General features: G+C 34.8%; 15 protein-coding genes and 1 pseudogene across 20 annotated transcripts; 11 read left to right on the top strand and 5 right to left on the bottom strand.

Annotated features, from left to right (window-relative positions):
* The first annotated feature begins 13,968 nt into the window (after positions 1 to 13,968).
* Positions 13,969 to 16,926, top strand: LOC112789048 (probable magnesium transporter NIPA6). 2 transcript variants are annotated; one of them, XR_011879470.1, is made up of 9 exons: positions 13,969 to 14,298; positions 14,527 to 14,583; positions 14,692 to 14,782; positions 14,891 to 15,051; positions 15,151 to 15,278; positions 15,388 to 15,525; positions 15,948 to 16,040; positions 16,114 to 16,286; positions 16,373 to 16,926. XR_011879470.1 is itself a non-coding variant. In XM_025830782.3 (9 exons), exons 1-9 carry the CDS (start codon positions 14,175 to 14,177, stop codon positions 16,465 to 16,467), a joined length of 1,005 nt encoding a protein of 334 aa, XP_025686567.1. In that variant the 5' UTR covers positions 13,974 to 14,174; the 3' UTR covers positions 16,468 to 16,926. The 2 variants fall into 2 exon arrangements, 1 of the variants encoding a protein (XP_025686567.1); XM_025830782.3 differs by having other exon boundaries at positions 13,974 to 14,298; positions 16,169 to 16,286.
* Positions 16,927 to 18,530: 1,604 nt separating this feature from the next.
* On the top strand, positions 18,531 to 20,688 carry LOC112789050 (eukaryotic translation initiation factor 4B3). Its single transcript, XM_025830784.2, has 2 exons — positions 18,531 to 19,807; positions 20,357 to 20,688. The coding sequence occupies exons 1-2, from the start codon at positions 18,633 to 18,635 to the stop codon at positions 20,400 to 20,402; spliced, it is 1,221 nt and encodes a 406-aa protein (XP_025686569.1). The 5' UTR covers positions 18,531 to 18,632; the 3' UTR covers positions 20,403 to 20,688.
* A 12,598-nt stretch (positions 20,689 to 33,286) lies between these two features.
* On the bottom strand, positions 33,287 to 38,721 carry LOC112789053 (disease resistance protein RPS6). Its single transcript, XM_025830793.3, has 5 exons — positions 38,198 to 38,721; positions 36,923 to 37,764; positions 36,548 to 36,841; positions 35,614 to 36,381; positions 33,287 to 35,525 (listed from the first exon to the last, which is right to left on the bottom strand). The coding sequence occupies exons 2-5, from the start codon at positions 37,691 to 37,693 to the stop codon at positions 34,956 to 34,958; spliced, it is 2,403 nt and encodes an 800-aa protein (XP_025686578.2). The 5' UTR covers positions 37,694 to 37,764; positions 38,198 to 38,721; the 3' UTR covers positions 33,287 to 34,955.
* LOC112772039 (toll/interleukin-1 receptor-like protein) lies at positions 37,756 to 38,697 on the bottom strand. Its single transcript, XM_072230602.1, has 3 exons — positions 38,198 to 38,697; positions 37,862 to 38,021; positions 37,756 to 37,764 (listed from the first exon to the last, which is right to left on the bottom strand). The coding sequence occupies exons 1-3, from the start codon at positions 38,695 to 38,697 to the stop codon at positions 37,756 to 37,758; spliced, it is 669 nt and encodes a 222-aa protein (XP_072086703.1).
* A 492-nt stretch (positions 38,722 to 39,213) lies between the features above and the next one.
* Positions 39,214 to 42,288, top strand: LOC112789054 (probable amidase At4g34880). The gene is made up of 5 exons (XM_025830794.3): positions 39,214 to 39,949; positions 40,714 to 40,928; positions 41,066 to 41,308; positions 41,402 to 41,600; positions 41,751 to 42,288. Exons 1-5 carry the CDS (start codon positions 39,410 to 39,412, stop codon positions 42,123 to 42,125), a joined length of 1,572 nt encoding a protein of 523 aa, XP_025686579.1. The 5' UTR covers positions 39,214 to 39,409; the 3' UTR covers positions 42,126 to 42,288.
* A 566-nt stretch (positions 42,289 to 42,854) lies between these two features.
* Positions 42,855 to 45,134, top strand: LOC112789056 (probable amidase At4g34880). Its single transcript, XM_025830797.3, has 5 exons — positions 42,855 to 43,452; positions 43,599 to 43,813; positions 43,977 to 44,213; positions 44,318 to 44,516; positions 44,623 to 45,134. The coding sequence occupies exons 1-5, from the start codon at positions 42,907 to 42,909 to the stop codon at positions 44,971 to 44,973; spliced, it is 1,548 nt and encodes a 515-aa protein (XP_025686582.1). The 5' UTR covers positions 42,855 to 42,906; the 3' UTR covers positions 44,974 to 45,134.
* Positions 45,135 to 46,134: 1,000 nt separating this feature from the next.
* On the bottom strand, positions 46,135 to 50,562 carry LOC112789052 (protein YLS7). Of its 4 annotated transcripts, none has more exons than XM_025830790.3 (5): positions 50,364 to 50,551; positions 50,155 to 50,210; positions 49,039 to 49,895; positions 48,052 to 48,326; positions 46,135 to 47,184 (listed from the first exon to the last, which is right to left on the bottom strand). In XM_025830790.3, exons 3-5 carry the CDS (start codon positions 49,811 to 49,813, stop codon positions 46,375 to 46,377), a joined length of 1,860 nt encoding a protein of 619 aa, XP_025686575.1. In that variant the 5' UTR covers positions 49,814 to 49,895; positions 50,155 to 50,210; positions 50,364 to 50,551; the 3' UTR covers positions 46,135 to 46,374. The 4 variants fall into 4 exon arrangements, with proteins under 4 accessions (XP_025686575.1, XP_025686577.1, XP_025686571.1 ...); XM_025830792.3 differs by having other exon boundaries at positions 49,039 to 49,975; positions 50,364 to 50,445; XM_025830786.3 differs by having other exon boundaries at positions 50,155 to 50,562.
* A 4,518-nt stretch (positions 50,563 to 55,080) lies between these two features.
* On the bottom strand, positions 55,081 to 59,092 carry LOC112789051 (disease resistance protein RUN1-like). 2 transcript variants are annotated; one of them, XM_072232280.1, is made up of 6 exons: positions 58,514 to 59,092; positions 57,238 to 58,339; positions 56,884 to 57,159; positions 55,952 to 56,719; positions 55,664 to 55,754; positions 55,081 to 55,519 (listed from the first exon to the last, which is right to left on the bottom strand). In XM_072232280.1, the coding sequence occupies exons 1-6, from the start codon at positions 59,017 to 59,019 to the stop codon at positions 55,191 to 55,193; spliced, it is 3,072 nt and encodes a 1,023-aa protein (XP_072088381.1). In that variant the 5' UTR covers positions 59,020 to 59,092; the 3' UTR covers positions 55,081 to 55,190. The 2 variants fall into 2 exon arrangements, with proteins under 2 accessions (XP_072088381.1, XP_025686570.1); XM_025830785.3 differs by having other exon boundaries at positions 55,081 to 55,754; positions 58,514 to 59,091.
* Positions 59,093 to 59,661: 569 nt separating this feature from the next.
* On the top strand, positions 59,662 to 60,311 carry LOC140182877 (probable amidase At4g34880). Its single transcript, XM_072230603.1, has 3 exons — positions 59,662 to 59,693; positions 59,747 to 59,873; positions 59,979 to 60,311. Exons 1-3 carry the CDS (start codon positions 59,662 to 59,664, stop codon positions 60,309 to 60,311), a joined length of 492 nt encoding a protein of 163 aa, XP_072086704.1.
* Positions 60,312 to 60,552: 241 nt separating this feature from the next.
* On the bottom strand, positions 60,553 to 74,287 carry LOC112772043 (disease resistance protein RUN1-like; annotated as a pseudogene).
* Positions 74,288 to 77,033: 2,746 nt separating this feature from the next.
* LOC140182878 (uncharacterized) lies at positions 77,034 to 79,274 on the top strand. The gene is made up of 2 exons (XM_072230604.1): positions 77,034 to 77,473; positions 77,660 to 79,274. Exons 1-2 carry the CDS (start codon positions 77,034 to 77,036, stop codon positions 79,272 to 79,274), a joined length of 2,055 nt encoding a protein of 684 aa, XP_072086705.1.
* Positions 79,275 to 86,061: 6,787 nt separating this feature from the next.
* Positions 86,062 to 86,804, top strand: LOC112789057 (dirigent protein 23). The gene has a single exon (XM_025830798.3). The coding sequence runs from the start codon at positions 86,106 to 86,108 to the stop codon at positions 86,667 to 86,669; it is 564 nt and encodes a 187-aa protein (XP_025686583.1). The 5' UTR covers positions 86,062 to 86,105; the 3' UTR covers positions 86,670 to 86,804.
* Positions 86,805 to 87,586: 782 nt separating this feature from the next.
* On the top strand, positions 87,587 to 90,042 carry LOC112789058 (pentatricopeptide repeat-containing protein At2g21090). Its single transcript, XM_029297358.2, has one exon. It carries the CDS (start codon positions 87,919 to 87,921, stop codon positions 89,596 to 89,598), a length of 1,680 nt encoding a protein of 559 aa, XP_029153191.1. The 5' UTR covers positions 87,587 to 87,918; the 3' UTR covers positions 89,599 to 90,042.
* A 913-nt stretch (positions 90,043 to 90,955) lies between these two features.
* On the top strand, positions 90,956 to 92,564 carry LOC112789059 (uncharacterized). Its single transcript, XM_025830799.3, has one exon. The coding sequence runs from the start codon at positions 91,395 to 91,397 to the stop codon at positions 92,349 to 92,351; it is 957 nt and encodes a 318-aa protein (XP_025686584.1). The 5' UTR covers positions 90,956 to 91,394; the 3' UTR covers positions 92,352 to 92,564.
* A 5,705-nt stretch (positions 92,565 to 98,269) lies between these two features.
* On the top strand, positions 98,270 to 98,721 carry LOC112789060 (chaperone protein dnaJ 11, chloroplastic). Its single transcript, XM_072230619.1, has 2 exons — positions 98,270 to 98,591; positions 98,711 to 98,721. Exons 1-2 carry the CDS (start codon positions 98,270 to 98,272, stop codon positions 98,719 to 98,721), a joined length of 333 nt encoding a protein of 110 aa, XP_072086720.1.
* Positions 98,722 to 113,909: 15,188 nt separating this feature from the next.
* LOC112789061 (uncharacterized) lies at positions 113,910 to 116,544 on the top strand. The gene has a single exon (XM_025830801.3). The coding sequence runs from the start codon at positions 114,492 to 114,494 to the stop codon at positions 116,391 to 116,393; it is 1,902 nt and encodes a 633-aa protein (XP_025686586.1). The 5' UTR covers positions 113,910 to 114,491; the 3' UTR covers positions 116,394 to 116,544.
* The last annotated feature ends 6,975 nt before the right edge of the window (positions 116,545 to 123,519 follow it).

Genomic DNA, 123,519 nt, shown 5'->3' on the forward strand with positions numbered 1-123,519 from the left:
ACATAAGGATTATTATCTACGATTTTATTAATAGTATTGTTCATATCTTGGTCCAAAGCTAAGACCCAAATCCAAACGATAGGCCCAACCCACAAGGTTGAGCCTCACAGTATACCGACCTTCCTCTAAGAAGTCGATGCTCCCCACGACTCGCCCAAACGAAGTCGGAAGCAGAGATTAGCTGACAGATAATAACTGCCCCTAAAATCTCTCGATCCACTTCCAGGAGCTATATCGTAACCTCTCTAAGATAAAGGAACGGTTATCCACCCTAAAAGGTGGAACTACTCCAATGGTGGTTATTGGTTCACTACTATAAATACACTGACACCCCTCAGGTATCTCTAAGTTCCAATACTCTCTAGACCTGCTCACACCCTTGCTGACTTAGGCATCAGAGCGTCTTTGTAGGTACCACCCCCCATTCTCTCACACTCGCGAGTCGGACGAAGGCCACAAAGGCGCGAACCCGCTCGAAGGCTTCCTTCCTCAGACGATTGGGCCAACCTACCGAGTCCAGCCCATTAATCTCCGATTACCCAACGTAACAAATATAAAAAATTTAGACTCAATGATAAAAAAAAATATAAAAAAATAAAAATAAAAATTATAAAATTGTAAAAAATACTGTCTAAGTTTAATAAGAGCAAAACTATTTACGATTTTAATGGATAATAATATTAGTTGATTATTTTTTTAAAATTTTTAAATAATATTAAATTTATTTTATAAATATTAATAACTTATATTTGGGTTTTTCTTAAGTGTGTAATATATATAACTTTATCCGTTTAATTTTTTTTTAAATATTACTGATATTAAAATAAGAGTAAAGTATTATTTTTGTTTCCAACATTTGAAGTAAGTCTTATATGTGTCCCTAACGTTTGAAATCGTCCTATTTGTATTTCTAGCTAATATTTATAAAAATGATTTAATATTATCCTGCCGTCAATTATACTAATAAATCATATTGTATTTTTTAATTATTCTCACTTGGATGTATTCGTTCTCAATTAGGTCTCACTTTGATGTGTTCGATTTCAATATTGTATTCACTATTTGTGTTTATTAGGTTCAATTATGTCCCTAGAAAAGTGAATTATGTAAATGTCACATGAATTAGTTTCAACTTTCAACTTTTGATGAACTATTTTTCGGAGTGGATTATCGGTTCTGTTCCAGATATTTGTATTCTAATTTCAATAAAAGATTTTCAAAACTCAAACTAAAGCTCATGATGTGTAATTGATGACATACAGGATAATATTAAATTACTTTTACAAATATTAGAAGTACAAATAAAATGATTTAAACGTTAGAAACACAAATAAAACTTACTCCAAACATTAAAAACAATACTTTACTCTTAAAATAACTATTAAAAAGACTCTCATTCATAATTCACAAGTTATAAAAAATCTACACCAAAGAGTAGAAATGAACTGTATAAAAACTCTTAACATTACTTTGGTTAATCATCAATTAAAATCATTAAAATTTTAACTTTGATTTTCTTAGAGATTATGAAGGTATATATCTATGTTCTTTTTAATTCTTGATAAGGTTGAAATTAACTTCTAAATCTATTTTCTTTTGGTAAAAATATGAGAACTTAATAATTAGTTAATTCATTAATATCTTTTTATTAAAAACTAGTGATTGATGTCATTGATGATATCGATTATGAATTGGAAGATATTTAAATACCACGTGAAAATAATGGTCTAAACACAATGGATAGAGGAGGCGGTATCGGTATATTTTTTTTATTATATTTAGATACAAAGTTAAATCTCATCAATAACGATTATAATTATCATTTAGATATATTAAATTTTGAAATTTATGTATATTAATATCTTCACTATCAGATTTATAAAAAAATTTTACATTCATGTAATTTTTTTATTCAAGTTATTCAAGTAATATTTTTCAGACGCGCCTCTTTCACTCTCTCACTCATTTGTCATATACGCACCTCATATAACGTAAATCTTATGCTGCGTGATAAACTTTTGCTCAATGCAAACCTTCTGCTGCAATCTAAACCTTGTTCTCTTCTCGCATTTTCGTTCTTCAACGTAATAAGATTTGTTGTTCTCCTCTGTTCGCGTTTTCTTTATTGTTCTTTTTTTTCTTCTCTGCTCACGTTCTTTATTATTGATCTGCATTGAATTCAATGTAATAAGCTCCGTCGTTCTTCTTCTTCTTCGATCTTCACTCCTGAATCGAAATAATGAATGATTCAACTTCAAATCAGTTGAATGAGAACGATTTGGTTTATCCTTCTGAAACGAATCATGCTGATGAAGTTTGGATTATTCAATTTTGAATCGAATTGAATGGAATGCAATTGTTAATTTTATTTGAATTGAATTCAATGGACGTAGGTGTTTTTGAATCTGAATTGAATTAATAATATCTAAATTGTAGATAGAAGTGTTTTGAATTTGATTTTATATAATGGAATATATTTGTTTCATCATGAGTACGTATTTCGGTTCGGTGTTCAGAAAGCTGTTTGATTTTTATTTTATATTTTGGATTATGTTTCGTTCACTCAGCACTATAGAGTTATTTCACCATGAGTACGTATTTCAATTCGGTGTTTAGAAAGCTTTCTGCTATATTGATATATGCAATTTTTCGGTTCATCCAGTGTATTAATTTCAGTTCACTGTGTTTTTTGGGGTTCTTAATGTCTTGATAAATACCCTGATTCCATTCATTGTGAACCTGGAACAAAACGTCAGCCAGACAGTTCCAATAGATATATAAATTAACGTCTTAGACCGACGGGACAAGGAATAATCCATCTTGAATCAGATAAAAATATTAACATTAAATATATACATTGATATTAAGATTAGATATATAGATTAACATTTACATTAATATTCACATGAATACATTGAAAGAAGCATTATTTGCTTTTTTAAATAAGTAAAACAAAATATTGTTAATTACAACCAGTCAATCATAGTATATCCTATTTACTATATAAATCCCCATATGTGAATTTACAATAAGGGTTGGAGAGGGCAGCAGATAGCTTTGGGAGTCTTGTTACTTCAGATGCCCGAATCACTTGATCTATGATTTTGTTCATTTCACGCAATAGAATATTCAGACTATATTCGTGCCTGAAGCCATCAATCTATTCCTACATTTCAATTGAAAGGAAATTAGTTACATATGAAATGAACCCAACTGAAATGATAAATGTCCCAGCCCACTGAATCGAACCCCCTTGATGCACTGAATAAAACACACTGAATAAAATATGATAACTAATAAAACAACTAGAAAAGCATTGCTGCATGCAATCAGAATAACCCTTAATCCTGAACACACTAAATATCAAATGAATAAAAATTACCAAACCCACCGAATCGAACAACATTCATGTGGTGAATAAATTGTTATACACTTTCAATCATCAAGAATAGTATTTCTCCATGCAAATGAAGTCAACTCAACAGAGTAACAACCAAGTTGAAATTAACATATACTATCTACTCACATACACTATCCACTGAACTGAATAAAAATAAGAATAAATTTCATTCAAAATCCTAGTTATACTATAAAAATGCAATAAAAATAACCCTAAACCTTGAACACACTAAATATCAAGTGAATGAAAATCACCAAGCCTACCGAACCGAACACAATTCATGTGGTGAATAAATCGTTATAAACATTCAATCATCAAGAATAGAATTTGTCTATGCAATAGAAGTCAACTAAACAGAGTAACAACCAAATTCAAAGCCCTAGTTATACTATCCACTGAATTGAATAAAAATAAGAACAAATTTCATTCAAAACTCTAGTTATACTGTAAAAATGCAATCACAATAACCCTAAACCCTGAGCAAAATAAAAGAAGGTCACCGAACCGAACAACATTCATGTGGTGAATAAATCGTTATCAAATTTCAATCATCAAGAATAGTATTTTTTCATGCAAAAGAAGTACTGAATAGAGTAACAACCAATTTCAAAACCCTATTTACACTATCCACTGAACTAAATAAAAATAACAACAAATTTCATTCAAAGCTCTAGTTATATTGTAGACAATACGTCGATCTACTAAACGAAGCAAATCAATCTAGTAAACCTAAAATACAACTAGGAGAAATGCGACATTGCAAGATTTTAAATGAACAGTAATTTTTCTCATACCTTTGTTAGTCTTTGTTGCTATTTTCATTCGTTTTTGCTTGTTCGTGGCAAAATCTTGTCGCGATTCTTCTCCAGTAGTGGTTTTTGCAGAGAATGTGAGTGAAGTTTGAGTGATTTTGAGAGAGATTCAAAGAGAAGGAGCGGTTTCGTGTAGTGGTTTGGCGTTGAGGAAGAAGTAACGTTTTTTCGTAATGGACGCGAAGTAACGAAGAATTTTCGAGCGCGTGTTTTCACTCATCATTAATGCGCGTGACTCTATTTAAATTTTGGCCAACTTGAATACATAGATACATAGATGTGTGTAGCATAACTGTTAAATTTATCCTAAAAAATCTGTATTAATTTATTTTTTTAGTAAACTATTTTTAATTTATGTCAATCTAAAATTTTATATACTAATATTAAGATATTATTGTTTCAAGTGCATATTTTGAATACATCAAATAGTTATGTTGAATTATTTTTTAATAATTTTAAATTATTTACTATTTATTTGAAAAAAATTTACATAAAAATGTTTTAATAATTTAATGTTATTTCATATCATTACAGTAGTATTTAATGACAACAAACTGATGAACTATTATTTCGAGTTTTCGACAACATATTATAGATATGTTATTTTCAGTTATTTATTTTGAGCAGATTTTGATCTATTTTTTTTTTTAGTAAAACAACATTTACATATTTGATTGTCAATTTAAATATTATTCAATGATTTAATTTGACATTGGGCATACTTGTCTGACTTATTGGACAAAATAAATTAATAAAAAAATCAATATCTATATATTCGAATTCATATCCTTGACACTAAGATTATAAAGAAAAACAAAACTTATCATATAATTTTATTGTTAATCAAATATATATATATATATATATATATATATAGATTATTTCTTCTATTTAAAAACTTGCATTTGTTATTAATATATATATATATATATATATATATATATATATATATATATATATATATAGACTATTTCTTCTATTTAAAAACTTGCATTTGTTATAATTAATATTAATTTTAATTATTAAATAATTTAAAATTATAATTTTAATTTTATCACATGCATGACTTGTATTATTATATTTTAGAACTATTTACACATTATATTTGGAAAATAACCAAAATATCTTAAAATTTTAGGATTAATAATTAAATTAGATCTTGAACGATAAAATGTTATCTAAATTTATCTCTAAAAATTTTTTATCAATTAAATTGATATTTTAAAAATGACAAATCAATCATATTTGTAATTCAATCACTCCATTAATAATTTTTGTCAATGATTACAAAATATTAACTAATAATATGCATGACACTTAACATATCCAATTGAATGCTAATTAAAGATGTTTATGAAAATCTATTAATTTAGTTGTTAGGTCACGTTAGAAATATGATTTATGTTGTAAGACCTCGAATTTTTATATAATTAAATAATAAATTTGTTTATAATTTATTATATTTAATTAAGATTATACTTTAAGAGATTATATATATATATATATATAAATTAAATATTTTTTTATTTATGATTTAAAATTTTAGTAATTGAATAATAATAAGAATTTTATATGCTTTAAGTTGAATAATAAAATTTTTAACTTTATTTCATGATTAAAAAAAATTAATTTTTATTATCTCTAATTATTGAAATTGATCTGATTTTGGAATTGAGTTGAAAGGAGTTTGAGAAATGATTTGGTTGGGATCTAAAAGGATAGCAGAAATCTTAGAAGAGATGCTACCCAAATTTTTATAAAATTAGATTTTGTTTGAAGTGCTTGTTAAAACGCTTTGGATATTTTTAAAAGATTATATAATTTGAAAATGGTTATGTTTTAAGTTTTGCTTTATTTAGAAATAAATGAATTGTGGTTGAGGAAGTGCGAAAATGATGATTTGTAAATGAATGAGATATATGATCTCGAGTAAAAGACAGTGGCATTGTCCACTTGTTTCGGGAAAGAGATGAGGAATAAGAATGATGAAAATTGAGTTTGAATTATAAAATTGAATTTTGATTGAGATATATGTGATCGGGTAAGATGCAGTGATGTTATCCACTTGCTCCGGATAAGAGTTTTAGACCTCGGGTAAGATGCAAGGGCCCAGTTTTATTGCCGCTTGCTCCGAGTTGAGAACTGAAACACCACCTGGGTAAGAGGCAGGGTGAAGTTATCCCATGCTCTAGGTATGCGGGTAAGATGCAAGGGTTGCGGCGTTGTCCCACTTGCTCCGTGTTTGGTGTTTTGTCCAATGGTTAGCTACCAAGACATGTCGGGTTGGCTGTATAACCGACAGATGAGCTCATTAGCCATAGGACAGGCATGCATCATATGCATTTGTATGCTATGTTTGGGTTTGAATTTGTTTTAGTTTGCCTAATCGCTAAACTGTTATTAACTGCTATTTAATCTATTTACTGTAACTGTTATCTATACCATTATTTCAATTGTCTATTTTGCCTGTGTTTGTTCCTGATGTGGTACTTTTGAGATTGAATATTGATGATGAGATGATGATTGTGTTAATTGATTATGTGATGGGTTGAAGGCCGTGATTGGTTTCTGATTTGATTGGTTCTGATTGCGATATTAGTAAAATATGAAAAATCAAGCTGGTTTAGCATAGACTTAATGAACCTATGCTTGGAATATGTTGGTTATTCATACCGTCTAGGAAACTGATTAAGATTTTCTTATAAGAAAAGAAAGGTCTTAGATTTCTGAAAAATTAAATATTGTTTCTTTAAAAAGATTTTGAGTGATTAGTTGTTGATTTTTAAAAGATTCATAAGACAACGATAATCACTGAGTTTAAAAATAGTTTTCTTATTAAATATCTTCTTATGACAATTTTGAAACTCTGTGATGAGACCGTGTGGGTAGGTTCTCACCCCCCTACAACTTTACTGTTTTAGGAATCGGATGAAGGAGCATTATGAAGAGTTTTACTGCGTTTTGGTTTATATGATGTTGTATTAGTTAAATAATTTTTCTTCACTCGTCTTTGTTATTATAATTTTGTAAGAGGGATAGGAGTTGTATGTTTTATATGTATATTACATTATAAGCTATTATGTAAAGAGTCTTGTATATGGATCTATGCCTGTTTGCTTTTTTTTTAAGATAAAATATTTATTTTCGGTTTTCAAAAAAATCAGCGATACGATGTTGAGTCAAAGACTCCTATTTTAATGATAAGTATATAAAGTAGTCGTAATACTTCTTGCTATCAGAGTGGCGCAGCCGGAAGCGTGACATTCTGGTTATGAGGGTGTTACATATGTAATTGGAGAAATAAGTTAAATTAATAGATTTTCATAAACATATCTGGTAAGAGTCTAATTAGACATTTAGACAAGTCAGGTATCATGTATGTTATCAATTAATGTTTTATATCATGAATTGTAGACGAAAATTATTAATAGAGTAACTGAAGGACAAATTGATTAATTTATAATTTTTAACGAACTAATTTGATTGAAAAATATTTTTAAGACGAATTTAAAAAATACTCCATCTTTTAGACTACATTTGGTTATAAGGACACGACAAGATACTGAAAATAAGACATAAAAAACAGAGACACAAAAATTAGTATTTGTATATTTTATTTAATAATAAATTAAATATAAAATATATAAATTATGAAAATATAATTTACTATTTTTTCATACAAAAATTTTAGAAAAAAATATAATAATAAAAAATATAATTATAAAAAATTAATATATATATATAAATAATAAAAAATAAAAAATAAAATATATTTTTTGTTAGTATTTTTATCCTATCTGACATAAATAATATAAATTATACTAATTCAGTGTTTCAAAATATAATATTTATATCCATATTTTATATATTAAACATAGATTTTATATTTCTTTGTTCTTGTCTCAACGTCCACTGCTTTTTAACAACGCGTGGACTAATTTGATTTTATTTCTTTTGTTAACGGAATTTTCTTTTCTTTTTTTTTGGTAGTTTTTGGTAACCGAATGTTGATTCGTGTTCTACCTACCTCATTGTTTTGGGTCAAAGTCTTTCTTATTTGTTTTGGACGGGGTGGCAAAGTCTACTAAATGGACTAGGATCCTGTCAAATGGGCTTAGAGATTTGGGGCAGATTGTATTTAACCTCAAAGACTAGGGATAATCAACCCGAAAAGGAAACAGTAATATAAGTAATACATGCGTTACCCAAAAAAAAAAAAAAGTAGTACATGCCTATCTAGTTTGCTTTCTCTTTTGGGCAAAGGGCCATTACAAAAAAAATAAAAATAGTTATTTTAAGTTTTCAACAATTTAAAATCATTAAAAAAGGAAGTTATGTATAGTCGTTTGCCAACCTAATCATTGTTCAGTTCTGGATTTTGGTTGCTTCCTCCATTGTGTTGTGGCTTCAGTTTAACACACACTAATCAAGATTATGATGGAACATGAGGAACTAGAGTTAGAACAGTGTTAAGGCACTACAAAATATAAAATAAAATGTTAAAGGGAAGGCTCACTTCAATGCCGGGAAAATAATCATATTTTATAATAGGAGTTATTTATCTATTTTTATCTATTTATTTTTATTATATAAAAATTGATATCTAAATTTTTTTATATTGTGTTTAAGTTATATTTTTTCTTTTAATGATGTCATATCAAAAAATTTACTTACTTGGTAAAATTTAGAAATCAACTAATTATTTTTTAATAAAAAATTTAAAAAAAATAAAAATAAATTATCTATTATTATTTAATTAAAATATAAAACATTAATTAAACACAATAAATATACATTAAAATTATCATAATAATAATAATTATAAATATATTTTTACTATTATATTATTTAATTTATACATTATGCTACATAAAACACTTACTACTTTTTATTTTTTAATCTCTCATACCTATTAACAAAAACTACTTCAAATAGGTTTAAATTTATCACATTTTTTTTATTAAATACATTCAAATATATCATGATTATAAAATTAATTCATAATTTTATATTTATATTTTTTGTATCTTTCATTCTTATTATTTTTTCTTATCCAAGTATGTAAGTTTAACCTTTACACATCTCCTTATTATATATATTCAAATATATCATGATTATAAAATTGATTTATATTTTTTGTGTTTCTTATTCTCATTCATTTTTAAATTTTTTTCTTTAATTATTTGTAACTCAAAGAATATCATATGAAAAGATAAAATATGACAACTAAAATAAATATAAAAATAAAAATAACAATGTATAACTCTAATATAAAAAGGTCTATGTAACTATGTCTTTTTTAAAGATAAACAAATTTAAACTTTTAAAATATATTTTAATTTATATTACATTTTAATTGAATAATTATACAAATTATCAAATAAATATTCTGTAAATATTTTAAATATAAAATAATTTAAATTTAATATTAAATTTAAATTTATATACTATATATTTTAATTAATTTACCTCTTCATATTTGGTGTGACTTTTACTCTAGTTTAAATAAAATTATTTTTCGTTTGTTTGATGTATAAAATAAGACATAAACATAAAAAATATATATATATATAATATTTGTGTTTATGTGTGTTTGATAAAAATAACGAACAAGACATATAAATATTTGAAAAAAATTAAATTATTCTTCATCTAAAAAAGATTTGAGAAGATAAAAATAAAATTTTAAAAAATTTAAAAATTGAATAAAAATAAAAAAAAATAAAAAATTGGTGTCTTTCAAATTATGTTTTAGTATCTCGTCAAATTAAAGATAAACAAATTTAGTATATTTGTGTTCATTCGTATTTTCTCATATCTTTCAAAAATATATATCTTATTGAATCAAACAACATATGTTACTGTATCTGTGTAGGGCTGCACGCGGATCAGATCGGATCGGATATAGCCTAAAATTCTATCCGATTCGCACTGTATTCATCGGATCGGATTGGATACGATATCCGTAATTTTTTGGTTGGATCCGATCCGATCCATGCGGATCAGATCGAATCAGATATCGGATACATTCGCATAATTAAAAAATAATAATTTTAAGATTTTGTTTGGCTACTTTTACAAAAAATTATCTAGAAAATTCATTTTCTATCTGTTTAAACATATTTACTCCTAAAATTTTATTAATAATAGTTCTTTTGAGTAACAAAAACAAAATAATAACACAAGATTTAAGTTTAATTATTCTAAATTGAAGTACAACATAAAAAATTAAAAACAAAATATCATAAAATTTATAAAATAACACACTAAAATTCTGGGTTTACTTTCTTAAATTATGCTATTTATATGTAATGTGGAGATATGCGGATTTGCGGATCGAATCCGTGGATATCACTGCTGAATCCACAATCCGATCCGACCATAGTGCAGATCGAATCCAATCCGATCTAATGACTCTGCGAATCGGATAATATCTTCAAAATTCAGATTGGACACGAATAATTACCGCAAATATGCAGATATTATCCGATCTATGTGTAGCGTATATCTTTATATCTGTATGAACATCAAGGAAACACCGTGTAAAGTCTAAACACGAAGGTCTTGGCAATTAAATTGAGTATTCTATTTTGATGACGTGTTGCTTGATTGCTTTGTTATATGTTTTAATAGTCAAATTAAATGCTATCAGATCGATTCACTTAAGTGGGATTGTTGTATTACGAAAATTAAATAAACAATGCTAAATAGGGAACATCTAAGTTGAAACTACTATGACAATTTAATTCTTAATAAGGAACTCAAATTCGAGTAATATTTACATATTAAAAAAATAATTATTATTTACATACAAGTATTTTTTTTATATAAGTTATTTATATTTATGGATGTACGTTTTTTTTGACATTGTTTTTTTTTTATTCTTTTTTGTTATGATCGTCACCAACACCACCACCACTTTCTACTTTTTTTTTTTTTTATTAGAATTTTTTTTCTTCTTTTTTTTCCCTCTATCATTAGTTATTTCATTCTTGAAAATAATAAATAATTCAAGTTCAGACAATTGAACCAAAATAAAATTAATTATTGTTTTGAATCCAATCAAGTAGTTAATGTGTGATTCGATTCTAATTAATTTTTTCGTTAGTAGTTTATGATTCTATAGGTAAATAATATTTCATCGTTGATAGTTTGAATTGAATGTAATGTAAAAGTTCTGTATTAAAAAAATATTTTCTGTATTTATAGCAAATTTAGATGTAACACAAAGATATTTAGGTGTAACATAAAGATATTTGAGTGTATTCTTTAAAAATTTTCAATGTATGTGTACCGATAAATTCTACATAAATTCTGCATAATTCTACATAATTCTGCATAAATTCTGCATAATTTAAAAATTCTTTTTTTATGGAAATCGTTGAGTAGCCACGTGTAACGTGTTAATATACTGGTATAGGTGAGTGTCTTTTTTATTAGATTTGACTGAATTTGTATAATTTATAAGGCAAAAAAACTTGTATATATAGTAGGTTTGAAGAAAAAAAAAATCAAAACTTAATAGTATTTAATTGTTATGCCAACAACCTACAAAAAATTATACAGATACTAAATCGTATATTGTTATATAATTAAAAGTAACTAACTTTTAAATTTATTATTAAAAAATTATCTAATTATATAAATTTAGTTGAATAGTTATATAAAAATAATGTTAACATATTTAAGTGCATTAAAATAAAACTCTACTCATCTAAGTACGAAGATAGATATACGTAACAACATTTTGTACTTTGTTCGTGCAATAGAAGCAAAGTGTAATCCTGGTTAAGCTTCAAATATACGTTTGGACAAGAACCAACACAAACCTGCAAAATGAATGAGGATCAAACAGGAAAATTTTCAAGTGTACGTGGTACGGTGTTTTAGTAATTTTTAACTATAATTAAGATCAACGATTAAAAATCACTAATACACCAGTACGACGGTACATTTGAAAATCTTCTCTGTTTATATATATGAGCAAATAATATGTCTTGAGTGTATGTCACATTTTTTTTGACAGGTAAAGTAGCAATATCATTCATGAATAGATCTCAGACGTTCTAAACAGGCTAGATTATATATTTTTTGGGGTGCTTCTTCCATTCACATTGGATTTAGAGTGATAAGAGTCGTATTTATTAATTCATGAGCTACTCTATTACCATTTCTCTTAACATGTGAAAATTCAACCGACCTAAAATTAAGAATTAAATGCAAACAATCAACAATAAAAGGCACCATAGAATTCACCATAAAAATATTGAAATAGTTGCCACATTAATTTGACACCATCAATGGTTCAACTATATATTCATAAATATTACTAATCTTCATATTGTATAACACGATATATAAAATGAAAACGTGACATAATGATTGTGGCAAACATATTTCTTTTTTTAAAAAGCAAAATAATGTTGGAAATGTACTAGTACTACTTGTTACTTATTACAAGTTGAAGCTGGGTACCTAATTAATTTTACGGAATCATTTTCATGTGACGATTATTTTTGCAAAGCACAACATACTTTCATTTACGGTGTTGGGTAGTTTCCTGAAAGTTAAGTACATTTTAAAAATTTCCCTAACTTACAAATTCCCCTATATTAATTCCATACATTTTAATATTATATCATTATAATAATCACCATTTTCATAGTTACTACTATCATATAATGGTGAACTTCAGGAATTCTTGCAAAATGTATAGAAAATGCTAGTATACTTTTATTATAGTTTTTCCCCTTCTAATTTTATGTTATATTTTTATTTAAATTAGTAACATTAACCAATACTTAAAGAGATTTGAAGTATTAGAGTATATTAATAAATTAATTTAATCTGACGGAAGCCTAATTGATCAGTAATGTTACACTCTTTGACCTATTGTATAAATATAATCTCGAAAAAAGACTATGAATTAAATTTATTTTTAATTAATAATCGGTCAATATTTGTTTTATTTTTTAAATTTTACTACTTTACTATTTTATAGACTAGTATTTATTTTTTGAATTAAGATAGATAATTATTTTTTTTATCAATATCAACTAATTATTTTAACTTTAAATTCTAAATCTTAAATTTTAAATTCTAACACTCAACTCTAAATTCTCTAAAAAAATAAGATTAAAAAATAGTTATAATAAAGATTAACTAATGTTAATTAATTAAAAAGTAATTCTTATACTTATTTTTAAAATTTGTGTGAGAATATTTATTTCCATCAGCAATATAGTTTGATAAATAATAATTATTTTTTGGTTTAATTATTTTATAAATTTCTATAGTTTAATTGAATTTTTAATTAATTTCTTACATTTTTTTGTTTTCTTTAATTGAATCTCTATACTATATCAGAATCTATATCGTAATAAAAATGTTAGAATTAATATAATATTCTATTAAACAAAATAAATATGTTTAATATTTAACTGAATATTTTATATAGATTAACAAAATATTTTTTATTATCACGATAAAAATCTAATTACAAAACTAGATATGATATAAGAATTTAATTAAAAAGATATAAAAATTTAATTAAAAATTTAATAAAATTATAAAATAGAATAATTAAAACTTATTTCTTTGTTTATGAAATTTTGCTTGTGGCCGTTGCGCTTTGCGCGTTATGAACTAAAAAACTGCAGCATAAGACAGTAAAAGAAAACCAATAGGATGGTGACACGTAAACACCTAAAACGCGGTACAGCAGCATCAACGAACCAACGGAGGCGCATGTGTACCATGATCTGGCGAAGCAGAGGATCAGTTCCGCGGTTTTACGGCGCAAAATTCTGACAAGTCAATTCTCAACTCTCATCTCATTAGAGTCTCAGTTTTGAAGAAAAGCAAAAAAGAGAGAGACTACGTTTCTTCATTGCAGTTTTCACACAAATCATTCATAATTCAAGGGTTTTCTTCTTCTTGAGATTACAGAGATCAGAGAGATTATGGGGGTTTCGGAAAACTCGACGGGTTTGGCTTTGGCGTTGGGTTCCAGTGCATTCATTGGTGCTAGCTTCATCCTCAAGAAGAAGGGTCTCAAGCGTGCTGCTGCCACCGGCACTCGTGCAGGTCTTCAATTCTATGCTGATTCCACCTAGTATTACCTATTCAATTCTAAAATCAATTTGGGGATTCGGATTTTTTTTTTAATTATGTTTTTTCCCAGTTGTGTCTATCTGTTATTAATTGTCAAGGTTGTATTTTTAGATCAGATCCATATGAAACCTAATGCTAATTTTCTGGTGATAGCATTATGTTTACATTATAATTTGAATTTGTTATTATTGAAATTTGCAGGTGTTGGTGGTTATACTTATTTACTAGAGCCACTTTGGTGGGCTGGCATGGTTTCAAGTAAGTTTTGGAGGAACCTTCCTATTTTTTCTTTTTTCCCTACTTGGTTGTGTGTTTGAGAATGAGACTGTTTGATTACATCTGGACACTGAAACAACTTTGGTGCAGTGATTGTTGGGGAGGTAGCAAACTTTGTGGCTTATATTTATGCTCCGGCAATACTCGTTACGCCGCTTGGCGCGATCAGTATTATTGTCAGGTACATAGATCTCTAGTCTAGCTAAAATGCTAAGTAGTTAATTGTTTTGAATGCTGTGAGTTGTGACTATTGTTGGTAGAACTAACATATTCAGTTCTGTGCTTGTAGTGCTGTTTTGGCTCACTTCTTGCTGAATGAGCGGCTTCAGACGATGGGGGTATTAGGATGTCTGTCCTGCATTGTGGGATCAATTGTCATTGTCATCCATGCTCCTCAAGAGCAAACTCCGACTTCTGTCCAAGAAATATGGGATTTGGCCACTCAACCAGGTTGCTATTTACTCCTGTTTACATTTTGGTATTAAGATTCCTTGCTTTACTGTCGGGTCCATTAACTTATGTCATTGATGTTTTCCTTTTTTTCAACAGCATTTCTATTTTATGCCGTGGCAACAATTTCTTTAGTTTTGGCTTTGATTTTACACTTCGAGCCTCGCTATGGACAGTCTAATATGCTGGTTTACTTGGGAATTTGTTCATTAATGGGCTCATTTACGGTAATTATGTTTTGTGCCGATCACATAAATGGAAGTTTTATGTGGATAATGTAACACATGAACTAACGGTATATTGCTCTTTTCAATTTTGAATTTGCAATGATGTCAGGTTGTGAGCATCAAGGCCATTGGTATTGCAATAAAGCTAACACTTGATGGAATTAACCAAATAGCTTATCCTCAGACTTGGTTTTTTCTCACAGTTTCAGCAATATGTGTTATCACACAGCTGAATTACCTTAACAGGGTGAGTACACAGTTATCCAACTTTGCTGATTTGGCCTGCCTGGGATGAGTTATTTATTGTTCTTTATTCTAGTATGGTTTCCCTGGACAACTCTTTTTTCTGTTATAGAGTTGTTTCAAGAGGACACCTCACCGAGCAGTATCCTAATTCCTAAGTGTTTCTTTTAAAATGTTTAAATTAAAGAAGAGCATTGTATGCATCACTTTTGTGTATACCTTACCTTGTACGTACATCTTCCATTTTGTTATAAAAAGTGACTGATAAGAAGTGAGAAAAGATAAGGTGTACACTTAGTGGTGTAACTAGTTATGTTTAGTTATAGCTTGTTCTCCATGGTTGGCATCCCACTGGTATCAATCTCGTTATCATTTGTTTATGGCAAAAAATTTTGAGCATATTTTCACTTTCCAACTATATTTCAGGCACTGGATACATTCAATGCAGCTATTGTTTCCCCTGTATATTATGTTATGTTCACAACTCTCACCATTATTGCCAGTGCAATAATGTTTAAGGTATGATAATATCATAACAGATTCATATTTCTGTCTCTCGTTATGACTTTGCAAAACTTTTTTGTTGTTGAAGACCATGATGTGATGTGATGAGCTTCAGTACTCACTTTCATGGAGCTTCCATGCAGGATTGGTCTGGTCAGGATGCTACCAGCATAGCGTCTGAGATATGTGGCTTCATCACCATTCTTTCAGGAACAATGATATTGCATATTACCAGAAAACAGGAAGAGTCCGATATGCAAAGTAATGCATGCCAATTCCCCTTTGTTTGCTAACGAATTTGTTGATTGCCTTATGCTGTAGAGTAGTAACTTGTCTATTTGATTCAGGGACCTTAAAATTCTACGTTGGCGAGGATTCAATGAAGGGCCTTGAGGATGAACACCTGATCCTTATACATGGTTCGGATTTTCGGGAACAGTGACTTTTCCTGTGAGGTTGATGTATGGAGCAAGTTCTATGAATCAGCAATGGAATAACAATTTGGACACAGCCCAGCTCATGATACGATGCATTTTGCAGCGAGCATTGCATTCATGTCTTTGATCTTGGAGCTTGAATTCAAGCATCCCGGAGTGCTAAAGTTTTCTGACCGTTTCTCCACCCTCCTTGGAGTGATCTCAAAATGTCTGATGCGGTGCAGTTCAACGGCCGAAATGGGGATTGCTAACTCGTCTCAAAAAGTTTCAGATTTTTGAAGTGATATCATGCTATGTGATATAATGTCCATAGTAGCCTGTGTAATTTTCCCTTTCACAATTTTGGTGGTAGGTCAGCACTTGTTTATGTATATATTTTTATACTTTTTTCAATTGATTATTGGATTATGTTGATAATTTTCCTTGGTGGTGGCAAATAATAGTATCAGTTTGTTTCGTTGAAATGTTTATTAAGATCTTCTGCAACAAGAATCAGATTGTTTTTTCCAATCATTATTGTGTTTAACACGTTAGATTAAGCGCACTAGGAGAGGAAGATGACATATCTAACATGATGGTTGACTCAGGAATGTGTAGAAGAATCTACAGTGGTCTGAACAAAGTGTGCCTAGTGGATTAGTGGTGACGCATTTAGCGTACGTTAGGTTTTTGCATTTTTTTCATAAAATTCTTTTTAGTGTTGCTTCGATTCTAAGCTAACTTACGCATATTGTTAATCTGCATATGATTTATACCTTTGTCAAAGGCTTTATTTATTTATTTTATTTTGAATTAACCATTGTAAGCATGGGCGAGAAACCCGTCTCTCCATAAAATGCTAGGTGCTTTTATTCTTTAAGATAAGGAGAAAAGCTTGAATCTCTTAAAAAAATTACAATATATGATGAGCTTCATAAGTTGAAAGACGATACAACATGATGGAATATTTTGTAATCTAAATAACGTAGCTGATTTAGCTAACATATATATGTCTTAATGTATTAAATATGAAAGCAATTGTTAATGCATTAAATATGAAAAATTTGTATTAAGAATATAAAAAATTTGAAGTTTCTAATTTTTTTTAAAAAAGTACATTTATTGAAGAAAATTTTTAAAAATATATACTTTAAGCAATCTTAACAGGCATCTTTATTTTTTTTTTCACAAATTATATCTTATGAATGATATTTTAAAAAGTTTTATACTAAATTTCTCTCACATTTTATTATATAAAAGATAAGAATAAAATAAACTAAAATATAAAAAATACAGAAGAAGATGACAATAATAAAGGCTAATTTTTTTTCTTTATATATATAAAAAAGATGAGTTATATATTCAAATATTATAATTTTTTGTATTTTTTAAAATTATAAAAAATATACAAACTAGAGGATTCAATTTCTGTATTTCGAATTTTTTAATTTTTTTTAAAAATAGAAATTAAATGGTCCGATTTATTTACCACTTAGAAATTGAATTTTTTTATTTTTGTACTTTAAATGACATATTTAAAATTAATACTTTAATAAATTATAATCTAAAAAAAATACTATGGTTCATTCAACATAAAAATAATAAGTTGAATAGTAAAAACAATAAAGGATCTTTATCCATATTTAATTATATACAAAGAGAAGAGTAGTAAAATATATATATATATATATATATATATATATATATATATATATATATATTAAATAATAGAGCTTAAGATTAGTATGGTTATGGTAAGCTGTATATTTTGTTTTTCAGTTGAATTTGCAGATTGTTTTAGTCCAGAACAGTTATAACTTGGCTAATCAATAAAGATTAACGAAGTTGGTTAAAACAAAAAAAATATTTTATAAAGATTTGTTGTTTAATGAGATAATCATGTGAGATCAGATAGGATAACCAATAACCAATACCAAATTAACTTAAACCTTGTCTGTGAAAACTTTTTCCAAGAGAATATATATTCTTTTTTAAAAAAAGATAAGAAACTAATCTGAACCGTTGATAATGATGACCAGGCATGGTGGTCCAAAGTCATAACTTCCACCGTTTGATGCATATATAATGATGTCCCTCGCACCTCCGTTTTCTCCACCGAAAAAACGCAAAACCTTTGTGCTGTGCAAGCAAATCAAGAGAGAGAGAGAGAAAGAAGAAGAAGAAGTTGAGAATGGCGGCTACCGTTTCTGCGTGGTCGAAGCCAGGTGCGTGGGCTTTGGATTCTGAGGAACATGAAGCTGAGCTCCTTCAACAGCAAACTAGCAACAATAACGAAACTGCCCTCACCGGAAAACCACTAGCCGACTTCCCATCTTTGGCCGCGGCGGCCGCCGCAAAACCCAAGAAGAAGAAAGGCCAGACCTTTTCCCTTGCTGAGTTCACTGCCGCCAAAACCGACTACCAAGATCCCATCGTGCTCCCCACCGGTCCGCGCCAGCGCACCGCCGAGGAGCTCGACCGCGACCGCAACCGTCTTGGCGGAGGCTTCAGGAACTACGGCGGTGACCGCGCCAACAGAAGCTCCGGTGGTGGTGATGATTCCTCCAATTCGAGGTGGGGTTCCTCTAGGGTTTCTGACGAGCCGAGGCGGAACGGTGGGTTTAGGGATTCGAATCGCGAATTGGCTCCTTCCCGCGCCGACGAGATTGATAATTGGGCCGCCGCGAAGAAATCAACGGTCGGTAACGGTTTCGAGAGGAGGGAAAGGGATAGAGATAGGGAAAGGAGCGGTTTTTTCGATTCCCAATCGCGTGCTGATGAATCCGATAGTTGGGTTACGAACAAGAGTTCTGTGCCGTCAGAGAGTCGGAGATTCGGTTCCAACGGCGGTTCTGGTGGTCTTGGGTTTGAAAGAGAGAGGAAGGTAGGGTTTGGGTCTAGCGGCGGCGCAGATTCTGATAATTGGAACAAGAAAAAGGTTGAATTTAACGGTGGAAGTGAGAGGAGTGAGGGTGGTGGTGGGAGACCTAGGCTTGTTCTGCAACCTCGTACATCGCCTGTGAACAATGAGAGCCAGGAGGGTGCTGGTAATGGTAATGGTAATGTGGTGAAACCAAAGGGTCCGAGCCCATTCGGCGAGGCGAGACCGAGGGAGGAGGTGCTGGCGGAGAAGGGGCAGGATTGGAAGAAGATTGATGAGCAGCTTGAGAGCATGAAGATTAAGGAGGCTGCTGAGAAAAAAGAGAGTTTTGGAAAGAGGGGTTTTGGTTCTGCCAATGGACGTGGTTCTAGTTTGTCTGAAGCCAGGGCTGAGCGGAGTTGGAGGAAGCCGGAATCCGAGACCGAGAGGAAGGCAGAATCTGAGACCGAGAGCAAGCCGGAATCTGATGATGGTCGTCCGAAAAGGTAAGTCATTGATAGAGTAAGGTATCAACCAAGTAGTTGTACCTTGGTCAAGGCTTTAATAGTTGTTTGATGATGTGATTTTGGAAATTGGCATACTTGTTAGTACATCTGATAGTGCAGTTAGGTACTTTAGTTTTAGGCTTATCTTGATTTTGATGATGTTGATTGAATAGAACACAGCCTCTGGGGAAAAGAAAAGTGGAGAAGGTTGGTAACAGTTAATGAGTTGCTTCTTGTCTGCTAAACCAATTCAGTTGTGTGATATGTTGCTTCTTTATCATCTAATACCATTGAGGGAAGAAGGTGCTTATGATAACTTGAAAGTCTTTCTTTACTCCTCCTGCATTGTTTCTGCTACATTTGCATCATGCCACTCATAGTTTTGCATTATCTTTAAATTTGATTATTACCACATGGCACATAGTGGTGCTGTCTCTCATGGAGGACAACTCTGCTTGGTTGAGACATCTGAGGAAGATCTTTGGAGTTTCCGTTTTCTCCATATATACCATTTTGACATTGTTGACATGTTTTCTTGTGTTAATGCAGTGCTGATTCTGAGAAAATGGAGGATGAACATGTTGAAGAAAACTGAGGAGCTGTCAATTTTGTCCCTGCTGAGTGATAACAGTGTTGGAAAGGAAAAAGGAACATTGGATATCAAATTTTTTTGTTTACCATTGAAAGTTTTGTTCTGAACTTGTGTTTATTATGAGACACTGTACTGAAACTGTTGAAAAAGATAATTTTAATAGGTTTGCTTTAGGTAGTCTTTACTCTCTAGTATTTAATTTATGTCTATGTTGGTAACCAAATTTGTCACTGTTACTCTGGTTGTCTCACTATTTTATAATATGTACAAGTTTTCTATTGGTGGTGAAGTGCCGTTTCTTGTATTCATGTTTGTCTTCCACATCCTCCTCTTCCCTTGACTGCTGTTCGTGTTCACCTGCCTTAGGACTTAAAAGTGAAAAGGGATGTTCTTCTGATAAAATGAATTTTTGATTTGCAAATTATATTCTAAACAACACGAAGAGCTTCCTTTTTTATAAGATTAGTTTAAGAGTGAATTGATTTATAGTTTCAAATTACGGTTTCGCTCAAACTATGGTTTTGAGAATAGAAATTATGTCAAAATGCAATTTCATATAGTTTTGTTAAAAGAAGAATATAGAGTAACTGATGTAAACACATATTTCATTCCATACACATGTATAAAGAAGAAAATATGAATTTGTGTATTATTCTTTCATCTTCTATCATATGCTTGCCCAGGGCCATTTTTGGGGCGGCCAATGAATAAACATGAGAAACAGAAACAGTAAATAGTTATTTTGGCATTCGAAAATTTCTGTTTTTGTTAAAATGGACTCTTAACATTTATTTTTGACAAAATAAATCCCAAAATATATGCACAGACAAAATGGCCTCAACGTTAACTCCACTCTGGATGTTAACGGAGATGTCTAGGTGACACATTAAGTGTTTACCTGAAGAGTTAGAGTGATATACGTGGGGTTGATTTACACTTTAACCTGAAATTGAGTAGTTGGTGGAGCAAAAGTGGAAAAGAAATCTTCATTGAACGACGTTTCTATCTGCGAGAACAACTATGAGGACTGCACCAAAAGAAGGGAAAAATTATTTGATGGAACCTGTTTTTGCTGTTAGGAGGTAGTGATGCTAAAATTGAATACTCGGGCCAATTTTGGGGGATGGTTTTTTTGTTGTCTTTCTTGGTAGGTATGTTGTTTTGAATGATACCCATTGAAATAGAGTTTGTGATTCTTCTTATTTGTTGAATCTTTCTCTTTTTTTCTTTCTATTTTGATAGAAATTGAACATAGGATGTGAGTATTTTGTTTGGATTGATGAATTAGAGGGAGAGATTAAGAAAATTAAACTGAATGTTGGAAGGAGCGAAGGAATGGAAAGCTTGGACAATGAAAAAATTCTAAGACACATAGCTATAAAGTCATCTGTGATTGAAGAGCACGTAAGGAGGATAGAGACTTTGTTATTGTTGCTTGTAATTGGGGTAGCTTTGGTTATATTTATGAACATGTTCTCATTATTTAGGTAGTGATAATATTATTGTTGATGTATGATGGTTTGGATATGCTAAATGCTGAAATTATATCCAAAAGGAATATGTATTTCGGCACTGCCCTCTGGAGAAAAGGAAAAGTGGAAAGGGTTGATAACAGTTAATTGATTGCTTCTTGTCTGCTAAACCAATTGACTTGTGTGATATGTTACTTATTTAGTTCTTTATCATCTAATACCATTGAGGAAAGAAGGTGCTTATGATAATTTGAAAGTATCTCTTTACTCCTCCTGCATTGTTTCTGCTACATTGTAGTTTGCATCATTGTATTGACGTTCATAAGTTTGCTGTCTACATAGAGGTGCTGTCTCTCATTGAGGAGAACTCTGCTTGGTTGATCCATCTGAGGAAGATCTTTGCTCTATTTTGGAGTTTCCATTTGCGCTTTATATACCCAATTTTGACATTGTTGACATGTTTTCTTGTGTTACGCGGTGCTGATGCTGAGAAAGTGGAGGATGAACAGGTTGAAGAAAACTGAGAAGCTATCAATTTTGTCCCTGCTGAGTTATAACAGAATTGGAAAGGAAAAGGAACATTGGATATCAAACTTTTTTGTTTATCATTGAAAGTTTTGTTCTGAACTTGTGTTTATGGTGAGACAATGTACTGAAACTGTTGAAAAAAATAATTTTGATAGGTTTGCTTTAGGTAGTTTTTAGTATTTAATTTTAGAGAAAAATTCTGCAACCAAACAAAATAGTTAATCAAGTCTAACTAAGTTGTTAACTTGACTTCTTCTTCTGTACATCCTACAGTTTTCTCTTTCGTTATAGTCGTCACTGTAACCACCATCACCTTCTTCTTCTTTTTTTCATTTAAATTTCTTCTCCTCCTCCATCTTCATTGTCATCATCATTATCATCATCTTTTTCTTGTAAGTAATAACATTCATTCTCTTTATAGATTTTGCAATTATTTTGCTTACTTTTGCAACATTATTTGCATATTTTTTCATTTATTTTCTTTTCTACCAAAATTTGTGAATCTGCAATTCAAGTCTTCATGAAATAAAAAATTCTTAATTCTATCACATCATTTAGTTGGAAATTTCGGTGTTAGAATAAAGATATTTTAGTATTATTCTTTAGAAATTTATGTGCTTTATATATCAGATATGTCGTTTTCTTCTTATGCGTAAATGTCACTATTCATTCACTTTCAAATTTTTACACTTGTTCTACTTAATTTCGCTATGTTATATAATAAATTTTGATGTTATTTTTGTTTATAGCAAGAATTTAATACAATAAGTGTGAACCTATATTTATTTAATTAAATAAAATTACAATACAATATAGATATATTCATTTAAGTTTAATATGAGAAGTAATGCTTCTAAAAGAAAAATAAAGAACAACAGAAGAAAAAAGAAAGACGAAAAAATAATAAAAAGCAAAAAAATGCAGCATTAAAAAAAGATATTTTTATATTTTTGTAACAAAATTTCTATGTCAAAATTAAGTAATTTCTATGTTATTATTAAAAAATTTTGGTACTATTTTTTTAATAATCTCCTTTTACTCCTATTTCATTTTCTCATAATTTTTTTGCTGAATAAAACAAAAAAAAAAGAAAAAATAAAACAAAGAAAAAATAATGCGCGAAAAAAAGAAAAAACACAAAAAAAGAGAAAAAATGTGTGATTCCATGCGACGATTGTGGAAGTAAATTTTGTTGGATTTAGATTAATTTGAATTATCAAAAAGACTTAAATGTATAGTGAATGTTAATCATCTGTCTCAAGACCTAAAAGTGAAGAGTTGTCTTCTCATAAAATGTGTAATATTTTTATTTTTAATACCTCATGATCGTATTAAAGAGTGAATTGATTTACAATTGCAAATTACAGTTCTAATTAAATTATGGATGAGAATATAAATTATGTCAAAAATGTAATTTCATATAATTTTGTTAAAAGAAGAATGATTTGGTAACTGATTTAAACACACATTTCATCTGATACACTGATACACATAATAAAGGAACAAGTTGTGTATTATCCTTTAGTTTGTTTACACAATTTGTCTTTCTACAATGAGCTGAAGTGTGAGTTATTATATTATTCCTCTTTTGTATTTCTCATAAAATTTCAGACTTGTAATTTAGAAAATGTGGATTTTTTCTTACAAGTAATAATTATTAATAGATTTATAATTACAAATGGTTGAAGTAATATAGTTACATTCTAATGTTTTTGACGGTTTAGTGTAAAATTTAGGTTTAATTATTCCGTTGGTCGTTTCGTAAAATTTTTAATTGGGTCTTTACATTTTTTTTCTTTGAATTGGGTATTTGCATCAATTTTTTTTTTCAATTAGGTCCCTTTTAGTAGTAATTGGCTTAATTGTATAGAAACCTGATGGTTCTGGTTGAACTTGAGAAGGGGGGTTGAATCAAGTTGGTTTAAAATTTAGAGTTATAAATTCTGTTGCAGTGGAAGCTTGAGTTGCAGGAGATTATTTGAAATAGTCTCATATTCAGAACAGTAAAGAGTAGGGAAGAGAAGATGAAGACCAGCATATATCCTGGTTCGGATTCTTTCGTGCAATGAATCCTACATCCAGTCTCCACCACAAATCATGGTGGAATTTTCACTAATCATTCACAGATTACATACACCAATACTATTGAATTTCACCCAAATTCAACTAGTATCTACCCCCTAAGCTTTCACCACCAAAAGCTTAGCTTCCCATAGTGCTGACCCAACTAGGAAGGGGAATCAACCAGATTCAATTTCCCAAGTGCTAACCCAACTTGAAAGGGGAACTCATCCTAGTTCATAAACCCAAAATACATCAGAAATCAGTGGCTATTTTGCATCACTCTTGCCTTTTCTCTCTTGGCTTTTGATCCTCACACAATTGCCTTTTTTCAAAACAGAAAATAACGCAAGACAGCCATAACACAAAATAAGAATTAAGCTTGAGTAGAAGAAAGAGATTCCAGCTCTATGTTAGAGAAGGTGCTCTGAATATGTGTGTGCTCTCTTTCTTGCCTTCAGTAGATGAAATGAAGCTCCTATTATATCTTCAGCTAGGCTTCATTGTAGCTTCTTCCTCTTTTCTTTTCCTTGCTGCCCGTTGGAGTGGTCCTTGATGGCATGCAGTCCTTTCTTCATCCTGCTCCACTTCCCCTGCTGTCCGAGGAGCTTCCACCACTACCTCTGCTGTCCTTGGTGTTTCTTTCTTCCTTGGCATGTTCCTCTTTTCCATACTGCTCCATTTCCTTGCTGCTACTCTATGCAAGTTTGTGTTTTGCATAACCACGAACCACAGCAGTGCTTTGGTGATGTCCTTGGGTTAGTGTGTGTGCCCTTGTGTCTTTGCTTATTTTTACAAAGCTACACTTGTCCTTGCATGAATACAGCTGTCCTCATATTGCTTTTATCAAATATATGCATAATCATTTAATGTTGCTGAATGGTACTATGAGGAAATTGTTGGACTTGGTTACTGCACTAAGGAACAATGTGAGCTGCTTTTCTATTTGCTGTGATGGGCTGATGTATCAAATGCTTGTATACTTGGGCCTGCCACAATAAAGCACACATTAAACAATATTGGGATTTTAACCCAAAATAATGTTTGTCATCATAATATAACCCAAAATCAAACTAGGCTCAACAATCTCCCCCTTGATGACAAACATGATAAACTAGGAAAATTAAAGACTTAATTTGAAAGAGTTAAGAACACTTCCCTTTGATGGCATTCGGTTTGTGAGTGGCTCCCCCTCAATACCAGAATTATTCCCCCTTGATCATGGCTTCTATCTTTACCTGAACAAATCTTAACAAACAGCCAGGACCAAAATTTCCAAGCAGTATATCACAGTAATAGTGACATAGAGCAATTAACACTAGGCATAATACACAGGAATTAACAAGTTACTTAGCAGCATAAAGTATCATTGTTCTTAACTATCACTATTAATCCCCTAAGCCAAACTAACATTCCCTTTCTTTTCTCCCCCTTTTGTCATCAAGGGAGGGAAGGAAAAACCTGCACAAAATTTGTTAGTGGCTGGTGCAAAGAGTTCAAGTAGCAGAGTAATTTAAGTCTGTTACAGTCATCCAAAAAAAATAAACAAGTTCAAAACAAAACAAAAGCAAGTCATAATCGCAGATGAGATAACAAGAAGCTAGGCATCAGAGTTGGATTTATCAGAGGTTCCATCGTCCTCCCCCTCATTGTCGGAAGTTGTGAGGCCAACCTCGATGTCCTCCACAAAATCTCTCAGAATCCGAATCCTTCCCTTAGTCTTTTTTAGAGCATTTTCCTCCAAAACTTGATTCCTTTTGCACTCAGCACCATGGTGGAGAAGAAGATCTGTCAGATTGAAAAATTCTTCAAGCACATTTTTCAGAATGCGTGTCATGGTCTTGACTGTAGTGGATGTGGAAGGGGGAATCAGAGGATCCTCATCAACAGAAGGAACATCAGTACTGTCATCAGTTTGGCGACGCCTAGGAGCTGTTTTCTTTACTGCACCACCTCCTTTGATATATAAGTTACAATCTTTAGCAATTTCAGCCCCAAAATCAACATTGTAATATTGAAAAATTTTTGTAAGAAGCATGTCATAGGGTAAAGCATTTTTGGTACTGATACACGCATGCATGTGTCTCATAAGCAAGTAAGCAAAAGAAATAGGAGATTTTGAAAGCAATGCATACAAAACCAGTGTGTCACAAAATGAGACGCGTTGAAAAGAACCGCTCTGAGGCAAGATGACATGGTTAACAATCCTGTGCAGCTGGGCACGGACTGGACCAAGAGGCTTGTGAGTAGGAGTGTTACCTTCTAAGAGAGGGATATTGATGCAGACAGTGCTTAGGGCATCAAAATATGAGACATTGAGCGTATCGTCCCACTTACCAGAGGTGTAGACATCAGGGCCTTGGTCTTGGTAATTTAGGGCTTTGCCTAGGTGATATTTGTCAAGAATGATCACTTTGCCTTTAACAAAAGAGGCGATTCTCCCTTCTTTGTAGGACATGTTGCTATAGAACTGTTTTACCAAATCAGGGTAAACTTTCTCTTTGATGGACAATATGGATGTCCAACCTTGATATGCAAACAATGGGGTAAAGTTCAGGCCTTTCCTATGGAGTTTGTCAAGATTGACAAGCTTCGGGGGCAGAGTTTACGCTCGTAAACATCTTTGCAGAAAAACAAATAGTTCATGAGAGATTGGAAACAGAGACGATCAAAAGACTCATGGGGAAAATCAGCATAGAAAGATTTGTAGGCAATGGGGTTTGACAGCTTAGGTTCAGACACAGAACAAAGAGGGAGGTCAATGACTGTACCGCGAGTATGGCGACTCTGAGTGTGGGTTGTCTCTTCGTCTTCTTGAAGAGGCCTCTTTCCTCTGGAAGAGCTGGGTTTGGATGAGTTCGGTGGAGAGTTGGTTGGAGGAGGAGGTGGAGAAGGACGAGGAGCAACGCTAGGTCGGTGAGCGGTGGTCTTAGTGCGGGCCATGTCAGGAGAAGGGTTTGGTGGTGGAGATGGTGAGAAATGAGTGGGGGAATGAGAGGGAGATGAGTGTGTGTGATCAGAACGGTGGGTGCCACTGTGGGAGCCTTTGTGAGCAGCTTTCTTCTTTCGTGCCATTTTATAGAGCACAGATTAATGAAGATGAAGGAAGTGAAGATGGTAGTGTGAAGGGATGCATGTAGTGGGGAGTAATTATAGGCTTGAGAAGTGTAAAGGTTGCACCTTGAAAATATAAAAATCCAATCTTGGGAAAACGTTTTGAAAATTAAAGCTGTACTTTCGTACGTTTCAGATAAAAACAAACAAAATAAATTTTAAAATAAATGAAAAAGGCAACCTTGTGGAAAGGACCAAACTATATAAACATTTAAAAGGAGGCCCAACTGAACCAAAGAGTAATTAAAAAAATGAAGGTAGTTCAGTGCTAAAAATGAAGCCCAAATCATTTCGAAAGCCCACTTTTCATAAAAGCTTAAACAAAACTTGTTTCAAAAAAAATGAAGAAACCCCAAAGTATTCACTAAAGAAAAAGCCCATAGTTTTGAAAACTGTTTTAGCACATGGTGTCCATCTTTCATCATGGTCAGATTAGAATCTATTAGCTCCATAATAACTTAGTGAAGTTTACTCATCATCTGCCAAATAATCTCAACGTGATTTATGAGACAAAACACAAAAGATCTCATTATCAGAAAAATTAAGAAAACAGAGATGAAGCAAGAATGCCCAATTCAGTTTGCAGCTTACAGAACCCCTCTTCTATCAATAGTTTGGTGAAAATATCTGCTAGCTGACCTTCAGAATTAACAAACTGAATATCCAAATTTTCATTTTGCACATGTTCTCTAATAGAATGAAAACAAACTTCAATGTGCTTTGTTCTTGAGTGCAAGACAGGATTTTTGGAAATGTTAATAGCACTCATGTTGTCACAAAATAATGGAACATTAGAGACATTCAGTTTATAATCAGCTAGTTGAGTTTTCAGCCATAATAATTGAGAGCAACAAGAAGAGGCTGCAATATACTCAGCTTCGGCTGTTGAAAGTGCCACAGTAGCTTGCTTCTTGCTAGACCAAACAATGAGGGATTTCCCAAGAAAGCAGCACATGCCATTTGTGCTTCTTCTATCAATCCTATCCCCAACAAAATCTGCATCACAGAAACCCACTAATTGAAAAGAATCAGTCTTAGGAAACCATAAACCATAGTTAGTGGTACCAAGCACATATCGGATGATTCTTTTGACAGCTGAGAGATGAGATTCCTTAGGCTTTGATTGAAACCGTGAGCAAACTCCAACACTTTGGATGATATCAGGCCTTGAGGAGGTTAGATACATCAAGGATCCAATCATCCCTCTATAGCATGTCTCATCAACATCTCTACCATGTTCATCTTTATCGAGCTTGATGTTAGGATGCATGGGGGTTCCCATAGGCTTAGCACAGTCCAGCCCAAACTTCTTGACAAGTTCCTTTGCATATTTTTCTTGATGGATGAATATGCCTTCTGCAGTTTGCTTGATTTGCAAGCCTAGGAAGAAATTGAGTTCTCCCATCATGCTCATATCAAATTCATTGGTCATAAGCTTAGCAAAATCTGCACACAAATCCTCATTAGCCGAACCAAATATAATATCATCAACATAAACTTGCACAAGAATGAAATGATCATGATAATTTCTAATAAATAAAGTGGTGTCAGTGGCTCCTCTTTGAAAGTTATTTTTCAACAAAAATGAGCTAAGCCTTTCATACCAAGCTCTAGAAGCTTGTCTTAAACCGTATAAGGCTTTAGCTAGTTTGAAAACATGATTAGGAAAAGTTTTGTTTTCAAACCCAGGTGGTTGAGCCACATAAACCTCTCTATCTATTATGCCATTGAGGAAAGCACACTTTACGTCCATTTGGAACAGCTTGAAGCCACAATGAGCAGCGTATGCAAGGAGCAATCTGATGGCTTCCATTCTAGCTACAGGTGCAAAGGATTCATCGAAATCAATCCCTTCCTCTTGATCATATCCTTGAGCGACCAATCTTGCTTTGTTTCGGACTATGGAGCCATCTTCACCCAGCTTGTTTCTGAAAATCCATTTAGTGCCGGTGACTTTCTTTCCATGTGGATTAGGCACCAATGACCAGACCTGATTCTTCTTAAATTGCAACAATTCCTCCTTCATGGCCAACACCCAAGATGGATCAGCAAGAGCTTCTTGGATGTTTTGAGGTTCAATCTTTGATAAAAGAGCAATGTTGTTGGATTCGGCTCTTTTCAAAGATGACCTTGTTGAAATACTTTTGGAGGGATCACCAATTATGAATTTCTCAGGATAATTTTTCAGAAACCTCCATTCTCTTGGTCTTCTTGATTGGTTTGAGGATTCAGGTTCCTCTTGATCAACAATGACCTCTGCATCAGTATTTTCTGCAACAACAGGAGATAATTCCAAATTGTCTCCTGCAGAATTGGAATTTGCGTTGCTAGCAGGAGCAGCTTCATGAGAATCAGAATTATGTTGTACTGGCTCATCGTTCTTGGGGAATTCAGCTTCAAAACCTGGACTATCATCTATGCAAATACTAGGAACAATGTTAGACTCACAAAATGTGACATGCATGGATTCCTCAACAGTTTTGGAGTTCTTGTTATAAACTCTATAGGCCTTGCTATTTGTGGAATATCCTAGAAAAATGCCTTCATGTGTTTTAGGATCAAATTTTCCTAAATTTTCTTTGATATTCAGAATGAAGCACTTGCATCCAAACACATGAAAATAGCTGAGATTGGGAGGATGCCCTTTCCAAAGTTCATATGGTGTTTTCTTTAAAAACTTTCTAATGATAGTTCTATTTAAAACATAGCAAGCTGTATTCACAGCTTCAGTCCACAAGAACTTAGGAATTTCATATTCACATAACATAGCTCTAGCCATTTCTTGTAAACTTCTATTTCTTCTTTCCACAACACCATTTTGTTGAGGTGTTCTTGGACAAGAGAAGTTATGTGATATGCCTTGGTCATCACAAAAAGATTAAAAAAATTAATTTTCAAATTCTTTACTATGATCACTTCTAATTGAAACAATTTTTAAGCCCTTTTCATTTTGAACCTTTTTGCTGAATTTCTCAAAAACTGAAAAGGCTTCATGTTTATGAGCAAGAAAGAACACCCAGCCAAATCTAGTATAGTCATCCACAATTACCATGCCATAACTCTTTCCTCCAAGACTTTGAGTCCTAGTTGGTCCAAACAGATCAAGATGTAACAACTCCAATGGTTTCTTAGTAGAGACATCTTCCTTAGGTTTGAAAGAGGTTTTAATTTGCTTTCCCATTTGACAAGCATCACAAGTGATATCCTTATCAAATTTTATATTAGGAAGACCTCTAACTAAGTTTCTCTTTACAAGCTTAGAGATTTGGAACATGCTAGCATGTCCTAACCTCTTATGCCACATCCATTTTTCATATTCCATTGAAGAGAAACAAGTAACATTTTGAACTTTTAGATCATCTAGAGTGATACCATACACATTGTCACTTCTTTTGGCAACAAATAGAACAGTCCCTGTTTTCTCATTTATGACTCTACAATCAGATTTCCTAAAGGTTACAGCATACCCTAGGCCACACAATTGACTTATGCTCAATAGATTATGCTTTAACCCATCAACTAAGAAGACACTATCAATGCAAGTTGAAAAATCTTTGCCAACCTTACCAATGGCAATTATTTTACCTTTACCATTATCTCCAAAAGTGACAAATCCTCCATTATATTTGTTGAGTTTAATGAAGAAAGTATCCCTTCCGGTCATATGCCTTGAACATCCACTATCAAGATACCACATTTCCATTTTCTTCTTGGATGCAAGGCAAACCTGCATTTTCTTTAGCTAACCTTAGGTATCCAAATCCATTTGGATCCTTTGATGTGAAATCTTCTTGGTTGCCCAAGAGCATTAAAATCATGAACAACTTTATATAACTTACTATCATTACCAAAAGACCTAAGAAAGATGAAACATTGAGGAGGGTCATGACCATTTCTATTGCACTTGTAGCGTTGATTTTTGCCCACTGATTTCTGGGGTTTGCTGAATCCTTTTGGTTTGAAAAACTTGGAAGAAGATTCAGATTTTTTAAAGTTTGGTTTGAAAACTGATTTATTTTTCTCTATAAAACCAAGTCCAGATTTTTCAGACCCAAACCTTTGACAAGCAAGTAGTTTGTTCAGATTTTGGGAACCTTGAACAAACTTTGCTAAGTCTTCATTCAAACTTTTTATTTGTTCATTCAGCTTTTTGTTTTCAAAAATCAAATCAGTGGAGGCAATAACTTCATGCTTGAGTTTGAATTTTTCTAATTCAGTTCGCAAGGCAATGTTTTCTTCTTTTAAAAACTTTTCATTATTATTTTCATTTGCCTTAATCTTTTTCAAAAGAAGATCATTTTCTGTCCTCAAAGCTTCATTTTCTTTCTTACATTTAGCATACTTATCCAAGAGTTTCTTAGAGTTCACAGAAATGTCTTTGATAATGTAGCGCAGTTTATCAATAGATAAGTCAGAGAGATCTACCTCATCTTCATCATCATGATCTGCCATCAGGCATAGTTGAGCTTCTTGACCTGAGCTTTCTGAGCTGGTGTCGTTCTCCAAGTCCTCCCATGTTGCCATCATCACCTTCTTCTTGTCTTTCTTGAATTTTTCGCCTTTCTTAAGTTGAGGGCAATCTGACTTGAAGTGACCAGGCTCCTTGCAGTGATGGCATGTGAACTTGACTTGATCTTTCTTGACATCTTTGGGTGAAGAGCTTCCTTTGCCTTTATTTTTGTATCTTAGTAGTCTTCTCATTTTTCTAGCAAAGAGCACCATTTCTTCATCTGAGAAACTGTCATCAGATTCTTGTACTTGGGCTGTCATTCTTGATTTTAGTGCTATACTTTTCTTTTTGTCATCTTTGTCTTGAGACATGTGAGTGGTTTCATAAGCCAGCAGCTTGTCTCTCAGCTCATCATAGGTGATTTTGATCAAATCATTCCTTTCAGAGATGACTGTGCTTTTCACTTCCCATTTCTTAGTAAGACTTCTCAGAATCTTTCTTACCAAGGTTTCTTCGGAGTAGCTTCTTCCCATGGCGTCCAGATTGTTGATGATTATCGAGAACCTTTCGAACATTTGATCGATGCTCTCATCTTCCTTCATACTGAACATTTCATACTCCTTCATCAGCATGTCAATTCTGGTCTCCCTTACCTGCTTAGTGCCTTCATGAGTGAGTCTGAGCTTATCCCAGATTTTTTTCGCTATTTTACACCTTGACACTTTTCTGAATTCTTCAAAGCTGATTGCACAGTGCATCAGATTGATTGCCTTAGCATTGAGTTCAACCTTCTTCTTTTCTTCATCTGTCCATTCGTTGTCCTCCTTTGCCACAACTTCTCCATCAGCATTCTGTTTGGTAGGAACGTCGGGGCCATTAAGAATGATCTTCCAGATGTTGTAGTCAATCGACTGCACGAAGATTCTCATTCTCTCTTTCCAGTAAGAGTAGTTGCTGCCATTGAAGTAGGGAGGTCTGTTATTGAACTGTCCTTCAGTGAGAGTGAAAGCCACAATGTTGGGATTCATGTTGTTGGCCATGGATCTTTACTCCAAGCTGTGAAGCTTGCCTTCTTGAGACCTTGCTCTGGATACCAATTGATGGTTCTGGTTGAACTTGAGAAGGGGGGTTGAATCAAGTTGGTTTAAAATTTAGAGTTACAAATTCTGTTGCAGTGGAAGCTTGAGTTGCAGGAGATTATTTGAAATAGTCTCATATTCAGAATAGTAAAGAGTAGGGAAGAGAAGATGAAGACCAGCATATATCCTGGTTCGGATTCTTTCGTGCAATGAATCCTACATCTAGTCTCCACCACAAATCATGGTGGAATTTTCACTAATCATTCACAAATTACATACACCAATACTATTGAATTTCACCCAAATTCAACTAGTATCTACCCCCTAAGCTTTCACCACCAAAAGCTTAGCTTCCCATAGTGCTGACCCAACTAGGAAGGGGAATCAACCAGATTCAATTTCCCAAGTGCTAACCCAACTTGAAAGGGGAACTAATCCTAGTTCATAAACCCAAAATACATCAGAAATCAGTGGCTATTTTGCATCACTCTTGCCTTTTCTCTCTTGGCTTTTGATCCTCACACAATTGCCTTTTTTCAAAACAGAAAATAACGCAAGACAGCCATAACACAAAATAAGAATTAAGCTTGAGTAGAAGAAAGAGATTCCAGCTCTATGTTAGAGAAGGTGCTCTGAATATGTGTGTGCTCCCTTTCTTGCCTTCAGTAGATGAAATGAAGCTCCTATTATATCTTCAGCTAGGCTTCATTGTAGCTTCTTCCTCTTTTCTTTTTCTTGCTGCCCGTTGGAGTGGTCCTTGATGGCATGCAGTCCTTTCTTCATCCTGCTCCACTTCCCCTGCTGTCCGAGGAGCTTCCACCACTACCTCTGCTATCCTTGGTATTTTTTTCTTCCTTGGCATGTTCCTCTTTTCCATTCTGCTCCATTTCCTTGCTGCTACTCTATGCAAGTTTGTGTTTTGCATAACCACAAACCACAGCAGTGCTTTGGTGATGTCCTTGGGTTAGTGTGTGTGCCCTTGTGTCCTTGCTTACTTTTACAGAGCTACACTTGTCCTTGCATGAATACAGCTGTCCTCATATTGCTTTTATCAAATATATGCATAATCATTTAATGTTGCTGAACGGTGCTATGAGGAAATTGTTGGACTTGGTTACTGCACTAAGGAACAATGTGAGCTGCTTTTCTATTTGCTGTGATGGGCTGATGTATCAAATGCTTGTATACTTGGGCCTGCCACAATAAAGCACACATTAAACAATATTGGGCTTTTAACCCAAAACAATGTTTGTCATCATAATATAACCCAAAATCAAACTAGACTCAACAAAACCAAAATAAAAAAATTGGTACAGGAACTCAAATAAAAGGAAAAAAAATATAAGAACTCAATTAAAAAAAAAATTGGTGTAAGGACTCAATTAAAAGGAAAAAAAGTATAGGGATCTAATTAAAAATTTTGCAAAACTGTAGGGACCAATAGAATAATTAAACCTAAAATTTATAATATTATTTAATTTTATGAATTTTTAAGTATTTCAGCTACAAATACAAATATATTTTAATTTAAGATTCAATTATTTTAAAATAAAATATGTTAAATAGTTAAACTACTAACACAATTAAGGTATTTGGTAATATTAATAGAAATATTTATAAATGAACACAATCTACAAATAGTTTATCTGTTATTCAAAAAACTTTCATCAAACCAAGTCTTCTAGACTATTTCTTTATGTTGTGTTTAATTACAGCCAGAATTAAAGAGAATTGATTAGTATTGTCCATCTCACACCTCACCTCAGATATTTTTTGTGAATACAATGAAACCAGAAGTGTAGCCAAAATGCGGATGCAACATTTCCCTGATGAATAAAAGGATTGCGGGCTATTATTGGACATGTTCAATTGCCAAGAACTTGTGCTGCTGAGTTGAAGAAGTGGCGGTATACATCATTGTTGGGTTAAATTGTTCCACATCTTCCTTATATAGCCACCGGTAACCACAACTCTTCAGTTCTACTTCTTCTGGATAATCACTCATGATTGCCAATTCAATGCTATCAACATCAGATGCTCCTTTTTTTAAATAACTTACAAAAAGATTAATGAAAACTTCCCGGGAGAAAAATACTATCAGCATATGATCTAATTTAGTTGTGATCGAATCTTTCTCAAGACGTATTGGAACAACGGGATAAATGCTCTCATGCAGAGGTTTAGAGCGAAAACCACAACCTACAAGCACTCTACTCCTACGTTTAAGCAATTGAATTGGAGCATGATGTACAACAAATGTTACACAACAAGCAATGCCAATCCAATTATTGTCATCCACAATGGGAAAAGGATCCAGGCTCACTGAATTACCCGTATTCTGTTTGTTGAACCACCTTGGAATTTTATTCCCTGGAATAACAACTTGAATGATGCATTTGAGTAAAGAACATTGCATGTTCACCTGCCACCATACAAGTTAGGTATGTGTAACAAAAAATAAGTTCATAATACACACAGAAAAAAGAAAAGCAGGGAATTGAAGCTGCCACCTCAATCACTTTTATCATCCATGAAACTACTGTGAGACAACAACCTTCCATGTCACTTAAATTGGGGCAGTTGAAAACATATAATCCTCCATAGTAACAACTTTGACGGCTAGCTCCTCCTATCGGCAAAAGGGTACTTGACAGCCACTTTAGATTGTTACAGTACTCCAAATTCAGCTCCCCTAGCTTGGGAAGTTCTTTGATGCAATGAGGTAGCGTAACAATATTGTTTCCCCCTATGTTTAAGCTTTCTAAACAATGTAACTGTCCAATAGCTTCAGGTATTTGAACTAGATTACAGAAACTTATGTCAAGATATGTCAAAGCTGGAAAACGTGACAATGAAGGCACCAACAAATCAACTGAACTGGAAAGCCTTTTAGAATAGAAAAAATGGAGAGGTCTTGTAAGAGTTTTGCATATGGAGGATGTCATGTGGCTTTGCACACTTTGATCTGTATTCAACTGTTCGCTTTGTCTTGGTTTCTCTAACAACTGATATCTAAATAATTTTGAACAGCCAGACAGATTTAAATGTTGAAGAGAATTAAGATGAAATATGCTATTGGGAATACTAACAAGACTTTTGCAGTTTTCCAGATTCAAGAAACTAAGCTTTTCTAGAGAACCAACGGATGCATCAAGGTGAACAAGTTTAATACATCCTTTAATATCTAAATGCTCAAGATTTGGGGCTTGAGATAAATTTGGTATCTTTACGAGATTTTTGGAATGACATAGTTCTATGTGTGTCAAGTTATGTAGATCCTGCAACGAAACAAAAAAGGGGCCAATAGAAGAAGACATCATATTATAACTACATTTCAACTCATTGTTAATTTAGTGAACAGAAAAGAAAACGAGTGAGAAATTTTTTTCCTTGTTTTCATTCAAATAAAATCAACATAGATAAAGGCAATGATATCTAGCATACCTTTGTTCCCTCCCAGAGTTCTTTGATATTGCTATGATATAGGATTAATTTAACGAGTTTATTTGGCTGAAAGCTTGATGGCAAACATGTGAAAGGGTATTTTTCCCAATCAAGATATCTCAACTGATTAGAAAGAAAATCAAGACATCCTGAGAAATTCACTTTTTTGAGTATGAGTAATTTAAGGTGGTTCATTTGTGATAAAGCTTCAACCTTCAATGTTGCCTTTTTTGACAACTCTTCCCTATTTTTGAGAGATCTTGGCAGAACTATGGCTTCAAGGTTCTTCACTGCCTGAAACATTAGACATTTTAAAATTGCTTAGGATTTTTAAAAAATTGGTACGAAAGAACTATAATTTCAAACATTTTTTACCTTGTTTTCCCACAAGACATCACTTAGATCCCTATAGTTCCATAACCTGCTCCACTTTCTTGGTTCATTGGGTGATTTTTCTCGAATAATACTTCTACCCAACTCTCTCAACAAATCATGCATAACAATGTAATACCGACTGCAAGTTATGAGTGATTTGTCAATGAGAATTCTTATACCAATCTCAGGATGAAATCTTCGAATACGCAAAATATCTTTTACATAATCTTCTTCATCATCGGGAAAGAAACAGGCAATATCAAGAAATATTTCTTTTTCCGGATCCTCAAGTCCATCAAAACTGATTCGAAGTACATCCATAATATCTTTTGTTGGAGTTTCTTTCAGTCTAACCAATGCACTACTCCATTCAGAGACATCTCGCCCAAACAAAAATGAGCCCAATACTTTAATTGCTAAAGGAAGTCCATTAGCATATGCTAATGCAGAATCTGTCAGGCTTTCATAATCTTTTACAACATGATTACATTTGAAAGCTTTTCTGCAAAACAATTGGTGAGCATTCTCATCATTTAAGAGTTTAACTTTATAAACATGATCCACTTCATACTCTCTCAATATATGCTCATCTCTAGAAACTATGATTATTCTACTCCCTCTACCGAGCCATTCCCGTTCTAAAGCCAACTTCTCCAACTGAATCTCCTTATCAACATTATCCAGAACTATGAGAACCTTTCTATGGCGTAACCCAGTTTGAATCAGATTATTTGCCAATGAAAGATTCCACATCGAAAAACTTTCTTCCATAAAAGCTTGACAAAGAAGTTGCTTTTGCACACCAAGTGGTCCATCATGTTTGTAAGTTTTGCTCACATCATCTACAAAACATGAAACATCATATTGGTGAAAGATCTTTTCATATAAAATCTTGGCAAGAGTTGACTTTCCTATGCCACCCATTCCACAAATTCCTACAACTCGAACATCATCCTCTGAGTCCAAAACTAGAAGCTTTTCTAGTTCTTGCACAGGGGAGTGAATTCCAACTATATCATTAGATACACTTGATGATGGTTTGAGACTCAATCTGTTGGTTACCGCTTTGACAATTTTTTCAATCTCAGCGGATTGTGACCTAAAAAGATCAAGAGAAAAAAAGAAGTGGAAAACTCAAAATCCTCACATAAGACAGCACAAGAAAATCTATATATAAAAGTGGATGATCCTGCAACCATAATTGTTCATTGAAATATTTGAAATGTCTTAATTAATGTTAAGAGTAGACAGCAAAACATAGAACTGGTTACTCACTTATCCTTCAAATCCCAGCCAGAGAGATTGGCTACTTGTGTTAGAGCTCCCCTCCATCTTTGCACTTGCTCCATCATCTCTGTATCACCTTTGAATCTTTCTTCATGTTCCACAAAGGCTTCTTCATAGTTTCCACTTTGCTTTCTGACCTCAGATGGACTCACATCACAGAAAACAGGCAGAACACGGTGTCCCGGGACTTGAATGCAATCAGCTATCTTTGCTAGTTCTTGCAAGCACCATGTGGAGGAAGCATAATTCATTGAGAAGACCACAATCAGAACCTGTGATGCTTCAATAGCTTCCAGAAGCTCTTCTGATATAAGTCCTCCTTTCTTGAGCTTAGTATCATCCCTGAAGGCAACTATGCCGTGTCTGCGGAGAGCAGCATAAAGATGATCGGTGAAGTTGTTGCGAGTTTCGCCTCTGAAACTCACAAACACATCATATTTCCAGTTCTTCCTATGAGACAAGGTGCTCTGGATTCTCATGCAATCCATTGTGTAGTGAATATACTGTGTGCACTGTGAATATACAATGCAATATAGATTAGATTTTATAGAAATGAGATGCATACTGAGGACAGGGTATATATATTAAAGTCAATGGACGTGTTTTGGATAATTGATAGCAAGTTCAGTTGAAAATTATGCATTGAAGATTTGAAGCATTGAGTAGTTTATTATGAACAAAACAAATCACTTTCAAGTGGCTCAATAACGTGTTAACCTTTCTTAAATTCCAATTTGACGCGCATTCTTTCAATCATTTTTCTCCAAATCTATGTCATGATTTGCTAAGCATTTTCTGAATGGCACGCACTAATCTTTTGAATGATACATGTTTGGTTTATTGATCTTAGCAGGGGTCTTCTTCTCATTTTCTTTTTATGACTCAGAGAGATGGATGACTAACGAAATTGACGAGTATTTGCATGGAAGAATCTCATGTACATCAATTGTAACTTGGTAACATGTCTGGTCTCTAAGATTAAAAAACCATTTCAGGTACAGCAAAAAATAATCATTTTTGTTTATTTATTTAAATAAAAGTACCCTGAAAATTGTGGTAACGCTCGGAATGAGTTATTTGATTTTGTTTGTGAGATACTAATTGGCAAGCTGGCAATAAAGTAATGGAACTTGACAGTAGCAGTAGTTGACACTATTTAAAAGCAGAAGAGCTCTCTCTAACATACATGTGCCTTCAAACATGGCCGCATCCATGCTTTCTCTTTCTCCTCTCCTCTTCTTCTTCCTCTTCTTGGTCTCATCTGCGATTTCTCATTCCAGAGCAACAAACGCTTCGGATTTCAGAATCGTCGAAGCAACCGTTGAGGAAATCCAAGCTGCGTTCTCTCGCAACGACCTAACCTCGACTCAACTCGTTGACTTGTACCTGCAGCGGATCCAGAAACTCGATCCGGTGCTCCGCGCCGTACTGGAAGTGAATCCGGACGCACGCGATCAGGCCGAGCAGGCGGATCGGGAGAGAAGAGGCGGGGAGGTGGTTGGGGCGCTGCATGGGATTCCGGTGATGCTGAAGGACAGCATTGGGAGCCGGGACAAGATGAACACGACGGCAGGGTCGTATGCGCTGCTGGGTTCGAAAGTAGCACGTGACGCGCACGTGACAATGAAGCTGAGGGAGGCTGGTGCGGTGATTCTGGGGAAAGCTAGTCTGTCCGAGTGGTACAGTTGTCGGTCTCCGGAAGCGCCGGAGAATTGGTGCGCACGAGGTGGATATGCCACTGTTAGTACTCTGCTCTTTATCCCTCTCCTTTTCTTATTTTAATTTTATTTTACTTTTCTCGAAACTTTCTTGTTTTTCAAGTAAGCCCGAATATTTAGCAACTTTTTGTTTTTGCATATTTTAATTAAAAACAAATTTATTACACTAATTTTTCAAGTACTTAGGACTGACAATTTTTTAAAAAAAATGATATTTAAGATATAAGGTTTTAATTTAGTAGTTATATTTTTTAAAAAATTACAAACTAAAAGGTTATTTAATGATGCAGAAGCATAACAATTATATACGTATTTGATTAATTTAAGTAAGTATAAAATTTCAACCTTTTTTTAATTAAAGGCAGCAGTATAAACATTTTATTTTATTATACTATATTAACTCATTTTAAATCAAAACTGCTAGTAAGAGTTCAATAAACGTAAAATGGAAACAAAAATTATAGACTAGTGTTAAAAACTAAAAATGTAGTCCTGTTATATTCTGTTGAATGGACGTCAATGATTGGCCATGATAAGAATCCTATATATTCTATTTTTTCCATTTTGGGGTAAACTAATGTTAAAGATATTTGATTATGCTCCCAAGATATGTTAAACTAAGGTTGAAATTTTTTTTACGATCAATGTTTAAGGCAATTGCGCTATGGTTGCTTTGATTTAAACCAGCATATCTATCTGCAGTTCTCTGCAGTTCAGGTTCAGGATAAGATCATTTCAGTGGGGACAAAAATGTAGTCATAATTTATGTCTTAATGTAATGAGCAGAATCCTTATGTGGAGGAGGGACGTACATGCGGATCTAGCTTTGGATCCGCCATTTCAGTGGCCACCAACATGGTTGCAGTTTCTCTGGGGACTGAAACCGATGGCTCTATTATCTGCCCAGCTGACCGCAGCTCAGTTGTGGGGATCAAACCCACCGTTGGACTCACCAGCAGGGCTGGTGTCATACCGATTTCGCCTCGTCAAGATTCAATTGGGTAACAAATTGCTTCATGTCTCAACAAATGTCTTGGTAACTCATCTCTTTCTTGTATGAGCAAACAATAAACATGAAAAAGAATGAGTTATCATATCACTAGTCTTTTTATGTCTGAAAATGTGTGTTTTTGCACAGGCCAATATGCAGGACAGTTGCAGATGCAGTTCATGTTCTTGATGCCATTGTTGGGTTTGATCCCAGAGACTATAATGCTACAAAGTCAGCAGCTATGTTTATACCTCAAGGTGGTTACAAGCAGTTCCTCAGGAAAGAAGGCCTCAAAGGAAAGAAACTTGGTGTTGTTAGGAATCCATTTTTCACTCCTTATAATGGATCCAACGTCATTTCTACCTTTGAGAATCATCTTAACATTTTCAGGTAAATATAGAATGCATAACACACCCACACACACAAGTGATTGATCATATTTTACATTAACACCGATGTTGTGGTGGTTTTCGCAAATCTAAGGCAAAGAGGTGCGACGGTGATAGATAATTTGGAAATAGAGAATTCAAGCATCATTCTTGACCCTTTCCAAAGTGGTGAGACATTAGCAATGCTGGCAGAGTTCAAGTCATCCATCAATGAGTATCTGCAAGAACTGGTTTATTCTCCTGTGAGGTCGCTGGCTGAGATTATTGAATTCAACATCAAGCACCCTGATTTAGTAAGTGTGTAGTATGATTTTTACACAGACAATAGCATTGAAAGGCCATTGAGTTTTAAAGCATCAAAATATAGACCAACTTGATGTTGGTTTAGAATGCTTAGTTTGATTTGGCATTAATGAACTGTTTTTGCTTTATTTCTTTTGTAGGAAAAGACAAATGAGTATGGGCAGGATTTGTTTATTGCATCAGAAATGACAAATGGCATTCCTCCAATTGAGGCATTGGAGATGATGGAGCAATTATCACAAAATGGGTTTGAGAAATTGATGAAGGAGAATGAATTGGATGCATTGGTGACTATTGGATCTGATGCTGCCACGGTTCTAGCAATTGGAGGGTACCCTGCAATCACTGTTCCAGCTGGATATGATAGCAAGGGAATGCCATTTGGAGTGTGTTTTGGAGGGCTAAAGGGAACAGAGCCAAAACTCATTGAGATTGCTTATGGCTTTGAACAAGCTACTAAGGCAAGGAAGCCTCCCCCTACTTTTCATCTACTCAAGACACTATTTGAAGATTAATTCTTGTTTTCATATGTTTAGATCTGATTAATTGTAATTCAGCTTCAGCAGCATGTTTTTAGTTATAGGATGCTCAAGTGATTCAACTAACACTTCCATCTAATGTGAATTGTAATTTAATTTAAATATACCAAACTGCATGATTTAGAACACTGCACAAAAATGAGTTTGTTAATTAATGGTGGGGATACAAGAGTGTTACAACTAATCGACATACATGCAGAAAGAAACAAAAAATATGGCATTGCTCTACCAAGAATCTTGAGGATGATTTATCCCTTAATTGGGTCCAAAATGTTTAAACAAATCACTGCATGTACATTATATTGTACCTTCTGTCTCATTTCAATAAATTAATTGCCAACTAAAGATGAAGATACCAACTTCAGTAATGAAAAATAAAAAATACATTATATTACCCACTCTTAAATGCCGGCAAAGGAAATGAACTAGTCAAAATTTTGTAACAAGAGCAACTATGGTCCTGAACTTATAAAAACATATGTCTTCCAAAGTTCAATATTTGAATCTACTCCCGAATATTCTGACCATGGCCGGATAATTAAGCAAAATTCCACATAACTAACAACCTAGTGCTTTATTTATTTCCATGAACTCTAAACAACTAAAAATAGTTGAAACATATTATTCAAGTACAATTTCTTAATTAAATTTGCAGTTTTAAGCTTATACTATAAGTAACGGTGTAACTAAACAATGGTCATTCATGCAAACAACTTATCACTTGAATGTATAATCATTTGACTCAGTGCTGAGTTTCATGGCTACCATAATGTCACTAATTATGTCTATACTCTCGTTCATGTTGATCATTCTTTTGAGATTATCAGAAGGGTCATACACCATAAAAGAACAACAATTCTCTATCAAAGAAGCAACCATAAGTGAGATTCAACTTGCATTCAGGCAAAACAAACTCACCTCAAGGAAGTTGGTTGAGTTTTATATAGAAGAAATCAAAAGGCTGAACCCAACTCTTAAGGGGGTCATAGAGGTAAACCCAGATGCATTGTCCCAAGCTGATAAAGCTGACTGCGACCGAAAAACTAAGTCACCGACAAGTTTGCCTGCGCTGCACGGTATTCCAGTTCTGCTCAAGGATAACATTGGAACCAAGGATAAGCTGAATACTACAGCTGGATCTTTTGCTTTGCTTGGTTCTGTGGTACCTCGTGATGCTGGTGTGGTGTCGAAACTAAGGAGAGCCGGGGCAATCATATTGGGGAAGGCCAGCTTGAGTGAATGGGCTGCCTTCAGGTCTACAAAGGCTCCTAATGGTTTTAGTGCAAGAGGTGGCCAAGGAAAGGTTAGTCATAGCACTTGTAGCATGAAAAAGTTGCAATATGTTATAAGAGTTTTAAGAAATTTCCTTAGCAAAACATTTTACTTTTCAGATTGAATAGGAATGCTGACATATTGACATTATTAATATCATTTTTGTGTAATGTTCAGAATCCATATGTTTTATCTGCTGATCCATGTGGGTCTAGTAGTGGATCAGCAATATCAACAGCTGCTAATTTGGTGACAGTAGCACTTGGAACTGAGACTGATGGGTCAATTTTATGTCCATCAAGTGCCAATTCAGTTGTAGGCATCAAACCAACAGTTGGTCTCACTAGCCGGGATCAAGTCATCCCGGTTTCGCCTAGACAAGATACTGTTGGGTAAGAACAATTGTTGCATGTGATGGTTAAGATTATGATCTCTTGAATTGAAGCAACCACTCAGAGCATTAGCTTGTTACAATTCATTATATTATTCTCTTTGTTTCAAGATCGTAGGCACATTACTTGACAATTATGAATTTGTGTTTGAACTTGTTGCCAGGGCCATTAGTAGGACAGTATCTGATGCTGTCTTTGTTCTTGATGTAATTTCTGGGATTGATTACAATGATCCAGCAACTACAACTTGGTCTAAGTATATTCCTCAAGGTGGATTCAAACAATTTCTTAATCAAAATGGGCTCAGAGGGAAGAGACTTGGAATAGTAAGGAACCCATTCTTTGGCCTTTTAGCCTCTGATGTGGTTCAACACTTTGAGAAGCATTTTCAGACCTTAAGGTAAAAATTAATATAAGCTTTAAATGTTTAATTTTCAAAATATTTCATTTTCTCAATCAGTACACCTACCTAATGAAAATGTATATATAACATGAAAATTGAAGACATCAAGGAGCAGTTGTGGTAGATAATCTCCAGATAACCAATATCAATGATATCTTAAATGTGACCAAAAGTGGTGAGGCAGTAGCACTTGCTGCTGAGTTCAAACTATCCTTGAATTCATATCTCAAGAACTTGGAGGTTTCGCCGGTGAGATCCTTGGCGGATGTTATAGCCTTTAACCAAAAGAATGCAGATCTGGTATGTATAATCAAATGTTTCCTTCATTGACAAAACTTGATTAATTTTATGCAGAACATCAAAGTTCACAATGATTAACTCTTGTATTCAAATAATTACTATTTAGGAAAAGATCAATGAGTTTGGCCAAGACATCTTCTTGTTAGCCCAAACAACAAATGGAATAGGCGCGACAGAGAAGGCGACACTGGCCAATCTAGCAAGACTATCAAGAGAAGGCTTTGAGAAATTGATGAGTGATTATAAACTTGATGCATTGGTAACACCTGGTTCAAGTGTTGCACCTGTGCTTGCTATTGGAGGATTCCCAGGAATAAATGTGCCTGCAGGGTATGATAGTAAAGGTGTCCCATTTGGAATAAACTTTGGTGGTTTGAAAGGATCAGAATCAAAGCTAATTGAGATTGCATATGGATTTGAACAAGCAACTAAAGTCAGAAAGCCCCCTCCAGTTTAACTTGCAAGAACAAGACAATTAACTGTTGAAGTTCTTCAATACTTTGTCATACATGTTGTCAATTGCCTCATGAATTATACTGTTGTATAACTATAATGTCTTCTTGTGGTCCTATTTGAGCAAATTTACGTGTAATAATGAATCTTAGCTTCTTCACTAAAGGGAGTGTTGTTTGGTTATCTTTCTTAATACAACTATTCTTTAGCTAATTCAAATTCTAAAAAAAAAAAAAAAAACAATAATTCTTTGCTACTTAGCCCAACTAATGAGGTTCTTAACCATGATCTTTCGAGATTGCCCATTGTACTTCTTTCTTAAATATTAAGATTGCTGGATTTTTATAGGCCTCTATAGGTCTTTACTCGTATATCATATTGGTTTAGGTTATTTATGGGGACAATGAATAAACACCATTAATGCTAAAATAATATTTTTCATTTAAAGGAAACTAATAAACACTTTCCACTTTTGCCAATACAACATTTTAATTTATTTCATGAATATAAATATTGCGAGCTATTGGTATTATGAGGTGAAGAGTTGGCGCTATACATCCTCTATGGGTTTAAATGTTCCAAATCTGTCTTAAATACCCTACGGTACCCATAACTCTTCACTTCTACTACTTATTCTGGATAACGAGTCAATGCAACCAATTCAATACCATCAAGATCAGAAGCTCCTTCTTTTAAAACACTTACATAATTATTAATGAAAACTTCCCTCAATAAAAACATTAGCAACATATGATCAAATTCAGTTGTGATCCAATCTGGGGCAATGGAACAAACGGCCTTATCTGGATTACGACAAAAACCACAACCAAATAGAATAGGAGGATATTCAGTTGGAGCATCATGCACAACAAATGCCACACAACAAGCAATGCCAATCCAATTATTGTCATCCACAATGGGAGATGGATCCACCTTCATTGAATTACCTGTATTCTGTTTGTTGAACCACCTTGGAATTTCAGTTCCTGGAATAATAACTTTAATGGAGCATCTGGGGAAAGAGCATTGCATGTTCACCTGCCACATACAAATTAGGTATGTATAACAGCATAAGTTCATACCATACAGAGACAAAGCAAAATGGCAAAACAAAGGAGGACTAAAACTCACTACCAAAATTATCAGATAAAATAATGCGAACTGATGTTCAAAAAATATGATGTGGTATATTAAAAATCAAAACTTGGTAATGACATACGTAGCCATATCAGGTGTACTAATGGCTTTTGAGGGTTAAGGAATAAGCAAATAGCTTATCATCCAAACCCATATACAAATAAATTAATTTCTCTACAATGTTAATATTTTCTTCTATGAAAAGATACAACTTAACTATTTTTGTCTCTCCCCAAGAAACTCATTTCCTACAGAGTCATTCAACTAATCACGATGCACTTGATCCTTCATATTCTCGCCTAATGATCTCCATCACGAGCTCATTCCAGGTATCCACGGGGCCTGGCATGCACCAATGCAAGCAATCCTGCGGTGGTGGCCTTCCATCCGGTCCACGCTTTGTGATCTTATTTGGATCAGTGCTCCTGTATGGACCAGGATGGCCATCATGCCTGTACTGAAAAACTTCAGTGATATCCATTAACTTCAACCTTGATGCATTTGTTGCATTCTGCATAGCACGGTTGAAACCATTAACCTGTTGTGCATGCATGACATTTGTGAATTCGTTTTCCACCAGTTTGCCCGGACCAAGAGGCTTCACCTTCCCCGTGCATGATCCACCCGTGTTCCAGGCACCACCCTCGTAGTGATCCGGCGAGTAAGAGCGCACAATTGTAAGCCCCTTGTAATTTGGATGCGCAAGAATGGAAGTAAGAATCGTTTCAACAGATATACCGTATGCTTGAATACTATTAATCTTCATTTTGTCCCGATGAGACTTGGGCGGCGACCACAACTGCCCGCCCACAATCTCGTTGTTTAAAATGTACACAGACTTCTTGGCAAACCAATGACCGGAAGAAAGAACAACCACATCAAACATTGGGAGGAATTCCATCAACTTCTCATCCGGAGCATCAAGATGGAGCTTATCCACACCAGCCTCGGCATAATCAAATGGCTCAGGATAATGTTTGACAAGCCACGAAGACCACATCCGCGCAATCATTACAGATGTGGACCTGAAATAATATCGTTGCATGTTACGATTTCCCCGATTCTTCGGTACCTCTACCTGAAAGTATCGTTTTATAAGTTAGCCTTCTCACTATGCAAAATGAATGCACATTATCATGGACCCTGCAAAAACAAGCACGCATATAATGTACGTATGCAAGTATAAAGTAAATTCTATGCAAGGAAACCGTTGAATTTGATCATGAACATAGCATGGTGCAGGTGCAGGTGCAGCTCAAATGCCACACGAAGACAATTCTTGTCCTAGTAGCCAGAAAGATACTTAAAATTAAGCACCCGTAATATGTGATAGATAACTGACTTCCTCAGATAATCCAGATCAATTAATATCCGTAAACTATGTTCAAAGGCTGATAGTAACATCACATCAGCTTAGCAGTTATATGACGGAATTGGTTCAGATCATCAAAATCAAATCAGGAGTTTATTCTGTTCACTAATGGTTCTTGATCACAATGACCACAGCACATGAAACTACTAGAGAGGATTTTCAGGGGACCCACTACTCTCTTAATCTTTCCTCACTCCATTACATGGCTGATTTTACCCCAGTGTCTTTTCCCTCCTATTTATACTAAATCCTAACTAATCAAACTCCCCATCACAAGGCCAAGTTCATCATCCCTTAGGTTTCTTTAAAGGATTATTGAGGTTCTTCCTTGAAACAGAATTCCTTTTTCTATTCCATGTCTTTAATTTGCTGTCTTATGAAGTGGACAAACTACGGTTTGTTATGTGTTTCTCGGGCTCGGCCAACCTTATATATCATAAATCTAATATACTAATATCAAAAGCAACCATGATAAAATAGAATGACAAATTCGCAAAACATTGAATTTCCCTGTTACCTAGGAATCATTTAATTTTCCATTCAACGCAGATACACAAGTTAAAAAGAAATAACCTGCCACAGAATACACAGCAATGATTCCATCTGGTTTCTTGCAACTGAATCTCCAATGAATGCCAAGGTCTTCCCTCTCATCAACTCCAAAAATTTCTTTGGATCAAATCTTGGGAGGTCGCACTGAGATGGCTTCCAGCGCCAATTCTCATAATCCTTGTCAGGCCTCCCATTAGCCTGACAATTTTGCATCTGTGTAATTACTGGGCATGTATCATTTCTATATAATGGTCCCAATGGATCGTGTATCCAGCTTCCATGGTACAAATCGCACTCTACAGAATCCAATCAGAAAAACCAATTAAACATCACCAAAGGTATACATAGTATTTCGAACCAAAATTATTTTGGGAAAAAAAAGGCTATATGACAGTCACAGTTTTGGTAATAAGATACAAATACTAGTTTTATTATCCTATCTCAACCTAAAAGATATCTAATAATTTTCACAAATCTATTGATTAACTCATAATTTATAATAGAAACAAAGATCAAACTAAAAGAGCGCTTACTATGAAATCATACTAGCATCAAGTTATACAAGTAAAAGCAAGGAATCTAATTTCAAGCCTTCATTATAGGAGTCATAGAAATATATAAATAGTAAGATTGCTACAGCCATCTTATTATACAGGGAAAAGAAAAAATTGCTTTTCTGGCTATACTATTTCATCTCTTTCTCCCCACCGAAACCTATACTCTATGATAGAAAAACTTTAATGTGTGAGGCTGTATGTAGTACATATGTTGAATACTAAATCTATATTCCCCTCATTAAGTTAAGTGGACACATAATAAACAAGTATTACACATAAATCACTTCATAAGCATGCTCCAACTCATAATAATAAAATTAAACTAATAATGAAATTATTGCTCCAATGTGTTCCCAAAAGAGGCGAAGAAAAAGAAACAATTTTATGTTGTAATTGATTATATAAATCAAAGAGTAATACAATAAAACAATATGATTATCACAACTGCAACCTGGATTAGCTGAACCAGCAGAAGATGCGCTATCTCGCTTCTCTATTGGCTCTGGAACTGCCTTTGATGTGGAATCACTAGATGACACGGGTTCCTCATCAGATGCACTGGACTGACTGGTCAAATCCACAGAGGCCAGTTCCTCATTTTTTACAATACTTGTATCATTACCAGCCACTGGCAAAGTTGCCGTCGAAACCATATCAACCTGTGAATCGAATTTAGAAGGCAATCTACTATTGACTGCATCCTTACTTCCATCAAATGAAGTTGAAGATTCTTGCGAATCAGAACCCGCTCTATCAGTAGATTCTATTTCATTCACCTCCTTGTTAACCGGAGATTGCTCTGATGTCTGCTCACTCAACCCTGCTTGTGAGTTTGAGTTACTATCAGCTTGTTCTATACTGCTACCACTAGATTGATCAGATGAAACCGTGGGAGAATCACCACTAGATTGATCAGATGAAACCGTGGGAGAATCTAGATCCAAAGATTGTTTATTATCAACAAGATCTGAACTTCTATTCAATTGAGCATCCTTAGAATTTTCATTTTTTGAAGGTACTGACACATCTACCTTTGCTGTATTATCTACACCATAAAAATGACTATGAACAGTGGATCCAATAGGGTATGATACAAGTCCCCAAGAAGCATAAATTAAGAAAACTGCAAGTACTCCTACTGAAACTGCAATCCACGAAATCGGCTTTCGATTCGAAGGAATTATGGAAGAGCCTTTAGATGTAGTACTCCAAGCCATGCCTTTCATCAAACACCTCCAAGCTCTATACTAAAAACTGAAGCATGAAAGCTTTCAAGAAGACCATAGACAAAATACCTAAATTTTAATCCTGAAACACAATGTTCAAGTGATGGGAATCAGATTCAGGTAACTACTGCTTGATAATGAGGTCAAACCTCATGTGCAATCCTGCCATAACAACCAACACACAAACGGTAACAAATTCTGACTAAACATGCAACAAGATAAGATAATTTTCCCTTTTTTAAAAAAAGGTCCAATTTTTCTCACAAAATTGGGATTTTCATAATAAAATTAAAAGGAAAAGAAAAAGTAATTTTGATTAACGGTGAAGAAAGAGCAGGAACCTTTATGATGGTGGCAAGATTCAATGTGATGGGAATTCGGAAGCGGGAAATTAATGCTGCAAAGAAACGCGCAATTTGATAGAATTCTAAAGAATTGCGACCCTGTTTGATTTGATTAGGATGCGTGTGCGGTTGAGCTTGGAATGGAATGAAACGAAACCAGATTTGAAAAAAAAGAGAAAAGATAAAAGAAAGTGACAGAGGCTCACCTCAAAGTTCAAACTCAAATCCATGATTCACAATCAAGCTTTGTCGCTTGTGTAAACTTAGTAATTTTCTTTTATTTTTCTTCTCCCCTCTTCTTCTTCTTCTTTTTTTTTTTTTTTTGGCCGGCTAAATATATTTTTTGAATTTTGATTTTTTTTTTCTTCAAATTTGACACAATCAAAAAACGAACAAGAAATAGTTGTTGACTAGTGCCAATGACATAGGCATATAGCCATTGTCCTAATGTCCCATATGCACTATGTTAATTTTGGAGAATCAATACTTTATCATCTACGGTTTGTTTTTTTTTACTTTTAAAAAATATTGTATTTTTTATGTTTATATTTTTTAAAAATAATATATGCATATACTCTTTTACGTAAAAAGATAATTAAAAACATGCATTAAAACTCTTAATTATTATTCTTATTTTATATAATACATATAAGAATATTGCTTTTTTTTATATGTATAATAATTTACATAATCCCATAGCTTATAGCACCTACACATGTGTTGGGAATAAAACATCATTCCCCCTTGAGAAAACACCTTTGACAGAGAAATAAAATAGACACAATCACAACACAAGAATTTAACGTGGAAACTCCAATTACCGGAGAAAAAACCACGGTCGTTGTCAAATGACAACCAGAGAATATCACTATGTGAAAATTGTTACAACACATAGATTTCTTTCTCTCTAACACCGGCACCCCAGTACACCCACACTCTCTCAAAGCAAATATCTAATTACACCTCACAACACTCTTTAATCAAAGAGTACAGAGGAAAAGAAAAATTAGATACAAGCTTAAAGTGTTTCCGACTGGTGCAAAAACAAATGGAGAACTTAGCCTCATATTTATAGCCTAGGTCACCCACTCCATTTGCTATCCTAAGAAATGTGGGACTAATTCAACCAAATCCTAACAATCTCCACCTTGATTGAAATACACACATCTTCAGCTTCCATTGTCAACACCGACAATTCTTTGCTGCCATTGTTTATACCGACAATCATAGTTCAGAGAACTATCATACTCCACCATGAAAGTATACTCACTTGGAATTAGACCACTCCAAGCATTTTGCCTTGGTACAGATCGAAACCTTGCTGAAAATTCATGGTGCAACTTCCAAATTGGCTTTTCCTGGAAGTTCTTCAGCCATCAACCTAACTCCGCCACACACCTTGCATCTCAACGCCAACCAATGCCCGTGTGCAATTTGTGGACCCGATTGCCACAACTTATCCTTATCCATGGTAGTGCGGCAATACCATGAGGATACTTCTTGTCTTCTAGAGAACATCATCTTTTCTCATAGAGAGAGCAACCAGAGATCTTCTCCTTCAACGCCTTATGCAAACCTGATTGTATCAACACATCCTTGACTTGTATTTGCCACAAGCCAAAATTGATTCTTCCATCAAATTTCTCTATTTCAAGCTTCACAACACTTGAATATCCTGACATTGTTGCAACCGTATACTGGAATAGTATAACTCAACTGTAAACTGTGCACTAGGAAGGGTCCCCAGGAAAGAGAGGTGGGTCACAATGGACACACTTAAATACCAAGTCTTTCCTTAGCCAGAACCTTTCCAATCTGTACTCTCACAGTGTCACACTGCCTTCCAGCAACAACAACAGCAACCAAAGAGAGAAATAAAATAGACACAATCACAACACAAGAATTTAACGTAGAAACTCCAATTACCGGAGAAAAAACCACGGCCGTTGTCAAATGACAACCAGAGAATATCACTATGTGAAAATTGTTACAACACATAGATTTCTTTCTCTCTAACACCGGCACCCCAGTACACCCACACTCTCTCAAAGCAAATATCTAATTACACCTCACAACACTCTTTAATCAAAGAGTACAGAGGAAAAGAAAAACCAGATACAAGTTTAAAGTGTTTCCGACTGGTGCAAAAACAAATGGAGAACTTAGCCTCGTATTTATAGCCTAGGCCACCCACTCCATTTGCTATCCTAAAGAATGTGGGACTAATTCAACCAAATCCTAACAACATGCTATATAGTAAATTATAGTTTGGTTAGGTAAAATTTTTAATTTTAAAAATAGTTTATAAAAATAAATTTTTAAAACATAATTTTTTAAAAATTGTAGTATTTATATTTAGTAAAAATACAAGTAACAACAAGTATATTTAATAAAATAATTTTTAAAATTTAAAAATATTATAATAAATATTAATGTAAAAATTAAATTTAAATAAGTACAAACTAATTTTTAAAAGCATCTCTAATTTTTAAAAATTTTAAGCACAAACACATAAATTTTTTAGTTTACCAAATATAAAACAAAATATTTGTAGCGAATACTCATATAAAAATATTTAAAATATCTTTTTTTAAAGATGCTTTTAGATTTTATTATTATTATTCAATGATATTTTTAGCAACAAAGTTAAAATTTAAATTGCTGTATTTTAATTTTAATTTATTGTTAGAAATATCACTGAATTAGTTTGTTTTTGCTAAAAATCATCGTTGACATAAATTTGTTACTAATTAAGTAATTATCATTATTGGACCTTGAATAATTTGTTTTTTTTGTTATTTAAAATTATCATTAAGATGAATTTTTTATGGATTATCATCAGTGAACTTTAAATTTATTGCTGTCTTGTTCAAATAATTACTTGATTAAATGTTTTTATTGCTAAAAATTATTATTGAGTTAAATTTGTTAGTGATTGAACTTTAAATTTGTTGCTAGAAATTAAATTTGATTGCAACAACATTTTCATGCATTGGCCTATAATAGACTCAATTCTTTATGTTAAATGCAATCTATCTATTCTTAATATATAAAAGTAGGTACATAGGTTTATCCATATTGTTTTTAAGTTATTTCTCTTTTTCTACTAACGTCATGTTAGCACCAACGCTTACTTGGCAAAATTTTAAAATCCATCACTCAAATCTTGCTAAATCATATTTTATTTTCACATAAAAAAACACAAAAAACAACTAAAAAACACAATAAAAACCAACAAATTAACTTTTTTCAAATCAATCCTTATTTCTAAAACAACAAAAACACAAATTAACATTTACCCCCAATAAAAAGCTCTCAAAACCAAAGAGCTTATTACCTTTCTCAAACCCTCACCCTCTTAGCACCTCTCCGTACCAAGATCTTATTTCCTCCATCCTCTTCCGGTCCCATCCTATTTCTTCCATCCTCTTCCGGTCCCATGAGCCATTATTTTTTCCTCAAAACAAATTGTACATCGCGATATCCATCTCCGGCGGAACCGCATTGCATAAATTGCAGAAACAGGACAAACTCCATTCCTCCTCTTGCGGTTTTTCTGTCAGAGCTCGATTCTGGGTCTTAGACCAACGTTACCATTCGGCGCCGCCAATGTAGGAAATTTGTCTCAAGTATCTTCCTAAGGATTTTCAACTTTGCCGTTTACTCTTCTCATTGTTCAATATCATTTTCAATAGCCCTATTTATTTGTTATAAATAATAACATTTTAATTGTGAACTCATTGCAAGTAGCACAAGTTTATATATTCCTCTTTTGTAAACGGTTGTCCAACACTCGCAACCAAAATTAATGTGCATTTAAAATTATTGCTCCCTATATACTATCGAGAGTGAACTACCAAACCGGCCCCTGTCCATTTCTCAAAATGACAACGCGACCCCTCACCATAAAAACAACCCATTTCGGTTCCTGTCCTTTACTTCCGTGACCCAATGCGGTCCTTATGGGTATTTTTCCGTCAACTCTGAACAGAAAATGCTGACGTGTAAGGTTCAAAAATGGACAGGAGCCTAATTGTCTCTAAATTTAAATTGGTTAGGGGTTTATTTGTCCCTATTCTTTAAATGATATTTTTTTTAAAATTTATTCATTATATTAATATTCTTTTTTTAATAAATTATTGAATATATGGTATAATAAGTACAAACTAATTAATAAATTATTTAAATTTAAAAATATTATTTATTATGAAACTAAATAAATAAATTTTAAATATAATTTTTAAATATATAAATAATAAATATTAAAATACGGTTAATATATTAATAATAATAATCCTATGATATAATATTAGTATTATAATCTAGATAATTTTCACAATAAAATAAAAAATAATAAACACATTATTTGATATATAATATTTTTTTTTGAGTTTTTCTCTCTTTAAACTAAATTAATAATTCTATTTGATATCTTTGTACTAAAATACACCATGAGTAGGCTACTAATATTAAATAAAATAAAACATAATATATATATTATGAAGACCATTTATAAACTCAACAAATTCAAAGCATCAATAATATTATTAATCTATCAATAATACATATTCTCATAAGATATAGATCCATAAAGATTATCAATATAAGAATAATGTGGATTAACTAAAATTTTATGTATATTAAAATTTAATTAAATGTTACATATATTTTATCCAAATCTATTTTTCAGCTAGCTAACTCAAATTCTAAACAAAAACTAATAATTCTTTGTTATTTACTATTTAGTCCAAGTAATGAGGTTCTCAACCATTATCTTTTAAGATTGCCCTTTGTACTTCTTTCTTCAATATTAAGATTGCTGGAATTTATAGACTTCTATATGTCTTTACTCTTATATCATATTGGCTTAGAATCATTTATGGGACCAATGAATAAACATGAAAAATAGAAGTAACAGACGCATTGTGCTAAAATAATACTTTTCATTTACAATAAGCAAGGAAACTAATAAACACTTTCCACTTTTGCCAATACAACATTTTAATTCATTTCACGAATATAAATATTGCGAGCTATTGGTCATCTTGAATTTCCAAAAACTTGTGCTTACGATTGTGAGCTAAAGAGTTGGAGCTATACATTTTCTCTGGGTTTAAATGTTCCAAATCTTCCTTAAATACCCAACGGTACCCACAACTCTTCACTTCTACTACTTCTTCTGGATAACGAGTCAATGCAACCAATTCAATACCATCAAGATCAGATACTCCTTCTTTTAAAACACTTACAAAATTATTTATGAAAACTTCCCTGGATAAAAACATTAACAACATATGATCTGATTCAGTTGTGATCCAATCTTTCTTAAGACGTATTGGAGCAACGGAACAAACGGCCTTATCTGGATTACGACGAAAACCACAACCAAATAGAATAGGAGGATATTCAGTTGGAGCATCATGTACAACAAATGCCACACAACAAGCAATGCCAATCCAATTATTGTCATTCAATATGGGAGATGGATCCACCTTCATTGAATTACCTGTATTCTGTTTGTTGAACCACCTTGGAATTTCAGTTCCTGGAATAATAACTTTAATGGAACATCTGGGGAAAGAGAATTGCAAGTTCACCTGCCACCATACAAATTAGGTAAGATTTGTATCCTCTAAATTTTAGATTTTACCTTAGAGGATAAATTATAATCTTTCTTACTGTTTATTTTATAAGTGGAACCAAGAGAAAACATGAGAAAAGAAAATATTTAAAGATGAAATATCACACTTTACTCTCTCAAATGAGAATTCAAAGGAGGACTTGAGACTGGTACCTGAATCATTTTTATCATCCATGAAATAACTGTGACACCACAACTTTCTGTGTCACTCAAATTGGGGCAGTTGAACAGAAATATTCCTCCATAGTAAAGTCTTCCATTGCTACCTCCTCCTATGGGCAAAAGGGTACTTGGCAACCACTTTAGTTGCTTACAGTACTGCAAGTTCAACTCCCTTAGCTTGGGAAGTTCCTTAATGCAATGAGGAAGCGTAACAATATTGTTTCCCCCTATGTTTAAACGTTCTAAACAACATAACTGTCTAATAGCATCAGGAATTTCAACTAGATTACAGAAACTTATGTCAAGAGATACCAAAGCTGGGAAACGAGACAAAGAAGGAACCAACAAACCAATTGAATTGGAGCATCTTCTAGAAGACAAAAAATGGAGAGGCCTTGTAAGAGTTTTGCATATGGAGGATGTCATGTGCCTTTGTACACTTTGACCTGTATTCAACTGCTTGCTTTGCCTTGGTTTCTCTGACAACTGATCTTTAAGTAATTTCCAACAGCCAGATAGATTTAAATCATAAAGAGAATTAAGATCAAATATGTTGTTGGGAATACTAACAAGACTTCTACAGTTTTCCAGATTCAAGTAACCGAGGTTTTTTAAACAGCCAATGGATGGATGAAGGCGAACAAGTTTAACACATCCTTTAAGATCTAGTCGCAAAAGATTTGGGGCCTGAGATAAATTTGGTATCTTTACAAGGCTTTTGGAATAACATAGTTCCATGTGTGTCAAATTATGTAGATCCTGTAATGTCAAGAGAGTGAGATAGAAAGGTAAGAAGAATCATAAGCCATAATACAAAGAAGGAAGACTACGTGTAATAATAGAAAAATGTTAAGGATTTGAGAACGATTTGAAGCTACTTTAGTTAAAATCAACATGAATAAAGATGGTGGTATCTACCATACCTTTATTCCCTCCCAGAGTTCTATGATGTTGCTGTGATGCAGGATTAATTTAACGAGTTTATTTGGCTGAAAGCTTGGTGGCAAACATGTGAAAGGATATTCTTTCCATTCAAGATAACCCAACTCATTAGAAAGAAAATTAAGGCATCCCGAAAAATTCACTTCTCTGAGTATGAGTAATTTAAGGCAGCTCATTTGTGATAAAGCTTCAACTGATAACTCTTCCCTAATTTCAAGAAATCTTGGTAGAACTATGGCTTCAAGATTTTCTGCTATCTGAAACATTAGAACTTTTAAAATTATTCAGTTTCTAAACATGGCAGCCAACAACAATATTCTCAATAACTATTTTACCTTGTTTTCCCGCAAGACATTGCTTAGATCCTTTTGATTCCATAACCTGCTCCACTTTCTTGGCTCTTTGGGTGATTTTTCTCGAACAATACTTCTACCCAACTCTCTCAACAGATCATGCATAACTATCTTCCATCCATCAACAATAGTTACGAGTGATTTATCAATGAGAATTCTTATACCAATATCAGGATGAAACCCTCGAATACATAAAATATTCTTTACATAATATTCATCCTCGTTAGAGAAAAAACATGCAATATCAAGAAACATTTCCTTTTCCATATCCTCAAGTCCATCATAACTTATTCGTAACACATCCATAATATCTTTTGTTGGGTTTTCTCTCAATCTAACCAAAGCACTACTCCATTCGGATATACTTCGGCCAAACAAAAAAGAACCCAATACTTTAATTGCTAATGGCAGTCCATTAGCATATGTTAATGCAGAATTTGTCAGGCTTTCATAACCTTCTATTACATGGTTACATTTGAAAGCTTTTCTACAAAATAATTGGAGAGCATTCTCATCATTTAAGAGTTGAACTTTGTAAACATCATCCACTCCATGCTCTCTCAATATATGTTCATCTCTAGAAACTATGATTATTCTGCTCCCTCTACTTAGCCATTCCCGTTTTAAAGCCAAATTCTCCAACTGAATCCCCTGATCAACATTATCCAGAACTATGAGAACCTTTCTATGGCATAAATATTTTTGAATCAAATTAGTTGCTGCCGAAAGATTGCATAGTAGAAATTCTTCTTCCATGAAAGCTTGACAAAGAAGTTGCTTTTTCACACCAAGTGGACCACAATCTGCATAAGTTTTGCTTACATCATCCATAAAGCATGAAATGTCGTATTGATGAGAGATTTTTTCATATAAAATGGTGGCAAGAGTTGACTTTCCTATGCCACCCATTCCACAAATGCCTAAAACTCGAACATCATCATGTGAGTCCAAAACTAGAAGCTTTTCTAGTTCTTCTAAATGGGAGTACATCCCAACTACATCATTAGATAGACTTGATGATGGTTTGGGACTCAATATGTTTGTTACCGCTTTGACAATTTTTTCAATCTCAGCAGATAGTGACCTAGAAAAAAAGAGAGAAAAACACAAAATCTTCACGACAGCACAAGAAAATGACAATAGATGAGACACCAACCATAATTGTTTAATAAAAGCTTTGAAATGTGTTAATTAATATTAGATTGCTGATCAAATTATTTCAAAAGAATAAACAGAAAACATAAAATTGGTTACTCACTTATCCTTGAGATCCCAGCCAGAGAGATTGGCTACTTGTGTTAGAGCTCCCCTCCATCTTGCCACTTGCTCCATCATCTCTGCATCATCTTTGAATCTTTCTTCATGTTTCATAAATGCTTTTTCAAAATTTCTACTTTGCCTTCTCACCTCAGTTGGACTCACATCATAGAAAAGTGGCAGAACAGTGTGTCCTGGGATTTGAATGCAATCAGCTATGCTTGCGAGTTCTTGCAAGCACCATGTAGAGGAAGCATAGTTGATAGAGAAGACAACAATCAGAACCTGTGATCCTTCAATAGCTTCCAGAAGCCCTGCTGATATAGGTCCTCCTTTCTCGAGCTTAGTGTCATCCCTGAAGGCAACTATGCCGTGTTTGCGGAGAGCAGCATAAAGATGATCGGTGAAGTTGAAGCGAGTCTCGCCTCTGAAGCTCACAAACACATCATATTTCCAATTCCTCCTGTGGCTGTGAGACAAGGTGCTTTGGATTCTCACGCATTCCATTGGATAACTGTGAATATGAATGCAATAAGGATTACTTTTATGGAAATGAGATGCTATATATATATATCGAGAAGTCAACGGGCTTGTTTTAGTTGAAAATTCTTGTATTGATTATTGACTAGTTTACTCTGAATAAAAGAAAACACTTTGAAATGGGAGATACTTTTTAGTTTTTACTAGAAACGCGTTAACCTTTATTAGCTTCAAATTTGACGCGAATTCCTTTTTTAACTCTCTGTGATGGATGGCTAAGATCTGTAAGGATCCATAATCAATGGCATAATTCGGATAATTGTTGTATGTGATGGTTTAGGGTTATGATTTCTTGAATTGAAGTAACCAATGAAAGCATTATTTGCCAGGGCCATTAGCTGTGTATGTTCTTGATGTAATTTCGGAGATTAACTACAAGTCTACAAGGTGGATTCAAACAATTTCTTAATCAAAATGGGCTTAAAGGGAAGAGACTTGGAATAGTAAGGAACCCATTCTTTGGCCCTTTTGCCTCTGATGTGGTTCAACACTTTGAGAAGCATTTTCAGACCTTAAGGTAAAAAGTAATGTAAGCTTTACAAGTTTGATTTTCCGAAATATTTCATTTTCTCAATCAATACACGTACCTAATTCAAATGTATATAAATAATGAAAATTGAAGAAAACAAGGGGCAGTTTTGGTAGATAAGCTCCAGATAATCAATATCAATGATATCTTAAATGTGACCAAAAGTGGTGAGGCAGTAGTACTTGCAGCTGAGTTCAAACTATCCTTGAATTCATATCTCAAGAACTTGGTGGTTTCGCCGGTGAGATCCTTGGCGGATGTTATAGCCTTTAACCAAAAGAATGCAGATTTGGTTTCTATAATCAAATGTTTCCTTCATTGACAAAACTTGATTAATTTTATGCAGAACATCAAAGTTCACAGTGATTAACTCTTGCTTCAAATAACTACTATTTAGGAAAAGATCAATGAGTTTGGTCAAGACATCTTCTTGTTAGCCCAAACAACAAATGGAATTAGCGCGACAGCAAGACTATCAAGAGAAGGCTTTGAGAAACTTGTGAGTGATTATAAACTTGATGCATTGGTAACACCTAGTTCAAGTGTTGCACCTTTGCTTGCCATTGGAGGATTCCCTGGAATAAATGTGTTTGCAGGGTATGATAGTAAGGATGTTTCATTTGGTATAAATTTTGGTGGTTTGCAAGGATCAGAATCAAAGCTAATTGGGATTGTATATGGATTTGAAGAAAGTCCCTTCCAGTTTAACTTGCAAGAACAAGACCATTAAGTTTTTCAATACTGTCATATATATAGTCAATTTGCCTCAATACTGTTGTTGTATAATGTCTTTTTATGTGTCCTATTTGAACAAATTCACGTGTAATAAACTAATAACAGCTTCTTGGCTAAAGTGAATGTATTCTGGTTCTGTATCAATACAGATATTCTTTAACTTTTTTCTGTTTTTAGCTAGTTTGTAACAATATCTTGCATACCTTGGGTTAGAATATACTCTTGTTGATGTTCAATATTTAGAAAATAACTTTTTGGAAGGGGTTAATAGGAATATATGATACAACCAGAAGTATAGACAAAATACAGATACAACATTTTCATTGAATTGCCAAAAACTTGCGCTTCTTATTCTGAGTTGAAGAATCGGCGCTATGCATCATTGTTGGGTTTAATTGTTCCAGATCTTCCTTACATACCCAACGGTAACCACAACTCTTCACTTGTATTATTTCTTCTGGATATTCACTCGAGGTGGCCAATTCAATACCATCAAGAGCACATCTTCCCTCTTTTAAATGACTTGTATAATGATCAATGATCTTGTCCCGGGAGAAAAATATTAGCAACATATGATCTAATTCAGTTGTGATAAAATCTTTCTTAAGACGTATTGGAAGCGCAAAATAAGTTCCCCCAGAGCGAAGACGAAAACCGCATCCAATATCACCAGCATGTTTGGGTTCTTCAGGCAATTGAGTTGGAGTATCATGTACAACAAATGTCACACAACAAGCAATGCCAATAATCCGATTATTGTCATTCAGAATGGGAGATGGATCCAGCTTCATTGAACTACCCTCATTCTGATTGTTGAACCACCTTGGAATTTCAGTTCCTGGAATAACAACTTGAATGACGCATCTAGGTGAAGAGGATTGCATGTTCACCTGCACCATACAAATTAGATATACAGAGAGAAAATAAAAGGGGAAAAGAAAGGATGAGAAAATGAAGCTGGCACCTGAATCATTTTTATCATCCATGAAATAACTGCGAGACAACAACCTACGTTGTCACTCAAATTAGGGCAGTTGAAAACACATATTGCTCCATATATTCCTGCATAGTGAACTCTTCCACTGGTACCTCCTAACGGCAAAAGGTTGCTAGGCAACCACTTTAGTTGCTTACAGTACTGCAAGTTCAACCGCCTTAGCTTGGGAAGTTCATTGATGGAATGAGGTAGTGTAACAATATTGTTTCCCCCTATGTTTAAATCTTCTAAACAACGTAACAGTCCAATAGCATCAGGGATTTTAACTAGATTACAAAAACTTATGTCAAGAGTTACCAAAGGGAAATGAGACAAAGAAGGCACCAATAAACCAACTGAATTGGCACGCCATCTAGAAGACAAAAAATTGAGAGGCCTTGTAAGAGCTTTGCATATGGAGGATGCCACACTTTGCTCGCTCTCTAACAACCGATATCCAATTAATTTCGAACAGCCAGATAAATTTAAATCACAAAGAGATCTAAGACCAAATACATTGCTCGGAATACTAACAAGACTTTTGCAGTTTTCCAGATTCAACAAACTAAGCTTTTCTAGACCACCAATGGATGTATCAAGGTGAACAAGTTTCACACATCCTTTAAGATTTATGTGCGAAAGATTTGGGGCCTGAGATAAATTTGATATCTTTACAAGACTTTTGGAATAACATAGCTCTAAATGTGTCAATTTATGTAGATCCTGCAATAAAAGAAAAGAGAAAGAATGGAAAAAATTGTCCTATTGTTTTCATTCAAATAAAATCAACATCGATAAGATATCTACTATACCTTTATTCCCTCCCAGAGTTCTTTGACGTTACTATAACGTAGGATTAATTTAACGAGTTGAGTTGGTTGAAAGCTTGATGGCAAACATGTGAAAGGATATTCTTTCCAAGAAAGATATCCCAACTCATTAGAAAGAAAATGCAGCCTGCCTGGGAAATTCACTTTCACTTGGCCAAGTTTGAGTAACTTTAGGCGACTCATTTTTTATAAAGCTTCTAATGACAACTCTTCTCTTATTTCATCATTTGTTGGCAAAACTACGGCTTCAACATTCTCTGCTGGCTGAAACATCACACCTTTTTAGAATATCAGATTTTTAAAAAATGTTAGCCAAGAACAATGTTTTAAATAACTATTTTTACCTTGTTTTCTCGCAAGACATTGCTTAGATCCTTGTGATTCCATAACCTGCTCCACTTTCTCGGTTTTTTGGGTGATTTTTCCCGAACAATACTTCTTCCCAAGTCTCTCAACAAATCGTGCATAGTGATCTTCCACCGATCACGGGTTATGAGGGATTTTTCAATGAGAACTTTTATACCATTATCAGGATGGAATCCTCGAATACGTAAAATATCTTTTACATACTTTTCAATGTCATTGGGGAAAAAACAGGCAATATCAAGAAATATGTCTTTTTCGTCATCCTCAAGTCCATCAAAACTGATTCGAAGTACATCCATAATATCTTTTGTTGGAGTTTCTTTCAGTCTAACCAATGCACTACTCCATTCAGAGACATCTCGCCCAAACAAAAATGAGCCCAATACTTTAATTGCTAAAGGAAGTCCATTAGCATATGCTAATGCAGAATCTGTCAGGCTTTCATAATCTTTTGCAACATGATTACATTTGAAAGATTTTCTGCAAAACAATTGGAGAGCATTCTCATCATTTAAGAGTTGAACTTTGTAAACGTGGTCCGCTCCATACTCTCTCAATATATGCTCATCTCTAGAAACTATGATTATTCTACTCCCTCTACCTAACCATTCCCGTTTTAAAGCCAACTTCTCCAACTGAATTCTCTGATCAACATTATCCAAAACTATGAGAACCTTTCTATAGTGTAACATATTTTGAATCAAATTATCTGCCATTAAAATATTGCATATTGGAGAATCTTCTTCCATGAAAGCTGGACAAAGAAGCTGCTTTTTCATACCAAGTGAACCACAATCTCTATATGTTTTACTTACATCATCCATAAAGCATGAAACATCATATTGATGAGAGATTTTTTCATATAATCTGCAAGCAAGAGTTGTTTTTCCTATACCACCCATTCCACAAATCCCTACAACTCGAACATCATCATCTGAGTCCAAAACTAGAAGCTTCCCTAGTTCTTGTAGAGAGAACTCCATCCCAACTACTATATCATTAGATAGACTCGATGATGGTCTGGGACTCAATATCTTGGTCACTGTTTTGACAATTTTTTCAATTTCAGCAGAATGTGACCTAGAAAGAACAAGAAAAAAAAAGAAGAGAGAAACAAAAATCTTCACACAAGACAGCAGAAGAAAACCTACATATATAAGATAATGTAATAGATAATCTATCAAGTATCAACCATAATTGTGTATGTGAAGAAATAAAAATCATTTTTTCTTTGTTTAAATAATGCAAGTTGAAAAATATAGATATTAGTAAAAGTAGCCTGTAAAAGTTGCATTAGTTATCAGGTTTGACTATATTGAAAGATAATATTAAAAGAGAATTACTTAGTAGAAGATTTTGGTTAGAGTGTTATTAACTTACAATTTATGAATTATACAAGTTGATAATATCATAAATTGTAGTGTAATTTCATTGTTTATAAATTAGTATAAATAGGTTGAGTTAACTTAATTTTGCATTCCACAAGTTAAGTAATGCAACAGGTGTTAAAGAGAAAATTATAAAATTTTATTGAGTGTTATGGCTCCAAATTTGTTTTATACATAGTCATCAGAACCGAACCGGTGATCAAATCAATCAGGTTACTGGGTTACTGGGTCATTGATTCAACCGGTGAGTCATTAGTCGAACCGGTCAACCCGGTATAATTAAATAATTTATCAAATTTAATTATTTTTTTATTATAAGTACTTTTATTTTGTTTTTATAAAAATAATTATTATTTTTAAATTTTAATACTTTATTAATTAGTTTATATTTATTTTATTATTATGTTATTATAGGTAAAAACTCACGTTGTTGTTTTCATGTGAAGTTGATATTTAAGAATCGTCAGATGATTTGACAAGTTTGACTAAATATCATCTAATAATTTTCAACTATCAACTTTATATAAAAACAACTGCATGTGAGTCTTTATCTATTTTTATATAATTTATTAAAAAATGATATTAATAAATATCATATAATCATGAAAGAAATAAATTATAATTAATAAAAAATTTTTATTTATCTTTTTAATTTGTATATATTTAATAAAATTTATAGTTAAATAAAATATAATTGATTTAAAAATGAGTGACTTTATAATTAAAATAAATTGAATATAAATAAAATAAAAGATTGCTATATATATATATATATATATATATATATTAATTCGTAAATAAATTAATAAGAGACATTGCAACTGGGTGGTGCAATCATCCTTGTTGCATTCGAAACCCAAGGTGGTTATTTTGGAAAAATTTTCAAAATTCATAAGCTATGACACTTGGCAAGACATGGAGCATATGGAGCACGGTGGAACGCAGGTGCGCCGATGCGACGTAAGTTTTCCTTCAACTGCCACTCGAGCAGTTCGGTCCGGTCCGATTTTCACCGATTCATTCTAAGTTTGACCGATTCGTACCGATTTTTTGTCTTGAATGGTTTTAAACTTGGATTGGACCGATGTGAGGTCCGGTTTACTAGTTTTCTGGTCGAACCGACCGATCTAGTCCGATTTTGACAATAATAGTTTTATATATATCAAGTAATTAGTCATTTTTTTATTAGAGAAGATATATCTTGTATTTTTTTATCTTTTGGTTATATTTGAATTGAGTGTTTACACCATTTAATTTAGTAGTAATAGCTATTGTGGGTGTATTTGGGACTTTGGTTTTGCATAAAATATAAAAAATTATCACTTTATATTTGTTAGAGATTTTGTTAAAGTAGAATACTTATCCAATTTTGTAAGTTTGATACATTATATTTTTTTACTGAAATATTTGGTATTTCATTTGTATTTAAGGTAAAAATTTTACACTGTCACGGGCCAAAATGAGTCATGACTAATGCTAAGAAAAAATAGTCTCCTAACAAGTCTAACAGACTCAAATAAATACTTATACATTTTTAATAAAAATTAAAATAATTAAAATTGATTGGATCCTGCCTGTGATATATAGAACATATAATATCTAGAAACTCGACAAATAATAGGTATCATTGCATATCGTTAGGCTAGCAACACTTTTGCTGGAGTCTGAGTTAGATGCATCTAAGTTAATGTCATAACCGTGGTTAACTACAGTTTTTTAATACGAGCCTTCCAAACCAATTCAAACCATATACTTTCAAATACAACAAATCTTTGATCTTTCAAATATATAAGGTATTTGTTAGGTGGGTAACCTGAAATAGTTGGATTAGGCTTGAAGGATTGGCCCAAACGTCAAGAGAAGGTGGTCTTCGACTTGTTCGCGTTCGGGAGCCGTCATCCTAGTTGTATGTTTGAAGGAATGGGGGTAGTACCTACAAAGACACTCTGATGCCTAAGTTAGCAAGGGGCTAGCAGGTTTAAGAGTATTGGAACTTAGTGTTACCTGAGTGTGTCAGTGTATTTATAGTGGTGATCCAATAATCACCGTTGGTGTAGTTCCACTTCTGAAGGTGGATAACCGTCTCTTTATCTTAGGGTTGTTAAGATATTGCTTCTAGAAGTGGATGAGAGATTTTAGAGGGCAGTTACTTATTTGAATAAGTGTTATCTGCCAGCTCATGTCGAGCCCGACCTCTTTGGGGAGGAGCCTATGTCTAGCCCGACCTCTTTCGATGAGGTCGGGTAAGTGGTGAAGGCCCATCTTTGGGTTGGGCCTTTTTGGCTTACTTGGATCCTAGACCATAGTATGGGCAAGCTGAGGCAGCCAATGAAGTCATTCTAGCCGGGTTAAAAAAAGGCTACAAGATGCAAAGGGAGCTTGGGGTGAAGAACTCCCTCAAGTATTATGGGCATATCGGACTACACCTCAGTATGCCACGCGGGAGAAACACCCTTCCGACTTGCCTAGGCATAGAAGCCATGATACTAGTGGAAGTCAACGAGCAAAGTCCAAGGGTGAGGTTCTACATTTCTTGGACCCCTTTTGCCCAGTTCACCGACTCTACATTCATACTGGCTACCAAATTTCTGAATGTAGAGTCGGTGAACTGGGTACCATTATCCGTGGTGATGAAATGGGGAATTCCATACCTGGTAATGATTTTCTTGTAGAGAAATTTTCGACTTCTCTGAGCTATAATGGTGGCCAAGGGTTCTGCTTCAATCCATTTTGTGAAGTAGTCTACTCCTACTATAAGGTATTTTACTTGTTCAGGCGTTTGGGGAAAAGGTCCGAGTAGATCTACTCCCCATTTTGCAAAAGGTCATGGAGAAGTTATACTAATGAGTTCCTCAGGGGGAGCGACGTGGAAGTTAGCATGCATTTGGCATGGTTGACACTTCTTCATGAACTCGGTGACATCCTTCTGCAAGGTCGGCCAATAGAACCAGGCTCGGATGACTTTCCTGGCCAAAGACCTTGCTCCGAGATGGTTCCCACAGATACCATTGTGCACCTCCTCTAAAACTTTTGTTGTCTTTGAGGTCGGGACGCACTTTAACAATAGTGTGGATATTCCTCTTTTATAGAGAATATTTTTCACTAAGGTGTAGTTTTGTACCTCCCTCCAAATTTTTTTGGCTTCTTTTTCCTCCTTGGGTAGGATGTCAAATTTTATGTATTCGATAAAAGGGGTTATCCACCCAAATTCCAACCCAGATACCTCCAGGACATCTTGTTTAGCCTCTGTTTTTGTGACAGAGGGTTCTTGGAGAATTTCCTAGATTAGGCTTCTATTATTCTCTCCTGGCTTGGTACTTGCTAATTTGGAGAGGGCGTCTGCTCTGCTGTTAAGATCCCGAGTTATATGTCTGACCTAGGTTTCTGAGAATCGCCTAAGATACTCCAAAGTTTTGTCTAAGTACCTTTTTATATTTGGGTCTTTAGCCTGATACTCTCCATAGATTTGAGAAGTCACTACTTGAGAGTCGCTGAAGACCACTACTTTAGTTGCACCGACTTCTTCGGCTAACTTCAACCCGGCAATCAAGGCTTCATATTCTGCTTGGTTGTTGGAGGCTGGGAATTCAAACTTCAGGGAGACCTCTATTTGGGTTTTCTCTTGGTTGACTAGTATTATGCCTGCACCGCTTCCGATTTTGTTGGAAAAACCATCCACATACAATTTCCAAGTTGTGGAGGCCTCCTCTTGATCTCCTGCGTATTCTGCCAAGAAGTCAGTTAGGCATTAGCCTTTAATTGCTGTCTGAGTTTCATACCTTAGGTCGAACTCGGATAGTTCTATAGCCCATTGAACCATTCTGCCCACAATGTCTGTTTTGAAGAATTTGCTTCATGGGCTGGTTCGTTCGAACTCTTATTGTATGAGTTTAAAAATAAGGTCGTAGCCTTCGAGATGCCACTACTAAGGCAAACGCAAACTTCTCGAGTTTTTGGTACCTTAACTCGGGGTCTTGTAGAGCTTTGCTGGTGAAGTATACTAGATGCTGCCCGACCTCATCTTCCCGTATCAGTGCTGATGCCACAGCCTTTTTAGCTACAGACAAATACAGGACGAGTTCTTCCCCGATTTTAGGTCGGGTCAGAATGGGAGGTTGGCTCAGAAACCTTTTGAACTCCTGGAAAGCTTCTTTGCATTCTGGAGTCCATTTGAACTGGCATCCTTTTCTTAGTAGAGAGAAAAGTGGTAGGATCTTAATGTTGATCCTGCTAAAAACCTGGAGAGAGCTACAAGTCTGCCATTCAACTGCTGGACTTCTCTTAAACAGGTCGGACTCTTCTTTCCAGGACTACTCTACACTTATCAGGGTTAGCTTCTATCCCCCTTTGTGTTAGCATAAACCCTAGAAATTTTCTAGCCTCCACTACAAAGGTGTATTTTGCGGGATTCAATCTCATCCCGTGCGTTCTTATGGTGCTGAAGACTTGTGAGAGGTCGGTCAAGAGGTCGGCTTCATCATTGGTTTTTGTTAGCATGTCGTCTATGTATACCTCCATTAAATTTCCAAGGTGAGGAGCAAACACTTTGTTCATCAGCCTTTGGTATGTGGCTCCTGCATTTTTTAACCCAAAAGGCATGACCACATAGCAATAATTTGCTCTAGGCGTGATGAAGGATGTCTTCTACTGGTCCGGCTTATACATCAGGATTTGATTATATCCCGAGTATGCATCCATGAACGACAAGTATTGGTAGCCCGAGCTGGAATCTACCAAAGTATCAATATTGGGGAGAGGATATGGGTCTTTTGGACATGCCTTGATAAAGTTGGTGTAGTCAACGCACATCCTTCACTTGCCGTTCGGCTTCTTGACTAGCACCACATTTGCTAGCCAAGCCGGGTATTTGACCTCTTTGATAAAGCCGGCTTCTAGGAGGGCTTGTATTTGCTCTTCGACCACTTGAGCTCGTTGAGGACCGAGCTTCCGTCTTCTCTGTTGGACAGGTCGGGATCCTAGGTATAGTGACAATTTGTGCGCCATGAGCGCGGGATCTATTCTTGGCATGTCAGAGGCTTTCCAGGCAAAGAGGTCGGAATTCTCTTGTAGGAGCCTTATCAGCTTCTTTCAAATTGGCTCTCCTATATTGGTGTTTTTTCCGTCCTCTTGCCCGATCTGCACTTTTTCAGTCTTCCCTTCGGGCTGTGAACGTAATTCTTCTTTAGCTCGAATTCCCTCGAGCTCAATGGTATTAACTTCCTTGCCTTTATCTCTCAAGTTTAGGCTTCATTGTAGCATTTTCTCGCCAGCTTTTGATCTCCTCTGATTGTTGCTATTCCCTCTGGTGTTGGGAATTTCATGCAAAAGTGGGGGGGGTGGATACCACTGCTCCAAGCCGATTTAGGGTCGTTCTTCCTATTATGGCATTATAGGCCGAGCCTACATTGATGACAATGAAGTTGATGCTTAGATTTTTGGATTTCATCCCCTTTCCAAAAGTTGTATGTAGGGGTATGAATCCTAGTGGTTTTATGGGTGTGTCTCCCAATCCATATAGGGTATCAAGGTATGTCCTTAACTCCTTTTCGTCCAATCCTAGTTTGTCAAACGCTGGTTTGAACAGGATGTCTGCCGAGCTCTCCTGATCCACCAGGGTTCTATGTAGATGGGCGTTGGTGAGAGTGCCCAGGTCGCCAGCTTGGTTCTCGTAGCCTGGCATTTACCTCCATGTTGATGTACTTTTCGGCTCTTTCGTATACATCACTCAAAGAAGTCGGATGCCTTTTCGAGATGGACTGAGAGAATGGACCTTCTCGGAGTCCATTTACCAGGCCTATGATTACTGCTTCTGTAGGCAGGTCTTGGATTTCTAGGCACGCCTTGTTGAACCTTTCCATGTAGTCTCTCAAGGGTTCTCCGATCTCCTATTTCACCCCCAGGAGACTAGGCGCATGCTTGACTTTGTCTTTCTGAATTGAGAAACGCATAAGGAACTTACGCGAGAGGTCATCAAAACTAGTGACCGACCTTGGGGGGAGGCTATCGAACCATTTCATCGCCCCTTTTGTCAAAGTCGTTGGGAAGGCTTTGCAGCGGGTAGCATCAGAAGCGTCGGCTAGGTACATCCGACTTTTGAAGTTGCTCAGGTGATGCTTTGGGTCGGTAGTCCCGTCGTATAGATCTATGTCAGGGCTTTTGAAGTTCTATGAAACTTTTGCCCTCATGATATCTTCACTGAACGGATCTTCTCCCCCAATAATGGGATGTCTTCTCGGTTAGCGCGAGAGCTCCTACCTCGGAGATTAGATTCTAATCTTAAGAGCTTTTCCTCTAGCTCTTTCTGTCGCTCAACTTCTCTCCTTATGTTTCTCTCCGCTTCTCTCTATCGCTCCAGTTCTTGTTCCAGCTGTTCTAACCATCCTTGATGGCCGTGGAGTAGCCCCATGAGATCGGCAGCGTGAGTTTGTCCCTCCTTTTCTGGTTCGTGTACCCCAGAGGAGATTCCTCTTGGGTCTTTCACACCTGAGGAACCGTCTCGGTGTTGGCTATCTGCTCCCTGTAGAGATATTATGGCTCTGTCATTGTTAACTACATCTTGATGTTCTTGCTCAGATTCAGATGCAGTATGTCCATCCTCATTCTAGTCGTCTGCCATTAGAAGGTGATCTCCTCAGGTCCCCGGCAACGGCGCTAATGTTATGTGGGTAACCTAAAATAGTTGGATTGGGCTTGAAGGATTGGCCCAAACGTCAAGGAAAGGTGGTCTCCGACTTGTTCGCGTTCGGGAGCCGCCGTCCGAGTTGTATGTTTGAAGGAATGAGGGGTGGTACCTGCAAAGACACTCTGATGCCTAAGTTAGTAAGGGGGCAAGCAGGTTTAAGAGTATTGGAACTTAGTGTTACCTGAGTGTGTCTGTGTATTTATAGTGGTGATCCAAAAATCACCGTTGGAGTAGTTTCACTTCTGAAGGTGGATATCCGTCCCTTTATCTTAGGGTTGTTAAAATATTACTTCTGGAAGTGGATGAGAAATTTTAGGGGACAGTTACTTATTTGAATAAGTGTTATTTGCCAGCTTATGTCGATCCCGACCTCTTTGGGGAGGAGCCTATGTCTAGTCCGAACTCTTTCGATGAGGTCAGGTAAGTGGTGAAGGCCCATCTTTGGGTTGGACCTTTTTGGCTTACTTGGATCCTGGACCATAGTATTGGGTCAGGGTATGAATAGTATCAAATCAAATCAAATCAGATAATCCTTTTTCATCAGAAATCTTTTCCAATCATACTTTTTCAATCAAAAAAATTTCAAGCATATTTCACAATTTTAAAATAAGCGAATACCAACAAATACTTCAATGCTTCAAAAATAGATATTCAAGTAAAATTAAACCTTTTGGAATAACGCAAAACTTCATAAAAAATATATATAGTCTCATGTATAGTTCCTAAAGTATAAACTTCATAAAAACGCTCAATTTTAATAAATCAATTATTCTAATTAATTTAAAATCGTTCAAAGCAAATATAGTGAATATAATTCAAAGATCATAATAGATATATGTCAAAAAAATTATAGATGCACAATCAAATAATTATAAATCTAAAGCTTACTCACAATTTGGTCCCTTGAAAATACTGAACCCGGAGTGCCAAAATCCAAGGTGAAGAGGATTGAAGTATAATGGAATGAAAAGCGCAAAATTTGGATTGGGGCAGCAACAAGGTAGAGCTGGCGATAGTTTGAGTTAGTGATAGGAACAGTTTAGCTCCAACGACACCAACAATTCCAGTAGCAAGCAAGGTTCACCCGAACGACGACGGCAACGGTAACAGCAACGGTAATGGATGGTTCCTTCTTCTTTGCGTTTCTCTCTCTCTCTCTCCGCAAATTCCTCTCTCTTTGAAGCCCCAAATCTGCAACCGCAACGATGACAATAGCGATAGCAATGCTAGTAATGACGGTGATAGGAACAAGCTCCTCTCCGTTCCTCTGCTCATCACATCTCCTTCTCTCTCAGTCTCGCATTCCACCTCTCTCCTCATTCGTCTCTCTCTATTCCTCTCTAGCTCAACAGCGTCAACGGCTTTCCTTTGTTCTTCTCCTTCTCTTCTATCTTTCCTTTCCTTCTTCCACATTTTTCCGTCTCGTGTTCTCTCTTTCATTCTTTCTCTCTTTCATTCTTTCTCTCTCTTTGGGCCTCTATACCTTCGACAGCGAAGACAATAGCTACAACTTTCCTTTCTCTCTTTCCTCTCTTTTTCTCTTCCTTCATTCTCTCGCTGTTTTCCTTTTCTTTTCTTTTTTCATCATTTCAGATTGTGAGAGTGAGCAGAGTTGTGAGAGAAAAAAAAAATATCTAAGAATGATCTCACTGTCTTATTTATTTATTTATTTACTTTGATTATTACATACACTTTGTTCGCCCACTTTGTTTTCTAACTGTGTATTAGAGCTTTAAGTGAAATTATATGTCACACTTATTTTAAAGATGTCATTTATGAAATTTGAGAATTAAGATCTAACGATATGATGATCGCATCAACTTTAAAATGTGAAAAGTTCAGTATGATAGTTGTTTATACAACAAGGTGCGTTAGTATTGTGCTTGATATCAAAGAAAAGAAACCGGACTCTATAAAAAAAAATGACATGATGTAGGAAAAACGTCGATCAAAAAGCTCTTTTCACCATTCTTTTATTCATCGTAAATAATGTATAGCACGAGGTTGTTTTAGAGAAGACAGCTACCATATTTTGGACCAAGTATTTCTATCATTTGGTTTTGAGTATCGATATATTTTGTGTGTATTTTTGGGACCTAGTTTTGGGTAAAATATTACAAATACCATTATATACTTCGTTAAAAATTTGATTAAGATATTATCTAATTTTATAATTTTATTATATCATATTTTTTAATAAAATATTTGATATTTTGTGTGTGTTGAAAGTAGGACGAAAACATAGTTATAAGAATTGGATTGAAATGGTTAGTTTACCCAATAAACCAATAAACTAAAAGTATAGGCGATTATGTAATCGAATCGTATAAGAAATAAAACCGATCAAAATTCGGTCAAAGGCGGAAAAAACTGTTGAAAACCGAACAGTTTACATCAAATCGGACACAAAATCTAAGGTTAGGTTCCACAGGCTAGAGCATGGTCAAAACATTCTTTCTGTCATGCAAGTATTATAAACGTTTTCTCCAAAGAATTCCCATCAAAGGGTGAAAAACTAAAACAATAAGTGTTGTAAAAGTTGGGAATTAAACCCAGGCCCTATACAAGAAAAGGGAACTATCAACTACCAAGACTACCTTGTATATATGGTCCTTGTTTTGTTTTTATATTCTTATAATTTCTATTAATTCCGTTTTAAGTGAGATTATATTAGTAAGTAATATTATATAAAATTTTATTTTTCTCTTTTTTCATATAATAAATACTTTTTAATTTTTCAGTTTGTGTCAAATTTAGATATTATAATAGTTGTAATACTAATTATTTTTATGTCTATTTTTATATTAATTATTTTTAAAATTTAAAACTTAATTATTTTTAAAATGTTAATAAAAAATATGTATTTTAAATTTTAATTTTAGATTTTTTATTATTTTATTTTTTTATTTACGTGAAATTAAATTAACCGATTCAACCAATAACCTACCAATTGAATCAATAATTGAATCAATAATTCAGTGACACCTAACAACCTCATTAGTTCGATTTCACAGACTTAAAAGTTAAAAGCATAAATTTTATGCTTTCTCACGTTCGCTCGGTTTAGTAACAGATCAACGAAATCTTTGAAACGTCTTAGTTAATGTTAAGAGTGTTGAGCAAATTATTTCAAAAGAATAAATAGCAAAACAGAGAACTGGTAACTTATTACTTATCCTTGAGATCCCAGCCAGAGAGATTGGCTACTTGTGTTAGAGCTGCCCTCCATCTTCGCACTTGCTCCATCATCTCTGCATCTTCTTTGAATCTTTCTTCGTATTCCACAAAGGCTTTTTCGTAATTTCCACTTTGCTTTCTCACCTCAGATGGACTCACATCACAGAAAACAGGCAGAACACGCTGTCCCGGTATGTTAATGCAATCAGCTATCTTTGCCAGTTCTTGCAAGCACCATGTGGAAGAAGCATAGTTAATAGAGAAGACAACAATCAGAACCTGTGATCCTTCAATTGCTTGCAGAAGGCCTGCTGATATAGGTCCTCCTTTCTGGAGCCTAGTATCATCCCTGAAGGCAAGTATGCGGTGTCTGCAGAGAGCAGCATAAAGATGAGCGGTGAAGTTGAAGCGAGTCTCGCCTCTGAAACTCACAAACACATCATATTTCCAGTTCTTTGTATGAGACAAGGTGCTTTGGATTCTCATGCAATCCATTGTATGTGTGCACTTTGATTATGCAACAATAATAAGGATTAGTTCTTACGAAAATGAGATGCATACTGAAGATGGGGAAAGATATATATATATATATATATATATATATATACACTAGAAAATTTCATTCCTTTCCTCCTCTTGGAGATGTTAAAATGATATTTTCCTTCGCTCTATTTTATAAATATATATTCTCCTCCTTTTTTATTTTTAAAAAATCTTATCTTTAATCTATTTTAAACTTTTTGTATTAACTAATGTTAACTTTATCTATTTTTTTTTAAAAAATTATTTTTTTAAAAAATACCTATTAATAAAAATTTTATTATTTTTATCATTAAATTTTGCTTACCAAAATATTTTTTAATAAATTATTCTTTTATTTATTATATTATATTTTTAAAAAAATTTAATAATTATATTATTTTTTTATAAAATACCCTTCAATAATTTTTTAATTATTAAATGATAATTTTATCAAAATTTTCGTTAACAATTTTTTTATATTTTACTATTAATTTTTCGATATCTATACATATTATTTTAACATTAAATAAAAAATTTTAGTAAGATTATTTTTCAATATCAATATATATTAATTGTTATACATATTGATAGTGGTAAGATTTTTTTTATTTAATGTTAAAATAATATATATTGATATCAAAAAATTAATAATAAACATAAAAATAATTATTAAAAAATTTTTTATAAAATCATAATTTAATAATTAAAATTTTTTTGAAGGCTAAGTATCTTAAAAAAAGTAATTTAATTATTAAATTTTTGAAAATATTTTAGTAAAAATATAATTTAATTAATAAAAGAATAATTTATTAAAAGACATTTTGATAAATAAAATTTAATAATAAAAATAAAATTTTTGTTAATAGGTATTTTTTCAAAAAATAATTTATTTTTTCTTAAAAAATAGATAAAGTTAACATTAGTTAACACAAAAAATTTAAAATGAATTAAAGAGGAATTTTTTTAAAAGTTAGAAGGGAGAAGAATGTACATTTATAAAATAGATAGAAAGGAGTATTATTTTAACATCTCACAGAATAGGGAGTAAAATTTTCTCTATATATATACACCAAAGTCAATGCACGTGTGCTTTGTTTAGTTGGTGGTGGGGTCATAGTTTTTCTTGGGGGGAAATTTTAGTTTAAAGTGAGGCATACTTTTTAGTTTTTAATAGATCAGTAACGTATTAACCTCAAATTTGACGTGCACTACTCCTTCAATTATTGCAGATTTTTTTACGGGAGTGAATTTTTTTCGATAAAGAAAAAATGAGATGGTGTCAATTTTAATTTTTTATTTTTTATTATTCTCTCTTTCATATTTAATTGTGGTTCTACTTATAAAATTAATGGTAAGAGATCACACTATATTTTCTCAAATGTTAAAAAAACTGGAGAGTATCATTTCCTTTTTTTACCCCATCTTTTTCATCATTTAGTAAACATTTTCTATATGGCAGTACCAATTTTTTGAATGATACATTTAGTTAATTGATCTTTGGGGTCTTCGTCTCATTTTCTTTTTATAACTTTGTTTGATGGATGACCAATGAAATTGATGAGAACTTGCAGGGAAGGATCTCATATACATGCATCGTAGCTTCTTAACATGCTCGGTTAGTAAGAATTCATATTCAATTGAATAAAAAACCATTTCAGATAAAAATAAAAATATAAAAAAAAAAGAAGAAGAAAGAAAGAAAGAAAGAAAGAAAAGCATTTCTATTAGACATTTTACATTTTATGGTCAACTTCTCCTGCACTTGAATATTTTTTTTTAGTCCAAATTAAACCACTCAAGTCCTTTAGCAGGAACTCGACTAACCCAATCCGACTGAGTATTAACCGGTTTAAATGTTACTATGTTATCTCGCCTATAGTCACTTAGCGAAGTTAATTATTTGATCCAATGAGTTCTTATGATGCTATTTACTACTAGATGTCTTGGTCATCTTTTGATACTGACGTGTACCCCGATTTATTCGGCTAAGGAATCAGCACTGACTAACCGAGATATACTCGACCGAAGAGTCAGCTCTAAATAACCGAACATCTATAAAACAAATCAACACTCTCCTGCTGAGTCATCCGCACATCAGTGATATCTTCTATCCGTTACCCACAAAACCGAACAAGAGTCAAAGATACCAACAACGGCACTTGGCAAACAAATCGGAATTCCAACACAACTCGCACCTATAAAGCCAGGCCCCATACGCCACAAAAGGACAGGTCACAAAAACTCGCTCTGATATTATTCTTATTATATCTTATTACTCACATACTTACTTGAGCGTCGGAGTGCTTTGTGCAGGTGCTCCCGCCGCGGTGTTTCGACCGGCCGAGGTCTGCTTCTTATTCAGCCTCTAGACGACGTATAGTTCCACCTGAAATCTCAAGTGATCCATCGGGGCTTTATACCTCGGTTCAAGAAGAACAGAACATTTGGCGCCCACCGTGGGGTCAGAAAGTTACGCTAACCCCACTTTTTGTTTAACCACATATTGCTTTGTATTCTTCTACGTAGGATTTCACAGCTCCTATCCATGGCTGACAACGGAGTCTTTCAACCCACTCAGGCCGAACTCATGGCCCAGATAACTGACCTATAGGCAGAAGTAAAAAGACTTGCCGAGTTATCCACTCAGAATAACGTCAACAAGCAAGAGGACAATGGACACAACGGGAAAGGCAACACGAGCCTACTGAGCATCGACCCACCAAAGGAGAATCTGACCTTGGATAACCCATTTTTCGAGGAGATTACCAATTACCAAATGCCAAAACATTTTACACTACCTTCCTCACTCGAGCCATATAAGGGGATTGGTGACCCCCGGGCTCACATTAAGAAATTCCAGTCTATGATGTTCTTTAATGGACCTAAAAATGAACCTATTCTTTGCAGGACTTTTCCGACCTACCTTGACGGCGCGACCCTCCTTTGGTTTTCAAAATTACCTGAAGGATCAATCTATTCCTTCGAGAAATTGGCAAGAGCCTTCATAGACTACTTCGCGGCTGCACGCATTTATGTGCACGGGTCAGATTACCTCGGCACCATCCGCCAAGGTCCCCAAGAAAGCTTGAAGGACTATTTAACCAGATTCGCTGACGCAACAATGGAGATACCCGATCTAGATCCCGCTGTCCATCTTCACGCCATAAAAGCCGGCCTCAAACCGGGAAAATTCAGAGAAACAATTGCCGTCACAAAGCCGAGAACCCTGGAGGAATTCTGAGAAAGGGCCGCAGGGCAGATAGAAATTGAAGAACTCCGAGAGGCCAAGAAAGTGGACAGAAGGCAACCCCGAAAGGAAGAGAGCCGAACAATCAGATCAGGGGACAACAGAGACACCAGAAAAACGTTTAAACTTACACCGAAGTTTGACAACTACTCCAGGTTCAACACAAAGAGAGAAAGGATCATCAAGAAAATACTCAACGCCAAAATCATCAAACCCCCTGTTAGGGCCGGAAGCTACCAGGACCAACGATTCGTGGACAGGACCAAGCACTGCGCCTTCCATCAGAAATATGGTCATACCACCGACGAGTGCATCATAGCCAAAGACTTGCTGGAAAGATTAGCCCGACAAGGACTCCTAGACAAATACATCGAAAGCACAAGGCACAAAGGAGCAAAGACAGATCCAGATGAGCAACAAACTACGAGGAACAAAGAAACCGACAAATGGCCGAGCAATAATCCCCCAAAAGGAGTCATCAATTGCATATCAGGAGGATTCGCATGTGGCGGAGAAACAGCCTCAGCACGAAAACGAAGCTACCACACTATGCTAGCAATCGAAGGAACAACTCCACACAGTAACAAAGAGGTGGACGACCTTGAGATCACTTTTAACCAAGCAGACATATGCTCGGCCACACTGCATGCAGACGACCCTGTGGTAATTTCCATCCAAACAGGAGAGTTATTGGTAAGAAAGGTCCTTCTGGACCCAGGTAGCAGTGCAGACGTTCTCTTTTATTCTACCTTTTTAAAAATGAACTTATTTGAAAAACTCATACAACCCTCCTTCGGAGAACTAGTAGGATTCTCCGGAGAAAGAGTACCAATAAAAGGCTATATATGGCTAAAAACGACAATAGGTGAGAATCCATCATCCAGAACCCTCGATATACAATACCTGATAGTTGACTGCATTAGTCCTTACAATATTATTCTTGGGAGACCTGCTCTGAACATGTTCAGAGTAGTGATATCAACTTTTCATCTATGTGCTAAGTTTCAGGCACAAGACGGCAGAGTAGCAACAATCCACTCAGACCGACAACAAGCTCGGCAGTGTTATAACTCAAGCCTAAAAAGGTCGGATACGAAGAAGAAACAACACGAGGTCAAAGCAGTACAAACTATGGAGGAAGTCTTATCCCTGGCTGAGCTTGATCCCCGGGGAAATGCACAAGAAAGACCTCAACCAACAGATGAACTTCAGGAAATCCGACTGACATCAAAGCCAAAACAGGTAACATACATTGGTCAGGCGCTACAAGACCAAGAAAGGTCGGATCTCATAAAGTTACTACAAGCGAACTCTGACCTGTTTGCTTGGACCCCAGCGGACATGCCTGGGATAAGTCCAGACGTCATCTATCACAAACTTGCCACCAACTCAGCAAGCCGACCCATAGCTCAAAAGAAAAGAAACATAGGAGCAGAGAAATCAAAAGCAGCCTTAGAAGAAACCAGCAAGCTCTTACAAGCCAACTTCATCAGAGAAATCCGCTTCACCACATGGCTCTCAAATGTGGTAATGGTAAGAAAAAACTCAGGTAAATGGCGGATGTGCATCGATTTTACAGATTTAAATAAAGCATGCCCTAAAGATGCCTACCCCTTACCTTGCATTGATAAGCTTGTAGACAGCGCATCAGGTTTCAAAAGCTTAAGCTTCATGGATGCATACTCTGGGTATAATCAAATACTCATGCATCCTGAAGACCAAAGCAAGACAGCATTCATAACGGAACATGAAAACTTTTGTATCGAGTAATGCCGTTTGGCTTAAAGAATGCAGGTGCAACCTATCAACGCTTGATGGACAAGGTCTTCCATCACCAAATAGGACACAACATGGAAATCTATGTAGACGACATGGCCGCCAAGACCATGAAAGAAAAATCACATTGTGAAGATCTCAGCGAGATATTCAGACAAATCCGAGCATATAATATGAGACTGAACCCAGAAAAGTGTGCTTTTGGGGTAAAAGGAGGGAAGTTCCTCGAATTCATGCTCACCTCACGAGGAATCGAGGCAAACCCCGAAAAGTGTTCGGCAGTACTCAATATGGCGAGCCCTAAAACAATAAAAGAAGTGCAACAGTTGGCAGGAAGGATAGTGGCATTATCTCGATTCATACCCGCGGCATCAAACCGATCATATCACCTTTTTCAAACAATATCGAAGAACAAAAAATTCCACTGGACAGAAGAGGGCGAGAAGGCTTTTTTCGAGCTCAAAGCGATCCTATCAGCACCACCCATGCTGCAAAGGCCAGAAATCGGTAAACCTCTATATTTATATTTATCCGTTTCAAATTATTCTATAAGTTCGGCTCTTGTCCTCTATATTTATATTTGTCCATTTCAAATTATTCTATCCAAGCTCGCAGCCACTAGGGCAGACACACAAACATCCACATTAACACAACTCTCACTAGAAAAACCAAGCACCGAACTACTACATGTGATAAATATTAACCACCTCCATGATTGGAGAACTCCTTTCCTTGAATATATTAGTACAGGCGCCATACCAAGAGACGAGCTCAAACCTCAACATTTCAGACGAAAGGCCAGTCTTTACACAAGCATAGGAGGAAAACTCTATAGACGAGGATTCTCACAACTACTGCTAAAATGCCTAAGCAAAGACGAAGCAAAAGAAGCAATGGACGAAGTACACAAGGGAGTCTGTGGAAACCACATCGGAGGATGAGCACTTGCAGCTAAAATCGTCCGAACTGGGTATTACTGGCCAACCATAAAAAGGGATTGCATAGCAAACGTCAAAGCATGTGACAACTGTCAGAAACACGCAACTATATCTACAAGGCCAGCCGAGCTATTACATAGCATGGAGGTAAGCTGGCCATTCTACAGATGGGGACTCGATATACTCAGCCCATTTCCAATAGCGCCAGGCCAGGTAAAATTTCTCTTAGTAGCAGGAGACTACTTCTCAAAATGGATAGAGGCACAACCATTAGCAAAGATAACGGCCGAAAAGGTACGATCATCTATATGGAAAAACATTATATGCCGATTTGGAATACCTAGGGAGATAATATCTGATAATGGTAGGCAATTTACAGACAATAAGCTCGGTTCATTCCTAAAAAACTTTAACATAAAGCATCATTTTAGCTCAGTAGAACACCCACAAACCAATGGGCAGGCTGAAGCTGCTAACCGAGTTGTATTGCAGGCGATAAAGAAAAAACTGAATGATGCTAAGGGAGAATGGGCGGAACTAATCCTAGAAATATTATGGGGCTACAACACAACAATACAGACAACCACGGGCGAAACACCTTTTAAACTAGTCTATGGGTCCGAGGCACTAATCCCTATTGAGGTCGGCATCCCCACCCTGAGAACTGAGCTATACAACGAGCAGCACAACTTGCATGCAAGGAATACCGAGCTTGATCTAGCCGAAGAAACCAGGGAGCTAGCAGCCATTAGACAAAGAGCAATAAAACAAATAACCGAAAAGAAACACAACAAGAGAGTATCGCCGAGGGCATTCACAGAAGGTGACCTAGTACTCAGACGAACAGAAGAGGCCAGACGTCCCCCAGCCCATGGAAAGCTCGCCGCTAACTGGGAAGGTCCATTCCGAGTAATAAAGGTGCTTGGCATGTGGGCTTATCAATTACAAACATTACAAGGCAACCCAATATCCGGGACCTGGAATATCTCCTCTTTAAAGATGTACCAATCCTAAGTTATACAAATTGCGGATGAGGGTACTCTTTTTCCCCTTAGAGCCTTTTTTCCCAAAAGGGGTTTTTGCCTAAGGAGGGTTTTAACGAGGCCTGACGCACAATATACTTCATCATCAATATTCAAATTTAATCAAACACTTCATATTTCATCATCAAAATATTCAAAATATACAACTACGAATGATACCATTACCAACTATCATACTTACTAAAGTAAGATCCCAAACACAAAACATAGGCCGACCTAAACATGGTCGGAACCAGCAAATAAGTTCGAAACTAGCTAACAATTCGTCCACAAATTACATAAGTTCGCTTACAAAGAAAACAAAAAGAACAACATCCAAACTAAGAAGGAGGAGGAACATTCTCATCATGCTCCTCTACAGTCCCATCCACAACCAACTTCCCATTTACCACTATCTTCGTCATATCAAGTCGATCAATACCAAATTCAGGAGCCAATAGAGAAATCTGGCTCACAGCCCATTCAAAGCCATAGGAGAACATCTCCATACCGTTCTCTTCCAACTCATGAATACGAGTTGTGAGCCCTCCTTTCACAACATCACTTTCTTTCACTTCAGCTTGCAATAGCCGAATCTGATCCCTCAGCCGAGCTACCTCCTTTTCTGACTCCTTTGCCTTCGCAATAACATCATCCTTCTCTTTTATTGACTTCTCCAATTCTTCGACCTTTGTCTTATACGACTTCTCCATAACCGCAGCCTTATCCACGACCTCCTGTTGCTCAGCACCTATGAGTTCAGCAGTGCGACCGACACACATCAAGCGGGAACCAATGATCTGCAACCACCACACCAAAATAAGGACAAAACTCTAAAGAAAGGACGAAGAGGACTTCAAATAAACGTGAAACAAACCTGAACGAATTTGCCAAGTCCTTCCATACCGATCCGGCGAGTCATAAGCATATCTCCTGGGTATTGAGAGGCCCGGTTAGAAAGTTCAGCAAAGTTGAACTGCTCGCTCCAAAGAGAATGAGAACTTGACCCCGCAATAAAGCCATGAAGTTTTTTCTGCCGCTCAAAGACAGGGTCACCACCGCCAAGGACTTCCTGGTCAGCTTCAGAAATAACTTCCAAAGACACATCGTCCCTCTTCCTCTTGAACGAAGAAGCCGGACGACCAACAGAAGAAAAAGCTTGATCGCCACCTTCTTTATGCTCGGCAGGACCAACAGTTTTCTCCTTTTTCTTGTTCAAAAAGGATTGCAACTTCGAGGGGTCCAACAGAGGTACTCACCCACCTACAAAATAACCAACAACATCAGTGGAACCAAACAAACAGTGGTATGGACAAAAATCAAACACAATATTACCTATATATACTTTCAAACCCTCAATGTCACCCGAATCATACAAACGCAAAATGTCAGAGATAGACATACACTCCCCAGCGGCAACACTCTCAACCAAAAAATCCAACATAAACTCCTCCTCCTCACTCCGCTCAGACGCCTCAAGAATCTGACTCGGCTCAGAGCACCAATAAAGAGGAAACCTTTCACTAAGCTCATCGTCCAGGTAAAATGGATACTCGGACTCAATGGACCAGACTTTGACAAAAAGGGATTTGAAGTTTTTAAAGGAAGATTTGTAAAGAAGAAATATGGAATGACCACGAAAACTGCTCAAGCAAACCCACAAACCTTTTCGAGTACCTTTCGCTTGAAAGAGTGAGAAAAACAATGTCAGGGAACAAGGAAAAGACAGATAATCCATTAAAACCTGAAAGGCGCGAAGAAACGCCTAGGAGTTAGGGTGTAACTGCGAAGGGGCGCAGTTCAGTTGAACAAGAACGTCGCATTCAAAAGATGAAAATGGAAATCTCACACCAAGTTCAACCATGCACGGAGTATACATATAAAAATATAACCAGTCCCCCCTTCTCTCAAAAACCCTATCATCACTAGAGCACGGGAGAAGTTCAACAGTGACCCCAGAACCACTCCTTACGAAGTTCAATCGTCTCAACTCAGAAAGGGAGTCAACACTAGTAAAAGAAGATGACCGGGTTCTAACGTCTTCATTAACCCAATGGTAAGGATCATCCTCCCTAACCTCAACAGCCTGTAGCTTCTCTTTCCATTTTTCCCCGCCATGAACTCACAGAGGCAGTAACGGTAAAAGACGAAGAGAGAGAACACTAACCTTTCGAAGACATAGCAAGGATAAAACGGTGAGAAGACAAAACGGTGAAGCGTAAGTTCCAAAAGATGTGATTATTGCAAGCCCACTATTTTAGTGGGCAAAACTAAAATCATACCCATTACAAACGTGGGAAACCGAAACGAAATTAATATGCAATAAAAACGACACGGTTTACTAAAATTAAAGACCAGCTACAAAAAACCCCTCAAGCAGGCCCACCATACATTTACCGCGCAAAAAAAAAAAAAACTAAGAATTCAAAATTCTCAAAAGCTCCGCTGCCGTTCCTAACACAACACCAGCCGAGCTTGGGGGCTATGACGTGTACCCCGATTTACTCGGCCAAAGAATCAGCATTGACTAACCGAGATATACTCGGCCAAGGAATCAGCACTGACTAACCGAGATATACTCGGCCGAAGAGTCAGCTCTAAATAACCGAACATCTACAAAACAAATCAACACTCCCCTGCTGAGTCATCCGCACACTAGTGATATCTTCTATCCGTTACCCACAAAACCGAACAAGAGTCAAAGATACCAACAACGGCACTTGGCAAACAAATCGGAATTCCAACACAACTCGCACCTATAAAGCCAGGCCTCATACGCCACAAAAGGACAGGTCACAAAAACTCGCTCTGATATTATTCTTATTATATCTTATTACTCACATACTTACTTGAGCGTCGGAGTGCTTTGTGCAGGTGCTCCCGCCGCGGTATTTCGAGCGGCCGAGGTCTGCTTCTTATTCAGCCTCTAGACGACGTATAGCTCCACCTGAAATCTCAAGTGATCCATCGGGGCTTTATACCTCGGTTCAAGCAGAACAGGACAGATACAATATAAAATTACATTGAATGTTGATTCTTAATAGTGACTCCTGTAAATACCGATCAAAATAGTGATGGAGGCATAGCAATTAGCATCTTCTTGGTGAGTTTGTGTATGTGCTGAATTTCTTTGTAGAATACCAGTATATTACTTATATACATGACTAGTTGAATTTAGATCTAAACAAATGCTAAATACTAAATAACATGTTTAATCAGTTTAATCAGGTTAAGGTAGTAGTAAAATTAACTCGGAAACAGATAATCATCCGGTGAATAGAAATTTTTTTTTGTTGGGGGGGGGGGGGGGGGGGCGAGTGGTCTCAATTTTATGTCCATCAAGAGCCAATTCAGTTGCATGTGATGATTAAGATTATGATCTCTTGAATTGAAGCAACCAATCAGAGCATTAGATTGCTACAATTCATTATATTCTTCTCTTTGTTCCAAAATCTTAGGCCCATTATTTGACAATTATGAATTTGTGGTTGTACTTGTTGGCAGGGCCATTAATAAGACAGTATCTGATATGCTGTCTATGTTCTTGATGTAATTCAAACAATGATCCAGAAACTACAACTACAACTTGGTCTAAGTATATACCTCGAGGTGGATTCAAACAATTTCTTAATCAAAATGGACTAAAATGTTTACCTCTTGTATTCAAGTAACTACTATTCAGGGAAGGATCAATGAATATGGCATGACAGAGAAGGCAGAGCTGGCCAATCTAGAAAGACTATTAAGAGAAGGCTTTGAGAAACTGGTGAGTGATTATAAAATTGATGCATTGGTAACACTTGGTTCAACTGTTGCAACTTTGCTTCTCAATGGACGATTCCCTGGAATAAATGTGTCTGCAGGGTATGATAGTAATGTGTTCCATTTGGCATAAACTTAGGTGGTTTTGAAGTCAGAAAATCTCCTCCAGTTTAAATGACCGACAAAGAACAACATTCTTCTCTTTCTGTGTTCTGGTTGAACAAAATTATGTTTAATGTATCTTAGCTTCTTAGCTAAAGTGAGTTTATCTCATAAATTAAGTTAAAATATGAAATTTAATTAATGCAGAAACAAAAAGATATTTATCTCAAGTATATTCATTATTTGTTTGAAAGATATGTGATTTTATTGAATCACTAAAACATTTTTAAAACTATACTACTTCTTAGTTCTTACTATCAATGCGAGGTTCAAATTTATTTTGCTTGATCAGCACCGCTTGCGGCACCGACTAGCTCTTACCTATTGAGTTAGGTAGTTTGGTGTGCTTGAATTTCGGTTGGATGATTCTTGTATTATTATAAGCTCCTTTTTTGAGTCATGATCGCTAATTAAGAAACCTTTTCTTACATCAATCTCTTTCTTAGATCACAAAATGCCTTAATATTATTCAGATGGATCATTATTATTAGCTACTAACTATACATGCCCACCCCCCCCCCCCCCGTTTTCATATAAAGTAGCTAAACAACCACATGCACCTCTATATAAAAGAAAAATTTGATGACAATATAAGTAACATACTTACCCCTTTCACATTATATAAACTAAAATAAAATAAACTGAATTAGCTGTTTTGTACTTTGTATGACATGAGATGGTTAAACGCTCCTTTGAATTTTGTTGGGGACAACAAAACAAAATGTCCATGCACATAACCACCAGCAACAACGTCTTCTAGAAAGAGAAAAAGAGTAATACCAAACCTTGACACCGAGGGTAAGTAAGAAAACAAGAAAATAAGAAAAGATTTTGGGTCCTACACATTTATTTATATATAAAGCAAGAACTAGAGCCATACCTATTATCATCGGCACATTATTATTATATAGTAAAGAAACATAAGAGAATTAGCGTTAAAGATGTCAAAGCAAATTGTGTTGATGATATTGATGGTTACAATAAGTGTAATGCGAGGGATTCAATGCATGCAATTGAAGGCAGGGAATTGGGGTGTGAGTGTTAAGTCCGAGAAGGAGACAGTGACAAACCTTCAATTCTATTTCCACGATACACTCAGCGGACAAAATCCAAGTGCCATTCAGGTGGCTCAACCACTTGACAAGAACAAGTCCACACTCACCATGTTTGGTTCCATCATGATGGCTGATGATCCCTTGACCGAAACGTCCGACCCAAAGTCTAAGCTCGTGGGCCGGGCGCAGGGTCTATATGGATCGTCTTGCCAACAAGAATTAGGCCTATTGATGGCCTTGAGTTTCTCATTCACGGATGGGTCTTACAATGGGAGCTCGTTCGCGCTCATGGGGAAGAACTCCGCCATGAGCCCGGTTCGCGAGATGCCCATTGTAGGGGGCACCGGACTCTTCCGAATGGCGCGTGGGTTTGCACTCGCCCATACTGTCTGGTTGAATCCCACCACTGGCGATGCCATTGTTGGCTACAACGTCACCCTCGTCCATTAATATGAAAATTGAAAAATATGGTATTGTAAGATGTTAGATTCGGTTGTGCACTTTTTGTTTAGCATCACCATTTGATGATATCTTATATCGCTTCAGTTTGATTCATCAATAAAACTTTTATTTACTGTTGCTCTATGTATTTTTTTAACAACTCTCTTTTAATTAAAATTAATTTAGATGCACAACATAAAATGGATGACATTATCTACAAGGTACGTAACAAGCAATGGCCATGGGCATTATTCGGATTGAAGCATACAATCCTCCAAAGGCAGAGCGCATTTTCCTGGAATTTAACATGTCTAAACGCCCCAAGATATGTAGACATTGGGGTTTTCACGATACTGAGTTATTTGGATTTAGATCCTCAAAATTTTGAATTTTTATTTTAGAGGGTAAATTGTAATTTTCTATTATTGAATATTTTTTTTTCATATTTATTCTTGGCTTCACCTATAAAATAAATGGTGAGAGATCACACTTTATTCTTTAAAGTGAAATTTAAACTTTAAAGGATCCAAATCCGAGTTATTTACCCGTTCCTCTTGTTTGTATGCATATATATGACACTAGGTACAACTAACTTTTAATTTTTAACGTGTCTAAGGTTCAACTATGTATATTACTTTAGGAATCAAAATTAATTTTTACTCTTTCAAATAATAAAGATGAAAAGAATTTTAAAGTAAAATATAAATATAAGGACTACATTTAAGGTGTGCTACTAGCCAATAAATTATTATTGTATATATAAAGTGAAATTTAAACTTTTGACATTACAAGTAAGGTCTTAACTAATTTGATGATTATGATTTAATTTATCTAAACACTATCACATTAAAATTGAACTCATAAAAAATATTTATAATAACTAGTACATATATAAATATATGTAAATCTGGATTAATTTTTAAAATTTCCGATTTTTGGTCAGATGATTTAATGTTTTTGGTCTGAGTTAAAATTTTTGTTCTTGAATAGTACTTGTTTTTTCGGCAAGATGAAGCCCATGATGTTGACGCGTACTACGTAGGATGTTGTTTGCGCCAGGAAGATGCCGACTTTTGACCCACTTTGCTTTCGGGTTCCGTATGTGGTTCACCCACCACCATTTTCATTATTATCCGCCGCCACCACCTTCATTCTCCTAGATCCCCCGTCCATGGTGGCCGGAGCTTCTCCACCACCGCACGTACACATAGATGACGACGAACCGTAACAGCAACTCACATGTTCTTCTTCCTCTGCAATGCCATCGCCTCTCTCCTTCTCACCCCTCAACAAGCTCAAGCGCTTCAAATCCCTCAAGCTCTGCATTTCAAAGTCCCTCCTCAACGCCCCTTCCCTCTACGACGCCGTTTCATCTCTCGATCACTTCCACCCTAAGGGCATTCGCTTACCTTCTCGTGTTCTCGCCATCCTCTTGCGCCATTGCTCCGCCTCCAAATCCTACCGTGAGGGAAAATTGGTCCATTTGCATCTCAAGCTCACCGGTTTCAAACGCCCCACTACGTATTTGGCCAACCATTTGATCTGTATGTACTTTAGTTGCGGCGATTTTGTTAGTGCCCGCAAGGTGTTCGACAAAATGGAGGCTAGAAATTTGTACTCTTGGAACAATATGATTTCTGGGTATGTGAAATTGGGCATGATGAAGCAGGCTCGGGGTGTGTTTGATAGAATGCCTGAGAGGGATTTCGTGTCGTGGAATACGATGATTGTTGGGTATGCGCGTAATGGGGTGTTTGGTGAGGCTCTGAGGTTTTATGGGGAGTTGAGGAGATTGTGTATTGGGTATAATGGGTTTAGTTTTGCAAGTGTGTTGATTGTTTGTGTGAAGATGAAGGACTTTGAGCTTTCTAGGCAGGTTCATGCGCAGGTTTTGGTTGTTGGATTTTTGACCAATGTAGTTGTATCCAGCTCGATTGTTGACGCTTATGCAAAGTGTGGGAAGATGAAGGAGGCGAGGAGATTGTTTGACGAGATGCCCGTGAGGGATATCCCTGCTTGGACAACACTAGTTTCGGGTTATGCAGCATGTGGGAACATGGAATCAGCTGCTGAAGTTTTTTGTGAGATGCCACAGAAGAATTCTTATTCATGGACATCGCTGATCGGAGGTTATGCTAGAAACGGTATGGGTCATGAAGCTCTTCGAGTGTTTAGAAAGATGATGCAGCATCGAGCTAGACCTGATAAGTATACATTTCATAGTTGCTTCTTGGCTTGTGCTATAATTGCTTCATTGAAACATGGTAAACAATTACATTCATATTTGGTGCAAAATAACATCAGACCTAATACTGTTGTTGTTAGTGCTATTATTGACATGTATTCAAAATGTGGAACTTTAGAAACTGCCAAGAAAGTGTTTAATATAAATGGAAATAAGCAAGATGTAGCATTGTGGAACTCAATGATATCGGCGCTGGCTTACTGTGGCTATGGTATAGAAGCAATTATGATGCTAAACGATATGCTAAGATCAGGAGTGAAGCCAGACAAGGCCACTTTTGTTTCAATTCTTAATGCTTGCAGTCACTCAGGTCTTGTGCAGGAAGGGCTTCAGTTTTTCATGTCCATGACTAGTGAGCATGGTGTTGTCCCAGACCAAGAACACTATGCATGCTTAGTTAATCTTTTGCATCGCGCTGGATGCTTTAATGAATCAGGGAATGATCTACAAGTGATGGATCACAAGCCAGGTGAGCATGTTGAGAATAGTTCGCATGATCTATCGAGAAAGCTTGAAAGTACAAAACTTGAAAGAGAAGTACATAAATTCCCTATTAGATTGCAGCTTCAATCCACTGCTGCTTACTTGTTACTTTCAAGTGTGTATGTTGCACTCGTTAAAAGGGGGTCTCTTGAGAAAATGAGACAGATTATGCATGAGCAATGTTTTAGGCTCAATCAAGCCGTCACTTGAGTTCAAATTCAAAACAAGGTTCACGCTTTCGCTGTATCAGACGGGTGACACCCTCTGAGGGAAACTATATAACCGCCTTTGGGACACTTCAGTACTCAGATGGAAGAAAATGTCCCTTTACAGCATTACCTAACTTGGAAATGTGATAGTTGGAGACATCTTTTTTCAATAGATCATTTTTTGTAGAGCGCAGGATTATAGTTTCCACAACTTGTTTATTAGTATTTTTTCTTTTTTTTAATCTTTTTTATTAATTCTGGATTTCGCAGAGTTGAACTATACCGCATTGGTATACTTATGAGATGTTTTCCTCCAAAAAGATTGAGGAGGAATGAGAAAGGGACTGGTAGGAAGAACCGAAGAATATAGTCATTAATGAAATATTTTCTTGTATCTTTAATGTGTATTCTTCTCAAATGGAATAAAACAAGAAAATTATAAACATCAGAGGTTAAACCTTATGAGCTTTTGCTTCTAATTTTTTTATATGAAGTTTGAGGTTGTAGTTTACAATCTAACGCAATTATAGAAGAGTTTCTCTATATTATTATTTATTGCCATCTAGATGTCTAATTGAACTAGATTTAATTTATATTGATTTAATGATAGACAAATAATAATAATAATAATAATAATAATAATAATAATAATAATAATAAAAAGGGTGGTATCTATACTGTGACCCAAAAACATAAAGTCAGACTCAATAAAAATAAAGATCCACCCAAAAAAGGTGGTCACTTTTAACTACTTCAAAAGTTGGTTATCTGGCAGCTGAGGCTTGGCACAAATGGAGGATTTGTACGCCTCTCATCAAGCTGCATCCGAGATTCAAATCCCAACTGAGACTGGATGTTGTTTAAGAACCTATAGTACCCATGTAGTGTGTGTGAGTGTGTTGTGTGGGTGTGTGAAACATGAGGCTAATGTCTAGGATTAGGGGCTATCCAATCCACTTGAGCAAAAAAAAAAGTTAGTTATCTATTTTACTATAAATATACTAACACCCTCAGGTATATTCAAGTCTCAATCTACTAAAAATCTGCTCAAAGTTTTTGCTAATTTTAAGTTATCAGAATCTCTTACAGGTACCACCTCCAACTCCTCATGCACGCAAAAAGTCAGATGCTACCTGGAGTCTGGACCTCACGTTCAAGTCCAAATCACCATCTCAGGTAATTCCCGGAACAGGTGGAATATTTGGTTTTCAAGTATAGGAAAATTTAGCAAATCCTTTTCGTCAAACGTTTGTGTTTGTTGTTGGCTTTACACGTAATCATTTAAAATAGGGATTAAGTTCATAACCAACAAGAAACGAAAACAAATACTAAGTCAGAAGAGGTTGTAGAGCCATACAAGTGGACCAATCAAAAGCAAAAACCAACATCATAACTCCTTACCAATAATTAGGGCGAAAGTTCCCATGAAGCAAAGCCAAAACACACTTGATAAACAAATTGAGTGAAGAAAGCACAACAACAATCATTTCATAATTTACACAAACCCTTTTGTCCAGTTCAGCAAGATAGTTAAGAACTCATTTGATTATAAAACAAAACAGTCCATTTTTGACGTGTGACCATGTTTTTATATATTAGCTCCCAACAACATAACACACTCTTTCAACAACTGCTAACTCCAGCTGCACAAAAAGAAAACAACAAAATTCAGGATCACAGAAGAAGTGGAAGAACTTCAACGCCATCTTGTTCTTCCTCTTCTTCATCAACATCAACACCATTATCAGCATCATCATCATCAACCATTTGTGCGTGTCCTTCCTCAAACAGATTAAGATGGGTGATGTGGTTTCCAAACAGATTGAGAGGCGCAGAGCAATTCAAACACAAAAGAAAACTCTTAATGATCTCATGAGAGTCGAAGGTGAAGACTATCCAGGTTCTGATTACTTCCTCATAAACAGGAAAACATGGATGCATGATCTCAACCCAGAAAAGCTTCAAATCAAGAAGATAGTTTGGCCTGGAACCCATGATTCTGCAACCGACAAGATTGGAATCCCATTCATCACTCGCCCTTTTGCTCAATGCCAATCTGACTCCATATACGAACAACTTTTGATGGGGACACGCGTTTTAGACATAAGAGTGCAGAAGGATAGAAAGGTATGCCATGGAATTCTAACAACTTACAGTGTAGATATTGTCCTTAATGATATCAACAAGTTCTTGTCTGAAACCGAGTCAGAGATCATAATCCTTGAAGTTAGAACAGAATATGGACATGAAGATCCTCCAGAGTTTGACAAGTATCTAGAGGAAAAACTAGGGGATTACCTTATACCAAATGATGAAAAAGTTTTTGATAAAACCATTGGAGAAGTGCTACCAAAGAGGGTTATTTGTGTTTGGAAGCCAAGAAAATTGCCAAAGCCTGAAGCTGGTAGCATGCTGTGGAGTGAAGGGTATTTGAAGGATAATTGGATCAACACTGATTTGCCAGAAACAAAGTTTGAAAGCAACTTGGATTATTTGAGCAAACAAGAACCTGTGAATACTAGAAAGTACTTTTATAGGGTGGAGAACACGGTTACTCCGGTGCCGGATAACCCCATCGTGTGTGTGAAACCAGTGACTGAAAGGATTCATGCTTTTGCAAGGCTATTCATCTCTCAATGTTTCACCAAACAGATTGGTGATAGGTTGCAGATTTTCTCTACAGATTTTATAGATGAGGACTTTGTTGGTGCTTGTGTTGGACTCACATATGCAAGGGTTAAGGGTATTGCATGAAACAAGTTCTGTTATGTTTTTCTTCATGTGTTGATGATTGATGATGTGTGTTATCCTTCTAGCTTTTTTTAATTGTACAGATTTATTTGTATTTCATTTTAAGTTATGATGTAAGGTGAAAAATGGATGTGTAATTTAATTCCCATGAAGAAAACCAGAAATATCAGAGGAATGAATATAATTTAATTTTAAGTCCCATCATTTATTGCAAAACTGATCTGTTGTTTAATATGTTTAGTTAGTTTTAGTTGATTGATCATAGAACAATGGAATTGGCGTGTGCTTTTCAATGGGATAAATTCAGAGTGCAACCTGCAAGAGTTTCAGGTTATTAAATTTGGATGAGCCTTAAGCAATTAAAAATTTTAAGAGATGAATCTTGAAGATACGTTCACGTTGTAACAAAAATATGTACCTATACTTGAAGGGAAATAAAACTTGTTTTGACGAAATAGCATATATGATTGGATGACAAGAAAAAATAAAAGAATTTAATCACTTTAAAATTAGAAATAGCATAAAAGAAAGACCATATTGATTTCCAATCAAGGAAGCTTCATGCCAACATGATTTTATCACCAATTTCTCCAAATTGGAAGACATTGAAGGGTCAAAACGTACTCAAACGTCTTCCACAGAGAGAATTATCTCGGGTCCAATATTGAAAACAAAAATCTGGAATTGTGGGCCTAAAAGCATTAAATAGAGACTTTAACTATTCATACACTTTTTTTATTATTAATAAGAAAATTAAACAACACTCTACACACTCAGGGAGCATTATGCAGAACAAAATGCTGGAATGCTGCTAGAAATAATTCAATCCACTCAAACTTTATAAGAACATGTTAGGAGCTGAAATGATGAGGAATCAGAATAGAAAACCAACACTGATCTTTATCTAAACAGAATAAACTGATTAAAGCTTCCTCCAATGTTTAGACCACTTGTTATTCTGCTGCAATCAGAAAAGGTGCACTATTAAGTAAAGTGTTGCACTATTATGCATGTAGTAATTTATTGGCCAACAGTAGACTCTTAAAAGGAGTCTAGATCTGTTTAATCCTTGGCCTGTATTTTGTGTGATTTGTTTTGTTTATTGTGCAGAAAATAAACTAATCAAACTTGGTCCAAGAAATATGAAAAACAAGTCCATATTGCATCTGACCCAGTATTAATTCAAACAAAGCACTTATATCATATGATTAATGGCAATGAAAGCAAGCAATCTGAACAAAGAAAAAAAAAAGCAATTTGCCCAAGATCATCACAAGCCCAATTGGTGGTCAACACCCAAATCCATTCAATCCACTTAGTTACTAACTAGGTAATTCAATTTCATTTGAAATACACCATACCTCACCCGCCGAACCAAACTCTCTCTTCTCTCTTTTTTTCTTTCACATCGCACCACGTGAAATCTGAAGCAAAAGAAAGACAAAAGAAGCTTTGAAACTAGGGCGCAATTGAAGAACAAAAATAAATTTTTTAATCCAAACAAAGAAAAGAAGGTCAAAGGGACTATAACAAGAGGGAAGATCACATCAGAAAAGTAAATCACAAAAGGAAGTTTCTACATTTGTGCTTCATTAAAGATTGTTGAAGAAATCCTTTGTGTTACAAGCACTAATATGGAAAAATGCAGAAAATAAACATAATGGTGCTCTGCTATGAATCAATGCTCAAAAACCAAACTTGGGGCCAAAGTAAGAAAAAAGGTCCAGATTCAAGAGGCAAAATGAAAAAGGTTGAAAAAGAAGATTGAAGGTATGATTGCATGTCTGATTCGGTCACTGCTCCTACCTTTTCTCTCCTCTGTAAACGCCGCTGCTACATTTGATTTTGGAGAAGAAGTCAAACAAGGTGCTGAAGCAAGTTTCAAACCTAGGAAGCTTCATTCCTCTATTAAAGGGATGAAAAGCAAGGAGTGAGAGCACAATATTTGGATTCTCATAGCTCATTGAGCTGTTTATTCTTATCCTTCATGGTTTTCATTGAGTATTTCTTTTTCTCAGTTTAGTTTTTCTTTGCTTCAATGGCAAAAGGCAAAATGATGAGGTTTATAAGTAAAAGTCATTGAGTGAAAAAAGGTAGAGAGATAGACTTGGAGAAAAAGTCAGTTATTTCAGAAATTCTTTATAAGTATTTATGTTTTGTTGTCATGATCCTGAAGGAATTCCCTTACAAGTTGGGTTAACACTTTGCTGTTGAAAAGTTAGGGTGAGTTCCTAGTCAAGTCTGGTTTGGGTTAGAAACTGGACTTGTCCTAAATAGGATTGGTTAGAATTCTAGAGAGAATTGGTGATTGTAATTTGTTGAAAGATAGTGAAATTCTGTCACTATTGTGATGAAGACTGGATGTAGGCTACATTGCAATGAGTAGCTAAACCAGGATACATCTGTGTGTTATTATCATTTCTCTTCTCTGTTTTTGATTTTACATTAAAGAAGACAAAATAGAAGTATTTTTCGATTCTACTATCCTGCCATTCTTCTTTATTACTCTCCTTGCAAGATACTCAGTTTTGCCTCCTACCACATCAAGAGACAAAACTACAATCTCTCTAGTTTTTAGCTCATTGTATCTCATCTAAATTCAAGGTTGAAAGCAAAATTAAAAGGAGGCCAAGATTCAACCCCCTTCTCTTAGTCACTGATAACCATCAATTGATATTAGGACTTAGTCTCAAAGAGATCAAATTTCACAACTTGGAGAAAAGATCCTGATGGAGAACAACGTTGATTCCAACACAGTGGCCTACACACTAACAGAAGAACAATCCAACAACAGACTTCCATTTTTCAATGGAAAAAACTACAACTATTGAAAATAATGAATGAAGATCTTTGTTCAATGTGTGAATTACAATCTCTGGAAGATAATCATAAATGATCCTCAAATTCCCACTAAAACTGGCGTTGATGGTGTTGTTACTCCCAAAAGCGAAGCAGAATAGAATGGAGATGACAAAAAAAGGCAGAACTCAATGCCAAGGCAGTCAACATACTAAACTATGCAATCAGTTTCGAGGAATATTGAAAAGTTTCAAGATGCAAAACAACAAAAGAAATTTAAGATAAGCTCCAAGTCACACATGAGGGCACCACACAAGTAAAGAAAACAAGGATTGACATGCTGCGTAAAGAGTATGAGATGTTTTCTATGAAGGAAGGAAAATCAATTGAAGACATGCTTGAGAGATTTTCTATCATCATTAATAGTTTGGATGCTATGGGCATTATTCATTTCGAAGAAATGCTGGTGAGGAAGGTCTTAAGAAGCTTAGCAAAAGAGTGGGAAACAAAGGCTATTGTTATCTTTAAAGTACTAACCTAAGTCAAATGACCTATGATGAGTTGAAAGGAAAGTTACTAGCATATAAAATCACTCACATAAAAAAGATAGAAAAAAGAAAAGAATGACTCTTAAATCTTGTATTGGATCATTGGAGGATGAATCCAGTAACTGTTTATCAGATGATGAACTTGTATTTTTTGTTAGGAAATTTAGAAAAATGATAAGATTCAAAGAAAGAAACAGAGGAGACAGCTCAAAAAAAAATCAAAAAGGACTTAAATAAGGTCATTCGCCACAATTGCAGAGAAGATGGACACTACAAATATGAATGTCCGAAACTGAAGAAAGAAGATAAGTCTCGAAAGGACAAGAAGAAGGAATTTATGGCTTCTTGAAAAGATCTGGAAAATAACACTAATGAGGATGATGAATCTGTCCATAACTCTCAAGCATGCTTGATGGCAGACCAGAACCACCAAAATGAAATAATTTTTTTTTAACATTCTAGTGAAAAACTCCATCTTATGATTGATGATCTCACCGAGAAAATAAGAAATTTTCTAAATCAATGTCATGAATTTAAATCTAAAAAAATGATATCCTGAAGGCTGAAAATACTTTTTTCAAAGATACATTAAGAGAAGATGAAATTACTGTTGATCTTGTTGAAGAAAACAAGAGCTTAAATTTCAAATAAAAAATTTTGATGGAAAATATTCTGCGATTGCTTATTGGAATTATATTAAAGAGAATGAAAGGTTGTATAAAGATATTAAGAATAAAAAACAAGATTTAACTAAATTTACTCAAAGTTCTACAAATTTAAATAAATTGTTAGCTAGTCAAATACTTCTTTTTAAAAAGGTCGGGTTGGAGTATTATAACAAATCTGAATCTATTTTCAAAAATTCACACTTTGAAAATGAAGTTTCAACTTCTAAAGACAAAAGATTTCAGCTCATTGTATTTCAATTAAATTCAAAATTGAAAGTAAAATTAAAAGAGGCTAAGATTCAATCCATTTTCTCTCAGCCCCTGATAACTATCGAAGTACAGTTTGATATTTGATATTCAACCAACTTGTTCTATCCTATTGCTTACTGATAAGACCCGAGGCCTACCACAATTCTGGTCATTCAGAAATCAGATTTCTTACATTGTCCACCAAAGTTAATGAAATATGTGATTCAGTAAAACATAAATAAATAAGTTTGCATATTTGCTATTTTGCCTTGAAACAATGGTTGAGTTCTCTCTATCTGACTTTAAGGTCACGGATTTATGACCAATGCGTATATGGCTGACAAGAACAGAAAATAGAGGGAGGGAACCAAACGAAGTAACATGAGACAACAGCTTAGAAAGAGTTGATAACTTGAGGAATTTATGGGGAAAAAATACAGTAAAATGATGAACAATAGAAATAGTTTTTGTTGTGCCAATAATAAAAATACATTAGATGTTGTGGAAGACCACTGCTTTTAAGATCTGTCAGACAAAAACATACTTAAAGAAAAAGGTCAAATTGTCATTAGTGGCAGCATTAGAAGAGGACATAATTGTGTTTTGTTTGGTATATCAATCATAATTGTGTTTGATGTTGATTCATTATCTTGCTAAGTGCATGTGCTGGCACTATTCTCTTCTCCTTCAATTACATTTGATTATTGCTATTGCATTATTAAATCTTTAGCCCAATATCATATATAAGTGTTGAGCCATAATTACAAATATGGAAATGTCTTACATCAAGTCTAACAAAAATTAAAAAATGCAATAAAAAACATTTTCAGCATTTGGAGAGAAATTTTTTTCGGCACTTAATTTTTTTATGAATGGTAATTCCATATTTAAAAAACAAAACTCTTAACCATGGTCTATAAACATAATCTTATTGGGCAGAAAAAGAATTTCGATATGATCATATGAATGTTGAAGAAATTTCAGATAAAGACTAACATGTGACAAGTAAAGACGATTTTACATTTGTTAAGCTAAATCATACCCCCAAAATTTCAGGGGAAAAGGGTGCTGAAAACTTCAAATTAAGCCAAAAAAAATATAAGAAAAAGTAACCTCTATTTCTCAATAGGATTTTGGGGACAAGAAAAATAGGTCCACCTGAAATGATGCAAAAGCGCAAACCCTATCCATTTGAAGACAGTATGCTGACTCAGCACTAAACAGAATCAATAAACAAAACAAAACATACACTGACATGGATGCAACCTCATCCACACTCAGCCATTCACAACTCACAACAATTAAGATTCTGATTTCTGAGACATCTAATAAAGAAATTCTTAAATATTTCATAATATATACGTTTTCTTTTCTGTACATTAATATTAAAAACACAACACGAAAGTAAATAAGAGAGAGTATTATTAAATTACTACAGTCAAAAGTGAAATAAAATATCAAGAATAAAGGCAATGAAATATGTTACTTCTCTTCTTCTCTATATAATGAGACATAGCATATGTTACTCCTCAAACCTTATCCATTTTCAATCTCTATAGTGTATACCCTCAAGAGTGTTCCGTTTTCTTACCAAAGTGTTGTATTCTTGTTAAAGAAATTAAAAGCATAACTGAAAACAGAGGACTCTGTTTGTGTTATGGCTTCACTATATGAGGTGCTTGGGATTTCAATGGGAGCAAGCGGGCATGAGATAAAAGCTGCATACAGAAAGCTAGCAAGAACATGCCACCCTGATGTTGTGGCCATGAATCAGAAGGAAAGCTCGGCCAACATGTTCATGAAGATCCATTCAGCTTATTCAACACTTTCAGACCCAGATAAGAGAGCTAAGTATGATAGAGAAACTTATGGACACAAGGTCATGATGAGATCTTCATCAAACATGGCTACTTCAGCTTCTATGTCAGCAACATACCAATCATTTTCTCAACAAGGGAGGAAGTGGGAAACAGATCAATGTTGGTAGTCTTGTATTACATTGTATTAATGCCATTTTTTTGTACGCCTCTGATCATATTTAATGCGTGTTCTAAGAATATTTACTAGCTAGTACCCGTTTTCGTTTGTTATCTTACAGGTTACATATAAAATCAGAAATGAATAGTACTATACAATATACATGATCCTAGAGAACACAATCAAACAACACTACTAATGGAAGTTGATTCACGAGTTAACCCTTTATTTTCCTTAAATCAAAATAAAGATAATAAAAACTTTGGGATAAAATAATCAAAAATATTATTTGTATATTAAAATCAGTCATATTTAAATATAAATACATGTATTGTTTAATTTATTTTCAATGGGTAGTTTATAGTAACGGCTAGCATGGTTGTAAAATAACAAAGTGTTCTGATCAAGGGAAGAGTGAAGCATGTGCCAGGAACGTAGATCTGACCTTAGCATAGATCTAATTGCAAATTGACATGCATCAAAGGACAAAATCTCTCTCGTATTACCAGTGTCTAAAAATGTTTGACAACCAAATAGGATCTTCTTTGACGTGGGGATTTGTCTTTTGTCTTTTTACTATATGTTATGAGTGTATGAGTATGACCCCATCTAGGCTTATACTCCAAAGCTTTACAATATCAGTATAGTTAGAAGTGTTCTTAAAACATATATTAATATATAAGTATTTCATATTTAAGGATACATGATCTACAAGAGCTTGAATGGATTTGATTTAAGTGGTAACCACATACATGGAGACACGTAAGCCTGAGGTGGACCACTTGACTTTATATGTGTATGGTTGGCAATTAGGTTTTGGATAAGAAGAGATTAAGAAAGATATGATATGTGGCCAATTTTCTCACTTGTCTACACTCTTGATTTACAAGTGACCTTACCAACTTAGAATTCTAACTTGACCTTATCACAATATGAAACCATGTTTTTGCATCAATCATGTGTTTTCTAGAATGAATGTCTCTTAAGGCGTATTTGTTTATGAAAATAGGATCGGACAAGATATTGATGGATAGAGACACAAAATTTTGTGTTTTTTTATTTTGTTTGATGATAAATTAGAACAAATTATAAAAATCTAATTTATTCTTATTTTTTTTCATTCAAAAAATTTGAGATGAAAAATATAATAATAAAAAATATAATTATGAAAAATTAATAAGAATAATAAAAGAAAAAATAAAAAATAAGTTGTGTCTCTTGTTAGTGTCTCCGTCAAAATGGACACAAAATACACTAATTCAGTGTCTCTGGACACATTGTTTCTGTCCATATCTTTTCTACCAAACACGATTTTGTGTCTCTATGTCCATGTTCCTATGTCCTGTCTCTATCAACAAACGCAGAGTCTTACTACTAATTCACATGAGTGGCACATTTTTTTTTGGGTTAAGTATGATTTTGATCCCTAACGTAGGGGCTGAAAATTTTTTTCGTCCCTCGCCTTTTTTTCGCTCCAAAATGGTTCCCTAAATTTCAGTTTGTTTTAAAATTCGTCCTTCGGACCAAAATACTCCTATCCCTTCTTCCCCAAAATCATGCAAAGCACCAGCACCACTTCAACCACCACCACCCACCACCCACCACCCATCACCCACCACCACCACCATTATCATCATCATCATCATAAGAACTCAGAACTACCACCACCACCACCCCCCACCTACTGCCACTCCATCACCATCCATCACACCAACCAAAACTTAAAAAATCAACATCATCGTCATCATCCTCATCAAAACAAAAACCCAGAATCATCATCATCATCATCAAACAAAACCCAGCAACAACAATCCTCCAAAATCAAATTTCAACAACAACAATATTCCACAAAAAATTACACAACAAATCCAGAAATTTCACAAAAAATCAAATTCACAGAATTCATAGAAGAAGAAGAAGAAGAAGCGGCGGCGGTGCAGCGGTGGTGTCGGCGGGAAGAAGAAGAAGAAGAAACGGGCGGCGGTGCGGCGGCAAGAAGAAGCGGCGGGCGGCGGTGCAGCGGCGGTGCGGCGGGCATGGCGTCCTCTTCTCTCCCCCCACCACCCTCCCCCCCCCCCACCTTTCTCGGCCCCCTCCCCCTTTCTTTCTTTCTTTCTCGCCACCCCCCTCCTTTTCTTTCTTTCTCGGCCCCTATCCTGTACTCCCTTTCTTTCTTTTTTTTCTTTTTTTTTATTTATTTTATATTTATTTTATTTTAAAATTTTTTTAATAAAGAGTAATTTGGTAATAAAAAAAATATAATTGATAAAAATGACGATTTCAAAATAAACTGAAACTTTGGGGACCATTTTTGAGCGAAAAAAAGACGAAGGACGAAATAAATTTTTAATCTTACGTTGGGACCAAAATTATATTTAACCCTTTTTTTTTTCTAAATTCAAAATTTCAAATTAAGATTGACTAGTTGGTTTTGTTAGGTTTCTTTTATTGCATGTTTTTTCTAGCCGATACTCTATTCATTATTTCTAATGACTTGTCTTCAAGCTGTGGTCATCATTCCTATCATGAACCAACCAATTAAAATGTATTATATTCAATTGAGTTAACTGCTGTTAGTTGGGATTCTTGGAAAATATTGAAATTATAGGTTCATTTATATGCCACTTTATATCATTTTCATCTACATCTAATTTATTCTTGTAATGTGAATTTATATATACACTAAACATTTTTTGGTGTCCCTCGAAGATTTCATATAGGCAAGAAAGAAGAAATAAGCTGTGTTTGTTTACATGGACAAGATACTGAGACATAGATACTGAGATACAAAATCGTGTTTGGCAGAGGAGACATGCATAAAAATAATGTGTCTAGAGACACTAAATTAGTATATTTTGTGTCTATCTTGACAAGAAAGACACGGAGACACTAACAAGGGACATAACTTATTTTTTATTTTTTCTTTTATTATTCTTGTTAATTTTTCATAATTATATTTTTCATCTCAAATTTTTTGAATGAAAAAAAATGAAAATAATTAAATTTTTATAATTTATTCTAATTTATCACCAAACAAAATATAAAAATACAAAATTTTGTGTCTCTGTCTATCAATGTCTTATCCTATTTTATTCTAGTGTCTTGTTATGTCCTATTCTTAAAAATAAACGAGTCTAAAAGTACTTTAAATTGAACCATTGTCTTCAGAGTTCAGAATAATGTACCAATCAATGCATTATTCTGATTCCATCACAAATCAGTTACAATCTTAAGCATAAATACTAAATTGGTCATTTATCTAGTATAGTGATGCAGAACAGGTTAGGTTAAATTAAAGAGCATTTGTCTAAGAACCTTAATCAATGATTATCTCGATCGATTTAAAAGAAAAAAAAAAGAAAAAAAAAATAAATTTTGCCAATTCAAGTATATACCTACATCTGTTAGAGCAACCTAGTGAACCTACCATATATGGTCATTCTCTTTAATTGAGTTAGCCCTATCAATAAAGTTTAAAAATAAAAATTTCTTAATGAAAGCACATCGGAAAAATAACTACCGGCAATATAGAATAATTTACATCAATCCAAACTTTATTTATACTCATCATACCCAATGGAGCAAACTAAATTCTGCATCCTTCATGTTATTTGGATTATATTCATGAAAAACTGCAAATGAAATTGACTATTGTTCTTGATATTATATTATGGTTAATAAATTCCAAAAGTGAGCCTAAGGATTATACTAAAAAATTTTGGTGTACAGTTATGGACTTGCACTCTGTGTTTGACTTAAAAATAGAATAGAGCTATTTGTGTTACATTTAAAAGATATGCACAATTTATGATTTTTTTTTTTTCAAACTGGCATGTCTTTACTTTGCATTTTTCATAGATCACTTTCAAAAGGTGAAGACAAACAAGAAGGAATCTTACTTCCGATGAAAGTAATAAGCAAAAAAAATAAAATATGCAGAACCCTAAAATAAAAAAAAATTGATAATCATGGCATATGTGAAAATAAAAGCAACAGCTGCCAACGAGCCTTAACTCAAGTGGCATATATTCCCCTTCTTTACCAAGAGGTCTTAAATTCGAGTAAGGGGATTTCATGTGTGTGTGGGTGTGGTGTGTGTGAGTGTAACCTAAGATTGGGAATTGTCCAATACATCAGTATTACATACAATTTTTAACAGTGTATATATTCAATCAAAACACTATTCCTTTTGTATGCTAGATGAAAAATTAAAGAAAGCCACCAAATCAAAAGATCTAAAGTTAATAATAATCTTAATATGTCTTAATTATTAGCATGATCTAAAGCAAAAATAATAGTATTAATCAGGGTTAGTCAATCCATATGTGATGACTGAGGCTAATTTGTCTTTAATGTAATAGAAAGATACTCATGGGAAATTGAAAGGTTATGAAAGTTGAAGTTAGTTATTGATATATGATCATATATAGGGCTGATAATATATATATATCTTACTTGCGGGTACTCAATCTGAACCAATTCGTTTAGATAGGGTTGTCTATCCTACCCGCTGCGAGTAGGGTAGGATATGGTGTAAATTTGCCTATGGGTAGGGATAGCAATGGAGCAGGTAGGGGCGGGTTTTTGCTCTACCTGATCCCACCCCGCCGTACAACAACTCACATAGAATCCACCCCACTTCTACCCGCAGGTAGTAAAACGTTAAACCCTAACCCGTCCCTGCGGGTACCCGCCCCTCTCCTACCCGCTCCTATAATTATTAAAATCCAATAAATAAAATTCAATTTCAAAATTTATATAACCATCATCACATACATAACATAAATTAAAGTAAAAATTTAAATATAATACAATATTATTAATCATTTACTAATTATTTTACATATATTATATATTAAAATTATATATATTATATATATGACGGGACGGGTTGGGGCGGGTATTACCTAAACCCAACCCCGCCCCGCTCCTCCTAAAAACCCGCCCCGTTCAAAACCCGCCCTGAGCGGGTACGGGCGGGGTGGGTACCCGCGGGTTCGGGTAGTGTTGCCATCTCTACCTACGGATTTAGGATATGTCCTACCCTACCCTTCCCGCATCCGATTCTCAATATATTATATAATATATATGTAAAAGTTATGTATGTAGTGAAGAAAGTGAGTCTTGTACTCACAATCTTCTTCTTATAAAAATTTGAAATAATCACTAAGCTAATTGATGATCATATTATTTGTAATTTTATATTGAATTTCTTTAAGATTTTATTGTTTTTAATTTTAATCTGAACTTAGTTTTTTATTTTTTATTTTATTAATATATATGAAATTTGGAATGGTTGAATTTTATATTTATTTAAATTTTTTTTGTTTCTGCGGATAGAGTCGGATAAGGTAGGATTTATAATTTTAGGGTGCGGGTAGGGTTAGGGTTGAGAGATTCTCAATACGCAGATAGAATATGATAAAATTTTTAAAAAAATTTTAACTCGCGGATAGGATTAGGATAGAGTCTAAGTCCTATCCTACTCTACCCATTACTAACCCTAATCATATATGTTAAACAAGTTTAATCACCCGTGCCATGCACGTGATAAAATTGAAATTATAATTTTAAATTATTTTATTAAAATTAATTTAAATTATAATAATTTGATTAATAAAAATATACATGTTATGTATTATTTGTTTTTTCTTAAGCTAGTGTTAAATATATTAACTTTAAAATAGTTATTAATTAGTTTTAGTAATCTACTTTCTTCAATAAATCAAACATATATACTCAATGTGACCATAAATAACTTAATAATATTTAGACCCACCAACAAAGTTTTATATGTTGTTTTACTGTCAAGTAAGAATATATCAAAATTAACTCAAAATAAATAAAAAATTATTAGAGAATTCTAATGCATAAAATTCTCTAATAAACAATAAATAATCTAAATCTACTAAAAAATAACTCAACACTTTTTTTTTTATGTCTGCAAAACATATACGTAAAATAATATGAATTTCAGTGATGTTATGATATATTTGTGATTTATCACGTATGCTAAGTTTGTTTCTTTTTCTTGGCTTGGCAAGATCCGATCTGTAAATCTCCGTGGCAAAAAGCTATTGTGCGCAGTTTTGGTGAAGTAAATCAAAATCAAATTCTAAACCCTAAACACTACTAGATGAAACTAACATTCTACCTTACTAGATGTAGACCTTGATATTGATGGTACCAATTCTCCCATGTGAAGTTTTTTTCTTCTCTAAGTTGAACATAGTTAGTTATTGCCGCTAATATGGATTAATACAACAACAACAACAAAAAATGATATTCCACTCGTCTAATTTTTGTTGACATATTGTGTAAACTTCATACTAATTTGGAGGAGATTATATTAATATTTTTTTTTAATTTTTGCTGTATTTTTATTTTGCCAAATTAAGAATTAATTTGTTGTTTAAAATTTCATTTAAAAATTTATTGTTGGTCAATAAATTATTATATGTACAAAATAAAATTTGAAGCTCCGACACTTATCTAAATAAATTAGTGAGTTGACCAAGGACGGACCTAGGTTCAAGAGGAGGGGGGCATTTGCCCCCACTAAGTACAAAAAAAATAATATTATATAAAAAATTAATATATTTATTCTAATGTTATTATATTTTTGTCTCTACAAAAATTTATAAAAATTTTATTTTAAGATTTATGTTAAAAATAATTTTTTATTAAATTTAACATCTAACAATATTTATTTTGCTAATTTTAATTTAATATTAAAATTAAAAATAAGTAAATAAATTAATTTAATAAAAAAATTGATGAACAATGATAATATAATTTTTAAAATTAATCAACTAGTTAATTACCAAACTAAATCTCAATTTTTTAAATATAAATAAAATTATCAGTATCTTATTTTATCTTTAAATATTAGTTGAGATAAAAAAAGTATCTATCCATTAATTAATATTTTTCATTTTAATATTATATAATACTTTTAATTTTATCTCTTAAATAATCTTGTTTGTAACAAATATTTTGGATTAAAAATATTTTATGTCATAAATATTACAACAAATAAATTTTCTATTTGAATGAGACGTAATTAATAATTAAAAATTATAATGAGCAGTAAAATAATTATTTAAAAGTATAGAAGTTAATTTTGATATGTTAAAATATGTATATTTTTTTAGATAATTATTTACGTGATGATTGTTAAATGTAATTTTTTTAATTATAATATATAATTAAATAGATGCATAAAATTTTTAATCTGATGACAGTATATCAAAATTAAATTAAAGTATTTTAAAAATAAAAGTATTTACTAACTCTCTTTAATTTTTATATCTTTATTATATTTTTAATATAATTGACAATATTTAAAAAAAATATTTTAAGATATATATTTTTGTCTCATTCTTAAAATTTTTTGGATCCGTCACTGGAATTAACTCTCTGACTAACAAATTATATCATGTTTCATATTTAACTCCTATAGAATATTTATTTGATTAGGTGGTGAACAACCCTTTGTTTAAGATAAGGTTTATTTTATACATCAAATATCATTATACAATAAGTATAACTGTTGATTACTTTCTTTTATTTTATCTTGAGTAAAATGATAAATAAATTTTTGAAAATTTATATTTTAGATAAATTAATTTATAAAAAAAATACTAATAAAATTTTTTAAAATATTATATTTAAATTCATTACTTTTAAATTAGTTTCTGTAATTAAATTAGTTAATTTTAATTTAAACTAATTTATTTATATTTATTATCTTATAAGTTTTTATTGTGTCTAAAATATAAATTTTTAAAAATTTATTTATCATCGTACTCTTTTATCTTTTTAGATTTAAAGCCACACATACATCGCCAGAAAGAAAAAGGGTACACATATGGTTAGAGATTACTGAGCCTTGTGGTCTTTTTAGCTTTTTGCTGTGAGGTCCACCAACAACATTATTTGAATCTTACTTTAATTTCACCCCCCAATTCTGTGCTTTTTTTTTTTTTTGTAACGTTTTCTCTCGTCCATTAACAACCACATTAAATTAAGTGTTTAACAATTTCTTCATATACAGAGCTTAGCTCAACTGGTTAAATTATATGTCTTTTAATATACTGGGTTCAAATTTTGATAAATGTACCAGTATTGAATATGAACTTTTATATATTGTGTAGATTAACCAACTTGGGTTGGTCGAGTGATCAGCTCACTCGTCCGCTTAAGTAAGTGTCGAGAGTTCGAATCCCGCCTTGTGCATGCAGCAACCTTTAAATGGAGCTCAGATCCGCGACGGATTAGTCCTTAACTTGTCGGGTTGGAAGATACCGTTTGGATAAACAAAAAAAATATATATATATTGTGTGGATGAGTGTGTAGTGTGGATGTATTATGATACTTAATTAAAATTAGGGGTTGTCGAATCTATTTGACCAAAACAAAAAAAACAATTTCTCTATATGGTCTATTTATCAATTATTGATGATTTTTTCTCATAACATATCCTAACCTAATAAATAAAAGTTAGATCCAATAGAGATAACAAGTCCATAAATTAAAGTTATGTTTGTTTGAAGAGAAAATAGAAGAAAAGAAAAGAAAGAAAAAACTTATTTCTTTCTATAGTTTCAATATTACCCCTTTACTTTTTTTTTAATATATTTTATAATACAAGAGTAAGATTATCTATTTATAACATTTTTTTTTTATTTTTCTTCCATCCAAACACATCTAAAGAAAATAAAAATCCATTCAATTTCTTTTCTTTCTATTTTCTTTCTCTTTATTTCTTTCCTTCTAACCAACCATAGCCTAAAGAGGTCGGATACAGGTAAATGGGGTAAAACTTTACCTGCTCAAAGTAGGTAACTACCCACAGAAATTTCGACTGGAATCTTTATCTTCCCTAACAAGATAAGTTCTAGAAAATTCTAAAGATAAAGAGAATAATTATCCATCAGAAAAGATGGAACTACTCAACAAAAGTGGTTATCAACTCTATTATAATTGTGTGTATTGAAAATAAATGGGAGAAGTTAGTTTGGCTAATTTTTTTTGTTATGGAAGTAGAAGTGATGATATACTTTAACATTGTAATTTTTGTTGTTTTTTAAATTTGTGAAAGTACACAAATCGGAGGGTCCGATTTCTGTACCTCAAATTTTTAAATTTTTTTTAACACAAATCGGACGGTCCGATTTATGTACCTCTCACAAATCGGACGGTCCGATTTCTGTACTTCAAATTTTTTTTAAATTTTTTCAACACAAATCGGACGGTCGGATTTCTGCACCTTTTAAAAATCGGACGGTTTGATTTGTATTCCTAACATTAAATCATCCCACATTTTAGAAAAATACCACAGTTGATCACAATTTAAAAAAAACACCATTATTAATCCAATATTAAAAATAAAAAAGTGAGTTAGTTTTATACAAAAAAGAGAACAACTAACTAACTAATTGTTTTTAAAAACTTACTCTAACTAATTAGAGTTACTAACTCAATTACACATATCTGATTGATAAATACACATGTGAGTCTAATATCTTGCCTCAAATTAGAGCATACAGATTGTATGTTCCCAATTTAGACATGAGAAAAAGAAATTGGGATTTGAGAATGATTTTTTATTAGAATATCTGCTAATTGGTGTTTGATGGAGATGTGTACCAATTTAATGAAATCAGTTTCAATTTTTTCTTGAATGAAATGACAATCTATCTCATTATACTTAGATTTTTCATGGAAAGTTGAATTAGAAGCTAATTGAATAACTGAAAGATTATTATGAAAAAGCATGGCAGAGAAAACTGTGATATCCATGAACTTCAGCAAGTTGGTGAGCCATATAACTTTACAAGCAGCGTTGGTCATAGTCCGGCGCGTACTCAGCTTCGGTTAAGTTTCTGGACACAACATGTTACTTCTTGCTTTTTTAAGAGATCAAAGAATCTCACGAAAATGTGCAGTAACCAGTGGTAGATCTCATAGTGTCGAGGTAGCTGCTCCAATCTACATCAATGGAGATTTACAAGTTGAGTTTCGAACTTGATGAGAAAAGAATACCTTGACCTGGTGCTGCCTTGAGGTATCTTAAGATTTTGTAGACTACATGTAAGTGTGAAATTCTTAGATCAAACATAAACTGTGTTAATTTTGTCATTGCAAATGTTATGACAGGTTTTGAAATTGTGAAATACATGAGTCTACCAATCAGTCTTTGATAGACTGATGCATCTTCAACTCGGTCACTTTCTTTGGCTCTCAATTTAAGATTTGCTTCTATTGGAATTAAAGTTGACTTGCAGTCCAAAAAAATTGGTGTTTTTGAACAAAAATATAGTATATTTTCTGCGTAAATGAAATTCCTATTCAAAGACATAGTATACAAGCAATGTAGATAATAGCTCTACTATCAAAAATCCAATCATATTTATGATAATTTTAATAATTAAATTGAGGTGTTGAAGACAATATTTACTAGAGTAGATACTTCAGTTGCTGTACTTACTGATACTTTTTGAATCTTGTGGCTATTCAACAACTTCATTAATTGCCATATTTGGGTGGCATTCAAAGTCAGACACGTGCATCAGCGAAGCTATTAGTGATATTGTGTGCAGTCTGTCTGGTTCCTCTCCCTTTTGCCATAGCTTGGAGAATTTCTATGTATTTTGTAACATTTATTCATTGTGTGTCTGAATAATCCACACTGAGCGCACAAGGATCTATCATTCTTTATGGATCATGTTGAACCAATGATTTCAGAGAATTAGAATAAGGGGAGTGCTAGGTAAATAATGACCATCTTGAACAACATGAACAATCACCAATCAAATAAAAATATACTACACTCTAATTTAATGCTACTAATTAAATTTAAAATTAATTTACTCTTCTAATCCTATTAATTTACATTATTCACACATTATTCAAAAATGTTGGTTACCTATATCTTTTTAGAATAATTGTGTATATTAAAAATGAATGAGAAATATTAATTTTATACATAAGAGGAAATAACTAGCTAACTAATTGTTTCTAGAAACTTACTCTAATTAATTACTGTTATTAACTTAATTACACATAACTGATTGGTAAATATTGTTCGGTAAGTCGGGTACCGGACGGTTCGAGGTGATCCTCATGTGGATAGCTGGGGCGTGATCTGGAATAGGTCCTGAGGGCGAGACGGGGAGCTGACGTTCCGAGCTCTCGACGAAGAGAGGGGGGTGCCACCTGCAATGACACTCTGACGCTCAAGTCAGTCGAATGTGCAGGCGAAAAGGGGGTAAGGCAGTGTGTGATGTACCTTTGGAGAAGGGCAGGTCCTTCCCCATTTATACCATGTCAGAGGTGGGCCCTGCAAGGACAGTCCCACCTTCTTCGAATCTTCCTCACAACTGCAGTGGAGAGCTGTCAAGGACGCGTGTCCGGGTTGCGTAGTGAGTTGTACATGCCCGACCGTTCGGGTCGGGTCATCAGTGGATCGGGTTGACCCGCAAGTGACCTGGGCCAGGCCGTAACAGTGCCCCCAACGCGCCGGCAATTAGTCGCACGGGCTGTTGGTGGCGTGTTATCTCCTCGTTCGTTGTCGCCAGGTCGGTGGTCCGTGGAGGGAACGCGCCTCTTGCGTGCGTGCCCGTTCGTTGTTAGGACGATCATTCATCGCCTCATTCCTCGCGCAGAGCATTAAATGCTCATAATGGGTTGGAAAATCCTGTACGCAAAGACCATTTTGCCCCCAAGCCTTTCGCGCTCCCTTTATGGCAGTTTTAAACAGTTTTGCATTAGTTTTCCTTTCCCACTCTTACTTCTCCAATCTCCTCCTTCTGCATTCTCTATTATCCAGAGACTTATCCCAGCATTCCTGCGCGTCCCATTCTTTTTCAAGTTTTCGCAATCAATCCAGGTAATCATCGATCCCCCCTCTCTTCTGCTTCAATGCTTTCTTGCATGTCTACTGTATGTGCTTGCTGCTTGTTGTTTAGTTTTCGTAGGATAAATACCTTTTTTAATGTCAAGTAGGGTGTGTTAGGGGGGTTACCATTCTGGAATAGGTTTTATTTGGTTTTGACTTCAGGTATGCTTAGTTTGAGTTGTAGGATAGGCGAAGTGTGGTTTCTGGGTTTTTCCGGGCTCCCGACCTCATAGACTAACCGTGTGGTGCCCCCACTGTAGGTATGCCTCGTGTTGTCGCTCGGGCTTCCACCTCCGATGCGGGTTACGACCCGTACGCTTGGGTGGTTTTTGACCTCAAGGACTCCCCAAACCAGATGGGTGAGGAGGAGCTCACGGAATTTCGTCAGGCCGAGTACCTGTGTGGGGGTACCGATGATGAGGCCAATTATGACGTCTACGTTCCTGCTTCTCATGAGCGGTTGTACGAACTCAACTTCCATGCCCCCGAGTTGCCAACTGGATCTGGTTTTATAAAGCTATGTTCACCCAAGTGGGGGTTCGCATCCCTTTCTCTGCCTTTTAGATGGGTCTTCTTAGTCGGATTTTGGTGGCGCCATCTCAGCTGCATCCGAACAGTTGGGCTTCAATCCGCTGTTTCGAGATGGTATGCGAGTATTATCCAATGTTCGGTATAAATTAGTCATGATGATATAAGTTTTTTGCTTTTTAATAAATTGTTTGGAGTTTACATTTCAAGAATTGAAAAAAAAAAATACAGTTATGTGATATATATAAAGGAACTTTAATAGTTCATGCATGCTAGCAATGATACGTAAATTCAAAATTTTGAATTCAAAGTATAGAAACTAGCTATGATCTTAATAATTGATCTTGCATTTTAAATCCTTATGGTATACGTTAATACGTGCTTCGAATAGAAAATTTTCGGTTCAAGTGTTCCTTACTATTGTAGTTCACATAGTATAGGTTGATCTATGTGAAGAACAATGGATGGGTTAGTAAAAAGGGTTTAAATTGTGTTTAAGTTTAGCGTAATTTATACAAAAATCTAATCTTATATATTATTATATCAATAAAAAAATTGATTCCATTATTTATTATCTTAAAAGTAAAATTGTGCACATACAAATATTTGGTTGAACAGTAGTACTTCTATGCGTACTAATTAATATTTTTTGTAAATAAACAAGTATATAACTTGAAATTATAAATTTAATTTTGGTATTGAGATAAACGATTGTCATTCTAATATTCTATGGTTGATTATTTGCTTCCTCAAAAAAATTGCAGGACAAATGTATTACTAACTATGATAATTAAAAAGTCTTGAGAATTAACACTATGCATCTAATATTATAGCAATTTTTAATATAAGAAAAAATATTTAAAATTTAATTAAAAAATTATTTAAAATTTAAACTCAACAAAAATTTAATTTTAGTAAATTTTATATTAATCATATTTGATAACTTATGATAATATCGATTAAAATTAGTTAGTATAATATTGATTATCGAACATTACTCCTAAAAAAACAGAGAAGTGCAGAATTTTGTAAATGTCTTAGTATAAGTAACTGTTGACCCCAAACAGAGCCTTTTTATTTTTAACTAATTGAAATAGAAAATAATTAGTAAATTAATTACTCATTAATAATAAATTAATTAAAAATATTATTTATATATTAAAATTAAACTATAAATATATTATAAATATATATAATTTAATTTATTTTTAATATATATTTATGTTTTAATATGTATTTTATATTGTTAATTGATTTTAATAGTATAATTCTTTCGGCAAAATATAAGCACGTGATTTGCTAGTTGCCCTTGCCAAATTGCTTTAACTCCGTCCATTGCAGCATGAATGACGCAAGCATTACGAAAGCCAGATGAATGATAAGGTCACGTGACTTTTCCTCGGCTAATAGTTTCCTTTATTTTGTTTTTTTTTTTTTAAAGTTACGATCTATTATTTTATCTTTAAGAATTTAGCTGATTTATATAATAAGAATATATTTTAATAGTGTGATAATAATTTTTTTAAAATTGTTAATATATTTATTATACGAAAATATAAAAAAATATTTTTTAATAAATTTTAATAAAATATTTTTAAATAACTTTTAACAAAATAATTTTTTAGAATACTTTTAAAGTAAATGGTCAAAATTATTTATGAAAAATAACTCATTCTTCAAATTAATTTTTAAAAGATTTTTTGTAATTAAATTTTTTTTAAAATTTTAAGTTAGTTGAATTAGTTTGTCTGTCACTTTTGTTGCTAAAATTAAAATTTGATGATGTGGTTTGATAAGTGATATCACACTTAACATAGCACATATCTGGTAATTAATTAACTATTAATTTGACAAATTTTTGTAATTAGATTAAATCAATTTTAAATTAGAGAGAACCTTGATACATTGAAATTTATGAATTTATAAGTCACCAAAAAAAAAAATTCATGAATTTATAAACATATCATATTAGTAATCAACTAAGATTATAATGTGTATGTTGAGATGATACTTAACATATCATATCAGTAAAATATCAGAGATGGCAATATCATCCGAACTCGTTGGTACTCATTTCATCTCTACCCGTTTGACCCGTCCCGCACCGGGGCGAATTTTTAGCAGAATAGATTCTTGGGATGGGCGGGGCGGGGTCGGATTTAGGTAATACCCGCCCCGCTATATATATAATATATATAATTTTAATATATAATATATATAATATATGTAAAATAATTAGTAAATGATTAATAATATTGTATCATATTTAAATTTTTACTTTAATTTATGTTATGTATGTGACGATGGTTATATAAATTTTGAAATTTAAATTTTATTATTGGATTTTAATAATTATAGGGACAAGTAGGGACGGAGCATGTACCTGCAGAGACGGGTTAGGATTCAACGTTTTATTACCTGCGGATAGAAGCGGGACAGGTTCTATGTGAATTGTTGTACGGCGGGATAGGGTCGGGTAGAGCAAAAACCCGTCCCTACCCACCCTGTTGCTACCCCTAAATGTCATAAACAAGAATTAATTTGACTAACTTAAAAAATTTTAAAGATAAATTTAATTAAAAAAATTTCAATAACTAATTTAAAGATTCAGTAATTTTTCAAATACGAATTTAATCATTTAATCGGATATACTTTTAAGAGACATACTAAGACATTTTTATTAACTTTTAATAATAAAGATTATACATAAGCAAAAAAATATATATAATTAATGTGTTTATATAAAATAATTAAATTTTGTTAAATAAATTGATATATTTAACTAAATTAATTAATATAATATATGTTCATGACGTTTACATGCCTATTGCATTATTTTTGTATAAAGACATGGATGTATATCATCATTTTATTTTCTTATATAATTTCTGTTACTAGAGTGGGTGCAAGCAATGCAGAAAATGAGATGAAAGAGCATGACAATAAGATAAGAGGAACATGTCTATATGTATGTATCTCTGAGACATGCACAATAATATAAGTGGAAAAGTACCACCGTAAGAGAGGATTGGAAAATAATGCCAACATTACCTTTACTTTTCCCCACTGCCCACTGCATGACACTTGAACCACCTTCCATTCGCCAACCACTATATATAGCTCGACATCATTTTCATCTTTTCCTGGGCCCTAAATTCTCACAACATGATATTCTTCTTGCAGAAAAACCCGTTTCGCCATCCTATTATTTCTTCCCAAGCCCTCGCCTCCCCTCCTCCAACACCGCCGCCACTCTCTGCCGCCCTCACCTTCTAGTATGCATCCGTATCTCCATCCCCCTTGACAATGCAAAAAAAGAAACCGCTCCCATTTTACTTTTAATTAATAAACGAAACGTAACGCATTAACCCTTCGATATTCGCAATCATCACGTATATGAATCGTTGTAGGGACGGGTGTGTGATCTGATCTTCTAGTTACGTTGTTGGTTTTGCTGTAAATTGGCGAAACCATGACGAGCATAGTGAAGGAGATCCTGGCCAGCCCGATTCAGATGGCTGACACGGTCTCCAAGATGGCGGAAGAGGCGCAAAATTTCCGCAGCGATTGCCTCGACATCAAGGCCAAAACCGATAAGCTGGCCGCCCTGCTCCGCCAAGCCGCCAGGAACAGTAACGACCTGTACGAGAGGCCGACGCGCCGGATCATCGAGGACACCGAGCAGGTCCTCGACAAGGCCCTCATCCTCGTCGATAAATGCCGCGCCAACACCTTCATCAAACGCCTCTTCACCATCATCCCCACCACCGCACTCAAAAAAATATCCATGCAGCTGGAAAACTCCATCGGCGACGTCCAGTGGCTCCTCCGCGTCTCCGCCTCCGCAGACGAGCGAGACGACGAGTACCTCGGTCTCCCTCCAATCGCCTCCAACGAGCCCATCCTCTGCCTCATCTGGGAACAAATCGCAAACCTCCTCTCAAACGGCTCCGTGGAGGAACGCTCCGACGCCGCAGCCTCCCTTGTTTCCCTGGCTCGCGACAACGACCGTTACGGTAAACTCATCCTGGAAGAAGGCGGCGTTCCCCCTCTTCTAAAACTCTTGAAGGAAGGCAAGTTAGAAGGGCAACAGAACGCAGCAAGAGCCATCGGTTTACTCGGGAAGGATCCAGAGAGCGTGGAGCACATCGTTAACGCCGGCGTTTCTTCCGTGTTCGCCAAAATCCTGAAAGACGGTCACATGAAGGTTCAAATTGAGGTGGCTTGGGCAATTTCTGAATTAGCAGCGAATCACCCAAAGTGCCAAGATCATTTCTCACAGAACAATTGCATAAGGTTGCTCGTTAGCCATCTGGCTTTCGAAACCATTCAAGAGCACAGTAAATACGCCGTTGTCAACAAGCACAAGATGATGAATTCAAATCAGGATCACTTCCCCTCCCATCCCATGGGAGCCAACCAAGCAAGTACACAGATGCAGAATTTGGTTAATGCCGTTAAGGGTAACCAACCCACAGTTCCAGCAATAATGACGGATCATAGCAGTAACACTAACCCAAAGGTGGTTAGTGATGGCGGTGGAAATATGAATATGAATACGAATACTATAACAGGGGCGAGTAGTATCGGCGGGAGGGAGTATGAGGACCCGAAGACTAAGGCGGAGATGAAGGCAATGGCAGCTAGAGCCTTATGGCAGCTGTGTAAAGGAAACCTCTCCATTTGCAACAACATAACAGAATCACGTGCTCTTCTCTGTTTTGCGGTTCTCTTAGAGAAAGGCACGGATGAGCTTCGTAGATACTCAGCTCTGGCCTTGATGGAGATAACTGCCGTGGCAGAGGAACACCCCGATCTGAGACGCTCCGCCTTCAAACCGACTTCCCCGGCGGCCAAAGCCGTGGTGGAGCAGTTCCTCAACGTCATCAAGAAAGGAGATGACAGCGATCTGCTCATACCGTGCGTCAGAGCCGTTGGAAATCTGGCAAGGACGTTCAGAGCCACGGAGACAAGGTTCATAGAGCCGTTGGTGAAGCTTCTAGATGAAAGAGAACCGGAAGTTTCAGTGGAAGCTGTGATTGCGCTTAACAAATTCGCTTGTACGGATAACTTCCTGCACAACACGCATTGCAGCGCCATAATCGAAGCTGGTGGCGCAAAGCACTTGGTCCAGCTGGTTTATTTCGCCGAGCAGTCGGTGCAGATTCCTTCGGTGATTCTTTTGTGTTATGTGGCGTTGCATGTGCCCAAGAGTGAGGCTCTTGCCCAAGAAGACGTTCCTATTGTTCTTGAATGGTGCACCAAGCAGGCGCATTTGATGGCTGACCCTGACATCGAAGCCCTCTTGCCAGAAGCAAAGAGCCGCTTGGAACTCTATCAATCAAGAGCAACAAGGGCATTCTATTCTAATTAATCAATAAAATGATAACTCTCCCTCTTTTAGTTGCATGAGTGTATATAGATATTTCTAAATTAGCAGAACAACCTGATTTGGGGTTATGTTATCTTATATATACCCATTGGAAAATATTAATTTTGGAACATGAATCCCCAGTTCAAACTTACCTTGCTAGTTATATTCATCTTGTCCTTAGCTTCTCTCTATTTCTGCTTTCTTTCATCATTCCCTGTTGATCACAGATTACATGTTCACTATAACAGAGATTTTTGTTTTTGCCTTTTTTATAAAAATATTTCTTTTTCTCATGCTATCTATCTTATTGCTTTTTTGCTATAATTCTAAATTTCACTCATTTATTAAGTTTTGAATAATATTGTAAAAATAACAAGCCTTTGCCAGTGCTGTACTGAGTTAACTAAGCAAATTAATGGAGACATATTATAGAGTTGGGGATATGAATCGTATTATATGCAGTACTAGTAAACACCGGCCGCATTTATGCAACTAAGAAAAAGTGAGGAGGCAAGAGAACTGAAGAGCAAAGAAAGAGACTATGCCATCAAGTTAAGAAAGCACAATTGGTTTGTACCTAAAATTGATTAAGAGAATATTTTCATCTATTACTTTTGTAAGACGTACAATATTCATCTGAATTAATTTGATCCATACTCGATGAACTAAGTGTTAGGAGAAGATCAGAGGAATTTAAAAGATATTTTTCTAAACCGATCCGATCAGTCATTTTCAGGAGTATTTGGCCATAAAAAATTAACAATTATATTAAATAGAGTATAAAATAATTTTATATGTGTATTCAATCATCTACAAAGACAAATATAATTGTATTATTATGACATCAAAATTAAACTCTATTAAATATATATTAAAATTAATCATAAAAATTAATTATAAATATAAAATATATATTAAAATATAAATATACATAAAATAAATTAAATAATATATATTTATACACAAATATATAATAACTAATTTTAATAATTAATTTTAATGTATGAATAATATTTTTTAAAAATTAATTGGATTAACATCAGTAACATTTGGCACATGTTTCACACATTTGAGACTCATACATAAGTATATCAAACAAAAATATAAATCAAAATTACACGTGTCACCTGTATTTTAAGGTATTTTGCTACTATACGATAATAAATTCATACGTACCGATATAATAAAAATATGGACAAATTAAAATAAGACATATGGATTATCTTTTTCCACGTCAATAATTAATTTTTTTTTTCATATTTTAATTAAGAGGATTAAATACAAAATTTTACTTTCATATATGATTATATATCAATTTTTTAATTACTAATATTTCTACTATATATAAAAGTGAAGGAGAGAACAACTGATGCCTTTTTTTGCCTAAAATATTTTTTTCACACATATTAAAGTACCATAACCATTAATTATTAAGAAATTAAAGGAGTTTTCATCTTAACAAATATTACATTTACCAACACACATTGATAATGTTAGTGCATATTAATTAATCCAAATCGTAAAATATAATATCTACACATGATGTGTATGACTGTGTCAATTAAGTTTTTATCAGCTAATAATGTAAATATACCTGCACATGCATTACTAATCAATGTGAAATAGATCAAGGGAACGATCTACGAATTATGCGTATTGTTTCTATCCCAAGAGTAAAGTTCACAGTTTAGTTTCCCGAATGTACAAATATATAAGAGAAAGTCTTGAGGAAATAATTTTTATTAAAATATGGTCGTTACTTAATCAACAAAAAGAAAAGTAAATAATTTTATATTATTAGATATAATCTCATACCATTAAAAATATTAGTAATGACTATTGTTAGAAACAAGAGATTAAATTGGAGAAAGGATTTGTGTGTCTATTCAAGTTATATAGAATGATATAATATAAAAGAATATTTATATGTAATAAGAGAATCGGAATAATAAAGACGTAATCTCCTATAATAAATATTCAAATAGGTTAAATAATGCTAATTAATCCTAATTATATTCTAATATTCCCTCAAACTCAAGTGACAACTTGAGTTTAAAACTTGTTTAAAACAACGAAATAAAGAAAAAAAATTGCATAAACTGATGGGAAGCGCAGAGGAAACTGCCGCTATCTGAAAGAAGTATAGGCGGAACTGCCAGAAAGAAATGCAGATGTAACTGCCACAAGGAAACACAGATGAAACGTAGACGGAACTTCTACGAGAAAATGCAGACGGAACTGCCACGAGATAACACAAGCTGTACGAGAGAACGCAAATGAAACTGCCACAAGAGAACGCATACGAAATTGCCATGAGAGAATGTTGATGGGCGAAAACTATATGATTTTTTCATGAGAATAGGTAAACAGCGAATGACAATGGTGTTTGATCATTCAACTCAAAATAGGCTAGTTGGTGAGGTGAAAAAGCATCAAGAAAGTGATAAAAGGGAAAGAAAAGTGGTATAAAAAAATACAAAAACTACGGTGATTTCACCGCAAGAAAAATAACATATCCTATTCAAGAAGGATACTATGGTTCTGATACCATGTTATAAGCAAAGACTAAACTAGAGAAAGAATTTGTGTGTCTATTTAAATTATGTAGAATGATACAATATAAAATGATATTTATAGAATCGAAATAATAAAAACGTAATCTCCTATAATAAATATTCAAATATGCTAAATAATGCTAATGGATCCTAATTCTAGCGGTAGCTTTGAGAGTATTGCCACTGGTTAGAGCATACCGTGAAGAAGACCATGCAATTAAATGTCCCATTTGCATGGTCAGCATGGAAGTGTTTCCTGGAAGGTGTCCCCATGAATTTCATTCTTCTTGTCTTTTACTCTTGGTTGCATAGTGTGAAAAGTTGCACATGATCGTGGCGAGGAGAATACCGAACCAGAGAGAAACTGAGAGGAGAATGATGAGCAATTGAACTTGCAATAATGATGAATCACACTTATTACAATGCTAACTGCCTGATAAATATATATATATAGACTATTCTAACTAACTCCTGTACAACTTGTCATGACTAATTGAAGCTAACTAGCTAGCTAGAGGAGAAAAGTGGAAACATAACAGACTTAACAAACTAGTATAAATAACAATCATCACTATAAACCACTTGTAACATGTAACACACAGTGGTAAAACTACTTGTCCCCTCTTTTTGTAAGAGTTTAGCATCGAGATAGAAGAACCCAATTATATATAGCATCCACATAGAGTATCTAGGGTGCCATGTTGTTAGAGAGTTTTATATTATAATAAAATGTGATCCAATTTATTATGTTTAGAAATTAGTTTGAGCATAACGTATTATATATGAATTAGTAGTGTATAATTATACTGCTACTTAAGGATAAAACAGGCTGAACCTCATAAGTTAGGAATTTTTTTTGTTTTGAAGATTCAAAATTTTAGTTCAATTTGATTTTTTTTTACAAATGGATTCGGCAACTTTGGCTCTTTTTGTCGGCTGATTGTATTGCAAAAAAATATTAACGAGTCTAAAAATTAAAAAGAGACAAAATTCTTCTAGATTTAATTTCCTCCTCCAATCATGAAGTATAGTGATATAAGAAGGAGAGGAATTTAAACTATATTTATAGGAGTATTGGCCTTTGTATTGGAAAATTGAAAATACAAGCATAAATTTGATGTCTTTTACACATTTGAGATTCATGTATATAAGTAACATTAATAATGTCATCCCAAAATTTTTTTCGTTAGAATCAGCTAACACTTCTTTTTAATTTTTTTATATTTTTATTCTAAAATAGAAAAGGAAACATATTGTTCGGGACTACGGTTACCGGACAGTTCGGGTAGAGGTGTGAAGTGACAGGATTGCCTCGTCGCGAGCGGGTGTGCCGGGTCCGGATCTTCCGAATAGCCGAACTCTCGTTGTGGAAAGATAGAGAAGGGGGTCACCTGCAAAGACACTCCGACGTTCTAGTCAGTCAGTATGCAGGCGAGAAATGGGTTAGGTAAAATATGTGACGTACCTTGGGGGAAAGGCAGGTCCTTCCCCATTTATACCGTGTCAGAGGTGGGCCCTGTGGGGACGAACCCATTTTCCTCGAAGCTTCCTCATAACTGTATTGGGGGGATGGCGAGGACGCGTGTCCAGGCACCGTGGCGAGTGCTGAGAACTCGACCGCTCTGGTCGGGTTCTCGATGGGTCCGGCCGACCCGTACGTGGCTTGGGCCACACCGTAACAGTGCCCCCACGCACCGGCAATCAGCCGCATGGGCCGTTGGTGGCGGGTTGTCTCCTTCTTCATAGTCGCTAGGTCGGTCGTTCGTGTGGGAGACGCGCCACTCGCATGCGTGCCCGTTCGTAGTTCGGGGCGTTCATTCGTCGCCTCGTTTCTCGCGCGGGGCATTGAATGCTCATAATGGGTTGAAAAACCCCGTGTGTAAAGACTATTCTGCCCCCAGGCCTTTCGCGCTCTCCCTAAGGCAGTTTTAAACAGTTTCGCATTTTTCTCTCCCATGCTTGTTTCTCCTGATCGTTTTTGTTCTTCCTTCTTCCTGCATTCCACATTGTCCAGAAGTTTTTTCCAGCGTTCTAGTGTGTTTCGTTCCTTTCCGAATTTTCCTAATAATCTAGGTAATCACCATTTTTCTTCTGCCTCAATGGTTTTCTGCATGTTCATTATAGGTATCTTTTGTTGTTTTATCTCTGTGAATAGATATATTTTCTTTCTATCGGATATGGTGTGCCACGGGGGGTTACCATTTTGGACTTGGTCTTATTTGGTCTCCCCTTTAGCTATACTTAGTTTGGGTTGTGGGGTAGGTGATGTATGGATTTTCGGATTTTTCCGGGCTTCCGACCTCATGGACTAACCGAGCGGTGCCCCCACTGTAGGTATGCCTCGTGTCGTTGGCCGGGCTTCTACTTCCGCCGCGGGTTACGACCCATATGCCTGGGTTGTTTCCGACCTCAGGGACTCCCCCAACCAGATGGATAAGGAGGAGCTCACGGAATTCCGTCAGGCCGAGTACCTGTGTGGGGGTACCGATGAGGAGGCTAATTACGACGTTTATGTCCCTACTCCTCACGAGCGGCTGTATGAGATTAACTTCAACGCCCCTCGGGTTGCCGACTAGATCTGGTTTTATAAGGCCATGTTCACCCAAGTGGGGGTGCGCATCCTTTTTTCTCCCTTCCAGATGGACCTTCTTAACCGGATCTCGGTGGCGCCATCCCAGCTGCATCCGAACAGTTGGGCTTCCATCCGCTGCTTCGAGATGGTGTGCGAATACTTGGAGCTGTCGATCTCCGTCAACGTCTTCCTCTACTTTTTTAATCTTACGAACCCTTCGAAGGAAGGGAAACATAAAAAAGGGTTCATGTCCTTCCGGTCTGACCAAGGCCGGAAGATTTTCGGCTTGTTCGAGGACTCTTATCATGGGTTCAAGGACAAGTATTTTAAAGTTCGACTGGTTAAGGGTTGTCACCCTTTTTGGTTGTCATTGGAAAAGGAGCGCCTCATCCCGACGTACTGGAGCTTCGGGGCGGGGTCTAATCCTTTTATCAAGGTTACTTACAAAGGGATGTCGGCTGTGGACAGGAGGATAGCCGACATACTGTGGACAGTTCTTGGGAGAAATAATGTGAATCCTCATCTCCTAATGGGTAACCGAGAGGCCGCCCGAGATTATATTCGTGAGTTGCCCTTGTCGTGTAGTCGTTTGCATGATTGTTTATTTTTGCCTTCCTTTGTTGATTGCCAATTTGTTAATTTGTTCATTTCCTGTTTGTAGTGGGATTGTCTACCGAAGTGACTGGCATGGAGAATTTATTCCATACCTTCCTCCATGAGGATGATGGCGAAGAGGCTGGGGGACAGTCGGTGACGGTTCCTGAGGGCGAGGCGGCCTAGGCAGCACCCACGCCTCCCGACGTCGCCACGTCCACGAAGGTTGCCACTCCAACATCTGCGTCCTCTATTCTCAAGGAAGTGGCCGTTCATGGGCACTCGTCTTCGGCTCGTCGGGAAGAGGACGAGGAGTTGTCCGTCATCCCCACCCCCAAGAGACAAAGGTCGCAGTCTAGTCCCGAAGGGGTTCTTACTGTCATGGAAAGGAACTTTGATGCCGGGTCGTTCATAGATGCTCAGTTGCTTCCTGGCACGGAGGAACATTTCCATGGTACCAACCTCTCTGGGCAGGCACGATGGATGTATTGTACCCTTCTTCGCGGTGCGGCCATAGCCTGGAAGGCTGAGTTCGAGCTTTCAGGTATGGCCTCGCTTCGTCAGAAGCTCGAGACCGCGGCCGCAGCCAACAACAAGCTTAAAACTCAAGTTGAAACACTCCAAGGGCAGCTGGCGGAGGCGGGGAATAAGCTCGAGGCCGCCGAGAAGAAGACTGCATCGGCCGAAGAGAAGTTAAAAACTACCGATGCGTCTGTGTCCCGTCTGACGGAGCAAGAGATGACCTTGAAGAGCCAGTTGAGCACCGCACAAAATTGGGCGGCTACATTGGAGAAAGAGCGTGACGATGACAAACCCCATTTTGACGGTTTATCTTGTGCTTGATTTAGGGGATTTTATAACCTTTTACCCATATTTATTCAATGAAATAGCATGGTTTTGTATATTCTCCTTTAATTGTGCTTAAAAGTGAAAACATGCTTTTTAGGCCTTAAAATAGCTAAATCTAATTCACCTTGATTCCATTAGATGTCTTGATATGTTTGTTAAGTGATTTAAGGTTTATGAGGCAAAGATTGGATCAAGGGAATGAAGAAAGAAGCATGAAAAGTTGGAGAACTCATGAAGAAATGAAAGAACCGGAAAGCTGTCAAGCCGACCTCTTTGCACTTAAACGACCATAACTTGAGCTACAGAGGTCCAAATGATGCGGTTCCAGTTGGGTTAGAAAGCTAACATCCGGGGCTTCGAAACGATATAAGATTTGCCATAGTTGCTACACGTATGATGGCGCACACGTGCAAAGTACGCGCACGCGCCGTTGGTGCACGTGATCACTTCATGCAAACTCGTGGCTAGCGAATTTACAAGCCTTGTGGGCCCAATCCAACTCATTTCTAATGCTATTTAAGCCAAGGATTGAAGGGGGAATTAACATACTTTACCA

Source organism: Arachis hypogaea, chromosome 3, assembly GCF_003086295.3.
Source record: "Arachis hypogaea cultivar Tifrunner chromosome 3, arahy.Tifrunner.gnm2.J5K5, whole genome shotgun sequence".
Classification (NCBI taxonomy): domain Eukaryota; kingdom Viridiplantae; phylum Streptophyta; class Magnoliopsida; order Fabales; family Fabaceae; genus Arachis; species Arachis hypogaea.

What these genes read in the sequence shown, in the direction of transcription:
- LOC112789048 (XM_025830782.3), top strand. Translation starts at nt 14,175, where the DNA reads ATGGGGGTTTCGGAAAACTCGACGGGTTTGGCTTTGGCGTTGGGTTCC. An exon ending in GGATTTGGCCACTCAACCAG is followed by an intron (nt 15,052 to 15,150) that starts GTTGCTATTTAC and finishes TTTTTTCAACAG; the next exon opens with CATTTCTATTTTATGCCGTG. An exon ending in CATTAATGGGCTCATTTACG is followed by an intron (nt 15,279 to 15,387) that starts GTAATTATGTTT and finishes CAATGATGTCAG; the next exon opens with GTTGTGAGCATCAAGGCCAT.
- LOC112789050 (XM_025830784.2), top strand. Translation starts at nt 18,633, where the DNA reads ATGGCGGCTACCGTTTCTGCGTGGTCGAAGCCAGGTGCGTGGGCTTTG. An exon ending in GATGATGGTCGTCCGAAAAG is followed by an intron (nt 19,808 to 20,356) that starts GTAAGTCATTGA and finishes GTGTTAATGCAG; the next exon opens with TGCTGATTCTGAGAAAATGG.
- LOC112789053 (XM_025830793.3), bottom strand. Translation starts at nt 37,693, where the DNA reads ATGGAAGAAAGTTTTTCGATGTGGAATCTTTCATTGGCAAATAATCTG. An exon ending in ATGTCTTGTGGGAAAACAAG is followed by an intron (nt 36,842 to 36,922) that starts GTAAAAAATGTT and finishes CTAATGTTTCAG; the next exon opens with GCAGTGAAGAACCTTGAAGC. An exon ending in AACTCTGGGAGGGAACAAAG is followed by an intron (nt 36,382 to 36,547) that starts GTATGCTAGATA and finishes GTTTCGTTGCAG; the next exon opens with GATCTACATAACTTGACACA.
- LOC112772039 (XM_072230602.1), bottom strand. Translation starts at nt 38,697, where the DNA reads ATGGATTGCATGAGAATCCAGAGCACCTTGTCTCATAGGAAGAACTGG. An exon ending in GGCTGGGATTTGAAGGATAA is followed by an intron (nt 38,022 to 38,197) that starts GTGAGTAACCAG and finishes TGATCTTTTTAG; the next exon opens with GTCACAATCCGCTGAGATTG.
- LOC112789054 (XM_025830794.3), top strand. Translation starts at nt 39,410, where the DNA reads ATGGCCGCATCCATGCTTTCTCTTTCTCCTCTCCTCTTCTTCTTCCTC. An exon ending in CCTCGTCAAGATTCAATTGG is followed by an intron (nt 40,929 to 41,065) that starts GTAACAAATTGC and finishes GTTTTTGCACAG; the next exon opens with GCCAATATGCAGGACAGTTG. An exon ending in AATCATCTTAACATTTTCAG is followed by an intron (nt 41,309 to 41,401) that starts GTAAATATAGAA and finishes CGCAAATCTAAG; the next exon opens with GCAAAGAGGTGCGACGGTGA.
- LOC112789056 (XM_025830797.3), top strand. Translation starts at nt 42,907, where the DNA reads ATGGCTACCATAATGTCACTAATTATGTCTATACTCTCGTTCATGTTG. An exon ending in CAAGAGGTGGCCAAGGAAAG is followed by an intron (nt 43,453 to 43,598) that starts GTTAGTCATAGC and finishes TGTAATGTTCAG; the next exon opens with AATCCATATGTTTTATCTGC. An exon ending in CCTAGACAAGATACTGTTGG is followed by an intron (nt 43,814 to 43,976) that starts GTAAGAACAATT and finishes ACTTGTTGCCAG; the next exon opens with GGCCATTAGTAGGACAGTAT.
- LOC112789052 (XM_025830786.3), bottom strand. Translation starts at nt 49,813, where the DNA reads ATGAAAGGCATGGCTTGGAGTACTACATCTAAAGGCTCTTCCATAATT. An exon ending in TGCTGGTTCAGCTAATCCAG is followed by an intron (nt 48,327 to 49,038) that starts GTTGCAGTTGTG and finishes TGGATTCTGTAG; the next exon opens with AGTGCGATTTGTACCATGGA. An exon ending in TGCTGTGTATTCTGTGGCAG is followed by an intron (nt 47,185 to 48,051) that starts GTTATTTCTTTT and finishes CGATACTTTCAG; the next exon opens with GTAGAGGTACCGAAGAATCG.
- LOC112789051 (XM_025830785.3), bottom strand. Translation starts at nt 59,019, where the DNA reads ATGGAATGCGTGAGAATCCAAAGCACCTTGTCTCACAGCCACAGGAGG. An exon ending in GGCTGGGATCTCAAGGATAA is followed by an intron (nt 58,340 to 58,513) that starts GTGAGTAACCAA and finishes CTTTTTTTCTAG; the next exon opens with GTCACTATCTGCTGAGATTG. An exon ending in ATGTCTTGCGGGAAAACAAG is followed by an intron (nt 57,160 to 57,237) that starts GTAAAATAGTTA and finishes CTAATGTTTCAG; the next exon opens with ATAGCAGAAAATCTTGAAGC.
- LOC140182877 (XM_072230603.1), top strand. Translation starts at nt 59,662, where the DNA reads ATGAAAATTGAAGAAAACAAGGGGCAGTTTTG. An exon ending in GAAAACAAGGGGCAGTTTTG is followed by an intron (nt 59,694 to 59,746) that starts GTAGATAAGCTC and finishes TGTGACCAAAAG; the next exon opens with TGGTGAGGCAGTAGTACTTG. An exon ending in ACCAAAAGAATGCAGATTTG is followed by an intron (nt 59,874 to 59,978) that starts GTTTCTATAATC and finishes ACTACTATTTAG; the next exon opens with GAAAAGATCAATGAGTTTGG.
- LOC140182878 (XM_072230604.1), top strand. Translation starts at nt 77,034, where the DNA reads ATGCCAAAACATTTTACACTACCTTCCTCACTCGAGCCATATAAGGGG. An exon ending in GAAACAATTGCCGTCACAAA is followed by an intron (nt 77,474 to 77,659) that starts GCCGAGAACCCT and finishes CAACTACTCCAG; the next exon opens with GTTCAACACAAAGAGAGAAA.
- LOC112789057 (XM_025830798.3), top strand. Translation starts at nt 86,106, where the DNA reads ATGTCAAAGCAAATTGTGTTGATGATATTGATGGTTACAATAAGTGTA.
- LOC112789058 (XM_029297358.2), top strand. Translation starts at nt 87,919, where the DNA reads ATGCCATCGCCTCTCTCCTTCTCACCCCTCAACAAGCTCAAGCGCTTC.
- LOC112789059 (XM_025830799.3), top strand. Translation starts at nt 91,395, where the DNA reads ATGGGTGATGTGGTTTCCAAACAGATTGAGAGGCGCAGAGCAATTCAA.
- LOC112789060 (XM_072230619.1), top strand. Translation starts at nt 98,270, where the DNA reads ATGGCTTCACTATATGAGGTGCTTGGGATTTCAATGGGAGCAAGCGGG.
- LOC112789061 (XM_025830801.3), top strand. Translation starts at nt 114,492, where the DNA reads ATGACGAGCATAGTGAAGGAGATCCTGGCCAGCCCGATTCAGATGGCT.